Here is a 105,700-nt window from a genome sequence, read left to right on the forward strand (position 1 = left end):
ACACTATATCCTACTTAAAGGGTCTATCCAACAAGAAGATGTAACAATTGTAAATATCTATGCCCCTAACGTGGGAGCAGCCAATTATATAAGGCAATTAATAACAAAAGCAAAGAAACACATTGACAACAATACAATAATAGTGGGGGACTGTAACACCCCCCTCACTGAAATGGACAGATCATCTAAGCAAAAGATCAACAAGGAAATAAAGACTTTAAATGAAACACTGGACCCAGTGGACTTCACAGACATATTCAGAACATTCCATCCCAAAGCAACGGAATACACATTCTTCTCTAGTGCCCATGGAACATTCTCCAGAATTGATCACATCCTAGATCACAAATCAGGTCTCAACGGCTACCAAAAGATTGGGATTATTCCCTGCATATTTTCAGACCACAATGCTTTGAAACTAGAACTCAATCACAAGAGGAAAGTCGGAAAGAACTCAAATACATGGAGGCTAAAGAGCATCCTACTAAAGAATGAATGGGTCAACCAGGAAATTAAAGAAGAATTTAAAAAATTCATGGAAACCAATGAAAATGAAAACACAACCGTTAAAAATCTTTGGGATACAGCAAAGGCAGTCCTGAGAGGAAAGTATATAGCAATACAAGCTTTTCTCAAGAAACAAGAAAGGTCTCAAATACACAACCTAACCCTACACCTAAAGGAGCTGCAGAAAAAACAGCAAATAAAGCCTAAACCGAGGAGGAGAAGAGAAATAATAAAGATCAGAGCAGAAATCAATGAAATAGAAACCAAAAGAACAGTAGAACAGATCAACGAAACTAGGAGCTGGTTCTTTGAAAGAATTCACAAGATTGATAAACCCCTGGCCAGACTTATCAAAAAGAAAAGAGAAATGACCCAAATCAAAAAAATCATGAATGAAAGAGGAGAGATCACAACCAACACCAAAGAAATAAAAACAATTATAGGAACATATTATGAGCAACTCTATGCCAGCAAATTAGATAACCTGGAAGAAATGGGTGCATTCCTAGAGATGTATCAACTACCAAAATTGAACCAGGAAGAAATAGAAAATCTGAACAGAACTATAACCACAAAGGAAATTGAAACAGTCATCAAAAATCTCCCAACAAACAAAAGCCCAGGGCCAGACGGCTTCCCAGGGGAATTCTATCAGACATTTAAAGAAGAATTAATACCTATTCTCCTGAAACTCTTCCAAAAAATAGAAATGGAAGGAAAACTTCCAAACTCATTTTATGAGGCCACCATTACCTTGATCCCCAAACCAGACAAAGACCCCATCAAAAAGGAGAATTACAGACCAATAGCCTTGATGAACATGGATGCAAAAATTCTCACCAAAGTACTAGCCAATAGGATCCAACAGTACATTAAAAGGATTATTCACCATGACCAAGTGGGATTTATCCCTGGGCTGCAAGGCTCATTCAACATCCACAAATCAATCAATGTGATACAATACATTAACAAAAGAAAGAACAAGAATCATATGATCCTCTCAAGAGATGCAGAAAAAGCATTTGATAAAGTACAGCATGCTTTCTTGATCAAAACTCTTCAGAGTATAGGGATAGAGGGTACATACCTCAATATCATAAAAGCCATCTACGAAATACCTACAGCGAATATCATTCTCAATGGGGAAAAGCTGAGAGCTTTTCCCCTAAGGTCAGGAACGCGGCAGGGATGTCCACTCTCACCACTGCTATTCAACATAGTATTAGAAGTCCTAGCCACAGCAATCAGACAGCAAAAAAAATCAAGGGCATCGAAATCGGCAAAGAGGAAGTCAAACTCTCACTCTTTGCAGATGATAGGATACTGTATGTGGAAAACCCAAAAGACTCCACCCCAAAACTGCTAGAACTCATACAGGAATTCAGTCAAGTAGCAGGATATAAAATCAATGCACAGAAATCAGTGGCATTCCTATATACCAACAACAAGACAGAAGAGAGACAAATCAAGGAGTCGATCCCATTTACAATTGCACCCAAAACCATAAGATACCTAGGAATAAATTTAACCAAAGAGGCAAAGGATCTGTACTCAGAAAACTATAAAATACTCATGAAAGAAATTGAAGAAGACACAAAGAAATGGAAAAACGTTCCATGCTCATGGATTGGAAGAGCAAACATTGTGAAGATGTCAGTGCTACCTAGAGCAATCTACACATTCAGTGCAATCCCCATCAAAATACCATCCACCTTTTTCAAAGAAATGGAACAAATAATCCTAAAATTTGTATGGAACCAGAAGAGACCCCGAATAGCCAGAGGAATATCGAAAAAGAAAAGCAAAGCTGGCGGCTTCACAATTCCGGACTTCCAGCTCTATTACAAAGCTGTCACCATCAAGACAGTACGGTACTGGCACAAAAACAGACACATAGATTAATGGAACAGAATAGAGAGCCCAGAAATGGACCCTCAACTCTATGGTCAACTCATCTTTGACAAAGCAGGAAAGAATGTCCAATGGAAAAAAGACAGTCTCTTCAACAAATGGTGTTGGGAAAACTGGACAGCCACATGCAGAAGAATGAAACTGGACCATTTCCTTACGCCACACACAAAAATAGACTCCAAATGGTTGAAAGACCTAAACGTGAGACAGGAGTCCATCAAAATCCTAAAGGAGAACACAGGCAGCAACCTCTTCGACCTCAGCCGCAGCAACTTCTTCCTAGAAACATCGCCAAAGGCAAGGGAAGCCAGGGCAAAAATGAACCACTGGGATTTCATCAAGATAAAAAGTTTTTGCACAGCAAAAGAAACAGTCCACAAAACCAAAAGACAACCGAGAGAATGGGAGAAAATATTTGCAAATGACATATCAGATAAAGGGCTAGTATCCAAAATCTGTAAAGAACTTCTCAAACTCAACCCCCAAAGAACAAATAATCCAATCAAGAAATGGGCAGAAAACATGAACAGACGTTTTTCCAAAGAAGACATGCAAATGGCCAACAGACACATGAAAAAGTGCTCAACATCGCTCGGCATCAGGGAAATCCAAATCAAAACCTCAATGAGATACCACCTCACACCAGTCAGAATGGCTAAAATTAACAAGTCAGGAAACGACAGATGTTGGCGGGGATGTGGAGAAAGGGGAACCCTCCTACACTCTGGGTGGAAATGCAAGCTGGTGCAACCACTCTGGAAAACAGTATGGAGGTTCCTCAAACAGTTGAAAATAGAGCTACCATACGATCCAGCAATTGCACTACTGGGTATTTACCCCAAAGATACAAATGTAGGGATCCGAAGGGGTACGTGCACCCCAATGTTTATAGCAGCAATGTCCACCATAGCCAAACTGTGGAAAGAGCCAAGATGTCCATCGACAGATGAATGGAATAAGAAGAAGTAGTATATATACCCGATGGAATATTATGCAGCCATCAAAAGGAATGAGATCTTGCCATTTGCAACGACGTGGATGGAACTGGAGGGTGTTATGCTGAGTGAAATACGTCAATCAGAGAAAGACGTGTATCATATGACCTCAGTGATATGAGAAATTCTTAATCTCAGGAAACAAACTGAGGGTTACTGGAGTGTTGGGGGGTGGGAGGGATTGGGTGGCTGGGTGATAGACACTGGGGAGGGTATGTGCTATGGTGAGCACTGTGAATTGTACAAGACTGATGAATCACGGATCTGTACTTCTGAAACAAATAATGCAATATATGTTAAGAAAAAAAAAAGAAGATAGCAGGAGGGGAAGAATGAAGGGGAGTAAGTCGGAAGGGGAGACGGACCATTAGAGACGATAGACTTTGAAAAGCAAACTGAGGGTTCTAGAGGGGAGGGGGGGTGGGGAGATGGGTTAGCCTGGTGATGGGTATTAAAGAGGGCACATTCTGCGTGGAGTCCTGGGTGTTATGCACAAACAATGAATCATGGAACACTACATCAAAAACTAATGATGTAATGTATGGTGATTAACATAACAATAAAAAATTGTTTAAAAAAAACCTGCCAAACTGTTTTGTAGAGCAGTTGTATCATTTTTGCTTTCCCATCAGAAATATAGGAGATCTAGGTGCTCTGCATCATTGTCATCACTTGGTATTTTCAGTGATTTTTTGTTTAAGCCATTCTAAAAAGTATGTAGCAGATGTCATCATGGTTTTATTTTATCCCTTAGTAGGCAGTATTGTTGCACATTATTTCACAGACATATTTGCCATCCATATATCTTGTTTGGTAAACTGTGTTTTATTTGTTGCCCATATTTTAATCAGGTTGTTTGTAATCTTAGTGTTGAGGCTTGAGAGGATTTATTTATTCTGATGGCAAGTTCTCTATCAGATATGTGATGGGCAAACATCTTTCTCTCAGTCTATAGTTTATTTCGTTTTCTAAACAGTGTCTTTCACAGAGCAAACATTTTTTATTTTGGTAAAGTTCAACTTTCAGTTTTTTTCTTTTATGAATCATGCTTTTGATGTCATATCTAAGAACTCTCAGCGTAACCTCCAGTCACAAAGATTTTCTTCCACATCTTACCCTTTTATTGATATATATAATCCACTTTGAGTTAATTTTTGTCAATAATTTGGGGGGTTTTTTGCATATGGATGTACAAATATTCCAGGACTATCCTTTCTCCATTAAATTATTATTGCCCCTTTGTAGAAATTAGATGACCATATTAGCTGGAGTCTATATCTGGACTCTGTTTTGTTTCACTTATTTGTGTATCTTTCTTTCTTTTTTTTTAGAGAGAGAGAGAGAGGGCATGAGCTGGAAGGGGCAGAGGGAGAGAGAGAATCTTAAGCAGGCTCCATGAAAGTCTCAAACTCATGACCCTGAGATCATGACCTGAGATCATGAGCCAAAATCAAGAGTTGGTGTTTTAACTGACTGAGCCACCCAGATGCCCCTGATTTATGTATCTTTTTGCAGATACATCATTATGATTATGCTAGCTATATATGTCTTTTTTTTAAGATTTATTTATTTGAGAGAGAGAGAGAACACACATGAGAGTGGGGCAGGAGTTGGCAAAGGGAGAGGGAGAGAGAGAATCCTTGAGCCGACGCCCTGATGAGTGTGGAGCATGACATGGGGCTCCATCCCAGGACCCTGAGATCATGACTTGAGCTAAAATCAAGAGTCGACTGTTCAACCAACTGAGCCACCCAGGCACTCCTAGCTATATATAAGTCTTAAAAATCAAGTAGTGTAATTCCTCAAGTAGTATGACTCTTTGTCAGAATTTCTTCTACATTTCAAACCAATATTTTGTGGTTTTAAGCATATACATCCTGTACATATTTTGTTGGATTACAGCTATTTCATTTTTCGTAGAGTGTAAAAGATATTATTATTTAGATTTTGGCTTTCAATTGCTCATTGATAGTATAGAGAAATACAGTTGATTTTTTATGTTGAACTTGTATCCTGTGACATTGTTAAATGTACCTTTTAGGGGGCGATGGGCATTAAGGAGGGAGCCTGGGTGGCTCAGTCATTGGGCGTCTGCCTTCGGCTCAGGTCATGATCCTGGGGTCCTGGGATCGAGCCCTGCGTCGGGGTCCTGGGATCAAGCCCCACGTCGGGCTCCTTGCTCAGCGGGGAGCCTGCTTTTCCCTCTCCCGACTCCCCCTGCTTGTGTTCCCTCTCTAGCTGTCTCTCTCTCTCTGTCAAATAAATAAAATCTTTAAAAAAAAATGTACCTTTTAGTTGTAGGAAGTATTTTGTAGGTTACTTGAGGTTCTACACACTGACAATCATGTTATTCAATCTGTATGCCTTTTATTTCTTTATCTTGCCTTATTTCATGGTCTAGGACTATTAGTACAATATTGAATAAGACCTGTGAGAGAGAACATTCTTTCCTTGTTTTCGATCTTAAGGGGAAAGACTTTCACCATTAAGTGTCATGTTATCTACAGGTTTAGCTAGATGCCCTTATCAGGTTAAGGAAATTTCTTTCTATTCCTAATTTGCTAACAGTTTTTATCATGAATGGACATTCTTTAAGCTGCTAATATGATTACATTGATTAATTTCTTTAAATTTTTTATTGTTATGTTAATCACCATACATTACGTCATTAGTTTTTGATATAGTGTTCCATGATTCATTGTTTGTGCATAACACCCAGTGCTCCACGAAGAATGTGCCCTCTTTAATACCCATCACCAGGCTAACCCCTCCCCCCACACCCCTCCCCTCTAAACCCTCAGTTTGTTTTTCAGAGTCCATCGTCTCTCATGGTTCGTCTCCACCTCCGACTTACTCACCTTCATTCTTCCCCTCCTGCTACCTTCTTCTTTTTTTTTCGTTTTTTTCTTAAAGATTTTATTTTTATTATTTATTTGAGAGAGAGAGAATGAGAGAGAGAGAGCACGAGAGGGAAGAGGGTCAGAGGGAGAAGCAGACTCCCTGCTGAGCAGGGAGCCCGATGTGGGACTCGATCCTGGGACTCCAGGATCATGACCTGAGCCGAAGGCAGTTGCCTAACCAACTGAGCCACCCAGGCGCCCTTTTTTTTTTTTCTTTCTTAACATATATTGCATTATTTGTTTCAGAAGTACAGATCTGTGATTCATCAGTCTTGTACAATTCACAGCTATCACCATAGCACATACCTTTCCCAATGTCTATCAACCAGCCACCCCATCCATCCCACCCCCACCACTCCAGCAACCCTCAGTTTGTTTCCTGAGATTAAGAATTCCTCATATCAGTGAGGTCATATGATACACGTCTTTCTCTGATTCACTTATTTCACTCAGCATAACACCCTCCAGTTCCATCCACGTCGTTGCAAATGGCAAGATCTCATTCCTTTTGATGGCTGCATAATATTCCATCGGGTATATATACTACTTCTTCTTATTCCATTCATCTGTCGATGGACATCTTGGCTCTTTCCACAGTTTGGCTATGGTGGACATTGCTGCTATAAACATTGGGGTGCACGTACCCCTTCGGATCCCTACATTTGTATCTTTGGGGTAAATACCCAGTAGTGCAATTGCTGGATCGTATGGTAGCTCTATTTTCAACTGTTTGAGGAACCTCCATACTGTTTTCCAGAGTGGTTGCACCAGCTTGCATTTCCACCCAGAGTGTAGGAGGGTTCCCCTTTCTCCACATCCCCGCCAACATCTGTCGTTTCCTGACTTGTTAATTTTAGCCATTCTGACTGGTGTGAGGTGGTATCTCATTGAGGTTTTGATTTGGATTTCCCTGATGCCGAGCGATGTTGAGCACTTTTTCATGTGTCTGTTGGCCATTTGCATGTCTTCTTTGGAAAAACGTCTGTTCATGTTTTCTGCCCATTTCTTGATTGGATTATTTGTTCTTTGGGGGTTGAGTTTGAGAAGTTCTTTACAGATTTTGGATACTAGCCCTTTATCTGATATGTCATTTGCAAATATTTTCTCCCATTCTCTCGGTTGTCTTTTGGTTTTGTGGACTGTTTCTTTTGCTGTGCAAAAACTTTTTATCTTGATGAAATCCCAGTGGTTCATTTTTGCCCTGGCTTCCCTTGCCTTTGGCGATGTTTCTAGGAAGAAGTTGCTGCGGCTGAGGTCGAAGAGGTTGCTGCCTGTGTTCTCCTTTAGGATTTTGATGGACTCCTGTCTCACGTTTAGGTCTTTCAACCATTTGGAGTCTATTTTTGTGTGTGGCGTAAGGAAATGGTCCAGTTTCATTCTTCTGCATGTGGCTGTCCAGTTTTCCCAACACCATTTGTTGAAGAGACTGTCTTTTTTCCATTGGACATTCTTTCCTGCTTTGTCAAAGATGAGTTGACCATAGAGTTGAGGGTCCATTTCTGGGCTCTCTATTCTGTTCCATTAATCTATGTGTCTGTTTTTGTGCCAGTACCGTACTGTCTTGATGGTGACAGCTTTGTAATAGAGCTGGAAGTCCGGAATTGTGAAGCCGCCAGCTTTGCTTTTCTTTTTCGATATTCCTCTGGCTATTCGGGGTCTCTTCTGGTTCCATACAAATTTTAGGATTATTTGTTCCATTTCTTTGAAAAAGGTGGATGGTATTTTGATGGGGATTGCACTGAATGTGTAGATTGCTCTAGGTAGCACTGACATCTTCACAATGTTTGCTCTTCCAATCCATGAGCATGGAACGTTTTTCCATTTCTTTGTGTCTTCTTCAATTTCTTTCATGAGTATTTTATAGTTTTCTGAGTACAGATCCTTTGCCTCTTTGGTTAAATTTATTCCTAGGTATCTTATGGTTTTGGGTGCAATTGTAAATGGGATCGACTCCTTGATTTGTCTCTCTTCTGTCTTGTTGTTGGTATATAGGAATGCCACTGATTTCTGTGCATTGATTTTATATCCTGCTACTTGACTGAATTCCTGTATGAGTTCTAGCAGTTTTGGGGTGGAGTCTTTTGGGTTTTCCACATACAGTATCCTATCATCTGCAAAGAGTGAGAGTTTGACTTCCTCTTTGCCGATTTCGATGCCCTTGATTTTTTTTGCTGTCTGATTGCTGTGGCTAGGACTTCTAATACTATGTTGAATAGCAGTGGTGAGAGTGGACATCCCTGCCGTGTTCCTGACCTTAGGGGAAAAGCTCTCAGCTTTTCCCCATTGAGAATGATATTCGCTGTAGGTATTTCGTAGATGGCTTTTATGATATTGAGGTATGTACCCTCTATCCCTATACTCTGAAGAGTTTTGATCAAGAAAGCATGCTGTACTTTATCAAATGCTTTTTCTGCATCTCTTGAGAGGATCATATGATTCTTGTTCTTTCTTTTGTTAATGTATTGTATCACATTGATTGATTTGTGGATGTTGAATGAGCCTTGCAGCCCAGGGATAAATCCCACTTGGTCATGGTGAATAATCCTTTTAATGTACTGTTGGATCCTATTGGCTAGTACTTTGGTGAGAATTTTTGCATCCATGTTCATCAAGGCTATTGGTCTGTAATTCTCCTTTTTGATGGGGTCTTTGTCTGGTTTGGGGATCAAGGTAATGGTGGCCTCATAAAATGAGTTTGGAAGTTTTCCTTCCATTTCTATTTTTTGGAAGAGTTTCAGGAGAATAGGTATTAATTCTTCTTTAAATGTCTGATAGAATTCCCCTGGGAAGCCGTCTGGCCCTGGGCTTTTGTTTGTTGGGAGATTTTTGATGACTGTTTCAATTTCCTTTGTGGTTATAGTTCTGTTCAGATTTTCTATTTCTTCCTGGTTCAATTTTGGTAGTTGATACATCTCTAGGAATGCACCCATTTCTTCCAGGTTATCTAATTTGCTGGCATAGAGTTGCTCATAATATGTTCCTATAATTGTTTTTATTTCTTTGGTGTTGGTTGTGATCTCTCCTCTTTCATTCATGATTTTTTTGATTTGGGTCATTTCTCTTTTCTTTTTGATAAGTCTGGCCAGGGGTTTATCAATCTTGTGAATTCTTTCAAAGAACCAGCTCCTAGTTTCGTTGATCTGTTCTACTGTTCTTTTGGTTTCTATTTCATTGATTTCTGCTCTGATCTTTATTATTTCTCTTCTCCTCCTCGGTTTAGGCTTTATTTGCTGTTTTTTCTGCAGCTCCTTTAGGTGTAGGGTTAGGTTGTGTATTTGAGACCTTTCTTGTTTCTTGAGAAAAGCTTGTATTGCTATATACTTTCCTCTCAGGACTGCCTTTGCTGTATCCCAAAGATTTTTAACGGTTGTGTTTTCATTTTCATTGGTTTCCATGAATTTTTTTAATTCTTCCTTAATTTCCTGTTTGACCCATTCATTCTTTAGTAGGATGCTCTCTAGCCTCCATATATTTCTGTTCTTTCCGACTTTCCTCTTGTGATTGAGTTCTAGTTTCAAAGCACTGTGGTCTGAAAATATGCAGGGAATAATCCCAATCTTTTGGTAGCCGTTGAGACCTGATTTGTGATCTAGGATGTGATCAATTCTGGAGAATGTTCCATGGGCACTAGAGAAGAATGTGTATTCCGTTGCTTTGGGATGGAATGTTCTGAATATGTCTGTGAAGTCCACTGGGTCCAGTGTTTCATTTAAAGTCTTTATTTCCTTGTTGATCTTTTGCTTAGATGATCTGTCCATTTCAGTGAGGGGGGTGTTACAGTCCCCCACTATTATTGTATTGTTGTCAATGTGTTTCTTTGCTTTTGTTATTAATTGCCTTATATAATTGGCTGCTCCCACGTTAGGGGCATAGATATTTACAATTGTTACATCTTCTTGTTGGATAGACCCTTTAAGTAGGATATAGTGTCCTTCTTCATCTCTTATTACAGTCTTTGTTTTAAAATCTATTTTGTCTGATATAAGGATTGCCACCCCAGCTTTCTTTTGGTGTCCATTAGCATGGTAAATGGTTTTCCACCCCCTCACTTTCCATATGGGGGTGTCTTTGGGTCTAAAATGGGTCTCTTGCAGACAGCATATCGATGGGTCTTGTTTTTTAATCCAATCTGATAGCCTGTGTCTTTTGATTGGGGCATTTAGCCCATTTACATTCAGGGTAACTATTGAAAGGTATGAATTTAGTGCCATTGTATGGCCTGTAAGGTGACTGTTACTGTATATTGTCTGTGTTCCTTTCTGATCTATGCTGCTTTTAGGCTCTCTTTTTGCTTAGAGGACCTCTTTCAATATTTCTTGTAGGGCTGGTTTTGTGTTTGCAAATTCCTTTAGTTTTTGTTTGTCCTGGAAGCTTTTTATCTCTCCTTCTATTTTCAATGATAGCCTAGCTGGATATAGTATTCTTGGCTGCATATTTTTCTCGTTTAGTGCTCTGAAGTTATCATGCCAGTACTTTCTGGCCTGCCAGGTCTCTGTGGATAGGTCTGTTGCCAATCTAATGTTTCTACCATTGTAGGTTACATATCTCTTCTCCCGAGCTGCTTTCAGGATTTTCTCTTTGTCTCTGAGACTCGTAAGTTTTAGTATTAGATGTCGGGGTGTTGACCTATTTTTATTGATTTTGAGAGGGGTTCTCTGATGCCTGTTTCCTTCCCCACATTAGGGAAGTTCTCTGCTATAATTTGCTCCAATATACCTTCTGCCCCTCTTTCTCTTTCTTCTTTTTCTGGGATCCCAATCATTCTAATATTGTTTCATCTTATCGTATCGCTTATCTCTCCAATGCTGTCCTCATGATCCTGTAGTTTATCTCTCTTTTTCTCAGCCTCTTTATTTTCCATCATTTGGTCTTCTATATCACTGATTCTCTCTTCTGCCTCATTTATCCTAGCAGTTAGTGCCCCCATTTTTGATTGCACCTCATTAATAGCCTTTTTGATTTCGACTTGGTTAGATTTTAGTTCTTTTATTTTTCCAGAAAGGGTTTCTCTAATAACTTCCACGCTTTTTTCAAGCCCAGCTAGTATCTTTAAAGTCATGTTTCTGAACTCTAGGTCCGACATCGTACTAATGTCAGTATTGAGTAGGTCCTTGGCTGACGGTACTACCTCTTGTTCTTTTTGCTGAGGTGATTTTTTTCGTCTTGTCATTTTGTCCTGAGGAGAATAGATGAATGAGAGAACAGAATGCTAACAGGTTAACATCGTCCCCAGCAAATGTACTCTATACAAATCAGAAAAGACCTCAAACCAGGGGACAAGACAGGGAAAGAAAGAAGAGAAAAAAAAAAGGAAAAAGAAAATATAAAAACAAACAAAAACAGAACAAAACAACAAAAAAAAAGAATATGATCAAATATGATCAGGTTAGTGCATAGATCCATGCCACACATTAGCTTTTGGGCATATTTTGGTCTGTTAGAAGAAAGTGCCTGCTAAAATTTTAAAGGAAGAAAGACTTATATATTTACAAAATAAGGGTTGATACAATGAAGGGATGGCAGATGACTGTAAAAATGAAAATTATCAAAGATTTTATAAAAGGACTTGATAAGATAAGAAGTTGTTTTTAAAAAGAAAGAAGATTTAAAAAGAAAAAAAAAGGGAGAGAATGTGATTAGGCAGGATACTGGAAGAAAGCCATACACTAGTGATTTAGGGTATATTTTGATCTGTTAGAAGAAATTGTATCTCAAAATTTTAAAGAGAGAACTTATATATATATGCCAAAAATAAGGGTAACTACGACGAAGGGATAAAAATATGACTCTAAAAATGAAAAATAAAAAATGTTTTTTAAAAAAGGGATTGATAAGATGTTGTTTGAAAACGGGAAAAAGAAAAATTAAAAAAAACAGTTAAAAAAATTAACTTTGAAAAACTAATGAATTATGGTAAAAAAAAAAGCCATGAATTCTATGTGCAGTATTCCCCTAGCGCTGGAGTTCTCCCGTTCTCCTTGATCGGTAAACTTGGTCTTGGCTTGCTGGCTGTTCGTGCTGATCTTCTGGGGGAGGGGCCTGTTGCAGTGGTTCCCCAATGTCTTTGCCGGAGGCGGAATTGCCCCGGCCTTGTGAGTTTGGGCTAAGCAAGCTGCTCTGGTTTGCTCTCGGGAGCTTTTATTCCCTGCAAGCTCTCGGTACAGCTTTGGAGGACCAGGGTGAAAATGGTGGCCTCCCAATCTCCGCCCGGAGGAGCTGAGAACTCGGGGCCCGGCTCCTCAGTGCGCCCCCAGAGAAAAGCAGTCACTCCCATCTCCCCGGTCTCCGGCTGCACTCCGTGCTCACCCGGCCTATGACCGAGCGTTGCTATCTCTGGCACCCGACCCCGTGTGGAATCTCCAAACCCAGCAGATCCCTGCGGTGCGCTTCCGCGCCGCTCCTCCAGGGGAGGAAGGGGAGTCTCCCCGGCTCTGCCACTTGTTGGGTCCCTGCTGGAGGAGCAGTAGCCCAACTGTACCCCGGATCACAGTTTATGGCAACCCCGAGCTGAGAGCCCGCGCCTCGGCTCGGTCTCTGCAGCCGGCTTCCCTGCTCCGATAACTGGGAGCTCTGCCGCACTCAGGCACCCCCAGTCTTTCTGTGACCCCGAGGGTCGTGAGACCACACTGTCCCGCGAGGGTTCCACCCCCCGCTTAGCCACTGGAGCAACGTCCCTCAGTGGAGGCGGCTTCTAAAAGTTCCGATTTTGTGCTCCGCGGCTCTATCACTTGCCAGAAGCGGCCGACGGAGGCCCCCTCCCCCGCCGTCTATCCTCCCGAATATCACCTCGGATTCACTTCTCCGCTCGTCCTACCTTCCAGAAAGTGGTCGCTTTTCTGTTCAGAGTGTTGTTACTATTCTTATCTTCGATCTCCTGTTGAGTTCGTAGGTGTTCAGAATGGTTTGATCCCTATTCAGCTGAATTCCTGAGACCAGATGAAATCCAGGTCTCCTACTTCTCTGCCATCTCGCTCTACTCCGGCAGTTTTTTATAACGTTAAACCTAACACCCACCATCAGACCCACCAATCCCACTCCTGAGTCTTTATAGTAGGTGTAAGTGAAGTTTTCCTTAAAGGGTCAGAAAAGTAAATAGGCTTAAGGACATAGGTCTCTGTCACAACAACTCAACAGTGTCACAGTAGTGCAAAAGGAGCTAGAAGACAGTATGTAAATGAATGCGTGAAGCTGCGTTACAGTAATATTTTATTTGCAGAAATAGGCAGCCAGTCCACAGGCCATAGTTTGTCACCTGTTGGCCTAGAGAAATGAAAACTGTGTTCATTGAAAAACATGTATACAAATGTTTATAGCAGCTCTATTCATAATTAGCAGAAATTGGTAACAACCCGAATGCCCTACATATGGTAAATGGATAAACCTCTGGTACATTCATACACGGACTACTACTCAGCAATGAGGGAGAATAACCTATTGATACATGCAAGGACTTGGATTAATTTCAAAGGCATTATCTGAGTGACATAAACTAGCATCAAAAGGTTACATACTGTATGATTCCATTCATATGATATTCTTGAAGAGACAAAACTAGAGTATAAAGAAATGATCAAGGTAAGGGTTGAATGTGGGGTGTGACTTGACAGTAATAATGGAAATGAATCTTGGCGGATGATGGAATTGTTTTGTATCCTGATTGTGGAAGTGATTACATCCATCTATACATCTCAAAAGTTATAAACCTATACACCCCCCAAAAGGGCAGTTTTTTGAGATTATTATTTACCATTAATACCAACATCAATTCTCCTTATTAAAAAGAGAGTAATCATCATTTTGTGCCTTCATTTCCTTACCACCTAATTCCTTCTTAGCCATTTGCATGCTCTTTCTTGTCTGCACCATTTCTTTCAAAAATCAACTTTTAGGAATTAAGTCTAAAGAGTTTTTGTCAGTCATCATTCCTGGATTTTTTTTTAAAGATTTATTTATTTTAGAGAGAGAGAGAGTGTGTGTGTGTGAAAGCAGGAGCAGGAGGGGCAGAGGGAGAGGCAGAGAGAATCTCAAACACATTCTGCACTGAGCACAGAGCCCGACATGGGGCTCGATCTCATGATCCCGAGATCATGACCTGAGCCGAAACCAAGAGTTGGACACCTGACTGTGCCACACAGGAGCCCCGAGCTCTGTATTTTTAATAAGGTCCTCAGCCTGACATGGGGCTCAACCTCACCACCTTGAGATCAGGACCTGAGCCAAAACCAAGAATCTGATGCTTAACCCACTGTGCCACCCTGGCTCCCCTGTTCCTATCTTTTTGTAGCATTTTATGCTGTTGATTATTCTCTCCTTAAAGCTCTGCTTTTTGGCTTCTGGGATGCTGTACTTTTTGGATTTTCCTTCAGCCACATTGAGTGCTACAGTTACATAACCTCTTCCTTTTTATGTTTAATGTCTGAACAACAAGTGACAGAATTATATAGAACTGTGCTGTCCAACACACTAGACACATATGGCACTTGAGCACTTGAAATATAACTACTGCTACTGAGAAATGAAGTTTTAAATTTGATTTAATTTTAATTAATTTAAATTTAAAAACTTGATATCCGGTGCTCACTTCTGCAGCACATATGCTAAAATTGGAATGATACACAGAAGATTAATTAGCATGGCTCCCAGGCATGGATGACATGCAAATTTGTGAAGCATTCCATATTTAAAAATAAACAAATATATAAACAAACAAACTCGATATTCAATTCAATTCCTGAAAACTTCTAAGTATGTCTGGAACAACTTGGGTATATTAACCTATTTTTTTCAACCCTAAATCTAATCTAAATCTAAATACAGATCGAGTATTTTTGATGAAACCTTGGCATCTGAATTAAGATGTAAATGTAAAATATACACCAATTTTTAAATGCTTATTACAAAAAAGAATGTAAGATAGCTTATTAACAATTCGTTTATATTAATTGCATGTTGAAATTATAATATTTTAAGTATATTGGATTGAATAAAAGATTATTAAAATTGATTTCTCCTGTTCCTTTTTACTTTTTAAAGTGTGACTTCTAGATTATTTTAAGTTACATGTTGGGTCACATTATATTAGACAGCAGTGACTTAGGGGATTCAGTTCCCATAGATACATACATACACACATATGTATGTGTCTATATATACACACATATACACATACATATAGATATATACATGCAAATGCATATACATACGTGTGTGCGTGTATTCCTTAATTTATTATTTGTACAAGCTCTGCCTCACATAATTCCAGGCAGGGTTGTGCTGTCATGTGATAGCTCCAAATCCTTTCTCAGTTGATGGGTGGAAGATCCATTCCTGCATATGAAAGACAGTTTAGGTTGTATGGATGTCGAGAGCAGCATGTGCAAAAGCCTCTATTTTCAGAGATGAAATCAAAGCAAAAGTTTTAAAATGAAAATAACTTATGTCCAAGAACTAAAAAATGGCAGTGCGTAGTCATGTTGGTTCCTTTTGTTTCTGAGGTTCTTTATGAACATTTTAAATCTCATCATGTCTATTAAGTTCAAGAGCCATGAGAATATTCAAAATGCTGTCTACAAAACAGTTTAGGATTACTGTAGAATCATACAAATTGGGAAAACTGAGAAAATGATGGGATGAACTGGCAGTATGAATGGTTCTGAAGAAAAAAGGAATCAAGTGATATATGAAAGCTGTGTCTGCAGTTGATGGTAATTAGCAATAGAGGCTACAGGTGTTTGAGATGAGAGAAACTTGTTTGATCAGCATCAACGTTAAATGCCTGCTAGTTCAGTTAGTTCAGAAGTTGAGGACTCCGATTAATCAGGTAAAACTGCTGCTAATGAAAAATGTCATAAGCCAAATATTTCTATGGATTCAACCCTCATTTGAATTGAATTTGCAATGCATCAACATGAGTAATGGAGCCATTAGAGAGGAATTCATCCCTCTGCTAAGGAGTTCCTTGTAGAGAACATTATAGTTAGATGTGTGATTTGGGGGGTGGGTAATTACTTGTGAGAAATTCGGATGTAACTGGTTTATGCTGGGAAAAGATGCAGGCTAGAATGGACATCATCATGGAGAATGTCTATTTTGAAAGCCCAGAAGGTCAGACTCATCTTCCCATTTGGTGAAAACTGAGGTTTTTTGTTTTTTTTTTTAGATTTAATTAATATTAGCGAGGCGGTGAAGGGGAAGAGGGAGAGAAAATCTCTAGCAGACTTCCTGTTGAGCCCAAAGTGAGGGCTCAATCCCAAAACCCCCAAGATCATGGCCTGAGCCGAAATCAAGAGTTGGACGCTTAACATACTGAGCCACCCAGGTGCCCCCAAAATTTATGTTTTGAGGCGTAATAAATGTACTTAAGTCATCTGAGTTCCTCAAGAAGATTCTCCTTTTGGCCCACTCCTTTTCAGTTTATTTGACTTAAACAGATTAATGGTAGTGATTTTACTAGCTAAGTGTGCTTGGGAAAGTTCTTTACTGTTCCCTCCCTTGGTTTCCTATCTATAAAAGGATAACAAAAATAATAGTACCCTGCTGAAGCTGTTGAGAATTAAATGAGCTAATACATGAAATGTTAAGAAAAGGACATGGAACAGAACAAGTGCTTACTTGTTAGCTATGGCTGTTATTACTAACATTCTTTCCAAGGCAAACTCATGGCTTCAACTGTCACCTAAGGTTTATGACTTCCAATCCATCACAGATCTTCATCCTACTATTCCATCTATATACTAGGCATCTCCACTTGGATATATATAAATGGCACCTAAAGCAAAATAAATCAGCTATCTAAAATAGGATCTTCTATCCCAAACCACATTCTCTTTAAGTTTTATTTCTAATATATGTCACACTACTAATCTCAGAATCATTTCCTTTTATTCACATCCAGCATGATTGAGATAAAGGAAAATGCTCTGTCCTTTTATAAATACTTGCTGATTGTAAAAAATTTGGAAAATATGGAAAAATCAGAAAGGAGAGACTGGGGAGATGGCCTGTAAGAGGCCAGGTTAATTCTAAGTGATTGGATTAAATTATATTTTGTCTATATTAAAAAATGATAAAAATAAGGGTGGTTAAGTCAGTTAAACGCCAGATTCTTGGTTTTGGCTGAGGTCATGATCTCTGGGTCTTGGGATTGGGCCCCAGGTAGGGCTCCACACTGGGCTTGGAGTCTGCTTAAGATTCTCTCTTTCTCTCCCCCTCTGCACACCACCCACCCCACCCCCCATTCCCACTTGTGCACATGGACGCTCTCTAGAATAGATAGAATCTTTAAAAAAAGACAAAAACTTTCCATAACATTTTAAACTTCCAGTTAAAAATTTCAACATATTTCATTTGTTTGATATTTTCTCAGATAATTAAGACCTTACTGTATGTACACAGGGATACGATCTTTTTATACCTAATGTCTTCACCACTGAAATTTTCTAAAACATTTTAAACTAAGATTTTAAAATTCAAATTTCCAAAGTAAACTTTAATGACTTGTTTTTGTTTTAGGGCTGCAGTGTATACTCAGATATTCCTGAGGATAATAATTCAATTCTTACAAGTTTTCTTCTGCTCTTTGTTTTGCTTCCTCCGGTACCTGTTCTAAGCTGGTTATTACACTGGATATTCTAAAAAGCCTGCCGGTACCTTGTTTCCTGCAATGAAAAGATGAATGAAGGGGCTGTGTAGGTGAGTATAGAGTTCTCTGCCTTCATCCATGGTAGAACAATTGAGGAAGGCCCACTTATGTGAACATAAATTGTTAGTAGGTGTTATGGCTCACTTCATTTGTACTGCTTCTGGGGTCCTAGCCCAAAATGATTTTGTAGGAAAGAAAATTATTCTGTTGTACATTAATAGAATTTTGCTCGTTTTAAATTGCTCTCAAGAACAAAATGATTATAAAACAGAAGTGTTTTTTTCTTTTTAAAAAGATTTTATTTATTTGACAGAGAGAGACACAGTGAGAGAGGGAACACAGCAGGGGGAGTGGGAAAGGGAGAGGGAGAAGCAGGCGCCCCAGAAGTGTTTTTCTTACAAAAAAGAACAGGTGTGGAAGATATGTCTGACCGCAAACATACAAAGAACTCTAAACCTCCTTTTCAAATTAAACTGTGTAATTTCATAAATCAGATTATTTTTAAATTTTTTATTATGTTAATCACCATACATCATTCGTTTTTGATGTAGTGTTCCATGATTCATTGTTTGTGCATAACACCCAGTGCTCCACGCAGAATGTGCCCTCTTTAATACCCATCACCAGGCTAACCCATCCCCCCACCCCCCCTCCCCTCTAGAACCCTGTTTGTTGTTGAGTCCATCATCTCTCATGGTTCGTCTCCCCCTCCGACTACTCCCCTTCATTCTTCCCCTCCTGCTATCTTTTTTTTTTTTAACATATATTGCATTAAATCGGATAATTTAATCAAAACAGTTTTTAAAAATGGTAAATTGTATTTTTTGTTGAAATATAATTTGAATTCAAAGAAGTATTTTCCAGACCTGATGTAAGTTCAGACGTATCGCCAATTTGACTTTGTTTTTATTTTTTAAAAGATTTTATTTATTTGACAGAGAGAGAGAGATCACAAGTAGGCAAGCAGGCTCCCTGCTGAGCACAGAGCCCAATGCCTGGGCTGGATCCCAAAAGACTGGGATCATGACCTGAGCCGAAGGCAGATGCTTAACCGACTGAGCCACCCAGGCTTTGTTTTTAAATTATCAGAATATTTGACTTCTTTAATGTTGATTTATTTCTGTTCTGTGAAAGCCATTCAATAAACGTAGTATCGGGGTGCGGGTTGGGAGGAAGTAAATAATTTTGAAGATTTGGAAAATGCAGATGACTCATGCTGACACGATTACTATATTTTGGTATATACTGTTCTGCTATTGAAATATATATATTTATATATAAAAATCTGGGGGGCTCTTCAAATTATACAATTATAATCGTCCAAAAACAGTATCTGTGGCCTACCTTTTAATTATGCACTTTTAATTTTCTCACATAATATTCTTTTAATATACATGAATTTTAACATGTATGCTTCTGTATTCACATGTGTCCGACATATATTTAACCAACAGCCTCCAGAAAGGTGTTTCCAATTTACACGCTCACCAAAATGGCCTGAGTGCTTTTCCCTTCCACAGCATCACGTAATTAAAATTAAGAAGAAACGGCCCTAAGTTTTGGGAATCCATCCGGTAAAACATCGTCCCGCTGATCTAGTTACTAGCCCTTGGTCCGAGCGCGGTCTTGAACTTTCCCTTCCCGCCTCTCACAGTTGACGCTCTCACAGAGCACATCCGACCTGGCCGCTGCAGGATGACGCAGAGCCTGGGGCGGGGTCGGCTAGAGGGCTACGCGCGGCGGGAGAGACGCCGACGTCGGCGTGGCGCACAGTGCTGATGCAACACGCACGCGGGGCGGGGCGGGCCGCTTGTCGGCCGGCGACGGCGCTGCGTCACGGGCTTTCCGGCGCTTTGCTCCTGGAGACGGCGACCGGTGTGGGCCTCGGCTCTGGCCTCCCGCGCCCTGGGAGTGAGGTCTCGGCGCGATGAGGCGCAGCAAGGCCGACGTGGAGCGGTACATCGCCTCGGTGCAGGGTTCCGTCCCGTCGCCCCGAGAGGTGAGCGGGTCTTGGAGAGCCGAGCGGCCTCCGCCCTGGCCTTGCCGCGGCCCCGCGCAGCGCCGGCGTCATGGCTCCCGGCGGCCGCCGCTCCCTGGCGCCTTTAGGCGCCGGCTGGCGGTCCGGTGGGCGGCGTGGCGCTCGCGAGCTCGGGGGCAGGGGGGGGGAGCCTGAGGGGGAGGCCGCGGCGGGCTGCCGTTGGCGCCAGCTCTTCCTCTTCCTCCTGGCCTGCTCCTGACTGTCCTTACTTGCGGGCCCATCCCGTCCGGGGGTTTCTCGGCTGCGTCCGCGCGGCCTCGTCACCCAGACTCCGGAGCCTGCCATTTGCGGCGGGGTTTCTTCTCGTCTCTCGGACAGTTTCCCGCTGCGGCGGAGCGGCACCTTCCAGGCTTTGGAGGTCGATGGAACCCAGCGGGGGACTGACGCAGCTCCGGGGTGGGCTTTTACTGCGGTGGCGGTGACGGGCAACCATCGTAGGCATCCAGCGGACTCGTGCAGGGGTAGCTACACTTAAAACTCCCTGAAAGACCGCGCAAATGACACTGGTAGACCCTCCCCCCCTATTTTGAGGCATCTGTCCTGCATTTATAAGGATTCTGTTCCTCCTCTTCACACTCCACTCTCCCGTTCCCAGCACTCTGGGATCTTAAGAGGCTTAGTTTATTTGCCTTTATTTTTTTAAAACGCAATCTTGGGTATTCTGAATTTCTTACAGGCCTTCTTACTATGGCTTAAAATTTTTAACCTTTTTGACAACATGCTCAGCGTATTTTTTCTCTTTTAAGATAATATGGTAGATATATTTTGGGTTCATCAGAATTTTAGTGATTGGATATGGAGGGTGAGGAAAAAGGCTAAGGGTGGGTGGTGTGCACAGGATCTTGAATCAGTTTGCTTGGGAGTTGAATCACAGCACTGCCACTTACTTATAAGCTGTGTGATTTGAGGCAAGTTAAACTTAGTATGTTGGAGTAATGGTATTGGTAGGAGTATATAGGATGATCATGGTAAACATTTAGGGCAATGCCTGGCACATAGTAAGCACTAAACGTTGATGTTAAAAGGACAGTCATTCAAGGTCTCTTCTGGGTAAGGGCCTATGAGAATAAAGTGTGAGGAAATGAAAAGAAACCCAGGGATGAACATGATTATAATAGCTGCATAATTGTATCTTTAATCACATAGTAGGCATATGTCTTTGTAGGATTTTGGTAATGGGTCGGATTTGGTTTCTTTTAGGAATAACGGAGTAGGTTACAGCCGGTTCCATCAGAGGAGAGGAATAGGTACCTACATACAGATTGTAATTTTAAACTGCTGGCATAGTCATAAACAACACATGCGGTGCCAGAGTCTAAAACAGAACTTCATTAAGGGTTTCTGTACGCTGACATTGACATACTTTTTAAAAAGCCAAGTTTAGAGATTTCATGAGATTTTTAGTGGGGACCCTGGCTCCCAAAAGATTAAGATCTTAATTCTGTAGACAGAATTTAGAATGTTCTTCGAACTACCTAACTTTTCCATCAAATAAAGGGGACGGGTGGAGTCAGAATTTTAAGGACTGGTTATTATGGCTACCTCTGTTTTACATTTAAAGAGTATTATTTTAATCAGATGTTTTTCTTCAAACAGGAGAAATCATTTACTTTAGAACTTGGGGATTTCAATTAGCAAGTGAGTAACTTTGTAACAGGTGATGGTATTCTATAAATTAGGTCTAAGTGAAAGGACAAAACAGGGTGCTTTGGATAGCATCGAAGGGGGAGGGTGGTGGAGGCAGAGACAGTGGCTTTTTAAGAGTAGAAGGGTTAGTATTTACTTGGCTCTCAGTTTGGTAAAGATCGGCCATGTGTGAACTGGCGATGCTTTCTGGGATGTCCCAGGTTCTGGAATGCAATGATGGGTCCATAGTCTTACCTTCCCAGGCTTCCATTATGCTTTCATTTGTTTGTCTCTTTTGTTTTGTCATTCCTTCAGGCCTGCTTTTGTCCTTTTTGAAAATATCACTTGTGTTTCTTTAATTTTTCTTTCTCTAGTTGGCTTCTATTTAGTTTTCCTAGATTTCTGTTGAGTTGGTCTCCCAATTATGGGTCTCACACCCCTAATTCCTACTGCTCAGACACAACCAGACAGCTCTTAGTTGTTTGTTTACCATATACTTTAGACTTGTGAATAACAATACACACTTTTATTTCTCTGTCTCCTTTTCCACATTATAGATACTTTATGATCTGTCCTTCAGATCTCTGTCCACAGATCTTTCTCCCCCTCATTCTTCCAGTTTCGTTGTTGTAATTTTTGGTTAAATGAATAGTTTGTGTTTATGTAATTATGTTAAGGTACATATTTTTGCATTTGAGCCACCTTTATTGCGTAGTTTTATTTTTCCTGAAGTTAATAGTTTATTTTTTTGGTTTGTTGAGTTATCTAGGATGTATTACTAATTCTTTACCCAAACTCAGTTTAACTCTCAAGTGTGATCAAAGAGGTCACATCCATTGATTTCAGCTTAAAATTTTTTTTAAGGGTCTTTCTTGTGGAGCACTCTTGTCTTACTGCTGCAGTCTGGATTGGCTCCTCTTTGCTACACAGTTCTAGCTCTGGGATTTGGCTTATCATCTTGAGAATTACCTTCACTTTTTTAGACTCTTGATTTCTTGCAGTTCATGTCCTCTTGACTTTCTCTGTTTTGGTGTAGCACAGTCTCCAGTTTGCTTTGAGAAGGAATGGATGGGATTTTTTTTTTTTTTTTTTAACATGGTATGCCTGAAAAAGTTTCACCTGATTTATAGTTTGATTATCAGAGTCTAGGTTTGAAATATTTTTTTCCTTCAATTTTGAAAGTATTGCTTCATTTTCTCATCATTTGTATTGTTAGAAATCTGATGTGATTCTTGTTATTGATAGCTTGTAGGTTTTCTGGAAGTTTCCTTTCAGTTGGAAAACTCATTTCTTTCAGTTCTGGGACATGGTGTTATTTCTTTGAGCATTTCTTGCCCCATCCCAAGCTCCCCTTTCCCCTTGCCCCAATGTTATGTTTTTGTGAACTGAAAGTTGGTTCTGATTTGATCCTCCATATCTTTCTTACTTGTGTCTTTTTGTTCTATTTTTAACCTTCTCTTCCAGGGGAAGGAGATTGGGGAACTCACCATTCAGTATCTAGACTTTGCTTATCTGCTTCTATAACCCCTGCCCTCACCCTTGTCAGGACTCCTTAAGTTTGGAGCCCCTTGGTTTATACTGAGAAAAAATCCATTTGCGTAAGCTTTTTGCAGGGGTGTTGAAGACCTGGGGTGATGGAGAGTCATTTGGCTGTGCAAGAGGAGGGTTAATGTGACAACTCTCCAGGTCTGAATGTTCCTGTTTTCAGCCCCATATCAGTTTTGATAGTGTAAATGAATTTAAGTTTTTGCTTACAGTGGCATAAAGTGTCATGGAAAGAAGCAGTGACCGAATCATGGATGTCCTGAATCATGGACTGACTGAATTATGGATAACATTGGCTCTTTTCCTTCCTACCTATGTATCCTTAAATAAGGCACTTTACCCCCTTAGGATTCAGTTCCTTTATAAAATGAGCAGAATGAAGACAGAAGACTATCAAATTTCCCCCAATTTTATGGTTCTATATATTATTCTTTAATAATTGCTGTTCAGTTATCCTGAGATAGTTTTTTGTTTTTTTTTTTAAGATTATTTATTTATTTGACAGAGACACAGTGAGAGGGGGGATACAAACAGGGGGGGTGGGAGAGGGAGAAGCAGGCTTCCCACTGATCAGGGAGCCCAATGTGGGGCTCGATCCCAGGACCCTGAGATAATGACCTGAGCCGAAGGCAGATGCTTAACGACTGAGCCACCCAGGCACCCCAATCCTGAGATAGACTTTAATGAGATATTTCAAGGCAAAATAGACAGTGGAGTTGATTTTTCTATTGTGTTGACATGGTAACTTGTGGGAATCTATTCATTTTCTGTTCATTTTAATGCCCATCTTGACTGTTGTGTATTATAATAAACTTCAAAGCTCTTAAATTTATGGATTTGGGGAGAGAAAGGGAGGCTCTGTTACGATTCTAGTTCTAGCCTCCTTGTTTTTTGCAGGTGTTTTATTAATAATGAAGTTTAAGATTGCTTATAGTTTTTTACTTTTATATTTATTTTTAAAAATATTTATTTGAGAGAGAGAGAGAATCTGAAGCAGACTCCACACTGAGTGCAGAGCCCGGCGTGGGGTTCGATCCCATGACCACAAGATCATGACCTGAGCTGAAATCAAGAGTCAGACGCTTAACCAACTGAGCCACCCAGGCACTCCTATCATTCTTTACTTTTAAAATATATCCTGTTAAGGATGTATACTCAATACTGTCATACTGAGGTCACTTGGAATAATTTTCTGAGAATATGTCACTATTTTGACATAAAATGAGTGTATTTTATACAGCTTTATTGAGATACAGTTCACATGCCATACAGTTCACCATTTAAAGTGTACAGTGTAATGAGTTTTGGTATGTTACATTATTGATGTTTTAAGTTGTAAAATATATGTAATCTGCCATTTTAATGCCTTTTTTAAAGTTAATTTTAATTCCATTATTGTTAACACTGTTCTATTAGTTGCAGGTGTACAATATAGTGATTATATTATAGTGATTATACAGTGCTCATCCTGATAAGTGTATGTCTTTAATCCCCATCACCTATTTCACCCATCCCCGCTTCCACTTCACCTCTGGTAACCATCAGTTTGTTCTCTGTAAGAGTCTGTTTCTTGGTTTGTCTCTTTTTTTTTTTCCTTTGCTCATTTGTTTTGTTACTTAAATTCCATATGAGTGAAATCAGATGGTATGTCTTTCTTTGACTTATTTCATTTCGAATTATACTCTAGCTCCATCCATGTTGTTGCAAATGGCAAGATTTCATTTTTTTTATGGCTAAGTAATATTCCGTTGTGTATATATGTACCACATGTTTATCCATTTAACTCTTGATAGACAACTTGGGCTGCTTCCATAATTTACCTTTTGTAAATAATGCAGCAATAAATAAAGGGATGTGTGTATCCCCTTGAATTAGTGTTTTTGTTTTTAACTTTCTTTTTTTTTAAAGATTTTATTCATTTGAGGGAGAGAGAGCTTGTGTGCACAAATAAGGGGGAGGGGCAGAGGAAAACGGAGAGGGAGAAGCAGAGGGAGCCCGACAGTCCCAAGTGGGGCTTGATCCCAGGACCCCAAGATCACAGCCTGAGCTGAAGGCAGACACTCAGCTGACTGAGCCACCCAGGTGCCCTTGAATTAGTGTTTTTCATTTTTTGAGTAAAAAACCAGTAGTTATGATTATATCATAGCTCTATTTTAACTTTTTGAGGAACCTCCGTGCTGTTTACCATAGTGGGTTCATCAGTTTGCATTCCCCCCAATAGTGCAAGAGGGTTTCTTTTTCTCCAAATCCTTGCCAACAAGGATGGAAATTTTAGCCATTCTGATAGGTATGAGGTGATCTGTCATTGTAGTTTTGAGTTGCATTTCCCTGATAATGAGTGATAGTGAACATCTTTTTATGTGTCTTTGGCCATCTCTGTGTCTTCTTTGGAGAAATGTCTGTACATGTCTTCTGTCCTTTTTTAAATTGTATTTTTTGGGTGTTGTATAAAGTCTTCATGTCATTTGGATATGTCACCTTCTATTCAGTAGGTTGCCTTTTAGTTTTTTGTTTCCTTCATTGCAGAAGCTTTTTAGTTTGATGCAGTCCCAATAGTTTATTTTTGCTTTTATTTCCCTTGTTTCAGGAGACCTGTCTAGAAAAAGGCTGCTATGGCCAATGTCAGAGAAATTACTTCGTGAGTTCTCTTCTAGGATTTTTATGTTTTCAGGTTTCACGTTTAGATCCTTAATCCATTTTTTTTTTAAAGATTTTATTTATTTATTTGACAGAGAGACAGTGAGAGGGAACACAAGCAGGGGGAGTGGGAGAAGGAGAAGCAGGCCTCCCGCTGAGCAGGGAGCCTGATGCAGGGCTCGATCCCAGGACCCTGGGATCATGACCTGAGCTGAAGGCAGACGCTTAACGACTGAGCCACCCAGGCGCCCCCCTTAATCCATTTTGAATTTATTTTTATGTATGGTGTAAGAAAGTGGTCCAATTTCCTCCTTTTGCATGTAGCCGTTCAGTTTTCCCAGCACCATTTGTTGAAGAGACCGTCTTTCCCATTGCATATTCTTTCCTCCTTCATTGGAGATTAACCATGTAATTGTGTGTTTATTTTTGCGCTTTCTGTTCTGTTCTATTGATCTATGTGTCTTTGTGCCAGTACTAAACTGTTTTTGATTACTACAGCTTTGTAATATAACTTGAAGTCCAGAATTGTGATACCTACAGTTTTTTTTTTTTTTCTTTTCCAAGATTGTTTTGGCTATTCAGGATCTTCCTTATATAAATTTTAGGATTGTTTGTTTTAGCTTTGTGAAAGATGCTCTTGGTATTTTGATAGAGATTGCGTTAAATGTGTAGAGATAGCTTTGGGTGGTGTTGACATCTTAACAATATTTGTTCTTCTGATTCATGAGCATGGAATATCTTTTCATTTTTTTCTGTCATTTTCAATTTTACTATCAGGGTAATGCTGGCCCGTAGAATGAATTTGAATTTGGAAGTTTTTCTTCCTCTTCTATTTTTTGGAATAGTATGAGAAGAATAGGTATTAACTCTTCTTTAAATGTTTGGTAGAATTTTCTTCTGAAGCCATCTGACCATGGACTTTCACTGGGAGTTTTTGATTACTGATTCAGTTTCATTGCTGGTAATCAATCTGTTCATGTTTTCTGTTTCTTCTTGCTTCAGTTTTGGTAGGTTACATGTTTCTAGGAATTTATCCATTTCTTCTAGATTGTCCATTTTGTTGGCTTGCAATTTTTCACAATATTCTGTTACAATTGTTTGTATTTCTGTGGTGGTGGTGGTGGTGGTTTCTCTTTTATTTGTGATGTTTAAGCCCCGCCCCCATATGCTTTTGTTTGTTTGATGAGTTTGGCTAGAGGTTTATCAGTTTTGTTGATCATTTCAAAGAATCAGCTCCTGGTTTCATTGATTTGTTGTTAGTTTTTAAAGATTTTATTTATTTGACAGTGAGAGAGGGAACACAAGCAGGGGGAGTGGGAGAGGGAGAAGCAGACTTCCCGCGGAACAGGGAGCCTGATGTGGGGCTCAATCCCAGGACCCTGGGACCATGCCATAGCCGCCCAGGTGCTCCATATAACGTTTCTCTTCTAATCTTTATTATTTTCTTTTGCTAGTTTTGGGTTTTGTTTATTCTTCTTTTTCTAGGTCTTTTAGATACAAGGTTACATTGTTTGAGGTTTTTCTTGTTTCTTGAGGTACACCTGCACTGCTATAAACTTCTCTTTTTTTTTTTAAGATTTTATTTTTTGAGAGAGAGCAGAGAGAGCGTGAGTAGGGAAGAGAGGGAGAAGCAGGCTCCCGGATGAGCAGGGAGCCCAACATGGGGCTGGATCCTAGCACCCTAGGATCATGACCTGAACTGAAGGCAGACGCTGAACCGACTCAGCCACCCAGGAACTCCTAAACTTCTTAGAACCTCTTTTGCTACATCCCAAAGATTTTTGGACTGTTGTGTTTGTTTCCATGTACTTTTTGATTTCTTTTTTGATTTCTTGGTTGACCCATTCATTGTTTTTCAATGTTTATTTCAAAGAATTATCTCCTGGTTTTGATTTCTTGGTAGTACCGTGTTATTTAACCTCCATGTATTTGTGGTATTTTCAAATTTTTTCTTGGGGTTGATGTTTAATCTTGTCAGAAAAGATGCATGGTATAACTTTGATCTTTTTGAATTTGATGAGATTTGTGGCCTAATATATGATCTCTTCTGGACAGTGTTCCATGTACACTTGAAAAGAATGTGTATTGTGCTGTTTTAGGATGGAATGTTCTGAATGTATCTGTTGAATCCATGTGTTCCACTGTGTCATTCAAAGCCACTGTTTCCTTGTTGATTTTCTGTTTGGATGATTTGTCCATTGATATAAGTGGATTGTTGTTAAAGTACCTACTGTTATTTTATTACTATTGATTAGTTGCTTTATGTTTGTTATTAACTGTTTTGTGTATTTGAGTGCTCCTATGTTGAGTGCATAAATATTTACAATTGTTATGTCTTCCAGTTGGATTGTACCCTTTACAATGATAAAATGTCCTTTCTTGTCTCTTGTTACAGTCTTTAAAGTCTCTCTTGTCTGATCTCAGTATTGCTACTCCAGCTTTCTTTTGACAGCCATTTGCATGATAAATCTTTCGCCTTTCCCCTCACTTTGAATCTGCAGTGTCATTAGGTCTGAAATGAGTCTCTTGTAGGCAGTATATAGATGGGTCTTTCTTTTTTTAATCCAGTTTGTCACCTTATGTCTTTTGATTGGAGCATTTAGTCCATTTACATTCAAAGTAATTGTTGATATGTATTGCCATTTTGTTACTTGTTTTTGTTCATGTAGTTTCGCTCTTATCCTTGCTGTTTTTCATGATTTGCTGGCTTTAGTGATATACTTGGGTTTCTTTTTATTCTTTGCATATCTGTTACTGGTTTTTGATTTGTGGTTACCATTAGGTTTGTATGTAACATCTGCATTTAGCACTCTGTATGATTTAATGTTTGTTTATGTTTGAACCCATTCTTCTCCCCCCCTCCATGTTTTAGGTATATGGTGTCATTCATTAACATCCTCTTATTTTGTGAGTCCTTTGACTGTTTTTTACAGATACACTTATTTTTATAAGTATAAAAGTTACTTTTGTGGTTCTTCCTTTTCATACTTTTACTTATATTCTTTCCTTTCCACTCAGAGCCCCCTTTAATTAATTAATCTCTCTGTCGAATAAATAAAACCTTAAAAAAATTTCTTGTAGGGCTGGTCTAGTGGTCATGAACTCCTTTAGTTTCCATTTGTCTGAAAAATTCTTTATCTCTTTTTCTATTCTGAATGATAGCCTTGCTGGATAACGTATTTTTGGCTGCAGATTTTTCCCTTTCAGCATTTTGAGTATGTCATGCCACTCTCTTCTGGCCTGCAGAGTTTCTGCTGAAATAAAATCCACTGATAGCTTTATGGAGTTACCCTTGTTCTTTTCCGTTGCTGCTTTAAAATTTCTTTCTTTGTTAGTATTTCTTGCTATTTTAATTACTCTGTGTCTTGGTGTAGATATTCTTAGGTTGATATTTTTCAGGGGATCCCTGTGCCTCCTGGATCTGGGTATCTGTTTCCTTCCCCAGATTAGGGAAGTTCTCAGCTATTAATTCTTCAAACAAATTTTCTGCCTTCTTTTCTCTTTTTTTTTTTTTTTTCAGGGATCCCTATAACGTGGATGTTATTACGTTTGGTGGAGTAACTGAGTTTCCCAAGTTTATTCTCAGTTTGCATAATTTTTTGTCTCACTTGCTCAGTTTGATTTTCTTCTAGCCTATTTATTTCATTAAGTGTGTGTGTTTTTTTTATTTCATTTATTCTTCATCTCTGGTTTTTTTTTTTGTTTTTTATCTCTTTGTTAAGGGTCTCACTGATGTCTTTCCCTCTTTTCTGAAGTCCAGGGAGTATCTGTATGACTGTTACTTTTTTTTTTTTAAAGATTTTATTTATTTATTCGAGAGAGAGAGAATGAGAGAGAGAGAGCACGAGAGGGAAGAGGGTCAGAGGGAGAAGCAGACTCCCCGCTGAGCAGGGAGCCAGGTGTGGGACTCGATCCTGGGACTCCAGGATCATGACCTGAGCCGAAGGCAGTCGCTTAACCAACTGAGCCACGCAGGCGCCCTGACTGTTACTTTAAATTTTCTATCACGCGTATTACTTAAATCTGTTTTGCTTAGGTCTTTTCCTGTGGTTTTTGTCCTGCTCTTTCATTTGGGTCATAGTCCTCTGTCTCTTATTTTGTGTCTGTTTGTGTTCGGAAAGTCAGCTACATCTCCCACTCTTGAAGGTAATGTCTTATGAAGAGGAGGATGTAATGCTTTTGCAGTGTCCCGTTTCCCAGGACCTGGCGCTTCAGGGAGTATCGCTTCTGTCTGTGTGTTGGATGTGGTCTGCTATTGTGTTCTGGCTACTTTTTTCTTTAATCCAGTCATCTGCAGAGGTTCTTTTTGCCTGTTGTGGGCAGTGTTTGTTCCCTGCTGGGGTGGGCTTGTTTTAGCAAGGTACCTGCTGGTCTCCTTGTGAAATGAGATCTGCCACTGCTGCTGAACTGGTGAAAACGTGTGGGTCAGAGATGTGGTATGGGCAGGGTTTGCACTGATCTTCTGGGGCAGGTGCCCACAGGGCTGAGACTGAGGGAAGTGTGATAGGGGGAAGGATAGGTCCAGAGAAGCATGGGGTGGCATGGGGAGGGTGGTTGGTGTAAGCAGGTTAAGTAGCAAATGTGATACCAGTCTGTTTCCTGGAGGTGATCATGTGTTTATGCTGGGGTCATTGGAAGGAAATGGCCCCTGCTTGTTCCTTTGTTCCTGGAGGGGACTCCCTGTTAATCCCTGCCTCTTGGGGACACACTGTGAGATGAGTAAATAACTCTTCCTCCCGTATGTCGCAGACATTTTTCAAGTTGCTGCTTCTGTGTTGTATCTCTGTAGGCTGTTAGTTGTGCTTTGTCTATGCCTTCTGGGCTCTCAGAGCCAGATCTCCCTGATTTTTAAATTGCTTGACTCCTCTTGCATTCAAAGCAAGGGGGATTCATCTCCCCCGTGTGGGCTCCGTGGTGTGATAATCTGTTTCTTGCCCTCCACTGTGCTACTGGCTCCCTCCTAACCGTGGATGGCCACAGTCCGTTTTGCTCCAAGACCAGGTCTCCTCCATCTTTCCTACCTTCTTTCCTGTGGCCTCTTCTCAACCTTTAGTTTTGGAGTTCTGCCAGTGTCTCGATCATTTTCTGGGATATTTACAGTGATGTGCATGTTCCTGTGGGATGAGGTGAGCTTAGGGTCCTCCTACTCTGCCATCTTCCCAGCCTTCATGAACCACTTTTAAGTGTACAGTTCAGTTGTATTAGTTACATTAATAACGTTCAGCTACCACCACTGTCTGTTTTCAGAAACTTTTCATTACCCCATGTAGAAGCTGTAACCATTAAGTAGTTAACTCCTCAGGTTTCCCTTTCTCCTAGCCTCTGGTTACTGTTAATCTACTTTCTCTATGAATTTGCCTATTTTTTTTTTTTTAAGATTTTATTTATCTGACAGACACAGCGAGAGAGGAAACACAAGCAGGGGGGTGTGGGAGAGGGAGAAGTAGGCCTCCCGCAGAGCAGGGAACCCGATGCGGGGCTCGATCTAGGACCCTGGGATCATGACCCGAGCCAAAGGCAGACGCTTAATGCCTGAGCCACCCAGGCGCCAATTTTTGATATTTCATATAAGCAGGAACATACAATATTGGTCCTTTTGTATCTGGGTTATTTTACTTAGGGTGTTTTAAGGGTTCATCCATGTTGTAGCATGTATCAGAGCCTCAATTTTTTTTTGTTTTGGTTGAATAATAATACATTGTATATATGTCACATTGTTTATTCATCTGTTGAAGGACACTTGGGTTGTTTCTACCTTTTTGCTGTTGTGAGTGATACCGCTGTGGACATGGGTGTAGGGATATCTAACCTTTTTGCTGTTGTGAGTGATACCGCTGTGGACATGGGTGTAGGGATATCTATTTGTGACCTTGTTTTCAATTCTTGTGGGTATATATCCAGTAGTAGAATTGCTGATCATACTCTTTCTAACTTTCGAGGAATCCCAAACTCTTTTACATAGTGGCTGCATCATTTTACATCCCCACCAGCAGTGTAAGGGGGTTCCAGGTTCTCCACATCATTGCCAAAACTTATTTTCTTTATCTTTCTTTTTAAAATGTAGCCATCCAGATCAACATGAAGTGGTCTTTTTTTTTTTTTTTAAAGATTTTATTTATTTATTTGACAGAGACACAGAAGAGAGGAAACACAAGCAGGGGGAGTGGGAGAGGGAGAAGCAGGCTTTCTGTGGACCAGGGAGCCTGATGCGGGGCTCGATTCCAGGACGCCGGGACCATGACCCGAGCTGAAGGCAGACGCCCAATGACTGAGTCACCCAGGCGCCCCTGAAGTGGTCTTAAATAGAGAAATGCGTAGTCAAGTTATTTGCTTTGGGCTTTTATTTTATTTGTTTTTAAAAGATTTATTTGAGAGAGAACGCGTGCACACATGCGAAATAGAGTACGTGTGTGCGAGGACAAGCAGGGGCAGAGGGAGAGGGAGAAATAGACTCACCGCTGAGCAGGGAGCCCAATGAGGGCCTCGATCCCAGGACCCTGAGATCATGACCTGGGCCAGAGGCAGACAGACGCTTAACCGTCTGAGCCACCCAAGCACCTGCCTTGGGCTATTATAATAGAATATGTTTTCTTCTTGAGTTGCAGAAATTATATATTGGATATAATTTTCAAGTATTTTCTCTCATTTTGTATGTTGCCTTTTTACTTTCTTTAAAATGTAATTTGATGCACAGAAGTTTTTAATTTTGATGAATTTCATTTTACCTGTTTGTTTCTTATGCTTTTTGGTGTCATGTCTTAGAATACATTATTAAATCCAAGGTCATGAAGACTTAATCCCAGGGTTTTCTTCTGAAATTTTTGTGGCTTTTATATTTAAGTTGTTGACACATTTTGAGTTAATTTTTGCAAACGGTTCCAGTTTCGGAGCGCCTGGGTGGCTCAGTCGTTAAGCGTCTGCCTTCAGCTCAGGTCATGATTCCAGGGTCCTGGGATCGAGCCCCATGTCGGGCTCCCTGCTCCGCAGGAAGCCTGCTTCTCCCTCTCTCACTCCCCCTGCTTGTGTTCCCTCTCTCGCTGTGTCTCTCTCTGGCAAATAAATAAAATCTTAAAAAAAAAAAAGTTCCAGTTTCATTCTTTTGCATGTGGAAAATCAGTTGTGCCATCACCATCTATTGAAGAAACTTTTCCCATTGAATGTTCTTTTCCCATTGAATTGCCAGAAATCCATTGGCTATAGATGTATGGGTTTATTTCTGAACTCTCAGTTCTGTTCCTTTGGACTATATGTCTGTCTTTAATGTTAGGATCACTGTTTTGATTGCTTTATCTTTGTAGTAAGTTTTGAAATTGGAAAGTGGTGAGTCCTCCAACTTTGTCAGTTTCAAGAGTGTTAGTCTGGGGAATCCATGCAGTTCCATATGAATTTTGAGGATTAGCTTTTCCATTTCTGCAGAAAAGGCTGTTGGAATTTTTATTGGGATTGTGTTGAATTTATAGATTGCTTTGGGTAGTAGAGCCTTCTTGACTGTTAGGTCATTCTATCCATCAACACATCTTCTCATTTGTTTAAGACTTTAATTTGTTTCAACAGTGTTTTGTAATTTTCAGTGCACAGTGTTCTCCTTGGTTAAATTTGTCACCCAGGTATTTTACTTTTTTAGATGCTGTTGTAAATGGAATTGCTTTCTTAATTCCTTTTTTGGATTATTCATTTCATTGTTGGTGCATAGAATCACAGCTGACTTTTGTGTGGTGATCTTGTACCCTGGAATGTTACTGAATTAGTTTCTTAGCTCTAGTGGTTTTCTTACGGATTCTTCAGGATTTTCTCTATCTAGGATCGTGTCATCTGTGAAGAGAGATAGTTTTACATCTTCTTTTTGTTTGAAATTTGGAAGCTTATCTCTTTTTCTTCTCTAATTGCTCTGACAAGAACTTCCAATACAATGTTGAGTAGAAGTGTGTAAAAGCTGTTCCTGATTTTAGGGGGAAAGCCTTAAGTCTTTAACCATTGAGTATGATGTTAGCTGTGAGCTTTTCATTTATGGCCTTTATCATATTGAAGTTATACTTAGTTTTCTGAGAGAATTCTTGTATTCTTGTTTTCTGAGAGTTTTTAGGAACAGATGTTGAATATTGTGAAATTTTTCTTTTGGCAGCAGTTGAAATCATTTTTTTCTATTAAAATGTATTCTCGATTTTTTTTTTTAATTGAACCATCTTGCATTCCTGGGATAATTCCCATTTGGTCATATATTGGGTGTATAATACTTTTAATATGCTGTTGGATTCATTTTGATGAGGACGCTTTGTTGAGAATTAGAGTTAAATTTTTTAAAACTATTTTTTGTTTTTAAGATTTTATTTTGAGAGAGAAAGAGAGCATGAGTGGGGAGGGGCAGAAGGAGAAGCAGGCTCCACGCAGAGCACAGAACCTGACATAGGGCTCAGTCCAGGACTCCAGGATCATGACCTGAGTGGAAGGCAGATGCTTAACCGAGCCACCCAGGCACCCCTTAAAATTATTTTTTAGAGCAGTTACAGTTTCACAGCAATATTGTGCAGAAGGTACAGATATTCCCCACATACTCCTGCCTGCACACAGTGCTTGGCCTCACCCATTATCAGTATTTCCCACAGAGTGGTATACTTGTTAACAGTTGAACCTGTTTTGACACATCCTTGTCACCCAAAGTCTGTAGTTTACCTTAGGGTTCACTCACGGTGTTGTAAGATCTGTGGGTTTTGATAAATGTATAATGATATGTATCTACCATTATTGTGTCACACAGAGTAGTTTTATTGCACTAAAAATCCTCTGTGCTCTGCTTATTCATCCTTCCCCCTAGTCCCTGGCAACCACTAATCTTTTTAGTATCCTCATGGTTTTGCCTTTTCCAGAAATATCATATGGTTGGAATCATACAGTATGTGCCTTTTCAGATTGGCTTTTTCCATTCAGTAATGTGTACCTAAGTCTCCTCCATGTCTGTTCATGGCTTGATAGCTCATTTGTTTTAAAGTGCTGAATAATAATCTTTTGTTTGCATGTACCACAGTTTATCCATTCACCTACTGAAAAACATTTTGGTTGCTTTGAAGATTTGACTATAAAACATTTGTGTGCAGGATTTTGGGTGGCTTAAGTTCTCAACTCCTCTGAGTAAATACCAAGCACTATTGCTAGATCATATGTTTAGGTTTTTGGGGTGTGTGTGTGTGTTTAGTTTTGTAAGAAACTGCCAAACTGTGTTCCACAGTGTCTGTACCATTTTGCATTTCTACCAGCGATGAATGAGAGTTACTTAGCACCACAGCCTTGCCATCATTTGGTGATTTAAGTGTTGTGGATATTGGCTTTTTGGATACATATGTAATGGTATCTCATTTTAATTTGCAGTAAAACAAATTGATGTGGATTTTTTTATATACTTAATTTCTGTATATAGTTTTTGGTGATGTGTCCAGATCATTGATTCATTTTTAAATCTCGTTTTCTTATTATTAGTGTATTTTGGGTAATAGTCCTTTCTCAAATGTATCTCTTGCAAATATTTTTTCCATTTTGTAGCTTGTCTTCATTCTCTTGACAGTGTCTTTTGCAGAACAAACTTTTTTCAGAACAAATTTTTAATTTTAATGAATACAGCATATCAGTTCTTTCATGGATTGTGCCTTTGGTGTTGTGTACTAAAAAGTCATCACCAAACCTGAGGTCATTTAGATTTTCTCCCATTATCTTCTAGAAATTTTATAGTTTTATGTTTCCATTTAGTTTTGTGATTCATTTTGAGTTAAATTTTGTAAAGAGTGTGAGATCTGTGTTATTATTTTATTGTGGTTTTGCCTGTGGATGTCAATTGTTCCAACACCCTTTGTTGAAAGACTATTTGCCTCCATTATATTGCCTTTTCTTCTTTGTCAGAAATCAGTTAACTGTATTTATTTGGGTCTATTTCTGAGCTGTCTGTTCTGTCCCATTTTGTTTATATTTTTGCTAATACACATTCTTTTTTTTTTTTTTTTCCCAAAAGTCTGTGCCTTTATTGGCTGAACAGGCTACTTAAGAGGGATGAAGTAGAGGAGTGGGTGGCTCCAGTACCAGGCCTGCTGTACTTCACAGCCTTGTAGGTAATGGAGAACTCACCCAGATAGTGGGCAATCATCTTGGGCTTGGTTTCCCCCTGTTCGAAGGTCTTGCCATTGTAGACACCCACCATGCTGTCCACCATCTCAGGCAGGATGATTGTGTCCCACGGGTGCATCTTAACCACATTGGGCTTTTCCATCAGGGGAGCCTCCTCCTTGGCCTTGCACAAGCGCTTCAGCAGTGAGCGTTGTTTCTTCCACAAACCCCGGTTGAGCCTCCACTGCTGCCAGGCGCTGTACAGCTGCATCAACTGCTCCTAGGACACGTCCAGCAGCTGGTTGAGGTCCATGCCACGGTATGTGAACTTGTGGAAGGTGTGCGTCTTCTGCTCCACTTCTGCTACATTATCAGCTCTTTGGAAGGGACCACCTAATACCACATTGTTTTGATTAGTCTAGCTTTATGGTAAGTATTGAAGTCAGGTAGTGTCAGTCCTTCCGATTTTTTTCTTCAATATTGTGCAACTCTGGGTTTTTTTGCCTCTCTGTATAAACTTTAGAATCACTTTGTTGATATCCACAAAATAGCTTCTTGGGATTCTGATTGGGATTGCATTGAATCTGTAGATGAAGTTGGGAAAAATTGACATCTTGTTAAGATCAAATCTTCCTGTCCATGAACATGGAATGTCTCCAGTTATTTAGTTCTTTGATTTCATTCATCAGAGTTTTGTAGTTATCCTCTTATTGATCTTATACATATTTTGTTAGATTTATAACTACAGTTGACCCATGAACAACATGGTTTAAACTGCACGTGTCCACTTCTATGTGAATTTTTTTTTATAAATACAATATAGTGTTATGTAAATTCTCTTCCTTGCGATTTTTTTTTCCTTCCTTATGATTTTCTTAATGTTTTCTCTAGTTTTATTGTAAGAATGCAACGTATAATATGTACAGACTGTTAATTGCCTTATGTTTTTGGTAAGGGTTTTAATAGCAAGCTTTTAGTAGTTAAGTTTTTGGGGGAGTCAAAAGTTATATATGGATTTTCAGCTGTGCAGAAGGTTGGCACCCCAACTCCCACATTGTTCAAGGATCACCTGCATTTCGTTTTTGGGGGTGCTAATGTAAGATGGTATTGTGTTTTATATTTCAAATTTCTCTTGTTCGTTGCTGGTATATAGGAAAGTGATTGACTTTTTTGTATTATGCTTGTATCCTTCAAACTTATTATTTCCAGGATTTTTTCATCAGTTTTGGATTTTCTTTGCAAATATAATTTTATTTTTTCCTTTCCAACCTGTGTATCTTTTCTTTTCTTGTGTTTCTGTATTAGTTAGGACTTCCAGTATGATGATGTGAAGGAGTGGTGAGAGGGGACATCCTTGCCTTGTTCCTGATCTCAGCGAGAAAACTTTGAGTTCCTTACCATTAAGTATGATGTTCATTTTTGTAGATATTCTTTATTAAGTTGAGGAATTTGCCTCTGCTCCTGGTGTACTGAGCATTGGTTTTTTTTTTTTTTTATTTTATTGGAAATGGGTGTGGAGTTTTGTTAGATGTTTTTCTACATGTATTGATGTGATCATGAGATTTTTTTTTCCTGTAGCTTGTTGATGTGATGGATTACATTAATTGATTTTTGTAAGTTGAACCAGCCTTGCATACCTGGGATAAATCCCACTTGGTCGTGGCATATAATTCTTTTTATACATTGTTGGACTTGGTTTGCTAATATTCTTTTGTAGCTGTGGATTGTGAGTGATGTTGGTCTGTAGTTCCTTGTAATGTTTTTCTCTGGTTTTGGTATTAAGGTAATGCTGGTCTCATAAGATGAATTAAGAGTTACTTTCTTTGTTTTTATTTTCTGAAAGATTGTAGAGAATTGGTATAATCTTTTTTATTAAATGTTTGGTGGACTTCACCAGTGAACCTGGTGCTTTTTGTTTTGGAAGATTATTATTTATTCAATTTTTTTAATAGATATATGCCTATTTAGGTAATCTATTCCTTGTCTGAGTTTTTTTTTTATTTTAAGATTATATTTATTTATTTGGCAGAGAGAGTGTGCGCAAGAGAGCAGAAGCAGGAGGAGTGGCAGGCAGAGGGAGAAACAGGCTCCCTCCTGATCAAGGAGACCAATGCAAGGCTCGATCTCAGGACTTTGGGATCGTGACCTGAGCTGAAAGCAGTTAACTGACTAAGCCACCCAGGCGTCCCCCTTCTTTTATTTCTGGTATTAGTAATTTGTGTTCTCTTTTTTCTTAAGTTACCTTGATGAGATGTTTATTGATTTTTGTTGATATTTTCAAAAAATTAGCCATTGGTTTTTTGGTTGTATTTCTTAATTGTGTTTCATATTATTTTTTAATTTTTACTTTTTGCCTATTTTGTTTGGTTTTTTAATAGTTTCCTAAGGTGGAGGCTTAGATAATTGATTCTAGATCTTTTCTAATATATGCATTCATTGCTATAAATTTCTCTTTAGTGCATGATAATGGATTGATGGCAGGCCCTTCTCTGTGGGGCTCTCATAGTATACCTGTGCTAGAGGAGCATGCAGCCCCAAACCATTGCCCAGCTTCCTCACTGGGGTGCTGTGAGCACTGAGGGGGCTGTATTATGTTTAAAAAAAGAAAAAGTCTCTGATGTTTTTGCTGTATCCCACAAATTTTGATAAGTATTTTTTTATTCAAAATATTAAAAAATTTCTCTTGAGATATCTTTTTTGAGCCATGTATTATTTAATAGTTTGTTGCTTAATTTCTTAGTATTTGGGGATTATTCAGCTATTTTTCTGTTACTCTACTCATATTGTGGTTTGAGAACATACATTGTAGGTTTTCTATTTTAAATTTGTTCAGGTGTGTTTCATGGCTCATAATGTTTTGGTGAATGATGTGAGCTTGAGAAGAATGTGTATTCTGTTGTTGGATGTGTATTCTATAGATGTCAATTATGTCTAGTTGATAGATGATATTGTTTAGTTCATTTATTGTCCTTACTGATTCTGCCTGCTGGATCTATTTCTGATAGAGGGAAAGTGAAATAGTTCAACTATATGTAAAAGTGGATTCATCTATTTCTCCTTGCAGTTCTGTCAGTTTTTGCCTTATGTATTTTGCTGTGTTTAAGGACATACCATGTTAAGAACTTCTTTGTCTTGTAGGGGAATTGACCTCCTTATCAAAATGTAATGCTTCCTCTTGATCCTGGGTAATTTTGCCCTGAAGTCTTCTGCTTAGAATCAATATAGCTACTCTTGCTTTCTTTTGATTAATGTGAGATTGGTGTATCTTTTTCAGACCACTTACTTTTACTTGTTTATGTATTTATTGTATTAGTTTCAGGCATACAACGTAACGATTTGATACTCATATAGTGAAATGGTCACCACAATAAGTGTAGTTAGCATCTGTCAGTGTATATGGTCGCAGAATTTTTTTCTTGTGATGAGAACTTTAAAGATTTACTCTGTTAGTAAATTTCAAATAAGCAATACAGTGTTATTAACTATATTCACCATGCTGTATATTATATCCCCTTTGGCTCATTTATTTTGTAACTGGAAGTTTGTACATTTTGACTCCCTTAACCCATTTTGCCCACCCTGCCAACTCTGGCAACCACCAATCTTTTCTCTGTACCTATGATCTTGAGTCTTTGTTTTGGTTTTTGAAATTCCACATATATAAGTGAAATCATATTGTATTTGTCATTCTCTGACTTACTTCACTTAGCATAATGCCCTTGAAATCCATTCATCTTATTGCAAATGGCAAGATTTCATTTTTTTATGGTTAGAATATATTCCATCGTATATATGTACCACATTTTCTTTATTCATCTGTCATTGGACACTTAGGTTGTTTTCATGTCTTGGCAATTGTAAGTAATGCTACAGTGAACATGGGGATGCATATATCTTTGTGAGTTAGTGTTTTTTTTTTTTTTTCAGCCATTTACCTTTAATCTATATGGGTTTTTATATTTAATTGGGATTTCTTGTAGACAACATATAGTTGAATCTTAGACATTGTCAGAGTGGATTAAAAATTATCTTTCTATTGGTAGACTTAGACCATTGACGTTCTAATTAATATTGATATGGTTGGGTTAAGAGCTATCATATTTATTGCTATTTTCTGTTTGTTGTCCTTGTTCTTTGTTCTTATTTTTTTGTCTTCCTTTCTTAATCTGCGTTTTGTTGTTTTCACTTAGCATTTTTTGTGACTCCAATTTTGCTCCTTTTTTAGCATGTCAGTTAAACTTTTTTTTACTTGTTTGGTAGCTGCCTTAGAGTTTGCAGTATACATATACAACTAATCCAAGTCTACTTTCAAATAACACTACATTATTTCATGGATAATGTGAGTACCTCATAATAACAAAATAATCTTAAATTTTCCTTTTCTTTTTGTCATTGCCATCATATATTTTACTTTTTTATAAAATACGTGAGCATATATATAAACACAAATTTTATATACATTTTTCCTACATAATGGAAATACATGTTGGTATTGTTTTGAACAGCTGGTATATGTTAGATCAATTAAAAAAAGAAAAATAGAAGTTTTTATTTTATCTTCACTTTTCCTATTTTTTTTAATGTAGATGTGAATTTTTTAGCTGTATCATTTTTTTTCCCTCTAAATAAGTGTTACCAGCATCTTTTGTAAGGCTGATGTACTGGTAACAAATTCCTTCAATTTTGTGTGAGGAAATATTTCTTCCATTTCTTATGAAGAAAAATTTCATGGAGTACTGTACTCTAGGTTGGTTGTTTTTTCTCTCAACTTGAAATATTTCACTCCACTCTTCTTCCTTGCATAGTTTTTGAGAAGTTAAATGTCATTCTTTCTTTTGCTCTTTTCATAGGTGAGGTCTCCTCTAGCTTAAATGTCATTTGTCTTTTATTTTCAGTAGTTTGAATATGATACGCATAGGTTTTATTACTATTATTATTGGCATTTATTCTGCTTGATGTTCTCTGAGCATGCTGGATTTGAGCTTTCTGGATTTGTGCGTTTTTTTTGTGTAACATTAAGTTGGGGGAATTCCATAGTAATTATTGTTTCAGATATTTCTTCTGTTTTTCATCTTTTTTCTTTCCTGTAGTCTTATTTCATGGATGTTATTCCTTTTGTAGTTCCACAATTTTTGGATATTTTGTTTGTCTTTTTTTTTTTTTTCTCTTTGCTTTTCAGTTTTGTAGATTTTTTTGGAGAGAGCCTTAAGTTTGGAGATTCTTAGCCATGTTCAGGTTATTAGTAAGTCCATCAAAAGGCTTTTCTTCATTTCTATGCTAATGTTTTTTCTCTAGCATTTCTTTTTGTGCTTACAATTTTTCTCTCTGCTTACATTGCTCATTTGTTCTACTTTATCCATTGGAGTCCTTAGTGTATTAAACATATTTTAATTCTTAGTTTGATAATTCCAGCATCTCTTGCATATCTGAGTCTCATTCTGATGCTTGCTCTATATTTTAATTTTTATTTATTTTTAAAGATTTATTTATTTTAGAGCGCACGTGTGAGCAGGGCGAGGGATAGAGGGAGAGAGAGGGAGGAGAAGCAGACTCCCCACCGAGCGTGGAGTGGGATGCAGGGCTCAATCCCATGACCCTGAGATCATGACCTGAGCCGAAATCAAGAGTTGGACGCTTAACTGACTGAGCCACACAGGTGCTTCTTGCTCTCTCTCTTTAAACTGTTTTTTGCCTTTTAGTAGCCTTGTCATTTTTTTTTCTTACAGATGGGCATGATGTGCTTGGTAGAATTTGAGTAACGTGATGGGGTTTTTATATCAGACTTGTCCACCCTGAGTTTCCAACAATTGTCAGTTACAGTTTAGGTTTTCCTACCCTGGCACTGGCTCCTGTGGAGGTTTCTCCTCTGGTGAGGTTTGATTCTCTGAATTTGTCTCCAGTTTTGAGGGGCAGTTAGTGACCTTAACTTCTCTCATGGATCTAAAATGAGTTGTATTTTTTTTTTTAGTTTGTTCAAATTTTTACTTTTGTTAGGACAGAGTGGCTACTTCTAAGCTCCTTACATGCCAGACTGGAAGCTGGATGTCTAGAGTCAGTTTTAGTGTTTTTCTTTTTTTTTTTTTATTGTGATATGACTATTTAAATAGCTATTCTTTTATCTAGTTAAGTTTTTTCCTATTAGCTTTTGTGATATAAAAATGAAAATACTGCTTCTAAAGCTCTTTTTGGGTGACTGGTTTTATCTTTGCACTTCTAAATTGCATTTCTAGATTGGTGTCACTATAAATCTCAGATTTCCAACTTCACCTGGGTCTTCAGTATTCTGCAGTCCATTTGCCTGTCCTTTTCCCCACCTCCCATAAATTGTGGCAAAAAATATGTACAATTTGCCATCTTAACCATTTTTAATTGTGCAGTTCATTAGTGTTAGTGCACATTATCGTGCAGTAGAGCTGTGGAATTTTTCCATCTTGCCAAACTGAAGCTCTGCACCCATTGAACAACTGAAACCATTTTTCCCTTCCCCTAGCCACCTCCATTTGATTTTGTTTCTATGAATTTACTACTTTAGAAACCTTGTATAAGTGAGTTCATAAAGTTTTTGTTTTTCTGACTGGTTTATTTCACTTAGTATAATGTTGTCAAAGTTCATCCCTGTTGTAGGTTGTCATAGAATTTACTTCCTTTTTAAGGCTGAATAACATTCTGTTGTTTATATTGTATATACTACATTTTATTCATTCATCTTTTGATGGACAAGGGTTGCTTACAACCCTTGGCTGTTGTGCACAGTGCTATTATGAATGTGAGTATGCAGATTTCTTTTCAAGACCTTGCTTTCACTTCTTATGGTTATATACTCAGAAGTTGGATTGCTGGATCATACAGTAGTTTAAATTTTAATTTTGTGACGAACCACCATATTGTTTCCATAATGATTGCACCATTTTACATTTCCACTAACAGTACACAGGGGTTCCAAGTTTTTCATATCACCACCAACACTTGTTTTCACTTTTTTTCTTTTTGGATAGTAGCCATTCTGATGGATATAAAGTGGTGTATCCCATGGTGATTTTGATTTCCATTTCCTTGATTGGTGATGCTGAGCATCTTTTTATGTGTTTTTAGGACATTCATATATCATTTTTGGAGTAATATCAATTATAATTTTTTTTGGTTATTTTCTAGTTGGGTTATTTGATTTTTTATTGAATTGTGGGAGTGTTTTTTTGTGTGTGTATATTTCCTAGATATTAATTCTTTATCACCTGTATGGTTTGCACATATTTTCTCCCGTTCTGTAGGTTGACTTTTTATCCTGTTGATTGTGTCCTTTGATACACAAAAGTTTTTAAGTTTGATGTACTCCTTTTTGTCTATTTTTACTTTTGTTTCCCATGTGTTTGGTGTCAATCCCAAGAAATCCATTGCTTAATTAAATGTCATACAGCTTTTCCCCTATGTTTTCTTCTAGGAGTTTTATAGTTTTGGATCTTAGTTTTACATCTTTAATTCATTTGGGGTTAATTTTTGTAGATGGTATAGAGTAAGGCTCCAGCTTTACTCTTTTGCATGTGGATGTCCAGGTTTCACAGCACCATTTGTTGTAAACTTTTTTTTTCTCTATTGAGTGTTGTTAGCACTCTTGTTGGAGATTATGTGACCATATATGTGAGCATTTATTTGTGGGCCATGCACCTGTCCTTGATCACTTCAGTCGCTGTTTTAGAACTTCACTGTCCACCTCAAATTTTTCACGTTTACTCAGCAAACTACCTCACTTCTTCATTGGTAAACTGGACTGTTGGCAGTGAACCACCAGGCCCTATTCATTCTTTTGTCATCTGTATATTTCCTTTTCAAGGTACCTGGCTGACATCTTTTCTTGTTCTCATCCCTTTCAGTTTCCTGAGCCCTTATTTCCCCCTTTTCTTTCAGATTCTCCTCAACTGGCTGTTTTTCCTTAGCCTAAAAACACAGTCATGCTCTTGTTTGGCCTCAATAACTGTCCACATCCATGTCCCATCATTGCCCTATTTCTTCCCTCACTTTGTGAATCAGGACTTGTGAAAATTATTTAGCAGTATTGGTTCCTTAAGAGAGGAAATGGTGTGATATACAAACAGAAGATTTGTGTGTGTGTCTTGTCAACTTTATGCTTTTCTATAACTTATTTATTATTTTTTTAAGGATTTTATTTATTTATTTGAGACACAGCGAGAGAGGGAACACAAGCAGGGGGAGTGGGAGGGTGAAGCAGATTCCCTGCTGAGCAGGAAGTCTGATGTGGAGCTTGATCTCAGGACCCTGGGATCATGACCTGAGCCGAAGGCAGCTGCTTAATGACCGAGCCACCCAGGTGCCCCAACTTTTCTATAATTTTATTTTTATTTTTTTAAGATTTTATTTATTTATTTGACAGAAAGAGCACACAAGCAAGGGGAGTGGCAGGCAGAGGGAGAGGGAGAAGCAGGCTCCCTGCAGAGCAGGGAGCCTGACAGGGGACTTGATCCCAGGACCCTGGGATCATGACCTGAGCTGAAGGCAGCTGCTTAACAACTGAGCCACTCAGGTGCCCCAACTTTTCTATAATTTTAAATTAAATTTTTTAATCTTCATACGGACTTTTTTTTTTTTTAAAGATTTTATTTATTTATTCATGAGAGAGCGAGAGAGAAAGAGAGAGAGAGAGGCAGAGGGAGAAGCAGGCTCCCAAGGAGCAGGGAGCCCGATGCAGGACTTGATACCAGGACCCCGGGATCATGACCTGAGCTGAAGGCAGACGCTTAACCATCTGAGCCACCCAGGCGCCCCGGACTTTTATGACTTAAAACATATCTGCTTATTTAACATTTTCTTTGGTGAGGAGTAAGAAGTGTAGTAGGAGAAAGGGGTTTTAAGTTAAGATGCCATAACATAGATTTATGTGGTGGCATTGCAAAGTGACATTCCAAAGCAATGGAGAAAATACGGATTATTCAGTAGATGTTGATTGAACAATTGACATTTGTTTAATTTTTTTGGTTTAATGATTTTTAAAAATAGGGCTCTAGCCTACATTATTTACCAAAATAAGTTTCATACTTAAAAGGTAATTTTAGAGAAACTGAAAGAGAATATAGATGAGTATTCATCTCAAATGAAAAAGACCTTTTTTTACTATATAATCTGAAAAAAAAAACAGTAAAGATAGTTTCTACTGCATAAAAATTGGAGCTTTATCTCACAAACACATCAAACACAGATAACTGACAATTAGGGAAAGCTGCAGAAAGCCCTCAGCGGCGCCTGGGTGGTGCAGGTGGTTGGGTATCTGATTCTTGGTTTCACCTCAGGTTATGATCTCATGGGTCCTGGGATCGAACCCCGCATGGAGCTCTGTGCTCAGCAGGGAGCCTGCTTTAGAGTCTCTCCCTCTGCTCCTCCTCTGTGTATGCTCCTGTTCTCCTCCCCCCGCATAAATGGATAAAAATCTTAGGAAAAAAAAAAAGCTCTCAAGTGTCAGTATGGTTAAGAACCCTTAAAAACTAGCAAGAGAATCTTTTCAGTGCCCTTTCAAAGTTGGGAATGGCGATAGTATACTAGTAGAGAATTTATATGATAAATATTTCAGTGTGAATATTAAAAACTGGTGTTATCAATCAGAGAAATGCCAGGATGACTTAGTGATCATGGATCTTCTGCTTACCAAATTAGCAATGATTGAAGAAATGGGAAAAATTAATTTTGAAGAATATACTCTGACTTGGTCATTAAAATACTGAGTGGGGAAGTAGATTGCTATAAACTTTATGGAGAATTGGCAATATAGCAAACGGTTCAGATATTTATATTCTTTGAACTAGTTATTTAGTTTCTAGGAATTTATTAGGAAATAATCAGTGGTACACAAATTTATGTGTATTTCAATAAACAGTGAATATGTAACATCTGCCAGTTAATGTTCCTGGTTCCATCATGGTGGACAAGCCACAGGGGACTTACCCTAGGGGGCCATAGGGTTTTGAGGGATAGACATCTATACAAACAAAAATACTTATGACCTGTATAAATTCAGTGAAGGAAATAGGATTTTGTGAGAAATAATGAAGGTGTACTTCAGTCAGGGAAGGTAGCGGGAGAATGCTATTCAGAACCATCTGAAACACCACTGTGCTATTGCATTGTCCTGCCTAGATGGGATTCTTTAAGTGGTTAGAACATCCCTGATGTTAGCTTTGACTTAATTGCTCATCAGGCAAACTCACATAGGCAGTCGATGTTTGAACTGTGGTTTCTCCTGTACTGAGCAGGATTATTATGGAGATCAACCCATTATTAAAGTAAAATCCGCTTGTCTCATGAAGGTCTAAACCCAGCTCATATGGGGTAAAGATCTAAGTAAACCTAGCTCTATTAGTGTGTGAACAAATTCAGTGATAGATGAATTCTGCTTCACAAAGATGGGATGAAGTGACATCAAAGACCAAAAAGTGAGGTTTCTGAGGACTTGACTGCCCAAAGTCAGTATGGTAACTTTCTGACATCTGCTCAAAACTTAAAAATAGGATTGGGAGACCCCAATTTTTCTGGGTCTGTATTCCTACTGAAAACGTAGATTTTTCCCCCCTTTTGCTTCACTGGAGTTTTCTCTCTTTACTCACTTAGAATACCTGTGTTATGGGGAGTTGAGGGGCATGGGAGCCTTCCACTTATTCTACACTTAACTGTTTCATTGTGCCAGACTAGAGTCTTGCTCAGTAAGGGTTTTTTTGTTTTGTTTTGGTCAGGTGATTCTCTCAAACTGATTGCCCCTTAGTTGTGGTTTCACTAGGATAGTGAGAATCTTGTTCGTTCATTCACGTGTGTCTCTAGATGATGAGGCATTTGTTTAAGGGAACCGTAGTTTCTCTTTCATTTACGTACATTCATTGAATTTCTCACTCTGACATTGAAAGCGCTGGATAGAAATAGCATATCAATACCGGCTGTTGGACTTTGTTTAGAACAGATTCCTCCGGGCTGCCCCAGTTGGAGAAATGCATTCTGGTTTTAGTCACTGGCTAAACTATAGCATGCAGGGGCCAGATGAAGTAAAGTTGGAGAGCTAGGCAGGTCCCATGTCATGCTAGTCTTTGGTGGGAAATTTGGGTATTTTCAATGCATAATGGAAGCCATGGAAGGATTTTAAATTTTAAGCAAAGGCATAACATGGTTTGTGTTATGTTTTAAATGCTACACCAAATTAAAAAGAGGAAAAATATATAGAGGGAAACAGGAAGGAATTAGCCTTTTCAGAAGTCCTAGAGGGAGATCATAGCAGGCTTGGACTTTGGTAATAGTAACAGAGATGTAGAAAAATGGGTGGACTGAGAAGGTAGAAGGTAGAACTGACAGATTTTGGTGATGATATTTTGCACATAAGTTTAGAACATAGGAAAAATTAGAGCCAAAAATACATATTTGAGAGTCAAAGTACTGTCAGTAGTCATACATGAGATAGAGTATTTGTCACAGAGGACTTCTGAGAGAGGAGAGGAATTAGAACTGACTCCTGGGGAATTGAGTGTGAGGAAGAGCCTGAGAAGGAATGGCCACTAAGGTAGAAGTTAAACTAGAGAGCATAGTTATCTCTGAAGTGTGATTAAGAGTATTTTCTGTAGGTTTGATTAAAAAGGAAAAATTGAAACACTAAACAGTGGGGATTAAATTATTATAGTCTATCTGCTGTCTAGTCTACCCTAGATAATTACTTCTTCACCTTATTAGGTATCTGATCAAATATCCCCTTAGTAGTAAGAGCTTTCCTGAAAACTCTTATTTTATAAAACATGATGCCATTGTTTGTGCCCTACCACACTATTACCAGCTAAGAAAGAAGAAACACTGCCAACTAAACAGGCAACAATGTTAGGATTCCTCTGATTTGTGAGATGAATACTGATTTTAGCTTTGTTAAAATGTGTACTGTAAATAATTGACGAAATACTATAAAGTAGCACTCTTTTCTGCTCCTCTATACAGGCTTCTTGAAGACATTTTTTTGTGTGTACTGGTTTCCCACTGCCTATTGTAGGCACAATGAACAAATCCTAAATCTGCATTTTTTTTAGAAATAAAATGAATAAATGAAAACATACTGCTTTGTAGACTTCTTTTTTCACTTAATATGTTGTTTTTTTTCTGTGTCCTTGTATAGTTTTCAAAAATTAGATGTTTGATGGCTGTGTACTCTTACCATGTGTGTATAACATCTGATGTGTCCCAGAATCTTAAACTTTGGAACTCACGGAAATAAAAGGCCAGGGTGTGGACTTGGTTTATTACTGGAAGAATTCAACTTTTATTTCTGCCTTTTTAATTCCTTGAGTGTAAAATACTGATCTGTAGAGAGAACAGCAAACTGTACCTGGACCAGAGAGTCCCCCATGCTTTAATGGGTTGGAAGTACTTGCCCATAAAGACTTGAATATGGCAAGAGAAGAGAAATTTTTAGTATACCTCACCTCCCCTAAGAAAGCAGGTTTCTGTCTGTTTAGTTATCTGTAAAGTGAGAGAGTGGCACTATGTGTTTTTTCAGCTTTTATGCTGATAATAAATTTTTTTTTTTGTAAGATTTTACTTAGGGAGAGCATGAGCAGGGCAGAGGGCGAGGGAGAAGCAGGCTCCCCGCTGAGCAGGGAGTCCGACGCGGGACTCGATCCCAGGATCCTAAGATCATGACCTGAGCTGAAGGCAGATGCTTAACTGACTGAGCCACCCAGGCGTGCCGCTGATACAAATTCTTTTTTTTTTTTTGAAGATTTTATTTATTTATTTGACAGAGAGACAGCGAGAGAGGGAACACAAGCAGGGGGAGTGGGAGAGGGAGAAGCAGGCTTCCCGCTGAGCAGGGAGCCTGATGTGGGGCTCGATCCCAGGACCCTGAGATCATGACCTGTGCCAAAGGCAGATGCTTAACCGACTGAGCCACCTAGGCGCCCCTAATTTTTTTTTAAATTAATTTTATTATGTTAGTCACCATACATTACATCATTAGTTTTCGATTAGTGTTCCATAATTCATTGTTTGCATAGAACACCCAGTGCTTCATGCAATACGTGCCCTGCTTAATACCCATCACCGGGCTAACCTATCCCCCCAACCCCCCTTCCCTCTAAAACCCTCAGTTTGTTTCTCAGAGTTCGTAGTCTGTCATGATCTGCTGATACAAATTTTTTAATTTTTGATGTCTTGCTGTTCTTAAATTTATTTTTAGTTTTATGATGAGAATTATAAAACATGGAATCATGACTTTTACAACATACATGCATTTCTGCAGGCAGTTTTTTTCCTACCTTTTAGGTGAACAAAAATCAAGTCTGTTAATACTAACCTTATTAGGGCAAATTTTTAGTTCTGTGAAAATTTTACAGAATTCAAAATATGAAAAGTTAAAAGAACTCTAATTTTTTTTTTAGAAGTCAATGAAAGGATTCTATTTTGCAAAGCTATACTATGAAGTTAAAGAATATGATCTTGCTAAAAAGTAAGTACCAAACTGTAAACATGCTTTAGTTTTCTAAACTCATTCCCCCCCCTCATATTCTTACTTGAAATGGGTGAGAAAATATTATGTTTTTTAGCAGTTCTTCCTAAGTATGTCCTGGAAATAAGGTATTATATCACTTCAGACTGATATAAAGACTAGCCTCAATTCCATGGAGGTTGAGCCTAGAATGAGTATTTTCTGCCTGCCTGCTGCTTGTTTATACTTAGGGCAAGAAATCATTTGGCTTAAAACACTTCTAAGGAATAAAAGAGAACCATGCTTATTTTTAATTTCTTCCTGGTTAGATATCTGGTACTTTAATCAGCTGGAAAAATACCAATGAATACAAAATTAAACTGTGATTTCTGGGCAGGAGAATAGCTTGTGTAAAAGATCTTTAACTGACTCAATAGGTAACACCTCTAAGGCCAAGAAGGTTGGTGGTCTGATTTCCTGATTTAGAGTGGCTTAAAGTAGGATATTAGGAGGGAGGGAGGCAGGCAGGCAGGTAGGTTAAAGGCATTTATGGGAAGATGGAAATGCTGATAGGCAAGGAAATTGTAACACCTTTATTTAACTAGCAGCAGTGGGGCTGTCAATCTTGTTCCTTATTTTTTTTTAAGATTTTTATTTATTCATTTGAGACACAGAGATAGAGCACGAGCAGGGAAGAGAGGGAGAGGGAGAAACAGGCTCCCTGTCGAGCCAGGAGCCCGATGTGGGGCTCGATCCCAGGACCCTGGGATGACCTGAGCCGAAGGCAGAAGCTTAACCATCTCCACCACCCAGGCGTGCCAACAACCTTGTTCCTTTGTAATATGACCCCTTTTCTTCCAGTTTGGTCTTTGGTTGAAATATATATTTACATGTTTATTTATAATATTTATTGAGCCTAGGAGGTGCTTACTTTCTAGCTGTTAACTTGATTTAAGAAGTGGAAATTACCTACATTTGTTAGTTTTTTAGTAATTTTTCCTCTGTTTTAGCTGGGAACAGTACTATTATTAAATAATTATTTTCTTGTTTAAAAAGTGAATAGTACAATAAAAAAGGTAAATATTTACTATACCCTTTTTTTAATTTCTATGTAAAACGCTAGTGCTTTATCAAAATATAATCAGGAAAAAGTAATTTATGCGTTCATTTCTTATGTATGGGTAGCATTAGAAAAACATTTGGTAAGTAGTATTTAATGGTAAAATAAGTATATTGTCAATTTTGTATGTATGTGTTTATTCTTTTATGGATGCTTTTTAGTTTTCTGCATATTCTAGTTTAAACAGTGGTAGTCAGTACTTAGAATAACAGTATGGATTAGTTTAGTGGTTGCTTTGGTTTAAGATGTACTCTTCAGGTTGGGATTAAATACGGTTCTGAATGTGATAATTTAAAGATTATTTTTGTATTATTTTTAAGATACATATCTGCATATATTAATGTGCAAGAAAGAGATCCTAAAGCTCACAGATTTCTTGGTCTTCTTCATGAAGTGGAGGAAAATACAGACAGAGCTGTTGAATGTTACAAGGTAAACTGTTTAAGATTAAAATATAGCCTTTGCATAGCCACACATATGCCCAGAGTAATTTATATAATAAATAATTTAAATATATTTTATTAATGTCATAAAAATAAGCCTTGGTATGATACTATTAAGCAACATGGATTAGAATAGATCTTTATTTGGCCCAAAGTACACTGTAATTTAATCATTAAGTTAGCACTTGTAAAAGAAGATTAACACCTATAAATTCTAAGACTAACATGGTTTGAAATGCTTTCTTATAAGTGGTTTTCTTTTTAGGGAGCACTTACCTAATAAAAACAATTTTTATTTAATCGGCAAAAAAAAATTCCGAGACACTTTGATTTAAACAACTTTGAAATACCATGTTGTCATTTGGAAAAGTTTTTAATGTGGACAGTGATGAATTTTTAACTTTTATTTATATGTGAGCATAGGTACTTTAGGAATCCTAATTTATTATTTTCTGGTTTCAGCGTTCAGTGGAATTAAACCCAACACAAAAAGATCTTGTTTTGAAGATTGCAGAATTGCTTTGTAAAAATGATGTTACTGATGGAAGAGCAAAATATTGGGTTGAAAGAGCAGCTAAACTTTTCCCAGGAAGTCCTGCAATTTATAAACTAAAGGTAAAAACAGAACAAAGCATAGCAAAAACAGGAAAACTTAAGACACAACCATTTCTAATATTTGGAATTTAAATGACTTTTCACTAGCAAACCTTAAACCAGTATGTTTGGGAGTTGGTGGGAAATGGGTGAAGGTGGTCAAAAGGTACAAACTTCTGTGTATAAAATAAATTCTGGGGATATGATGTATAGTGACTTGTTAACCGTACTGTGTTGTATATTTGAAAGTTGTGGAGAGAACAAGTAGATCTTAAAAGTTCTTATCACAAGAAAAAAAATTTTTTTGAAGATTTTATTCGAGACAGTGTGTGTCTGTGCTCACTCATGAGTTGGGGGGAGGGGCAGAGGCAGAGGGACAAGCAGACTCCCTGCTGAGGGCAGAGGGAGAGGGAGAAGCAGGCTACCCTCTGAGCAGGGACCCTGACGTGGGGCTTGATCCCAGGACCCTGGGATCATGACCTGAGCCGAAGGCAGACACTTAACCAGCTAAGTCACCCAGGCACCCCAAGAAAAGAATAATTTATAACCATGTGAAATGATGGATATTAAACTTACTGTGGAAATCATGTCACTATATACATATCTTAAATCATTATGTTGTACGCCTTAAATAACACAATGTTATATGTCAATTTTATCTATAAAAAATGGCAGAACAAAATTTTTTCCTCAGAACCTTTCTGAGCATATGCCGTTTTATTAGGCACTATTATGTTTTATATATAGTATCGCATTTACCCTTATGAAATGATTAATATAGGGATTTTACAGTTTTGTAGCTAGATGATAGAATTAGGATTTATTTATTATTTATTTAAGATTTTATTTATTTATTTAACAGAGAGAGACCCAGTGAGAGAAAGAACACAAGCAGGGGGAGTGGGAGAGGGGAGAATCAGGCTTCCCACAGAGCAAGGAGCCCGATGCCGGGCTTGATTCCAGGACCCCAGGATTATGACCTGAGCCACCCAGGTGCCCCTAGAGTTAGGATTTAAATTGAGCTCTGTCTGATACAAAATTTTTGCTTCATTGGATGAAAAGGATGACAATTTAGGGTTATTATACAGGTTTTTAAGAACTGTTATCTAAAAAAGCATTGGGATGCCTTGCTGGCTCAGTCTGTAGAGCATGTGACTCTTGATCTCCAGGTTGTGAGTTTGAGCCCCACGTTGGGTGTAGAGATTACTTAAAAATAAAATCATTCTAAGAAAAAATATGGAAAGTATTGTGTTAGGGGACAGTGAAGTTTTCAAGTAAAAGATAATAGTTTGTCCAGTATGTTATAGATAATTACTAAATAATAGGAAGTTTTTGCTAATTTTTGACCAATGACTAATTCTAATGGTTATTTTTTACTGAGTAAAATACAGTTTACTTAAGTAACTCTTTTGGAGAAAGTCTTTTCCAAATTTTCTAAGCAAACAATTTTAAGTGTGTAGTTGACCCTTGGGGTCTGGCGCCATGACCCCCTGTGCGGTTGAAAATACTTATATAATTTTTTTTAAGACTTTATTTTTTTAAGTAATCTCTACACTCAGTGTGGGGCCCAAACTCAAAATCCCAAGATCAAGAGTCATGTACTCTACGGACTGAGCGCCAGGAGCCCCTGCATAGAAGTTTTAACTCCCCAAGAACTTCATTAATAATCTGCTGTTGACTGGAAGCCTTACTGATAACATAAACAATCAACACTTGTTTTGTATGCTGTATGTATTATAGACTGTATTTCTACACTTAAATTAGAGAAAACATGTTAAAATTATGAAGAGAAAATATATTTACAGTACTGTACTATATTTGTTGAAAAAAATTCTACAAAAATGTAGAACTGCATTTCAAACCTATATTGTTCAAGGGTCAACTGTATATTGTTTTTTAAAATGACTCCCCCACCCCCATTATACATGTTTGTGTACATATACATATAAGAATTTTTTATTTTGTTTTAAATTTTATTTGAGATAGAGTGAGTGAGCATGAGTGGGGGAGGGGCAGAGGGAGAGAGGCAAGCCGACTCAGCTTCTCAGTGTGGAGCCTGATTTAGGGTTCAATCCCAGGACCCCGAGATCATGACCTGAGCTGAAGTTAGACATTTAACCGACTGAGCCACCCAGGCACCACAGTAAAATTTATTTTGAAATAATTTTTCAATTCTTGTTTTCACAAGAATTTGCAAAGATTGTACAGAGAAGTTCTGTGTATATGTCACCCAGCTTTCCCCAGTGGCTGCATGTTACATAACTATAGTACAATATCAAAGTCAGTAATTTGACATTGGTATAATGTGTGTGTATAATTTTTCATTTTATCGTATGTATAGATTGGTGTAACCACCACTGCAATTGAAGTACAAAACTGTTCCAGCATCACAAATATCTCCCTTCATGCTACCTCTTTTATAGTCCTACCTACCCTTCTTCCCATCATTCTTAACCTCTAGGAACTACTAATTCTCCATATTTACAATTTTGTAATTTCAAAATGTTATATAAATGGAATCATGCAATATGTGGCCTTTTGATGTTAGCTTTTTTTCATTCAGCGTAATGCCTTTGAGATCAATCCAAGTTGGGTGTATCAGTAGTTTATTCCTTTTATTGCTGAGTAGTATTTCCACAGTTTAACCGTTTACTTTTGATGGACGTTTTGGTTGTTTCCATTTTGGTTGTTTTTGGCTGTTATAAATCTCATATGAACAATTGTGCACAGATTTTAAAATCTGAAATATTTTTTAAAACCCTAGAGATAAATACCAGTAACATCAAGTTTTCTTGTTTCTGTAATAAGCAGCTGGGTTTTAAATATTAATCTAAAATGTCAGGTCTAAGTATATAGATTTGTGTTAGCCTCAGACATAATTTCATTACTGGCCTCGACAATCCAATTCATTTGATGACAGGGACATTAAGGAACATATATATTGATAGGAGTTTATTTTTCTTGTAAAATAGCTGCTTCTGAAGGATGTTGATTTTCTTTAGTAAGTTTATTATTTATTTTTAAAGATTTTATTTGTTTATTTGAGAGAGAACGTGCACGCCTGAGAGCATGAGCAGAGGGAGTGGCAGAGGGAGAAGCAGACTTCCTGCTGAGCAGGGAGCTAGATGCAGGGCTCCATCCTGGGACTCCGGGATCATAACCCTAGCTGAAGGCAGACGCTTAACTGAGCCACCTAGGCGCCCCTCTTTAGTAACTTTAAAGACACTGGTGTCTAGGAGTGCCTAGCTGGCTCATTCGGAGCCTGCAACTCTTGATCTTGGGGTTGCGAGTTTGAACCCAGTGTTGGGTGTAGAGATTACTTAAATAAAAACTTAAAAAAAAAATACACTGTTGTCTAAAGCTAAACCTTCCTTATATTAGATTTTGCCCCCATTTCTTGAAATTGAAATGCATGAGACTCATAACTGTTAAGTAGAATAATTCTATTTCTCCTAAAGTTAAGACTTACTTAAGGTAAATAGTTTTTTGGTATTTGTTTTAATGAATGGAAATATTGGTGAGAGGGCTTTTCCCTTAAATATGAGAGTAGAGTTTTTGAAAAGCACCCATGAAGGTGTTGCTCTTTTACGTACAAATTTTTTTGGAATATTTGTTTTAGAGAAAGCATGAGTGTGCCAGTAAGGGTAGGGGCAGAGGGAGGGAGAGAGAGAGACTCCAGCAGACTCCCTGCTGAGTGCGGAGCCTGTCACGGGCCTCAGTCTCATGACTCTTGAGATCTTGACCTGATCTGAAACCAAGAGTCAGATGCTCAACCAACTGAGCCACCTAGGCGACCCACAAATTTTTAAACTTACAAGTAAAGTCTTAAGTTTTTTTGAAGATCTAGAAAGGCCAAGTGTAAGTTTATGGAAATGATGTAAAAGAAGGAGAGAGATTGGTGAAGGAGAGGGCAGTGAAACAGCACTAATGGAGAGCTTGGTCTTTGCTGTGGGGAGGGAGCAGTGAAAAGGTGAGTACAAGTTGATAAGGTAAAGTGGAATGATGGCTTCATTTTTCTCAGTGAAGAGTGAATTGTGATTATAAGTTGAAAATGTTGAAGTGGGAAATGTGAGGAAAGAGGAGGAGTATGAAGTAACCTTTTCAGGGAATGGAGAATTTGAATCTATATAGATAGAGATCATGTATAATTTTGTTCTAGGCATTACCAGTTTGGAGACTTGAGATTATGAAAGTTAGTTAGCCTGGTTGTGATCTCCCCAAATTCCCGATTGCCCTACCCCCTATTGCTCAACTGTTAGTGTATAGATAGCCACAGAGAAAGCAGTTGGTAGGGTTTTTCTAAGGTAAGGTAGAGGGAATTAATTGAGGGGATTAGTAAGCAAGCAGTAATTATGGATATTAGGAATTAGGATATTTTAGCTTGACAGCGAAGGAAAATATGTGTTTTATGGAAAATTAAAACCTGCTGATATCAGTATATTGACAGCAGCTTTTTTTTTTTTAAAAGATTTATTTATTTATTTATTTGACAGAGAGAGAGAGAGAGAGAGGCGGGGGGGAACACAAGCAGGGGGAGTGGGAGAGGGAGAAGCTGGCTTCCCGCTGAGCAGGGAGCCCGATGTGAGGCTTGATCCCAGGACCCTGGGACCATAACCCGAGCTGAAAGCAGATGCTTAACGACTGAGCCACACAGGCGCCCCTTGACAGAAGCTTTCTTTCCATGTGGTAGAGACAAATATATGTGGCAGTGAGGGCATGTGTGCCCACAGTGAGGTGAAAGAATAAGAGAGGTATAATGATCTAAGTAGTATGACCAAAATACAGATTTTGAAGACCCAAGTCAATGCTAAATGGATGGCTGAGACTGGAGTATAGAGCAAAGCCATGAAGATGAGGTAATTAACAAACCGAGTAGCCAGGCTATTGTATATCTTTGTACATCTTTTTTTTTTTTTTTAAAGATTTTATTTATTTGAGAGAGAGAGAATGAGAGATAGAGAGCATGAGAGGGAAGAGGGTCAGAGGGAGAAGCAGACTCCCCGCTGAGCAGGCAGCCCGATATGGGACTCGATCCTGGGACTCCAGGATCATGACCTGAGCCGAAGGCAGTCGCTTAACCAACTGAGCCACCCAGGCGCCCCTATCTTTGTACATCTTTCAATTGCTAATACTAGCGAGGGCTGTTAGGAAGGGAGTGTTTTATTCCATTTGCTCATGAGGAATGAATGGAAAAGCTGGATAGCATGTCCTTTGGAATTATAAGGATTATAAGTAGGTGTGTGTGGGGACATATGATTTGGAGGTGAGCAGTTTACTAACCCCACTTCTCTACTTGTATATAGGCTAGCAGAGAAAAGACCACTGTGGCAGAGAAGTAACGGGGCTTATCTCGAGATAATACTCCATTTAGTTAAGGCTGGATGGTGAAGACTCTTAAGATAGCAAAAACAGTAGAAGCTTTAAAGTGCAAGCAGAGGGGGTAAGGGATTGAGTCAAATTTAGGAGGTGCAGAAGGACCCTAGTATGAGGATTGACTGGGGAGGCCTAGGCTTTTGGTGGTGACTGGGGTGTACAGGAATGTGTGGCAATAGTCCTTGCAGTCTGTGAGGTGTATATGGGTAACTGTTGCTACTATATAATCCCAGATGTTTCTCTCCACATAAATTTCTTGAGGTTTAGTTTCTGGGCTGGGAGCTGCTCTCTTTTATGAGAGTTGGGGTATATAAGATGGTACTTCTGGTGGTAATTTACTAAAGGTAGACATGGTGGAATGGTGCTCATAGGAACCATGATGTGTTTAAACTTGCACTGGTATTTCTCTGAATGATGCTTTTTTAATAGGAACAGCTTTTAGATTGCAAAGGTGAAGATGGATGGAATAAGCTTTTTGACTTGATTCAGTCAGAACTTTATGCAAGACCTGATGATGTCTATGTGAACATCCGACTAGTAGAACTGTATCGCTCAAATAAAAGATTGAAGGATGCTGTGGGCCACTGCCATGAGGCAGAGAAGAACATAGCTCTGCGTTCAAGTTTAGAATGGAATTCATGTGTTGTACAGACCCTTAAGGTAGGTAAAAACTCTTGGATCTCTACACTTCTATATAGACAGTTAAAACTCTTCGATCTCTACACTTCTATATAGATAGTTAATATACATCCCTTTGTATTTAAGCAGTGCTTTCTAAGACTTAAATTTCTTTCATTTATGTATAGCAACTGTGAAATGAACTTTTTACTAGGATGTTCTCAGTTTTATGATGGGTAGGTTAGAGAGAAATTAAACTAATACACTTTTGGTGTTTTCGTAGGCTGATGTAAACATTAATATAGTTTTACAAGTATAGGGATGGGCAAAGTTTATAGGCATAAAACTAACTTGGTAATGCTTGATAAAATTTTATAATTGTTTTTTCTACAAAATAGGAATATCTGGCATCTTTCCAGTGTTTGGAGTCTGATAAAAGTAACTGGCAAACTACCAATAAAGACTTACTTCTGGCTTATGCTAACCTTATGCATCTTACGCTGTCCACTAGAGATGTGCAAGAAAGTAGAGAATTATTGGAAAGGTATGTTGACTTAAGGAGAGTATTTCAGTGTCAGTTATAGATTTTCTTTTTGTAGTGATTCAGTTCATTGGTGTAAACATCTTTACTGTATCGCTATTTCTGTAACATACCCAGGGGTAATAGTTAATACGATAAACCACTTGAATCTTATTTCTTTTGTGGGGATATTATAATTGGTTTTGTATGACTTTGATTTTTAGAAAACTGTTATTCAGACTTGATTAAATTATTATAGTTATGTATCCAATTTTGGCATGCTTAATAAAGTCAATCCTGAAAATGTTCTAACTACTATTTCATTTTTTATTTCAAAAACTATCTTGAGTGAAAATCAAAATAGACTTCCATCTGTCAGGTGTTGTAGTAGAAGTAGTTAGCATCCCTAGTATTTCAGAAAACTCGATGTTTTAGCTTAGAAACAAGATAACTATAATGTATGATTTTTCTGTTTTCCTAAATTTTGATTTCGAGGACTATATCTTCCACTTTATTAAGATAAATTTCATTGAACAGAAACATCATTTGGATTTGTATAAGAATGTTAGTTTAGAGCAGGGGTTGACTAGAGCTTGTAGGCCAGATATGGCTCACTGCCTGATTTTGTAAATACACTTTCAGTGGAACACAGCTGTGCCTCTTGTTTTGTATTATCTATAGCTGCTCATATACTACAATGGTGGAGTTGAGCAGCTGTGATGTTGTGTGCCTGCAGCCAGATTAGTATGTGGCCCTATAGAAATAGTTTATCAATCCCTGGTTTAGACTGTCCATTTGTTTGAAAAGTAATTCTTGTTCCCCATCTGGTGTTGGGGGTAGGGTAGTTTTCTTGAAGAATTTCTTAGCGTCCAAAGATAGTAGGGTAAGGGTAGCACCCAGAACCATTTTAACTTTCAGATGATTTTAGAAAATATTTAGGATGTTTTCTTTTGTATGACTTATATACGCAAACATTTTTGGTTACATGAGCAAATGAGGGTGGAACAGACAATTTCTTAGTAGTACTATAAAAATAATTTAAACATCATGGATCCCCTGAAGGGGTCTTGAGAAACTCTAGGAGTTCCTGGAACTCACCTCCTATAAACCTACTTAGATAGAAATCATGCTTCACATTTCTATTAAATGTTGCTTTTCTTACAAAATGAAGTTTTGAGTACCATTTAGATTTAGAAGCACTAATTAGTACATTTACAAATAATAGTGAGGAATACAATTTAGGCCTGTAGTTATCTATATAGTAAGAGCAGTTATGTTATTGATAACCTTAATATCTTATCAGTTATTTACTTATAATTTGAAAATGACGTGTCTAATTTGAGAAATTCCAACTTTGAATTAAATAACCATGTGATCAAGAAGAAACTAGAAAATATTTTAGTTTTCAAGTTTTTGGTCAGTTATGAAAAATTATAGTCTGTAATCTTGTCATTTGATTTGTATCTTTTTTGTGACTGGAGGGCTGGAAATAACTGGAATAAGACCTTCTAGAGGTTAATTAAGCTTGAAGTATAGGAAGTATGTGGAATAAAAATAAACATTAGATTCATAATTTATAAAGTAGAGAATAAGGATTATTAGTTTGTGGAAAATGAAGTTTGGAATAAATTCCTTTGTTGATTTAATTTTTAATTAACACATGAAACCATGATTATTCAGAATGCAATAGGTTTAATACCTGTTTAACAATTTAATATTGCAGTTTTGATAGTGTTCTTCAGTCTGTGAAATCTTGTGTGGGTGGAAATGATGAACTCTCAACTACTTTCTTAGAAGTAAAAGGACATTTCTACATGCATGCTGGTTCTCTGCTTCTGAAGATGGGTCAGCATAGTGAAGTGCAATGGCGAGCTCTCTCTGAGCTGGCTACATTGTGCTATCTTATAGCATTTCAGGTAAGCTTTTTCTAGTTTTGGGTGCAGTTGACATTTCACTGAGATTGTTGTATTTCACATGGAGGTGTGTCCTGATAAATAGTAAAAATATGAATAAATCTGTAGACTTGAAATCAAAATGAAATAATTTGATAGCTGAAAAATAAGATATATACAGTATTGGTGAGGTGAAATAGATAACGTTGATGCATTGTTGGTGGCAGTCTGTATTGCTATGACTTCACTGGAAGACCGCTTTGAAGAGTTTGATCTTTTTGCTGTGCCATTTCTGGAAATCTGTAATAAGGAAATGATCTCAAATATGGGTAAAATTTGATTCAAAAGATGCGCATGCATAACTTGGATGGAAACCTAAGTAAGTAAATTTTGGGAGATGGTTTACATAAGCTATGATAGAAGAATGTGTTTACCACAGGCACTTCAATATGTTAATTGAAATACGTATGTTAATATGTATATAACATTAACGATATATATAACATAATAATATATTTATCTTTGAAAACATGATTCCATTCTTTATACATAGAACATGACATGAAGGAAATATGCCAAAATGTGAACGATTAGTTTTAGATGTTGAGATGCTGGCTATTATCCCTTCCTAATCCATTTTTGTAGTTTTAATATTTTCTTTAGTGAGCTTGTGTTAATTGTGAAATGAGAAGAAATAAACAGTCTGCCAACACCCTGGCTTATAAAAATTATTGGTAGTTTCAGAGAACTGTCTTTTGCTTGAGGGAAAGAAGAAAGAATTCACTGTAGAATTACTTTTAGAGAAGGCTCCTCCTTCTAGTTCATATTGATCTTTTTAAAAACATTTGATATTCAGCTCACAATGTTAAGTGTTCCTATTTGCTCAGCAGAAGCATTTAGGTTCATGAAAAATATATGTATTAGTGAAAATTAGTGAAGTTAATGACGTTTGCTAATTTATGTAGGCACTAAAAGATTCTTATGATTAATATTTTAAAGAATCTTCAAGTAGGTGAGTTATTTTTAATGGAAACTGGAATCTATAAAATTTTTTTAAATATGTATGATTTTTAAAGTTAATACAACTATTTTAAACTTTGGCCCTTTTTAATAGTAAAAACTAAATTTCCTTCTTAAACCATTCACTCATATCTTTTCTACCATTCACTCATATCTTTTCTAACAGTGACTGTCACCAGTTTTTTTGACTATTTAGAAGTTTTTCTGCATATGCAAGCATAAAATACACCCTTTCTTTACTTTTAAAAACTCTTTTACCTGAGTGAAGGTATGCTTTATCTGCTAATATCTTTTTTCATTGTTTTTTCCATTGTCCCGTTTCAGCATATAGACATCTACCTCATTCTTTTACTTACCACACATTTCCATTGAATGGATAAATAATGGAAATCTCTAGGATGCTTGAATTTTATATTATGTGTTTGTAAAGCTTAATTATCAAATGATTATAAGCTTACAGGGGAAGCGTGGACTGGCATAGAGGTCCTAAAAAAAACATGTTAGGCCAGCTTCTTTAATGGATTTTCAGACTCTTGCTCAAGGGAATGCTGTGGTATTAGTGTATCTGCGTTTCAGCTAGGCATTAAAGTTTGTCTTGAAACCGTTTAATTCTGTTGAGGAAATGTTGACTTGGGATGATGTGACTGAGTGGATTTATAACTAATTAGTCACAAATGAGAGCTGTAAAAGGGGCCAGTTTTATGAATGGAGGTCAGTTTGAAATCAAAATAATGTCACATTTTGTTTCTCATTTTGTGTGCTCTTCAGCATCTTCAGAGACAGAGTTTGCCATCATGTTTAGAAAATGTGGATAAAAGCATAGGTCAAACTAATGTTTCTAAAATTCAAAATCGGAAATTTTTAGATTCAATATATTTCCTTTGAAAAATCAATGTCTTTGAAAAAGTGTATCATGGTTTAAACTTTCAGTAGTGTGTAAGAGTATACTGTGAAAACTCTTTCCTACTTCTGTTCTTTCAGTCATTTACTTCTCTTTCCTGGAGGAATTAATGATATTAATTTCTTGTGAGTTCTTCAAGGGAGTGTAAATATTATGCATATACAAGCAAATAGATAAGCACACACTGTCCTCCCACTTCCCTTAAAAAGATCCAGATAGAAACATTCTGTACATTCTATTTCCTTTGCTTATTTTCATGAAATAAATGTTGGTGATATTTTCATGTCAGTATAGAAAGGATAGCATGAGTATTGTATCCTCATTTATTTTGATGGTTTCGTATCATTCCAGTGTATGGATATACCATAGTTTTTGTTTTTGTTTTTGTTTTGTTTTTAACCAGTTTCCTGAAGCCAAGACATTAGGTTACTTTTACTTTTTTTGATATGCTACCTCAAATCTTTTTTTTTTTTTTTAAGATTTTATTTATTCGAGAGAGAGAGCGCAAGCAGAGAGAGTTGGCAGAGGGGAGAGGGAGAAGCGGGCTCCCCGTGGAGCAGGGAGCCTAACATGGGGTTTGATCCCAGGACCCCAGTATGACCTCAGCCTAAGGCAGACGCTTAACTGACTGAGCCACTCACGTGCCCTTCAGATAATTCTTTAATGAATAACTTGTGACATTTCACATGTTTAAATTTATGGGTAAAATAAATTCTTGAAAGAAGAATCATAGTGTATCTGTGCATTTATAATCTAGAATTATTGCTAATTTTCCAACCTCACAGAAATTGTACCAAACTACTCTCCCACTACCAATTAAGAAAGTCATTGAAATTTAATAGCACTTACTCCAGCCAACTCTGCATTACTTTTAGGATATCTCCAGCAAGTGACCCTTGCCTGTGACTATTTTCAGTGATGAACTTTCACTACGTTTCAAGATAGCCTATTACATTTTTGATAGTTTGGGTCTTTATGCTTCTTTATGTGGAGTAAAATAGCATTTTTCAGCTTGCTACCTATTGGTGTTTTTTTTGTTTTGTTTTTGGGGGGTTTTTTGGTGCTATTTAAAACACTGAACTCGTCTTTTTATGAGAATTTTCTTAATATCTGAAGGAAGCTATTTTGTTTTCTCTTCACCATTCTATTCATTCATCATTTTTCCAGTTCTTCATAAGATTTGGCTTGGAGTCCTTTTGCACTCTTCGCTGTCCCACTTTATCCTAGTGGTATCCCACATTATCCATACTCTTTGAAAATGGGCTGTCTAAAGTATGGCATTTGAAGGTGCTTTTATAGTAGAAAGTAATTTCTCAGAAGTTAGTTTTTGTAGGCACCTTTTACATATTATCTGAATTCCTTGATTCCCAGTTTTTTCCACTTGGAAAACTGCAATCCCAACTCACTTTAACCATTGGCTAACTGTTCATCAAAAAAGCACAGTGTAGTAGGAAGGAACATCTTACTATTGGAAATGTGGGTATCACTAAATTAAGACTTTCGGTTCTAAAATTACCAGGTTCCAAGACCAAAGATTAAATTAATAAAAGGAGAAGTTGGACAAAATCTGGTGGAAATGATGGCCTATGATCGTCTGAGCCAATCAGGTAATAGTAATGTTTTATTTTAAAAAGAAAAAAGGAAAATTTCTGTTAGAGCACTTCTTATGATAATCTGTCTGTTCAGTAGATAATTTGTCATAATCACTTATTTCTCTTTACCATATTGGATGAGGGCAAGAGATAATAGAATTAGAAGAAATGTCTCCAGAAGGTAACAGATGTTTGATACTTTTTGCTCCTGGAAGGAGAAACTCTTTAACCTCACCTCTCCTTTATCTATGCTAGAGCCTCCTCCTCAATATTTTAAAGCACTTCCTGAACTAAGAATAATTAACTGATTGCCAGCCATTTAGCATCAGTAACTTATAAGATAACTGCTATGGGGGATATAAAGAGGAAGAAGTCATGGATTTCTTGTGAAACTGACAACATAGTAAAGAAGATGGAAGATATATACTTACATAGTGTTAGGCTTTTGGAATTTGTAAATTTATTCCCAGTTTTAACTATTTGAGATGGATCCTAAAGGTCTATTGCATATAATCTGGTTTTGCTGAGGCAGAAACTTCATTGTGTAGCTAGCAAATCAAGCAATGAACCAAAGAAACATAATGCTGTATGTAAGAAACAGTGTTGATATAAAATTGAATGAACTTTGTATAGAGCAAGTAGTAGTAAATTTACTCTAAGCTCTGTCTGTAGTTAGGCTACTGATCAGAGCATATATTGCTCCTCTATCCCACAGCTTGTTTTTTTGTGGGAGGTGGACTTCCAGTCCTTGTAGAAGTGACTGCATTTTTTTTCCTTATGTCTCTAGTCTTCCTTTTCAAGGCTGTCATAAATGTTTTTGCATAGTGTCAGTAAAATGAACTGTGTTTTAATGTCTTTGATCTGGACGTTCCTAAACTTGTCTGCAAATTTTCGGAGAGCTAAGTGTGATCTGACTGACCAGCAGAATTATTCCAAAGAGCGTTTTTTTTCCTTAAACAGCTTAATTGAGATGAAATTCATACTGTATATAATTCATCATATAATTTATATAAGTGTGCAACTCAGTGGTTTTTAGTGTGTTCACAGAATTGTGCAACCATCACTGCAATGAATTTTAGAACATTTTCATCACCTAATGAAACCTCGTAGCCATTAGCAGTCACTCCCCATTTTCCCCCAAACCCTCTAGTCCTAGGCAACCACTAATACTCTTATCTCTTTTGATTTCCTTATTCTGGACATCTTATATAAATTGAATTACATGACACGTGGTCTTTCCTTTTGTGACTGACACTTCTACTTAACCATAGTGTTTTCAGGGTGCAGCCATGTTCTAGCATGTAGAACTTCATCCAAGGGAGTATTTTTTTTAATTTATTTTTTTAAAGGTTGTAAAGATTTTTTATTTTTATTTATTTTCTTAAAGATTTTTTTATTTATTTGAGAGAGACAGTGAGAAAGGGAACACAGGCAGGGGGAGCGGGAGAGGGAGAAGCAGGCTTCCTACTGAGCAGGGAGCCCGACGTGGGACTTGATCCCAGGACCCTGGGATCATGACCTGAGCCGAAGGCAGATGCTTAACGACTGAGCCACCCAGGTGCCCCCAAAGGAGTGTTTTAAAAATAGATTCCTCACCCCAAACCTGTGGAATCAATCTCTAGGAAGTGCAGCATGAAAATAATTATTTTTTTTTTAAGAGCTTTTTCAAGGATGATTCTTCCCAGCTAGGTTTAAAAATCAGTTTATCAGATTAGAGAATTTGAGCTTGGCTCTGCTCTCCTGTGGCCACTTAAATGACACACTTTCCATCTAAAATGTAAATACCTTAAGTACTTTTGGCATTTTTCAGACATATTTTGGTCTTCTCCTTCCTTTCACTCTCGCATGTAGATAAAAGATAACTGTTAAACCTGTAGTCTGTGTTCATTTTTTGCATAAGCACCCTTTTTGTTCAGTTGTGGTTGCTGGGTTGGAGGGTTAGCTCTGAGCTAATCATGTTTTTTCTCCTTAGGGTATATGAATGAAACTATTGAGAGATGTGAGTAAAAATAATCTGGTTTTTAAATGATGGAAATAATTTGTTTTTCAGGACACATGCTGCTAAACTTAAGTCGTGACAAGCAAGATTTTTTAAAAGAGGTTGTAGAATCCTTCGCCAATAAAAGTGGGCAGTCTGCTTTGTATGATGCTCTGTTTTCTAGTCAGTCACCTAAGGATAGATCTTTTCTTGGTAATGATGATATTGGAAACATTGATGTACAAGCACCAGAGCCTGATGATTTGGCTAGATACGATGTTGGTAAGTTGTATCTTCTAAAGTAAACATTTTGTATCTTAATCCTTTTGTTTTAGGAGAATAAAAGCAAAAAGAGAAATAATCTCATAATCTTATTACCCAGAAATAATGACTTAATATTTACCTGTATTCCTTTGAGGTATTTTTATGGGGGTGGGTAGGGTGGTGTGAGGGGTTAGGATGGTAGTGGTGGAATGTTTTTCTCTAAATAGTTGTTTATACTGTACATGTGATTGTCTTCTTTCATGAATTCTCTCCCTGTTTATCTGTTTCTGTAAATACTTTATTGGCAGTATAATTTGTTATATGAATTAGCCATAATTTGCTTGCCACTTTTTGCTGTTTGGCATCTAAGATGTTTTCAGTTTTTTCACTGTGAAAAATAAAGTAGCTCTATTTCAGATTTTTCCATAGAGTTTTCTAAAACCAGAATTACTGAAGTAAAGTTGATGAACACCTTTAAGTCTCTTGCAAATTGTCATATTGCCAGAAAGGTTGTACCTCTATGCTTTCAAAAGCCCATAACCTTTTCGGTATTAAATTTCTTGTGGAAGAAAAGATCTGTTTACTATCCCAAGGGATTAATGTAGTGGTATTCCATTGTTTTAATGACATTCTACTGAAAGGAAAATCCATTGTTTCAGGATTTCATACTGGGTGGCTTCTGTCACTACAGTGTTTTATTGAGCTCTGGTGATAACCTTTTTTTTCTTAGATGGACTTGAAAGGAGCTTTTTTCATCATAACTGTTGTTATTAAAATTCCTAAAGCATGAAGTGTGACTACCTTTAGTAAGAACATGAGACTGCTTAGCATAAAACTTGCCCAGCTCTGATACAGAAAAGCAATTATAAAATTAAGATGCATTTATTGTGAGTAATTGGCAAAACTGATGGCACAAACAAGATTTCCAAAACCTCAAGCCAGTTTTTGCTCTTTATTTCAGGTGCCATTCGAGCACATAATGGTAGTCTTCAGCACCTTACCTGGCTTGGCTTACAGTGGAATTCGTTGTCTGCCTTACCTGCGATTCGAAAATGGCTAAAGCAGCTGTTTCATCATTTGCCCCAGGAAACCTCGAGACTTGAAACAAATGCACCCGAATCAATATGTATTTTAGATCTTGAAGTAAGCGAGGATTTTAACAAATTAAATATTTTGAATTTTGTTTAATTTTTTTCTAACTTAAATTGATTTTTCTTTAAATAGGTATTTCTACTTGGAGTAATATATACCAGCCACTTACAATTAAAGGAGAAATGTAGTTCTCACTATAGCTTCTATCAGCCACTATGCTTGCCACTTCCTGTGTGTAAACAGCTTTGTACAGAAAGACAGAAATCTTGGTGGGATGCAGTTTGTAATCTAATTCACAGAAAAACAGTGTAAGTAGTAAAATAAAAATATTCCTTTAACTTATTGCCTAAGTTTTTAACTTAAAAACCTATTTAAAAACTTACTGCCTAGGTATCTAACTCTCATGTGAAGATTGAGTTTGTCATGTGATGATTAACATACATGTAAGTTTTGAACTGTGTGTTTATACATCAGTTTTATTCAACTTTTTTTTAGACCTGGAACCACAGCAAAATTGCGACTTCTAGTTCAGCATGACATAAACACACTAAGGAGCCAGGAAAAACATGGCCTTCACCCTGCCCTGCTTGTACATTGGGCAAAATGCCTTCAGAAAACGGTGAGTTCATTAAAGCATAGGAATTTTTAAGAACATTACCTAACTTTTAAAAATCAGACTTTTCACTGAGCCTTTTAGTTCAAGTAGTATCAGCTTATTTGCATTATGCCAGGTGAAATGTATTTTTTTAATCTTGCCACAAAATAGTTAATAGTTAATATATAAGCATTTAGAACAGTGCCTAGCACAGTAAATGTTACATAAGTATTAGCTGTTATTATTACTTAATAACTAAGTTATGATAATTATTATCCAGCCTCAAAATTTTTCTTACATGTCGATAGCAGAAGGTCCTGTAGGTTAAGGGCGTTATAGATCTTTATAAATATTTGAGGTCTATTCTATGGCAAGGTTAGGTGTGGATGTTTAACTCTGCCACCAAACTATGACACTTAGAAAGTGGCAGGTTTGGGCTATGTTAAATGGCAACATTTAAAAAACAGGGCTGCCTCATTAGGTAGTATCATTGAAAGTGTTTTAAAAGTTGGGTCTAGAATGATCACTGGTATTAAGGTGGTTGTTTATTCCAACATTTGGAAAGTGAGATCTGTGACTTTTGAGATTCTGTTTTGCCTTGATTTGAAATTTTAACCAGTTCAGACCATTTATAAAGGAATTTTTAGATTCTTTTATTTGTGTTCCTTAGGTTGTGTGCTTCTAACTTTCTATTTTAGGGCAGCGGTCTTAATTCTTTTTATGATCAACGGGAATACATAGGCAGAAGTGTTCATTATTGGAAAAAAGTTTTGCCAATGTTGAAGACAATCAAAAAGAAGAGCAGTATTCCTGAACCTACGGACCCTCTGTTTAAACATTTTCATAGTGCAGACATTCAGGTAATGGAGGATCCCTTTGTGAATGAACTGGAGATGTGGATTTCCAGTTTATAAACAAAGAAATAGAAGTATAAACTGCTTAAATTAATTGCCTGGCTCTTTGACCCTTGTCTTGTTTTCAAAATCCACTAGCTGTCACAAAACATGGCAGAAAAGAAGACAGAGCTGTTAATTAGATCATGTGAAATCTTTGGGAAATCACTTGGGTTTGATATTCTGGGGAGAGGCAGTTGGACTAAAAATTACTAAATGTGTTTAGGCATCTGAAGTTGGTGAATACGAGGAGGAAGCACACATAACATTTGCTATATTGGATGTAGTTAATGGAAATATAGAAGATGCTATGACTGCTTTTGAATCTATAAAAAACGTTGTTTCTTACTGGAATCTTGCACTGGTAAGTAGATGTTGTACGTGAATTAAAAGTTTTTTATTTTAAAAACCTAACTGTTTCATAAAAGCATTCTTTGTATAGATTTTTCACAGGAAAGCAGAAGACATTGAAAATGATGCCCTTTCTCCTGAAGAACAAGAAGAGTGCAAAAATTACCTGAGAAAGGCCAGGGACTACCTAATAAAGATTTTAGATGACAGTGATTCCAATCTTTCAGTGGCCAAGAAGGTAAGCTACAGGCTCTTTGTACTTTCTTACTATTGCTGACTGGATGGTAAGTATTTTTACTTTGGTTTTATATTTTGATAATTTCAAAAACAGTAATACTTATTGCACAGAAACGGTGTATAAATATTAGCATTGCATTGTATCTTAGGTTTGGTGTTTCTTTTCTTAAACTTGGGAATCTAACTTTTCTGTAAAAATACTTGTTAGGGAATTTAGAAAAGGTTTCTAAGCAGAATATTTATTTTTGTTATCTTGGCAATGCAATCAAAGCAAATATTGCAGCCTAAGGACTGGTTGTTAATGAATTTGGCAGTTAAACATTTCACTGAAATTGAAAGTAGTTGCTGACACCGAGTTTCTTCTCATCTTTACTATTTGGTAATGGGTTATCTTTTTTCTAACTGTAAGCAGTTCGAGACTGTCATGATGGTATTAACTTTAGTTATGTTCAACCTTCCAAGTATTTTGTTGATTAAGTCATGTTGCTGCTCTTATGTTAGGATTGTTATTATCTGGTACATTCTAGCATCTATGTTTCTCTCCCACTCAAAATTAATAAAAATCAGTAGCTTATTTTGTTCATGTGGAAAAACTTCCCAAGTTAACATTCCTCTACCATTATTATGGTTAACAGAAGGGACAGGAACATCAAAAACTTTAGCGTTAGAAGACTTTAGATTACACAACAGTTTCATGTGTGTTCCTATGTAAAGTATAAAGTGCTTATTAGACAAAAGTGAGAACATAAAAGTAAATTAATAAGATAAAGTCTTTGTATTTATTTCAGAGTTGTTAGTTTATTTTTGCAAAACTAAAGCCTTTGATTCGTGCCTTTTGTTTTTAGTTGCCTGTGCCACTGGAGTCTGTAAAAGAGATGCTTAATTTGGTCATGCAGGAACTTGAGGACTATAGTGAAGGTCTTCTTTATAAAAATGGTTCTTTGCGAAATGCAGATTCAGAAATAAAACATTCTACACCATCTCCCAGCATATATTCTCTGTCACCAAGTAAAAGTTACAAGGTAAGTAGAAAGAAAATGAATCAGTCCAGTGCAGAATGTTTCTGTTCTAAATGTTTTAAATACTTTTTTTTGTTATTTTTTTTTAGTATTCTCCCAAAACACCACCTCGATGGGCAGAAGATCAAAATTCTTTATTGAAAATGATCTGCCAACAAGTAGAGGCCATTAAGGTATATCACTTAATATCTCTAAACTGCCTCTCTTATTCCAAGATTTCTTCCTTGACCACTCCCTCACTTCCTTGTAAAGCTGTTCAAAATGTCCCTTTGCCATGCTACCACAGAGTCAAACTGTTTTGTATAGCTTGCCTTGACACTTAACCATATTATTTCTCCCAATGGTAAATCACTTAATATCTCTAAACTGCCTCTTATTCCAAGATTTCTTCCTTGACCACGCCCTCACTTCCTTGTAAAGCTGTTCAAAATGTCCCTTTGCCATGCTACCATAGAGTCAAACTGTTTTGTATAGTTTACCTTGACACTTAACCATATTATTTCTCCCATTTTTTAATTTTAATTTTTTAAACTTTAATTCCAGTGTAGTTAACATAGCGTTACGTTAGTTTCAGGTGTACAATATAGTGACTCAGCAATTCTGTATGTTCCTCAGTGCTTCTGAAGATAAATGTATTTTTTATTTTTTTCAATTTTTTATTTGAATTCAGTTACCATATAGTATATTATTAGTTTTAGGGGTAGAATTTAGGGATTCATCGGTTGCATATAATACCCAGTGCTCATTACATCAAGTGCCCTTCTTAATGCCCATCACTCAGTTGTCCCTCCCCACCCCCCCAGCAACCCTTAGTTTGTTCCCTGTAGTTAAGAATCTCTAATGGTTTGCCTCCCCCCGTTTTATTTTTACTTTCCTTCCCATATGTTCATCTGTTTTGTTCCTTAAATTTCACAAGAGTGAAATCATGTATTTGTCTTTGACTTATATTTCACTTAGCATAATACCCTCTAGTTCCATCCACGTCATTGTACATGGGAAGATTTCATTCTTTTCGATGGCTCAGTAATATTTCATTATTATATACCACATATATCTTCTTTTTCTTTCTAATTTTTTTATTAATCACCATATATTACATAATTTGTTTTGGTGTAGTGTTCCATGATTCATTGTTTGTTCATAACACCCAGTGCTCCATGCAGAATGTGCCCTCCTCAATACCCATCACCAGGCTAACCCATCCCCCCACCCTCCTCCCCTCCAGAAACCTCAGTTTGTTTTTCAGAGTCCATCATCTCTCCTGGTTCGTCTCCCCCTCTGAGTTACTCCCCTTCATTCTTCCTCTCCTGCTATCTTCTTCTTTTTCTTTTTTTTTAAAATATGTTGTGTTATTTGTTTCAGAAGTACAGATCTGTGATTCAACAGTCTTACACAATTCACAGCGCTCACCGTAGCACATATCTTCCCCAATGTCCATCACCCAGCCACCCCATCCCTCCCACCCCCGACCACTCCAGCAACCCTCAGTTTGTTCCTGAGATTAAGAATTCCTCATATCAGTGAGGTCATATGATACATGTCTTTCTCTGATTGACTTATTTCACTCAGCATAACACCCTCCAGATCCATCCACGTCGTTGCAAATGACAAGATCTCATTCCTTTTGATGGCTGCATAATATTCCATTGTGTATATATACCACCTCTTCTTTATCCATTCATCTGTCGATGGACATCTTGGCTCTTTCCACAGTTTGGCTATTGTGGACATTGCTGCTATAAACATTGGGGTGCACGTACCCCTTCGGGTCCCTACATTTGTATCTTTGGGGTAAATACCCAGTAGTGCAATTGCTGGATCGAACGGTAGCTCTAATTTCAACTGTTTGAGGAACCTCCATACTGTTTTCCAGAGGGGTTGCACCAGCTTGCATTCCCACCAACAGTGTAGGAGGGTTCCCCTTTCTCCACATCCCCGCCAACATCTGTCGTTCCCTGACTTGTTAATTTTAGCCATTCTGACTGGTGTGAGGTGGTATCTCATTGAGGTTTTGATTTGGATTTCCCTGATGCCGAGCGATGTTGAGCACTTTTTCATGTGCCTGTTGGCCAGTTGGATGTCTTCTTTGGAAAAATGTCTGTTCATGTCTTCTGCCCATTTCTTGATTGGATTATTTGTTCTTTGGGTGTTGAGTTGGATAAGTTCTTTATAGATTTTGGATACTAGCCCTTTATCTGATACGTCATTTGCAAATATTTTCTCCCATTCTCTCGGTTGTCTTTTGGTTTTGTGGACTGTTTCTTTTGCTGTGCAAAAGCTTTTTATCTTGATGAAATCCCAATAGTTCATTTTTGCCTTGGCTTCCCGTGCCTTTGGTGATGTTTCTAGGAAGAAGTTGCTGCGGCTGAGGTCGAAGAGGTTGCTACCTGTGTTCTCCTTTAGGATTTGGATGGACTCCTGTCTCATGTTTAGGTCTTTCAACCATTTGGAGTCTATTTTTGTGTGTGGTGTAAGGAAATGGTCCAGTTTCATTCTTCTGCATGTGGCTGTCCAATTTTCCCAACACCATTTGTTGAAGAGACTCTTTTTTCCACTGGACATTTCTTTCCTGCTTTGTCAAAGATAAGTTGACCATAGAGTTGAGGGTCCATTTCTGGGCTCTCGATTCTCTTCCATTGATCGATGTGTCTGTTTTTGTGCCAGTACCGTACTGTCTTGATGATGACAGCTTTGTCATAGAGCTGGAAGTCTGGAATTGTGATGCCGCCAGCTTTGCTTTTCTTTTTCCACATTCCTCTGGCTATTCGGGGTCTCTTCTGGTTCCATACAAATTTTAGGATGATTTGTTCCATTTCTTTGAAAAAAGTGGATGGTATTTTGATGGGGATTGCATTGAATGTGTAGATTGCTCTAGGTAGCATTGACATCTTCACAATGTTGGTTCTTCCAATCCATGAGCATGGAACGTTTTTCCATTTGTGTCTTCTTCAATTTCTTTCCTGAGTATTTTATAGTTTTCTGAGTACAGCTCCTTTGCCTCTTTGGTTAAATTTATTCCTAGGTATCTTACGGTTTTGGATGCAATTGTGAATGGGATCGACTCCTTGATTTGTCTCTCTTCTGTCTCGTTGTTGGTGTATAGGAATGCTACCGATTTCTGTGCATTGATTTTATAGCCTGCTACTTGACTGAATTCCTGTATGAGTTCTAGCAGTTTTGGGGTGGAGTCTTTTGGGTTTTCCACATAAAGTATCATATCATCTGCAAAGAGTGAGAGTTTGACTTCCTCTTTGCCGATTTGGATGCCTTTGATTTCTTTTTGTTGTCTGATTGCTGTGGCTAGGACTTCTAATACTATGTTGAATAGCAGTGGTGAGAGTGGACATCCCTGCCGCGTTCCTGACCTTAGGGGAAAAGCCCTCAGCTTTTCCCCATTGAGAATGATATTTGCTGTAGGTTTTTCGTAGATGGCTTTTATGATATTGAGGTATGTACCCTCTATCCCTATACTCTGAAGAGTTTTGATCAAGAAAGGATGCTGTACTTTGTCAAATGCTTTTTCTGCATCTATTGAGAGGATCATATGATTCTTGTTCTTTCTTTTGTTAATGTATTGTATCACGTTGATTGATTTGCGGATGTTGAACCAGCCTTGCAGCCCAGGGATAAATCCCACTTGGTCGTGGTGAATAATCCTTTTAATGTACTGTTGGATCCTATTGGCTAGTATTTTGGTGAGAATTTTTGCATCCATGTTCATCAAGGATATTGGTCTGTAATTCTCCTTTTTGATGGGATCTTTGTCTGGTTTTGGGATCAAGGTAATGGTGGCCTCATAAAATGAATTTGGAAGTTTTCCTTCCGTTTCTATTTTTTGGAACAGTTTCAGGAGAATAGGTATTAATTCTTCTTGAAATGTGTGATAGAATTCCCCTGGGAAGCCATCTGGCCCTGGGCTTTTGTTTATTGGGAGATTTTTGATGACTCCTTCAATTTCCTTAGTGGTTCTAGGTCTGTTCAGGTTTTCTATTTCTTCCTGGTTCAGTTTTGGTAGTTGATACATCTCTAGGAATGCACCCATTTCTTCCAGGTTATCTAATTTGCTGGCATAGAGTTGCTCATAATATGTTCTTATCACATATATCTTCTTTATCCATTCATTTATTGATAGACACCTGGGCTTTTTCCATAGTTTGGCTATTGTGGACATCGTTGCTGTAAACATTGGGGTGCATGTGTCCCTTTGAATCACTATGTTTGTATCCTTTGGGTAACTACATAGTAGTACAGTTGCTGGGTTGTAGAGTAGATATATTTTTAACTTTTTGAGGAACCTCCATAATATTTTTCAGAGTGGCTGCACTGGTTTGCATTCCCACCCACCAAGATAAATGTAGTCTTAATCCCTGTCACCTCTTTCATCCATTCCTTCACCCACCTTCCCTTCGGTAACCATCTGTTCTCTATAGTTGAGTCTGTGTTTTTGTCCCCCCCTCCCCCCCCCTTGTTTCTTTAAATTCTACATACGAGTGAAATCGTATGGTATTTTTCTCTGGCTTATTTCGCTTAGTATATACTCTCTAGATCCATCCACATTGTTGCAAATGGTAGGATTTCGTTCTTTTTATGACTGAATAATATTCCATTGTATATATGTACCACGTCTTTTTTTTAATCCATTCATCTATCATTGGACACTGTGCTGCTTCCATATCTTGGCTACTGTAAGTAGTGCTGCAGTAAACATAGGGGTGCATATATCTCTTCGAATTAGTGTTTTTGTATTCTTTGGGTAAATACCCAGTAGTGTGATTACTGGTAGTTCTGTTTTTAATTTTTGAGCAACCTCCAAACTGTCTTCCACAGTGGCTGCACCAGTTTGCATTTCCACCAACAGTGTATGAAGATTCCTTTTTCTCCACATCCTTGCCAACACTTAACTGTTTCCTGTGTTTTTGATTTCAGCCATTCTGACAGATGTGAGGTGATATCTCATTGTGGTTTTGAATTGCATTTCTGTGATGTTGAGCATCTTCATGTGTCTTTAGGCCTTAACCATATTTTTGAAATTACTTGTTTCTGTTTCCTCTACCAGGTGTGAATCCTTCAAAGGGAAAGACTCTTTAATCCAAAACATAGCAGCATTCCTGACATAGAGGTGGTTCCCCAGTGATTGAATTGAACTAGTGAAATAAAACTAATCATACGTTGGTCTAGGAGTTCATTTCTCAGACTGATTGGTTGTGTGTGTCATTTTTTATAGCTAGGTATTGATATGTGGTCTCAGTTTCAAAAAGTCTATTTTTTTAGTACTTTCATAAGAATTTAACTTAATATGTAAGGAAACGGTTATGTATTCATGAGCTTATTTTAGCTGTATGAAAGTAATCTTAACTGTTAGGCTCAAGGGAGCTTTATTTACTTCTTTGGAATTGGAAATACGTGTAGGTTGTTTTATGCTCATTGGGCAAGAACTAAAGCACCTGTACTTTTGAAGTTACAGCAAGGATATCGTGATGTGTGCAGTTATTATAGTGTTATCAGCAATGTGTGAGACTTAACAAAAGTGCTGTTTGGAGGGGAACAAAATTTTGAATTTGTACAAAGATATTGTATGTTAATTTTGTATAACCGTGGCCTATTAATATTACATATCATCTTGGCTTACCTTATGGGTTTAGGCACCCAGCGTTGTATTCTTTGGAAGTGTAGTGGAACATTACTCTGTGTTTCTGAAAAACTGGGTTTTAGTACTAACTGTCACTAATTAATGCTCTTGAGCCAGGCACTTCTTTACTTTTCTGTTTACTTGGCTTCTCATTTGAAATGTGGGACTTGTTGAAACCAGTTCTGAACACATTTTCTAGTTGTTTGAATTTTTTTTTTTTTTTAAGATTTTATTTATTTATTTGAGAGAGAGAATGAGATAGAGCACGAGAGGGAAGAGGGTCAGAGGGAGAAGCAGACTCCCTGCTGAGCAGGGAGCCCGATGTGGGACTCGATCCCGGGACTCCAGGATCATGACCTGAGCCGAAGGCAGTTGCTTAACCAACTGAGCCACCCAGGCACCCCTAGTTGTTTGAATTTTTAAAATTATGGTTATAGCATTAATTGCATGTTTAGAACTATAGTGACTACTCAGTTTTTCCAGGTGATTCCATCAGTTTCTTATTTTTTTGGATGTGTAGCCTCTGGGCTAAATACGGTAGATGGATGAATGGGGAATAATTTATTTAACTTGAAAATTCAAGATAGCTTTGATCTCAGTATTTATGGCTTTTGGGAAATACCTATTTGGAACCACTTTTAGAAGGAGAAAGCAGACATGCTGTATGTGTCTGTGACGTCACTTATAGCTGATTGGGTCCCTGGACCCATATACAGATATTTGATACTGTTTTCAAAAATGACTGTTGACTGATACCACTGTAGTTTCTTTGGAAAAAGATAAGTGCCTGTTTTGTAAGGGACATTTTGTAATTTCTGGGGTTGGGGAGGGTGTTGTCATTTAGTTGTCTGTGAAGCAACAGAGATCTGGTAAGTAGCCACATAGTTACCATTAGAAAGCAGTGTGTCCTCTGTGTTGGCAGCATAATGGTATTATGAAAACATATTTGGAGTAAAATCTGGTTTGAATTCCAGCTGTGCTATTTCCTGCATCTTTTTTTTCCCTTAAAATGTGAGTTAATACTGCTTATGTATGTAAGGATTGGGAATTTAAGTAAAATGCCTGGACTGTATTATTATATACATAATATATTCTGAGGTATCAGTTATTTTCCCTTTCCTAGTGGATCATTAGAGCATTGAAGGATTTGTAGTGTTTTGTTACATCAGTTGTGTGTAGGTGGAAGGCTAGTATTGGGAGGTAATTTGGAACATTGAGTAGCCTAGATGGACTGGGGAGGAAAGCAGTGATGAAAGGAGGTGCCCAAAGGGTGTTTGGGGCAATACTTCTGAGGACCAAGAATATCAGAGAAGTTTAATTTGTAGGTACTTGTGTTTTTGAACAGGGAGGTGTCTTGGCTAGAACTCAGCTTTAGGGGCACCTGGGTGGTTCATTTGGTTAAGTGTCTGCCTTTGGCTCAGGTCAGAATCCCAGGGTCCTGGGATCGAGGCCCCCCCCCCCCCCCCCCCCCGGGCTTCCTGCTCAGTGAGGAGTCTGCTTCTCCCTCTTCCTCTGCCCCTTCACTTGCTGTCTCTCGCTCCCCCCTTTCTCAAATAAATAAATAAATACATAAAATCTTAAAAAAAAAAAAAAACCCTCAACTTTGGGAAGATTAATTTAGGCAAGTATGGAGTGGAAATGGAGATGAAGCCATCTAGGAGGTTATCAGTTTAGGTGATAGCTAACTCTAGAATGAATTAGGTAATATACTAAGGAATGAAAGAATGGGAGGAAATAAATTGGTTTTAACAAACTAAGGATCATTTTCTTAAATGAGCACCTGATACACAGATCTTACTGGAATACCGAATCTCTAAAAACACATCATCAAGTATTTAAAGTATTTAAATTTAACATATTTGTTTGCTCTGGCACTGTTTCTGGCATGGTACAGTTGCTTACAGTTGTTTTCTTCCTTCCAACAGAAAGAAATGCAGGAGTTGAAACTACATAGTAGTAACTCGGGGTCCCCTCATCGTTGGCCTGCAGAGAATTATGGACCAGATTCAGTGCCTGATGGATATCAGGGATCACAGACTTTTCATGGGGCTCCACTAACAGGTTAGTTTGAAACTAGATAATTCCAGATTTTAGTAAAATCACTGTACTTCCTCCTCCTTTACACAGATAACTTGTGAACTCACCTTGTCTATATATATTTGTTTATATACATGTTTATACATGTCTGCTTATATGTTTCTTAAGCTGTGCTTGGTATTACTGAGATTTTTATAGCTCTAAGCAGAAACAAAACAAGCTTTATCTGATCCTTTAATACATATGTCAGAGAAGCTGAGGCTGAGGTAGAACTATTCCTGACTTTTGAAAATGTTACCTGATATTGTTGTGCATTAAGAGATGGCTAAATAAAACCTTCTCAGGATTTATTTTGATGATATACTTAAGGTATGACATTCATTTTGAAATACCATGGTCATACAAAGAAGGAAGGAGTTGGAGCTGGGCCATATTGGAATTTGAAGTTGTGCTTTCTAGTACATAGTGACCTCTTGAGTCAGTTTGTGTGTTTGAAATGAGATAAAACTTGCCTCTCATTATTGTGAGCATTTGTGTATGTGTAGGTGTGTTAGAGTGTGTAGTAAACAATGAACCAAGGGTGTCCTGTGGGTTGTCTGTGTGCAAAAGTGCTTTGTGCATGTAATTTTCTTTAATCATGGTAACCCAGAATGGTAGATACCATTATGAATTTTTTTTTTTTAAGATTTTTTATTTATTTGAGAGGAGAGCATGAGCAGGGAGGGGAGGGGCAGAGGGAGAGGGAGAAACAAGCAGACTCTTCACTGAGCAGGGAGCCTAAACACAGGGCCTGATCCCAGGACCCTGGGATCCTGACCTGAGCTGAAGGCAGACGCTTAACCAACTGCACCACCCAGGTGCCCCATGAGTTCTGTTTTTATAGATGAGGAAATGGGTTTAGAAAAGTTATGTAATTTATCCATTATTGTATAGCTAATTATTGGTAGAGCCGGGGTTCAGACTTCAGTGGTCTTACGATATATTGCCCACAGGCAGCGAGAAGTGATGATACAAACAGGTTTCCTTGACATGAGATAGATTCCAGAAATGGTAGTAGTATGCTTTTTTTTTTTTCTAACTGGTTTTAACCCGGGGAAGATTTAGAGTAGTATGTTCCAGTTTAGATGAGTGCATTTATGTGATGGTCCATCGGGCTGTACTGAAAGCAGCCTCACTATCCTCTTTTGACAGTGTCTTCTAATGTAGGCAAAATAATAGGAAATCTTCGTACAGTCAGACTTATTAAATGTCATGAGTCATGGATAAATATATGAGATGTGTCAAGAGTTCACACATTGCTCACTTAAAAAAAACCCTGTGCACTATGTAGAGCCTGGCATAGAGAAGATAAGTAAACTGGCTAGCCTTTTCTAGGGCTTTTTGAGTGCTGTGTGGAATTGATCATTTGGCACCTTTTGAGTCACAATTTCCATTTCTTCTGTGTATAGACATAAAAGGTCTTCTGGTTGTTAAACATATAACATTCACATTGTCTCATTTTATTCTTGCAATTACCCTATGAAATGTATAGAAGCAGCACATCCTCATTTTACAATTGAGAAAAACGGAGACCCCAAACAGCTGATTGACAAGGTCGCAAAGCAGCTTTGTGGCCCTGAAAGATAGAGAGCTCAAGTCCCCTGTTTTGCATTCCTGTGCTCACAGATTTATTTTTCTTAATGAAAGTAAAAGTATACCAAGATGTTCCTTGTCTTTTTAAAAGAAGATGATTAAAAACAATGATTAATAAGCTTACAGGAAATATTCAGAAGTACTAGTAAACTAAAAACTGTACCACATAGAGTGCTATTAACATTTTTGGAGCGTTTCCTTCTGGTCCTTTCCCTTTGTATATGTAAAGAATTTTTAGTGAGATTTTTATCATTGTTATGTTGTATATAGATGAGTAGTCTGTTTTTTAAATATTAGAGTTCTGAGCATTTTTCTTAAATATTTTTAAAAAACACGGTTAATGAATACAGGTTTTTGCATCATGTAGAAGTACTGCAAATTTTATTTCCTTATTATTTCCAGTTTGCTGTTATAAATAATGCTGTGGACACATTCTTAGGATTGTTAGGGTATTTAAAAAATTCTTTTAGGCTGGAAAATTGCTTTCCAGAAAAGCTATGCCAGTTTACACTTTTTTACCACCATTATCTGATAGTGCCCATCTCATTGCATTCTTGCTTAGTGTTACCGATTATCGGTTTCTAAAAACCTTCACCAATTTTTAAAAACAAAAATGGTATCAGTTTTTATTTTTTATACTGGGCGTGTTCAACACTTTATAATCTTTTATATTTCCTGAGTTATCTGTTTATTTGGTACTTTTTTCCTAGTAGATTATTTTTAATAGGTTTATAAGAACTCTTTAATTTTTTTTCACCATTAAGAGTCACTAGTCATGATAAAGTCACTAGTTAAATTTTCAGACTTTATGATTCTTGGCTCATATCCATCAGCTTGTTCTGTGTTCTGTTCCTTTTTTCTCCCCAGAATGTTTCCAAAATAACCATCTTTACCAGGCAGTTCCATTAGTTTTCCAAATTCAAACTTGGGCTTCTTTAGCAATTTTTACTTTTCTAGTCACTGTAAAGAGAACATAAATAGACTGACTAGTCTTTTCTAGGTCTTTTTCAGGGCTTTCTAGAATCAATTGTTTAGCACCTCTTGGGTCACAATTTCCATTTCTTCCATGTCACGGCATAAATGGTCTTTAAGTTGTTTTGTTTTCTGATAAAACTTTCAGAAAACAAATTAAGCTTTGCCATGAACATGAGTGTCTTCTAGTTGTTAGTTTCCTGGTGAAACTCATACAAAACTGATGGAACAAATAGTTTGGACATCAACATTGAGTGTCAGTCATGATGTGCCCTTTTTTTTAAAAGCCAAGGAACACATTTTGTGTTACCCGTGAGATTCTTTGCATGAATTTACCAGGTGATTTTTGAATGGAACATTTTCAGCTTGAGTTTATAAAATGCAGCCTTTCCGCAGATTTTTAAGGCTCATTTTAAAAACATTACCCTGAGGCCAATCAGATGCATTTTGTTGGTTCTTTAAGTCCTTCCTGTGACTAGTGTATTCCCAGTATTTCTGATGTTGAACATAGACTGTGCTTTCATATCATACCAATCTTTCTTAGAGAATGGACCAAACGCTTTCTTCTTGGCTCCTTTTTTGATACTTGTTGTGAGGCGCTTGTTCTTGTTGACCACTGTGGTGCTGCTCTCTTATTCCTCATGTGTCATATTTAGGGGTTTTTCCTAGTTTGTCATTTGATAATCTTCTTTATGGTATATTTGATGTATAGAAATTAAAAAAAAATCTATAGTTAAATCTTTCTTTGATTTCTATTGCTTTTGTAATTTATAGTTCTTGCCTAGATAGTCTTAACTGTAGTATAGACTTTTTTAACTGTTTTCTTTCTTTTCTTTTTTTTTCTTTTTTTTTTTTTTAGTTGCAACTACTGGCCCTTCAGTATATTATAGTCAGTCACCAGCATATAATTCCCAGTATCTTCTCAGACCAGCAGCTAATGTTACTCCCACAAAGGTAACAAAGGAATAATTTATACCTTTATAAATATCTCCTTTTTAATTGTTCAGGCTTCCTTCAAAGAAATTCAAGTAGTAGTTCAGCATTAAACTTTTATGTCCCATAAGATACAGATATTTTAAATTTCTTTCCAGATGAAGAAGTTATGCTTCTTATTCATCTTATTTTTATGTTAAAATAAGTGTGAACATTTAGAATGTTTTCTAAATGGGGGGTGGTGGTGGTGGTGATGGGTCCTTCATCATTTTGTTTTGGCGAAATAGGACTAGAATGGCCTTGCTGAACCACTATGTGGTAAGTACTTCAGGCCAAAGTGGCTATGTAGGAGTCTATTAACAACCATTAATCACAACCATAGTTGAATTATGAAGCTTTGAAGACAGATGGCTTGGGTGAATTTAGACCCTGGCTCTTCTGCTCGCTATGACCTTGGGCAAGTTTCTTAATCTCTCTATGCATTAGTTGCCTCATATGTAAAATGAGGATAATAATCCTTTAATTCATAGGGTTTTTGAGGATATTAAAATGAGATATTATGTAAAGTGCTTAGAACAGTGCCCGGTTGGCACATTAGTAAATGCTCGATAAATGTTAGTCTCCATCATCATCATCATTATTGTTAACATCATTTGACACGTTATTTAGGAATGAAGAAGAAATTTTTTCTATGCGTTTATTGTAGAATTGGATTTTTAACTGTTATTAGTTAAGGCAGTTTCCGTTATATGCCAAGAAAGGAGTATAACTGTAAGTATCTTTTTAAGTAATGTCTTCTCTTAATGCTGTGGTACATACCTTAATGATACCTTTACCTTATAATGCTCATATTTGTGGTTTGTGAGAATTGGTTTGTATCTAGTTATCTGCAGTTTTGTAGACAACCTACCAAAAATTTTAACTTTTTTTTTCTTTTAGGGTCCAGTTTATGGCATGAATAGGCTTCCACCTCAACAACATATATATGCCTATTCCCAACAGATGCACACACCACCAGTCCAAAGCTCATCTGCTTGTATGTTCTCTCAAGAGATGTATGGTCCTCCATTGCGTTTTGAGTCTCCTGCAACAGGAATTCTATCACCCAGGGGTGATGATTACTTTAATTACAATGTTCAACAGACAAGCACAAATCCACCTTTGCCAGAGCCAGGTTATTTCACAAAACCCCCAGTTGCAACTCATGCTTCAAGATCTGCAGAATCTAAGGTTATTGAATTTGGAAAAACTAATTTTGTTCAGCCTGTGCCAGGTGAAGGAATAAGACCATCTTTGACAGCACCTGCACATACAACGCAGCCAACTCCTTTTAAATTTAATTCAAATTTCAAGTCAAATGATGGTGACTTTACCTTTTCTTCACCACAGATTGTGGCACAGCCCACTTCTACAGCTTACAATAATAATGAAAGCCTTTTAGGTCTCTTAACTTCAGATAAACCTTTGCAGGGAGATGGCTACAGTGGACCAAAAGCTAGTCAAACCATTGGACCTCGAAATACATTCAGTTTTGGAAGCAAAAATGTGCCTGGAATTTCATTTACTGAAAACATGGGTCCAAATCAGCAAAAGAATTCTGGTTTTCGTCGAAGTGATGACATGTTTACTTTCCACGGTCCAGGGAAATCAGTATTTGGAATACCCACACCAGAGCTGGCCAGCAAGAGTCATGAAACAGATGGAGGCAGTGCCCATGGTGATGACGATGATGACGGCCCTCACTTTGAGCCTGTGGTACCTCTTCCTGATAAGATTGAAGTAAAAACTGGTGAGGAAGATGAAGAAGAATTCTTTTGCAATCGTGCAAAATTGTTTCGTTTTGATGCAGAATCCAAAGAATGGAAGGAACGTGGAATTGGCAATGTAAAAATCCTAAGGCATAAAACATCTGGTAAAATTCGCCTTCTCATGAGACGAGAGCAAGTATTGAAAATCTGTGCAAATCATTACATCAGTCCAGATATGAAATTGACACCAAACGCTGGCTCTGACAGATCTTTTGTATGGCATGCTCTTGATTATGCAGATGAGTTGCCCAAACCAGAACAACTTGCTATTAGATTCAAAACTCCCGAGGAAGCAGCACTTTTTAAGTGCAAGTTTGAAGAGGCCCAGAACATTTTAAAAGCCTTAGGAGCAAATGTAGCCACAACAACAAATCAGGCTATGAGAATTGTAAAAGAACCCACAAGTCATGATAACAAAGATACTTGCAAATCTGATGCTGGAAACATCAATTTTGAATTTCAAATTGCAAAGAAAGAAGGGTCTTGGTGGCATTGTAGCAGCTGCTCATTAAAGAATGCTGCAACTGCTAAGAAGTGTGTATCATGCCAGAATCTAAACCCAAACAAGAAAGAACTCCTTGGCCCACCATTAGTTGAAACTGTGTCTGCTCTTAAAACTGGCCCAGAAAATACTCCAGATAGATTTGCGTCAGTGACTCCAAAGAAAGAAGGTCACTGGGATTGTAGTATTTGCTTAGTAAGAAATGAACCTACTGTATCTAGGTGCAGTGCATGCCAGAATGCAAAGGCTACTAACAAAAGTGGATCTTCATTTGTTCAGCAAGCTTCCTTTAAATTTGGCCAGGGAGATCTTCCTAAGTCTGTTAACAGTGATTTCAGATCTGTTTTTTCTACGAAGGAAGAACAGTGGGATTGCAGTGAATGCCTTGTACAAAATGAAGGAAGTTCTACAAAGTGTGCTGCTTGTCAGAATCCAAGAAAACAGAATTTACCTACTTCTTCTGTTTCAGCACCTGCTTCTTTTAAGTTTGGTACTTCAGACATAAGTAAAACCCCAAAGAGTGGATTTGAGGACATGTTTGCTAAGAAGGAAGGACAGTGGGATTGCAGTTGCTGCTCGTTACGAAATGAAGCAGGTGCTACAATATGTGTTGCTTGTCAGAATCCAGGTAAACTGAGTCTACCCACCTCTGCTGTTCCAGCATCTGCCTCTTTTAAGTTTAGTACTTCAGAGACAAGCAAAACTCCAAAGAGTGGATTCGAAGGCATGTTCACCAAGAAGGAAGGACAGTGGGACTGTAGTATTTGCTTAGTGCGAAATGAAGCAAGTGCTGCCACATGTGTTGCTTGCCAGAATCCAAGTAAACAAAGTCAGCCTACTTCTGCTGTTCTACCTCCGGCCTCAGATACATGCAAGGCCCCAAAGGGTGGATTTGAAGGAATGTTCACCAAGAAGGAAGGGCAGTGGGATTGTAGCATTTGTCTTGTGCAAAATGAGAGTTCTTCCTTAAAATGTGTGGCTTGTGGTGCCTCTAAACCAACTCATAAACCTAGTGCAGAAGCTCCTTCAGCTTTCACATTGGGCTCAAAAACTAAGTTAAATGACTCTTCTGGAAGTCAGGTTGGAACAGGATTTAAAAGTAACTTTTCTGAAAAAGCTTTTAAATTTGGTACAGCAGAACAAGGGTTTAAATTTGGGCATGTGGATCAAGAAAGTACACCTTCATTTACGTTTCAGGGTTCTTCTAATACAGATTCTAAGTCAACAAAAGAAGGATTTAGTTTTTCTGTCCCTGTGTCTGCTGATGGATTTAAATTTGGCATTCAGGAGCCTGGACATCAAGAGAAGAAAAGTGAAAAGCCCCTAGAAAATGACACTAGTGTTCAGGCTCAGGATATCAGTGGTCAGAAGAATGGTAGTGGTGTGATTTTTGGTCAAAGTGGTAGCACTTTTACCTTTGCAGATCTTGCAAAATCAACTTCAGGAGAAGGATTTCAGTTTGGCAAAAAAGACCCTAATTTCAAGGGATTTTCAGGTGCGGGAGAAAAATTATTCTCATCACAAAGTGGTAAAACGGCTGATAAAGCCGACATTTCTGCTGACCTTGAGAAAGATGATGACGCCTATCGGACTGAGGACAGTGATGACATACATTTTGAACCAGTAGTTCAGATGCCTGAAAAAGTGGAACTTGTAACAGGAGAAGAAGATGAAAAAGTTCTTTATTCACAGCGGGTAAAATTATTTAGATTTGATGCTGAGATAAGTCAGTGGAAAGAAAGGGGTCTGGGGAACTTAAAAATTCTCAAGAATGAAGTCAATGGCAAACTGCGAATGCTGATGCGAAGAGAACAGGTACTAAAAGTGTGTGCTAATCATTGGATAACAACTACGATGAACCTGAAGCCTCTCTCTGGGTCCGATAGAGCATGGATGTGGTTAGCGAGTGATTTTTCTGATGGTGATGCCAAACTAGAGCAGCTGGCAGCAAAATTTAAAACACCAGAGCTGGCTGAAGAATTCAAGCAGAAATTTGAGGAATGCCAGCGACTTCTATTAGATATACCACTTCAGACTCCTCATAAACTTGTAGACACTGGCAGAGCTGCCAAGTTAATCCAGAGAGCGGAAGAAATGAAGAGTGGATTAAAAGATTTCAAAACGTTTTTGACAAATGATCAAGCAAAAGTCACTGATGGAGAGAGTGAAAGCTCTGATGCAGGTGCTGCCAGTGCCTCTGATACAACCAGCAAGCCAAACCCTGAAAACACGGGGCCCACACTGGAGTGGGACAACTATGACTTAAGGGAAGATGCTTTGGATGATAGTGTGAGTAGTAGCTCAGTACATGCTTCTCCATTGGCAAGTAGCCCTGTGAGGAAAAATCTCTTCCGCTTTGGTGAGTCAACAACAGGATTTAACTTCAGTTTTAAATCTGCTCTGAGTCCATCTAAGTCTCCTGCCAAGTTGAATCAGAGTGGGACCTCAGTTGGCACTGATGAAGAATCTGATGTTACTCAGGAAGAAGAGAGAGATGGACAGTACTTTGAACCTGTTGTACCTTTACCTGATCTAGTGGAAGTGTCCAGTGGTGAGGAAAATGAACAAGTTGTTTTTAGTCACAGAGCAAAACTCTATAGGTATGATAAAGATGTTGGTCAGTGGAAAGAAAGAGGCATTGGTGATATAAAGATTTTACAGAATTATGATAATAAGCAAGTTCGCATAGTGATGAGAAGGGACCAGGTATTAAAACTTTGTGCCAATCACAGAATAACTCCAGACATGACTTTGCAAAATATGAAAGGGACAGAACGAGTGTGGGTGTGGACTGCTTGTGATTTTGCAGATGGAGAAAGAAAAGTAGAACATTTAGCTGTCCGTTTTAAACTACAGGATGTTGCAGACTCATTTAAGAAAATATTTGATGAAGCAAAAATTGCCCAAGAAAAAGATTCTTTGATAACACCTCAGGTTTCTCATTCAACCACTCCCAGAGAGTCACCATGTGGCAAAATTGCTGTAGCTGTATTAGAAGAAACCACAAGAGAGAGGACCGATTTAATTCAGGGTGATGACACAGCAGATGCAACTTCAGAAGTTGGAGAAGCATCTAGCACATCTGAAGCAACAACAAAAGCAGTGGTTTCTCCTCCAAAGTTTGTATTTGGTTCAGAGTCCGTTAAAAGTATTTTTAGTAGTGAAAAATCAAAACCATTTGCATTTGGCAACAGTTCAGCCACTGGGTCTTTGTTTGGATTTAGTTTTAATGCACCTTTGAAAAATAGTAGTGAAATTAGTTCAGTAGTCAAGAGTGGATCTGAAAGAAGAGTGGAACCTAATTGTGAAGAGTCGAAGAATTCCAATAGCCAACAATCTTCAGATGGCAAAGTCAAAAATCTTTTTGCTTTTCCAAAGGAAGAGTCCTCAACTAATTACACATTCAAAACACCGGAAAAGGGTAAGCACTTAGTTTTTAGTATAAGCAGAATTTTTCGTCCATTGATTTGTAAATATTTTGCTTAATGCATATATTCTTTGTAGGATACTAATGTTTTAGTAGAGGTTGGGTCATAAACAGTGCTTTGTCAACAGTAAAAAAAATAATGGTACAGATTGTTTTTCTCCCTAAATCTGTTTCCCTGTCACTGTTTAAAACAGCAACAGATAATGTGTGTGTAAGTTATTTAGGAGATCTGACTAACGAAGATATTGTATCATGTTTCTTGCAGAGAACAAGAACCTAATACAGTACCAAAGTTTAGTGCCTCATGTAGTACTTGATTGAATCATGAGCGTTAGCTCGTTTGATTTTTTTTTAAGTGTTCATTCTTCAATGTATTATTCTCTTGTCACTCAAAAAACATGGTACTGAGGTGTTTATATGTTATATAAGGTAGTCTTGCCACTATTTATTAAATGAGCAAAGAATGAAACTTCCAGGATAAATGAAGATGTAAGACAGCCAAATTGGTATAAATTGAAGGACTCTGGCTTTTTATATTTTAAAATCACATTCACTTTGATTCTCAAAATGTTCAAAAATTAAATACTCTTTATTTTCTAGGATTTAATTTTAGCCTTTTTAAATCTAATCCAATGGCTTTTTGGACGAACATCCCTTCCTCACAGCCTGAGAACAAAGGTATAGAGCTAGTATTCTCAGTATGAGATGACGTCAGTTTTTTTTTTTAGCAGCTGGTAGTACTTAGCAAAGTAACTGGCTGTATGAAATTAAGTACTTAACACTAAAGTGTGCATGTTAAAAGAATGTCTGTTTAAACAGGTACTTTTTTTGATTGGTGGTGTATAACACCCTTTAATGCTGTTTTTTTTTTTAATTGGATGACATGTTTTCTCACTATTGTACATTATTTTGAGGTAGATCCATGTGGTCTTTACCTTTCGCTGCTTTGTACTTCATTATTCTATTATTTTCAACTCTGCTTAATGAAGACCTGTGTTTTTTCTTTTTTCTTTTTTTGACCTGTGTTTTTTCTAACATTTGTCTTTAGCCAGTAATGTCTGCTAGCATGTATACACATGGAACAGAGTTTCCCTTTAAGGTTATCCTTTTGGACAGGGTTTAGAAAGATATCCTATTTGAAAGTCGATGCCATTTTTAACAGCCACCATTATATACTTGGTATGTTATAAAAGTAAATTGGTATTAGAGTGGAATAATAGGAAGTGGGGGTTCTGTTGAGGACCTTCAAGATCAAGGTTAGGGAAATAAAACTATTAGTATTTAATAACGTATCTTGAGCTATGTTCAATGATAAAATGACAATCCTTGATTGCTAAAGAAGCCTTTAACCCTCATTCTTAAGGATGTATTCTTTGGGAAATGATGTGAAAAGTGTGGACTTTTTCCTGTAAATGACATACACTTGCATGTACATTCTGGGACCCTAGCTTAGGAATCCCTAGCCTAAGAGCAGATTTATCAGTATACTACTGTAGGACAAAGAGCTTTATTCTGTTTCAAGTCCAAGAATGTCGTGGTCCCAAAGGACCTTAGAGATGGAGGTTTCAGACATGAGGAAACTGAGGCTTGGCCAGGCTATCTGAAATGCCCAAGTTGTCTTTACCAGCTAATAGCAGAATTGGAATAAGTGTCTATATCTTTCAGTATTGCAATTGATACTATGGTTTTCTGATTAAGGAGAGTAAAAGGCAAGTTTAACATTGTAAAAGGGCTCTAGTTCTCTAGATCACATCAAATATGACCTGTGTATATAATTTAGAATTTTCTAATAGCCACATTAAAAAATAGAATAAAAAGAAACAGGTGAAAAAAAGCAGATGAAATTAATTTTAATCTATTCTGTTACATTATATCTGAAATACCATTTCAAGTTCTAATCAGTATAAAAAATAATGAGAAACTTCATATTCTGGGTGGTTTTTTTTTTTTTTATACAAAGTCTTCAAAGTCCAGTGTATTTTTTTTTTAAGAGGGGGGAGAGAGAGCCAGCAAGAATGTGCTCACAAATGGGAGCGGCAGAGAGAGAGAGGCGGAAAGAGTGAGAATCTCAGCTGGCTCCTCACTGAGTGTGGAGCCCGACACAGGGTTCAATCTCATGATCCCAAGATCAAGACCTGAGCCCAAATCAAGAGTTGGGCAGTTAACCAGCTGAGCCACTCAGGTGCCCCCAGTGTGTATTTTTATACTTGGAGCAGGACTCAGTTTGGACTAGCCACATTTCAAGTGCTTAATAGCCACATGTGGCTAAATACCATCTTGGACAGCACCAGTTGGTACATGATTTGTTTTATCTGTTCCTTTTGCCAGATACTCCTCTTTATAGACCGCAGTGTATTGTATGAAGAGTCCCTTTTTTCTTTGTGTTTTGCTTTTTCTGTTGCTGTTTTTCAGCTATAAAAATCATCTTAGATTCTTACAGCATTACTTACTCCTAGGATAACAGTGGTTTTAATTTAGTTTTATATGTTACCATGCTTGGAAATAGGCAAAACTGGATGTAACTCTCATCACCCACCATCCTTGGCAATTGTTAACTTTCCTTGTAGGAACTAATCAAGGTTAGCTTTGCATTAGTTTTATATTTATACTAATCTTTGCTCATAATTTCTGTAAGTTTTTTCAGTTGCAAATGCATGGATATTTTGCTAAACTATTGTTTAGTATGCCAAATATCGTTACGGCAGCACTATTTAAATACCTTTTACAATTATAGCCATTAATTGTAGTTTTTTTCAATGATCATTGAGTAAATGCAATATTTTTTTGGTTTTAAATAGATTCTCTGTTCACTAAGGTTTTGACAGAACGTTAAACCAGGTTTCTAATTATTTACAGAGCTCTGTCCACATCAAAGTTTGTGTTTTCATCACTATGCTATTTTAACCTAAAGATAAGTTCTACGGTTTTATTTTCAGCTAGGATGTTGATGTTAATACCTATTTAATATCTTTATAATTTTTTGGACTTGCTTTATAGCAAAAGAGAAGGAAAAACCTGAAGATCCTCCCTCAGATGATGAAGTTCTCATTGTATATGAGTTAACACCCACCCCTGAGCAAAAAGCTCTTGCAAGCAAACTTAAACTTCCTCCAACTTTCTTCTGCTATAAGAATAATCCGGATTATATTAGTGAAGAAGAAGAGGATGGTAAATCTTTTGTTATTTTAAACACATTCTTTTTATGCTAATCTTAGTAATTGGCGGGGGGGGGTGGCGCGGGGGGTATGGTTAAATTATTTTAAGCCTGCCTCTTGGAACCCATCACTGCTGTCCTTGTAGGTAAGATGTTTTTCCTCAATGTATGTGTTGCACATAGTCAGTGGATGTAATGATTGAAACAACTGCATTTATTAAGTGAGGATTTTGTGGATGGCTACTAAAAGTTGAACAGGCATTTTGAGAATTGAAAGCGATCCTAATTTCCCTGTTGACTTAGAGGGATGGGAGAGTAATGAGGCAGATGGGTGTTTGATGATGGAAAACTTGGTGAGCCAGATCAGAGTCTTTTAGCAGGGGTGTTCCATGCTCAGAAAAGTTTTAGTAGGACCAGTTGAGTTTAGTGGAGTAGAGGATTGGGTTGTGGAACATGGAGATAGGAAGATGAACTAAAATGATACAGTACAGTAGCTCAAACAAGAGGAGAGCCTGAATGAAATTTCTGTAATGACAGGAGAGGCATTAGGAATATGGAATTGGCAAAACTGGATGTTCTTTCAATGTGGGGAGTAAGGGAAAGTATGAAGTTGAAGGATAATTCCTAGATTTCTGGCTAGAAAACTTCCTGAAACTTACTAGAAATTCCTTTTGTTTAATAAAATCAATTATACTTTAAGATGAAGATTTCGAAACAGCTGTCAAGAAACTTAATGGAAAACTATATCTGGATGACTCAGAAAAATATAAACCATTAGAAGAAAAGCTAACAGGTATGTTAAAATTACTAATTATAATGCTTTTATAAATTTTATTCATTCGTTCATTCTCGGGGGAGAGAGATAGGGAGGGGGAGGAGCAGAGGGAGAGAGAAAATTTTAAGCAGGCTCCATGCCCAATGCGGAGCCTGATGCGGGTCTCAATCTCAGAACTCTGAGATCATGACCTGAACTGAAATCAAGAATCAGACACTTAACTGAGCCACTCAGGTGCCCCACTAGTTACAGTGTTTTTAAAAAATCTTCTATTTAAAAGGAATCTTTTAATCTGATCAGTTTTATAATTATCAGTTTTACCTATGTACTATTCCTCTCGTGTTTAAAATATTTGAAAATAATATGAAGTGTAAAACATTGTTTTCTTGGTGATTCTTGTTCTCCATTACCCCTCATAAGTATTGCTATCCTGGTCTGTAATCTGTATATTGTATTGAGAACCATTCTTGGAGAGTAGTTGGACTTCTTGTAACTTTCTTTTGCTTGTGTTCTGTGGGCTTTTCAGATAATGAAAAAGAATGTGTTATTGTTTGGGAAAAGAAACCAACAACTGAAGAGAAGGCAAAAGCAGATACATTAAAGCTTCCACCTACATTTTTTTGTGGAGTCTGCAGTGATACTGATGAGGACAATGGAAATGGGGAAGACTTTCAGTCAGAATTTCAAAAAGTTCAGGACTCTCAAGTAAGAGAATCTGCATTATTTTTTTTCTGGTTCAGTTGCCTTTGTTGATGCAGTGGACTAGAATGTTCTTACCAAATGGTAATAATGTGGCGAGAAAATGGATTAGGCATCTACCAATCAGCTTTGACCAGAGGAGGAGGAATTTTGTTCTACGTCCAGGACTGTGAAAGTTCACCCCTATGTGTATGTTGGATTTTTGTAGGGATTGGAGAGATGGACTGAGCAGATATCCCTAGGAGTGTTTACTTCACAACTAAGAATGATATTAAGTAATTCATTTTTCATACAAGTTAGTTTATTCTGTGGTGGGCAGAGTGGATAGGAAGTAACATTTGAGACCTAGTTCCTTTGGCTTATACCTTGCTTTGTCAATTTCATGATTTGATTCTTAGCTCAACTATGGTGATATTTTTAATAGCTATCAACACCTTGGTTATCTTAGTTTGTATTCCACAGAAAATAGAAGACAAGGTCCCTGTCTAGTAATTGTTTACAATCTAATATTGGCATGTATTCAGAATGTTCCTGCCCCCTCAAGTAATACTGTTTGTTTGTTTGTTTGTTTGAGAGATGGTTAAAATGAAATAGAGTTCTAGAATTAGTTACAAATGTAGTGGTTTATTTAAAGGACATGTGGCTAGAAAGAGATGTGGTGTAACACATGGTCTGACTCTTAAGAAATTTATTGTCCTTCATAGTCTGAGGAGTCTAGCTGGTCACCTGGAATGTGTAGGTTTAAACTTAATTCATCAGTACACATACAATTAATGGCCCTCAGCTGATGTAACGATACCACTTTCTCATTTATAACCAAATAGATTTATTTGTGGAAATCGGAAGTTTTTGCAGCAGTGGCCTATGTTCAATCTGAAGTGTATTTTAAATCACTTAACAGTTTCCCTGGACTCATTGGAAGTATTTAATGGCTGTTACTCTGATTCCTAGCTGCTAGAGGCTTTATCATGTAGCTATTCATTCAACAAGTACAGTATAGTCTTATTAATAAAAATTTGAACTATACAAATTTAAACAGTGATTTAAAAATGGCCTCTTATGTGCAACACTTATTAGTTATTGATTTAAAATTTACTTACTTTAAAACTTTAAAACTGAAAAACACTTTTGGTACTGATGCACAGATTGAATTATACATCATTCTTTTTCTACCTCGTGGTGCCACTTTAGCTGTCACACAAGGACTTGGTATATTTTGTCAGTATTTTGTGAACCACGCTGTTTACAGGAGTTGAAATATCTTATTTGAGGTGACAATTGTGTTATTTTAAAATATTTGTCATTGTTATAAATTAAAATATCCTGTAACAGTATGACAGTGTTCATTAAATAGTGGTAGTAGTGGCTATCCAAAAATACTTTTGGTACCAAAGTTAAATATGATAAATCTCTATAAAGGTTGGAAAAAAATGCCACAGTAAAGTATACATTTTGCAGGAGAGCAAGTACCCTTTGATACACAGAGATGAAATAGAAAACCAAAAACCATTAAAGCTAAAATATGCTCTAAGAGATGTAGATTTACACTCTCTCTGAATGCGTTGTTCCTGCTCTACACTCAGTTTAATTAATTTTGAATATGATATCCGTTGCATAAAATGCGTAAGTGTACTCTGTTTATAAGTGTTTACTGTGAGCTAGCGCTATGCTGACAATTGGGGGGGGGATATAGTATTGAACAAAATGGAAGTAATTTGATATGTCTGTATTGAGTTTTCCATTCAAGGACTCTAAGGCGAGGATACGTTAGGAGCTGAATTGAAACCCTTCCCCTCACCCAAGCAATCTGCCTACTTTTTGGGGGTAACATTTATTGTGATATAATTCACATACCATACAATTCACCCATTTTAAAGTATACAATTCAGTGGTTTTCAGTATATTCACATGGTTGTGCAGCCGTTACACAGTCAATTTTGAACAGTTTCATCACCCCAAGAAAATCTCTTAACAGTCACCACCCTTCCCCATTTCCCCCCAGCTCCTCCAGCCCTAGAAACCACTGATGGACTATCTCTATAAGTTTGCCTGTTGTGGACATTTCATATAAATAACTCAAGATGAATATGGCCTTTTGTGTCTGGCTTCTTTAACTTAATGTTTTCAAGTATATCTACATTGTAGCATATATGCATTTATTGGTTTTTATGGCTAAATAATATTCATTTGTATGGATATACCACATTTTATTTATCCATTCATCTGTTGATGGCCATTTGGGTTGGTTTTACTTTTTGGCTATTAGGAATAATACTGCTATGATAGCATAAAACATTTGACACAAACATAGAGTGAATTTTCTTTTCCTTGTGTTTCAGGTATGTTAAGGACTTGTTTCATTTGTACTAATTTTTTTTATTTATAGAAATAAAATTCACTTTTTTTGTGTATGTGTCTCTGCTTTCTCTGAGTTCTTACACATGCCTGAATTCTTGTAATTCCCACGACAGACAGGATATAGAATAATTCCAACCCCCCCAGATTTCCTTCATATTGTCCTTTTGTATTCAGATCCTCCCCTACCCATATCTTTTAGCAACTGCTGATCTGTTTTCTGTTTCTGTATTTTTGCCTTTTCCAGACTAACATATAAATGAAATTCTACAGTATATAATCTTTGAACATGGCATTTTTCACTTAGCATAATGCCCTTGAGATTTGTCCCAAGTTATTGTGTGTAGTAATAGTTTGTTCCTGTCTATCCCTAAGTAGTATTCCATTGTGTGGATATACTTCAGTTTGTTCATTGATCCGTGGAAGGTCGTTTTCAATTTATTTTGCTCTTTTTCTAGTTAAAGTGGAACCTTAAATTACTGATTTAAGACCATTCTTCATTTCTGGTATATTTAATGCTGTAAGTTTCTTTCTAGGAACTGTTCAGCTCCATCCCAAAACTTTTACTATGTTCTATTTTTCATTTTCATTCAGTTAAAAATATTTATTTTCTTCAGGTATTCTTTTGATACATGCATTAGATAGTATGTTGTTCCCAAATATTTGGTGATATTCCAAAATATTCTGTTAATTGATTTCTAGTTTGATTCTGTTATTGTCTGTGAACATATTTTGAGTAATTTCAGTTCTTACAGGTTTAATGAAAGCTGTCTTGGTGATTGTTGTGCACTTGAGAGGAATGTGTAGTCTGCTCTTTTGGGGTAGTGTTCTATGTTATTTAGGTCAAACTAGTTGATGCTGCGTTGTCCAAATCTCAATATATCTTTGACTAATTTTTTGTTTCCTTGTTCTTTTTATTACTGAGAAGACTGTTGCTAGGCATAATTGTAGATTTGTCTGTTTCTCCTATTAATTTTTGGTTAATGTACTTAGTTAGAAAGTATTCCCTCCGCTTCTGTTTTCTACTGAAACCTCCACTGAACTCACTACTGAAACCATTTGGTCCTGGAAGGATATTAATTGATTGATGATATATTTTCTTTAATAGATGTAGGCCTATTCAGATTATCTATTTCTTCTTCTTTGAGTTTTGGTAGGTGTGTCTTTCAAGGAATTGGTCCATTTCATCTATGTTACCAAATTTGTGGGTATAACTGTGTTCATGAAATTCATTAAAATTTATTACCCTTTTAATATCCATCAATTAAAAGTAATAGTGATGGCTCTTGTTTCATTTCTTTTATTTATTTGAGAGAGAGATCATGAATGGGGGCGGGGGGGGCAGAGGGAGAGGGAGAAACAGACTCCCCACTGAGCAGGGAGCTGCAAGAGGGGCTCAATTCCAGGACCCCAGGATCATGACCTGAACCAAAGGCAGACGCTTAACCGACTGAGCCACTCAGGCGCCCCTTGTTTCATTTCTAATATTAATAATTTGCATCTTCTTTTTTGTTTTTGCTGCTAGAGGTTTATCAGTTTTTATTGACCTTTTCAAAAAATCAGCTTTTGATTTTGATTTTTTTCTCTATTTCCTGCTTTATATTTGATTTATTTTTTATGTTTTAAAGATTTTATTTATTTGACAGAGAGAGACACAGCGAGAGAGGGAACACAAGCAGGGGGAGAGGGAGAAGCAGGCTTCCCGCCAAGCAGAGAGCCCGATGTGGGGCTCGATCCCAGGACTGTGGGACCATGACCTGAGCCGAAGGCAGATGCTTAATGACTGAGCTACCAGGCGCCCCTAATTTCCTGCTTTATTGATTTCTGCTATACTTTTCATTTTTTCTTCTCTTCTTGCTTTACCAAGACAGCCTTCATTAAGCCTATAAGAAAAATTACTCAAAATATGTTCACAGACAATAGCGGAATCAAACTAGAAATCAGTAACAATATTTGGAATATCACCAAATATTTGGGAGCAGCATATTATCTAATGCATTTATCAAAAGAATATCTCCAGAAAATAAATATTTTTAACTGTATATTGCTTTTCTTTCTCTAGTTTAAGGTGGAAGTTTATTGACTTTAGATCTTTTTTTTTTTTCTTGAAGATTTTATTTGAGAAAGAGAGGGAGAGAGAGAAGCAGATTTCGATCTAGGATCCCTGTGATCATGACCCGAGCCAAAGGCTCGGTCTGCTTAACCGACTGAGCCACCCAGGCGCCCCATTGATCTTCTTCTTAATATATGCATTCAGCACTATAGAGGTTTCCCTTCCTCGCTTTTGTTGCATTTTATAAGTTTTGATAAGTTGTAGTTTCATATTTATTTAAAAATATTTTTAGCTTATCTAGAGACCTTCGGAAACATGTATTATTTTAAAAACAGTGTGTTATTTAATCTCTAAATATTTGGGATTTCTCCAGCTATCTTTCTGGTAATGATTTCTAGTTTAATTCCTTTGTGGACTGAGTATACACTTTGTATGATTTCTGTTCTTTAGAATTTGTTGAGGTGCGTTTTATGGGCCAGAATGTGGTCTTTTTGGGGTAAATGTTCATGTGAGCTTTCTGTTATTGTATTTTTCAGTTGTAAAATTCCCACTTGACTCTTTTTATACCTTTTTTTTTTTTTTTAAAGATTTTATTTCTTTATTTGACAGAGACACAGCGAGAGAGGGAACACAAGCAGGGGGAGTGGGAGAGGGAGAAGCAGGCTTCCCGTGGAGCAGGGAGTCCAATGCGGGGCTCGATCCCAGGACCCTGGGATGGGATCATGACCTGAGTGGAAGGCAGACGCTTACGACTGAGCCACCCAGGCGTCCCTACCTTAAATTTTTTTGCTGAGAACTTTTCTTTTGTTTTAAAGAATATGTGTCCTTATATCCTGGAACATTGCTAGAATCGCTTCCTTAAAGTTTTTTTCTGATCATTCAACACATGGATCATTTCATGACATCCCCCATCCCTTGGTCAGGGAGAGTGGCTTTTCTTGGGACTTTGTTCCATCTTTGTCATTGGCAGCTTCAGTTTTGGAGCTGCTCTAGCACCCAGGCTGGAATATAGGTTGGCAGGGAAGGAAAAACCCTGGAAGGTTCTTAACACCAAATTATACCTTAAGTCTTGGGGTTCTTAATCCTCCTGCTTTCATCTACCTTTCAAAGGCTTTTTATACTTGTTTTTTCTGTTTCAGTCCAGTTGAGTTGTAGGTATTGGGCAAGATAGGATGGAGCGTGGAATGGGAGAGAGAGGGTGAAGTGTGCTTATTGCATTTTGTCCAGAATGCCCAAGTCCTCAATTTCTTTTAAAATAGGGTATGTGATCCTTTTTGTCAATCAGTATTTAATAGCATAGTTATATGTTACTTCCTCTTTGCAGAAATCCCAGAATGAGGAAATAACTAACACGACTGACAGTGTGTATACAGGTGGGACTAAAGTGACTGTACCATTTTTATGTAAATCTGAAGAACCTGATTTTATTACCAAATCTATTAGTTCACCACCTATTTCTTCTGGAACTGTGGACAAACCTGTAGATTTGTCTACTAGGAAGGAAGATGATGCAGATTCTACGAGCCAAGGTAAAACTTGATATCTTTCCAAAAACCTTCTAGGCATACATTACATAAGGTATACCTACTTCTATGTTTGAGAAAATAGACTCAAATGTGAATTTTAAAAACTCCTTTCCCTTTAAAACACATTTTGAAATTTATAAAGGGGCATGAGATATTTGTAATAACCAGAAAATCATACTGCCTTGTCAACAAAGATAATTAAACATGTATTTTTATTGTTAGAATTGTAGTTATTAAGGAATATGAAGCATTGTGACTCTGACCTTTTTACCTGAGAATAAATGACAGTAGTTTTGCTTATGCGGAGATTTTCTTTGTGAAAATGGTGCCATTTGCATATTTGAATTATCATTGAAGTATATTAAAATTTGTATATGAAGTAATTATAGATATTACAATAAGGTGGTTAAATTTTTATGATACTACAATGTCTTTTTCTCTACCTGCTTCATTAAATTAATCAGTTACAGTAAGATCTGATATGCTTTCCTCCTTGTTTTTTCATTTCAGTTGATATTAGAAGAGGGGGAATCTTTTATAATTATATTCCTTTATAATTGCTTGTCTGTATTACCTAATTTGTTTCAGAAGTAGTCTTGAATGATGCACAATTACTACATCATTTATAGGTACTTGAGAGTCTTCATATGTTAGAAGAGGAAGTAATTTCAGACCTAAAATCTCATATGTTTTCAGATGATGAAAGTAAGGCTTAGGACTCTAAGAGATCATGTAGCTACACATTGTCAGAATTAAGACCCCCAAACACCTGGTGACCAAAGATAAGTAAGACGTTCATTTTTTGTGAGCTTATTTAGAATAGAGAACAGAAAAATTCTTTATGCAGATCTTTCCTAAAACCCTACCTGTAAATGAGTGATAGTTTTAGATTATAGAAGACTCTGTAAAGCAGAAAGTGTATAGCTCTATTATCAGGCTCAGTATAGATCTATATCTCATTTTTAAAAAAGATTTTTGGTAATCTTTTGGTGTAGTTTTCCATGAGAATAGTACCTGTACACTTAATACTGAAGAAGTTCAAAATTGGGTGTATTTTGTAACTTTTCTTTAGAGAAATAACCAGGAGACAAATAATGCACACCACACACCCAACCCCTTTGGTATAGTATAGAATGTCCCACCCCCATTCTCTCTGGGTCCTTTGATGTTCAGTATATATTAAATGAAATATTAAATTACTCTTTTCCTTTTGCCAGTGGAAAGCAAAACAGTTTCATTTGGATTTGGAAGTAGCACAGGACTGTCATTTGCAGACTTGGCTTGCAGAAATTCTGGGGATTTTGCTTTTGGTTCTAAAGGTAAGATCAGGAGGAGAGAGTTTAATGATGTTACAGAATGAAGCACAACTGAAAGAATTAGTCCTTTGCCACAGTATTGAACTAAGTTGGACATTTCTTTCCTCATCTCCACCTTCCATTTTGTTTAGGGTTTTAATAAGGAAGGGCTTCTATATTTTACTATTATTTTTGACATTTATTAATATAAACCATAAGAATTTTCTCTTAATTCACTATAAATCCTGTTGGTAGTCTTCCTCATCCTGAAATATAGAACCACCTTTCCAGTTTTGGAATTACCTTGATTTTGGTGCATTGTTCTTTTAATTATGTTTTTGGATTTGGTTTTTGTTAATATTTCAAGATTTGTGCATCTGCATTTTTTAAGGGGATTTTATAGTTTTCTATTTTTCTAGTTTCCTTGATCGAGTTTGAACATAAGGGTTGTGCTAATTTATCATGATAAATTTATGGTTGGTGAGGTTTCCCATCTTTTTTAGTGGTTTTCTGTTTTTAGTGCATTTTGTATCATTTGTAGAAAATAATACATTACTTGATTGTTTCAAGTTTATTGGCATATTACTTTCTCATTCTTATAATGACTTTCATATATCTGATATATGAAAGCACCTAAGTTGCTTGATTTATGGAATAAATTTTATTGAAGATACATACTTACATGATTTATCTAATTCCGAATTAAATCCGAATAGTGTTATTCCCTCCCATATGCTTACACTTCTTTCACAGCACCTGCCTCTTACAGAAGCACATGTAAAACTTTCAGAAATTACCTTCAGGTATTTTTTGTTATGCTGGAATTCATAACTTCATTGATGTCAAGTTGCTTTATTTTTTTAATAAAGATTTTATTTATTTATTAGAGCATGAGAGGGAGGAGGATCAGAGGGAGAAGCAGACTCCCTGCTGAGCAGGGAGCCGGATGTGGGACTCGATCCCAGGACCCGGGGATCACGACCTGAGGCGAAAGCAGCCGCTTAACCGACTATGCCACCCAGGCGCCCAAGTTGCTTATTTTCGTTTTAATGTATAGTAGCCTGAAGTCAGAGGATAATAAAAGCCCTATAGTGGATATAGTTATCCACACAAAACAAAAAATTACCAAATAAAAGTTGAGTTAGGTTGCTTGTTACTCAGTGTAACCTTTTCAAAGTACTCTATCCGTACTGTGCAGTAAAGTGTAAAATAGGCTAGACTCAAACCTCATGATAATTTACTCCTCACCACCACTGGTCATTTTTCAGTGAGATGATTCACCAAGCTCTTTGTTCAACTACATTTCTCACTTTGTTTTGTTCTTAGATCTGACAGGAATTTGTGCTGTCTTTTCAAAGAAATACCTTTTTTGGTTTTTTTCAGTTCTTTTGTTTGTGTTTTGATTTATTTTTAGATTTTTTCATTGCTTTTCTTTAGTTTTTTTTTAAGAGGTCATAAATTTCACCAGAATTTGGGTATCTTTCTTTCTTCTTTTTTTTTTCTTTCCTTTATTTTTTTATAACTTGTTTCTGGCATTGCATGGACCTTTCTGATTTTAAACTTTCTGTTTTGTTGGTTTTTTTTATGTTCAGAGGAATCTTTTTTTCTCTTATTTGCATATTCTGTGGTGATTCTTTTTTTTAAAATCTGTTCATTTTTTGTTGTGATTTTGTTTCTTTAAAAAATTCATTTTCTTCGCAAGTTCTATTCATATAGGTCTGTCAATCTTTCCACATCTGTTGTGTAATATTTAATATAGAAACTAAGAGAATAATAAGGGAATTCCTGTTCAGAGATCACCTGCCTTTGTCAGTAATCACTATTTTATCATATTTTCTTCAGATTTTGTAATCTTTTCATTAAACCTGGACACATATTGGAAGTCTCCTATGTACTATTACGTAGAACTCTTACTGTGAAATGGATATTGATTATTGACATGTGTATCTTTACATTTTTACTGTAAAATTCTTCCTCCTGGTCCCTTCAAATCAGTGGCTTTCAAAAAACCCTTGGCTTCATATTAGAATTTCCTGGGAGGTTTTTTGTTGTTTTTTTTTTTTTTTTAAACACCTATTATATTGGGCTCTCTGGGCATGGTAGCCCAGGCATTGATATCTTACAAAAGTTCCTGTGTGATTCTAATAATTCACCCAGCATTAAGAACCACTGAGACATTTTGGAATTTTCTGCCATACCTCTCAAGGGTCTTTGGGGGTAATTAAAAATTTTTCTCTGCTTGGGAGTTCCTGAACCAGTTTTGTTTTCTGTTTTTTTGTTTTATTTTGATTTAAAGATTTATTTGAGAGAAAGAGAATGAGAGGAGGGAGGGTCAGAGGGAGAAGCAGACTCCCCACCAAGCAGGGAGCCCGATGCAGGACTGGCTCCTGGGACTCCAGGATCATGACCTGAGCCGAAGGCAGTTGCTCAACCAACTGAGCCACCCAGGCTCCCTGTTTTTTGTTTTTAAGAGAGACAGGAGAGGGAGAGAGAGAGAGCGTGCCTGTACATGCAAGAGCATTGGTAAATGACAGAGTGAGAGGGGGAGAATCTTAAGCAGGCTTCACGCCCAGTGCCGAATCCGTTGTGGGGCGCCATCTCACAACGCTAAGATCATGACCTGAGCCAAAATCAAGAGTCGGTTGCTTAACTAACTGAGCCACCAGGCACCCCTCTTTTGCAATATCTTCCTAAGAATTTTTGTCTTCTCTTTTTAAAGTTCTTTTTTTTCCTCACCACTAAATCTGGGTTAGAGGGAGTTACTGTTAATAGATACTCATTTTGTGCTTTCTTCAAGGTGCTGAGTTACTTTTTAAATGATCTGTGATATTTTTGCCTTCTTAAGAGTTTTTAGCACTGGATGTAGAATTTTCTAAGGTAGTGATTCATTAACAAGTGATGAAAAGTTAAGAGGCGTTTCTTTCCTCTAAGATAGTGAGGAATGTATTATTAGCAGGCTGGGCCATCTCATTTGAGATGGGGATGAAGAAGGAACTAATTTTCATCTTCTCCAAGGTGTAAGTTCTTTGTTTCTCTGCATGGGAACAGGGAGTTTTCAGTTCCAAGAGCCTAGTATCCCTTGAGGATAGTTGGGAGTCAGTGAGCTCCCAGCGCTACTATCTCCCAGCTGGCCAAGAAATCTAAGCTGTAATGCTAGTTACTTCAGGAAGAAGTAGAGGTAGAAAATCTACATGTGTTTAGGCTGCTTTGACTACTTTGGAAGTAGCAGGTGTGGCCTCTTTGAGAGGACATTTTTAGGTTCATAAGTTATTTTTCACACATGATAAAATAAAGTAAATTACCTTTGGAGCTGAGCTAATTGTTCAGAGTTCCAGGGTATGTATTTTTAAGAACGTGCTTCATTACTGGAAGTTCTTGGGTAGTTTAGTATCATGAAATTTGCCTAAGGCTCAGATGATCTGATCTTTGTAGCTCAGAGCATAAACAATATTAAATGTACTGTGTGCTCACTATATGAGTTCAACTTGTCAGAGTAATATAATTTTAAGCATTTTTACTAAAAGTATATATCATTGGAAATTACAGGCCTAAAGAAAGTAACAGGGGGATTAAAAGCATATAAAATTAGATACCACTGTTTAAATATCCCAATTTATTCATCAGATAAAAATTTCCAGTGGGCAAATACTGGAGCAGCTGTGTTTGGAACACAGTCAACCAGTAAAGTTGGTGAAGATGAAGATGGTAGTGATGAAGAAGTAGTTCACAATGAAGATATCCATTTTGAGCCAATAGTGTCATTACCTGAGGTAACTATTAAAGAATGGAACTCTTAATAACTTCACATTTTAAGTTTAAAACTTGACATAGGCTTGACTTGCAGGACTTCGTTTGCATTTCTTTCAGAATATTTACCCTTTCAAATGGAAGCTTTTTATTATTTTATATGTATATAAATTCTACGTGAACTTATTGGGAAGAACTAAGTTTTTTCATGTTTTTAGAATATCTTGTTTTCATAACGTAATTCTGGGAGTAAAAAAGTATCCAATCTCATACTTACTGAAATCCTTTCAATAAAAAGTAAACTACATTTTCTGGACAAGAATGTTATTTTAGGCAAATTACTTTGTCAGTTTTCAACTACAATCAATAGATTGTATTTATAAATACAAATAATATAAAAAAAGGAATGTATTTACATTCCAAAAGGAGGCAGAATACTACATAAGAGAAATATTTCAAGACAAACCAGGTCTTTACTGCTTCATCCAAATCAGATGTATTTCTAGCCCTTGGATATTACCATTTATCTTGATACTATAGTTGAAATTCTGTTATTGTCATTGCAAAACAATACGAGGAATTTGGATCTTTGGAATTTGTCATGTTAAAAGCAGCAGCTTACAATTTTATCTACTGTCATAGGTAGAAGTAAAATCTGGAGAAGAAGATGAAGAAATTTTATTTAAAGAGAGAGCCAAACTCTATAGATGGGATCGAGAGGTCAGTCAGTGGAAGGAGCGTGGTGTAGGAGACATAAAGATTCTTTGGCATACAATGAAGAATTACTACCGGATCCTAATGAGAAGAGACCAGGTTTTTAAAGTGTGTGCAAACCATGTTATCACTAAAACAATGGAATTAAAACCCTTGAATGTTTCAAACAATGCTTTAGTTTGGACTGCCTCAGATTATGCTGGTGAGTTCTACATTCAGATGCTACTTTTCACTTTTTTGGACTTTTCTAAAATCCATAACAAATATATGACAGTTTATAACATTTATTTTAATATTAAGGTCCGTCCCTGTGTTGTTTTGTTGTTTAACAGATGGAGAAGCCAAAGTGGAACAGCTTGCAGTGAGGTTTAAAACCAAAGAAATGGCTGATTGTTTTAAAAAAAAATTTGAAGAATGTCAACAGAATTTATTGAAACTCCAGAAAGGACAAGTATCACTGACAGCAGAGTTATCGAAGGAGACAAATCCTGTGGTGTTTTTTGATGTTTGCGCAGATGATGAACCTCTAGGACGTATAACCATGGAATTATTTTCAAACATTGTTCCTCTGACTGCCGAGAACTTCAGAGCACTCTGCACTGGAGAGAAAGGCTTTGGCTTCAAGAACTCCATTTTTCACAGAGTAATTCAAGATTTTGTTTGCCAAGTAAGTATTTAATTGTATATCACAGTTGAAGTCTAGAAAAGTGAACCACGCTAACTTGAGAAATTTGAGTGTTTCTCTTTGCCTGGAATTTTCTTAAGATTTCTTTAGCTTTTCTGTATATTAGTTGGTGTCAGCACCCAACTTCCTTCTTGTCCCCACAAAAAACTTTTAACCTAAAAATGGTTTAAATTTCTAATACCTTGAAACCTACTAGAAATTGAGGGGGAAAAGACCTTTTCATTTTTGTCTTTCAGAAATGGGTATTTCTTAGTTTTCAAACCACATTCTCAAGGAAGCTGAGTTTTTAGGACTTAATGTGTAGTGGTAGATCTGTGTGTATTTTATTATTTTATTCAGAATTCCTATTAATTGAAATCTTCTTTCAGGGGGGAGATATCACCAAACATGATGGAACAGGAGGACAGTCTATCTATGGAGATAAATTTGAAGATGAAAATTTTGATGTGAAACATACTGGTCCTGGCTTATTATCAATGGCCAATCGAGGCCGGGATACCAATAATTCTCAGTTTTTTATAACACTGAAAAAAGCAGAATGTTTGGACTTTAAGCATGTAGTATTTGGGTTTGTTAAGGATGGCATGGATACTGTGAAAAAGATTGAATCATTTGGCTCTCCTAAAGGGTCTGTTAGTCGAAGAATTAGTATCACAGAATGTGGACAGATATAAAATCATTGTTTTTCATAGTAAATTTTACCTTGTATAAACAGTTGAATTGAAGCTTAGCTATTGTGACAATATGGTAATTATGTTCAGCTTTTGAAAATGGATGTTTCCAGTGTATAAATGTAAAATTGCAGCTTATAGCTGTTGTCACTTTTTAATGTGTTATAATTGACCTTGCATGGTATGAAATAAAAGTTTAAACACTGGTGTAAATCAGGTGTACTTGTGTTTATGTACTCCTGACATATCTGTATTAAAATGGAATAATACTAATCTTGTTAAAAGCAATAGACCTTCTCAAACTATTGAAGGAATATGATATATGCAATTTAATTTTACCTTTTAAGATATTGGACTTCCTGCATGGATAAACTTACCATTTGAATAAAGGGACCACAACTTGGATAATTTTTATTTTACATTTGAAATATATTTGGTAATTTTAACTATTGGTGTGCTCATTTATGCATAGAGACTCACTTATGAATGGGTAGAGCCACAGAGGGTAGAGACTTAACCAAAGTGCTCTTCTATAATCCTTGCACCTCCTGTATGGTTAAATTAACTTTTAAGTAGAGTACCTTTCTTTTCTTAAAATGATATGTAGTTTCCTGTGCCCTTTCAAAGGTATTAAATTAATTTTTACATTTTAAACAAGTATTTCCTTAGTTTTGTTTTTGTTTTTGTTTTAACTTTTCTGTCATCTGTTTCTACTACCTCAAACTGCAGCTTGGTTCTGATGGAACTTGAATTTTTCCTTGCAGTTATTGTGATAAAGTATGACTATTTTAAAAAGGTCTATACCATGTTCTTTGGTTAAAGATTTGCTTTATACTAGATTGTTGCAGTACCTTTTTCTGGTGAATTTTGTAGCAAAAATAAAGTGACAATTGTTAACAGCCATGACATTTAAAAATTTATTACTTGTGCATCTAGTTTTTTGTTCATTCTAGAGCCAAAGTAAGGACAATTAAAGTTCTGTAAATCAGACTGCCACATAATTTCCAAAGCTCCCAGAAAGTGACTTCTTTTCAAGTTTGATACATACACACTGAACATTTATTTGGAAATGACTAGTATCAAAAGTTAGGCAAAGTGCTAAAAAGGCGGCAGAGTGGGGGAGAGAGGGGAGATGTTCTCATCAGCCTATTCAGTACAACTACAAAGAATCTAGAGCACAAATTTTTGTGTATTCTCGTTACCAACAGTGACTGCCTTCTACCCTCCTGTGTTCTTCCCAATGAA

At 37.3% G+C, this 105,700-nt stretch overlaps 1 protein-coding gene, 2 non-coding genes and 1 pseudogene across 5 annotated transcripts; 3 read left to right on the plus strand and 1 right to left on the minus strand.

Moving 5' to 3' along the window:
* Positions 1-14,886: 14,886 nt before the first annotated feature.
* LOC113938784 lies at positions 14,887-14,997 on the plus strand. Its single transcript, XR_003524990.1, has one exon. It is a non-coding gene; the product is annotated as a U6 spliceosomal RNA (small nuclear RNA).
* Positions 14,998-19,766: 4,769 nt separating this feature from the next.
* RANBP2 (RAN binding protein 2) lies at positions 19,767-105,378 on the plus strand. Of its 3 annotated transcripts, XM_027623710.2 has the most exons (30): positions 19,821-19,953; positions 36,056-36,208; positions 49,293-49,360; positions 50,780-50,891; positions 51,365-51,517; positions 57,299-57,529; positions 57,886-58,031; positions 59,731-59,923; positions 63,340-63,427; positions 65,463-65,672; positions 66,616-66,797; positions 66,879-67,054; positions 67,242-67,365; positions 68,040-68,201; positions 68,461-68,598; positions 68,677-68,823; positions 69,668-69,844; positions 69,931-70,014; positions 77,396-77,531; positions 80,971-81,065; positions 81,984-86,775; positions 89,779-89,949; positions 90,636-90,728; positions 91,237-91,415; positions 97,142-97,346; positions 98,561-98,662; positions 102,263-102,408; positions 103,028-103,301; positions 103,432-103,766; positions 104,153-105,378. In XM_027623710.2, the coding sequence occupies exons 3-30, from the start codon at positions 49,299-49,301 to the stop codon at positions 104,456-104,458; spliced, it is 9,219 nt and encodes a 3,072-aa protein (XP_027479511.2). In that variant the 5' UTR covers positions 19,821-19,953; positions 36,056-36,208; positions 49,293-49,298; the 3' UTR covers positions 104,459-105,378. The 3 variants fall into 3 exon arrangements, with proteins under 3 accessions (XP_027479510.2, XP_027479512.1, XP_027479511.2); XM_027623709.2 differs by lacking the exon at positions 36,056-36,208 and having other exon boundaries at positions 19,767-19,953; XM_027623711.2 differs by lacking the exons at positions 36,056-36,208; positions 80,971-81,065; positions 89,779-89,949; ... (6 more) ...; positions 103,432-103,766; positions 104,153-105,378 and having other exon boundaries at positions 19,767-19,953; positions 81,984-82,152.
* Positions 35,807-37,306, minus strand: LOC113937428 (annotated as a pseudogene).
* LOC113938824 lies at positions 38,348-38,483 on the plus strand. The gene has a single exon (XR_003525023.1). It is a non-coding gene; the product is annotated as a small nucleolar RNA SNORA42/SNORA80 family (small nucleolar RNA).
* Positions 105,379-105,700: the final 322 nt, after the last annotated feature.

This window comes from Zalophus californianus, chromosome 8 (assembly GCF_009762305.2).
Source record: "Zalophus californianus isolate mZalCal1 chromosome 8, mZalCal1.pri.v2, whole genome shotgun sequence".
Lineage (NCBI taxonomy): Eukaryota > Metazoa > Chordata > Mammalia > Carnivora > Otariidae > Zalophus > Zalophus californianus.

What these genes read in the sequence shown, in the direction of transcription:
- RANBP2 (XM_027623709.2), top strand. Translation starts at nt 19,882, where the DNA reads ATGAGGCGCAGCAAGGCCGACGTGGAGCGGTACATCGCCTCGGTGCAG. An exon ending in TTCATAGTGCAGACATTCAG is followed by an intron (nt 68,202 to 68,460) that starts GTAATGGAGGAT and finishes AAATGTGTTTAG; the next exon opens with GCATCTGAAGTTGGTGAATA. An exon ending in GACTGCCTCAGATTATGCTG is followed by an intron (nt 103,302 to 103,431) that starts GTGAGTTCTACA and finishes GTTGTTTAACAG; the next exon opens with ATGGAGAAGCCAAAGTGGAA.